General features: G+C 39.2%; 1 protein-coding gene across 1 annotated transcript; it reads left to right on the forward strand.

Moving 5' to 3' along the window:
- The first annotated feature begins 4475 nt into the window (after positions 1–4475).
- npr1a (natriuretic peptide receptor 1a) lies at positions 4476–109821 on the forward strand. Its single transcript, XM_072675847.1, has 22 exons — positions 4476–4975; positions 11462–12235; positions 42020–42207; positions 46314–46427; positions 57613–57748; positions 81080–81174; positions 82369–82504; positions 85757–85841; positions 87611–87731; positions 87848–87922; positions 89527–89604; positions 89911–90015; positions 90845–90916; positions 92013–92172; positions 92799–92954; positions 96093–96261; positions 98340–98486; positions 99744–99867; positions 100032–100100; positions 100410–100584; positions 102310–102408; positions 103316–109821. Exons 2-22 carry the CDS (start codon positions 11491–11493, stop codon positions 103465–103467), a joined length of 3201 nt encoding a protein of 1066 aa, XP_072531948.1. The 5' UTR covers positions 4476–4975; positions 11462–11490; the 3' UTR covers positions 103468–109821.
- Positions 109822–113827: the final 4006 nt, after the last annotated feature.

The raw sequence follows: 113827 nt of genomic DNA on the forward strand, positions 1-113827 counted from the left end.
CAACTCAGTGATTACAAGATGCCTAGGTCCTGTAATCATATTTATATGTTATACATGTATATGTATATAAGAGTTATATATACTGTATATATACTACAGTAGTTATCACACACAGATATAGTCATTCTGACACTTGTGTTTCTAGGGTGTTTCTACAGTGTACAATGGTTAAATGCATACTTGTTAAGGTCCATCTACATGCACAAGGTGTAAATGTGTGGGCTTGACTGAGGGCTGCTCGGTTCTATATAAACTGGAGTGAGTAATGTAAGTAAGAGTGAGGGAGGTGGAGGATGTACTGAAAAAAGGGAAAAAGGTATGGCATCGATAACAATGTGGAAGAGGCGAACAGAGGGAGGGAGGGAGGGGGGTAGAGAGAGAGAGAGAGAGAGAGAGAGAGACATCCTGTTTTGGAAACACATGCTGTGTTCTGTGTTCATGCACTTGATCCACTTTAAGTCTTGTCATTTTTCAAACAAACCTCTTCAGGCATTTTATTTATGTGTGTGTGTCAAATAAATGAAGGAACACACCATGTTTACATCTGATGGAGCAGACATTACTTACAGTGATTTATATCTGACCAAACTGAATGTTTGAACATAGCCAGTATCCTTTTACCTTCAAAACAGTAACACATACAATGGCACATAACAATGTTTGCATTCATGCATGCATGTTTGTATATGTGTATAGCTGCAAACTATCACTGTTGTGCAAAATCTGTTCTCCACTGAAGTAAGGATTTTATCCTCAGTAACACTAAAGCAACAGACTATTGGTCGGTTCATTTAAGTTTTCAAGTTTTTCTTAATGGAAGTCAACGTATTAGATTTTATTCAAAGTCAATTTATGCATATCTATTGGTCCATTTATCATGGAATTTTGACACCCTACCCTAAATCATTATTCACAAGACAGGAACACCCCTGGACAGGATGCCAGTCTATTGCAGGGTACCCCCCCACAAATACACACCCATTCACAGAGGAGCACACCAAAATCCTCAGTAACCTAAGAAAGGATCAAACCCACATCCCCAGACCCCTAGAGTTGTGTGGCACACTGCTGCTGCACCACCATGCCCCATTAACCATAACATTAGCACATTAACATCAACAAGTGAAGTGAAAAACATTAATTAATATTATTAGCGTAATTATCATCTGTCAAGGGGTGGGATATATTAGGCAGGAAGTGAACAGTCAGTTCTTAAAGATGATGTGTTAAAAGCAGGATAAATGGGCAAGCATAAGAATCTGAGCTACTCTGACATGAGGGATCAGAACATCTCCAAAACATCAGCCAGGTCTTGTGGGTTTTTTCTAGTATGCAGTAGACAGTACCTATCAAAAGTGGTCTAAGAAAGGACAACCAGGTATCAGGTATTTCAGGTCATTGTGCATAGAGATTCCTATTATAATGTTTTGAAGAAGACACTTAATAAAGGATGGCATATTGACCTACTAAAAGTGTTGCTCTGTCCTTTGTGATAATTACAGATAAGACAGAATGTTGTGAGGACAGTTTCCTACACCAAAAAGGTCTTTATAACTACAGAAAACTAAAGTGGTCTGGTCCAGGAAGAGGTCTGACAGACTCACATCCACAACCTCATCAGAAGAAAAGTTTCTGAGAGTCAACACCTTGTGTAATAGGCAGCTCACTTGACAGCGCCTGGAAGCACATCTTAATACTGGACCAAGCCTGTTTCAACTGTGAGAAGAAGCCGGCTAAGACAGCAAAACAAGCAAAGCAGGCTTGCGTGGGCCATGTCACACTGATAGTGGACAACTGAAAAAATGGAGGGTGTTCTAAAACATTTGACCGATAGTATACATGTATGATGTATAATACATATGGGCCATATTATTATTGAAAATAGATACTTCATATATTCAGATATTACATGTATATACTATGTCCTCACAAAGTAAAAAACAAGTGTGTGTGTGTGTGTGTGTGTGTGTGGAAGGGGGGGTTCAGAGGACACAGGATAAGCAGGATAAGCTGTGTGAGCAATCAGTGGTCGGCAGTGACGGGTCACAGGGGAGTTTGGCAGGAGTGTTAGAGCAGCGAGGGAGGCATCCTCCTGTCGAGGAAGGGGAAAAAAGCAGCACACACACAGACACACACACCCTTGTGTCCCCAACACACACACAGAGACGTTATTTACAGCCGGCCATGACCAGTCAGATGCACATCGTCCCTGAAACCAGCCCATGTCCCTCCCTCGGCTTTATTGATCTCAGTTTGTTGAGATAGGAGCTCAAGAAATGAAAAACAGACGGGGAGAGAGAGAGAGGGGGAGAGGGAGAGAGAGAGAGAGAGAGAGAGAGAGAGAGAGAGAGAGAGAGAGAGAGAGAGAGAGAGCGAGAGAGAGAGAGACGGAGAGTGGGGTGAACGAGGGAGCAAGAGAGAGAGAAGGAGAGAGGGAGACAAAAGTAGCGAGAGGGGCTCAGAAAGACAGAGAGACAGGTAGAGAGAGAGAGAGAGAGAGAGAGAGAGAGAGAGAGAGACAGGGGAAGGAGCCAATAAAAGCGCTTAATGGACTAAACCAAAATAGAACCTTTTAATTGAGAGGAAGAGGGAAAAACATAGAACAATGCAGAGGAAAAGGAGCATGTGACTAAACTGGCGGAGGTCAGCAGGGCCTCCACAGTAGGTCCAGAGTGAAATTCAGCTCCTCTCACAGTTACATAATGACTAACTTAGGGTGTAAGTTCGTCAATAGACGCTGTCCTGTGGACCAGGTCAGCTGAGACTAACTGTGTTTACATGAACAATAATAATACAGTTATTATCTGATTCAGCCACAAACAGATCTCTTTGTGTGTGTAAATGCACTCATATTATGTCATACAGAAACACACTAGGAACAGTACATGCCTAAACACAAACACACACTCACACACTAGGGGTGTAATGCAAAGCCATTACCTGGATCTGTATTAGGATTAAAAAGAATGAAGAAGAGCAGCAATAAACATGTGTAATGGGTTAAATGGAGAGGCGGCTCAACTGGGAACTGACAGGGGACGTTTTAAACAGTAAATGTTAAACCGAAACCATATGTCAGTACCTAAATAAATAAAAACAAATTTGTGTGAATTTGTTTGTGTACTGGGGTCAGTTTGTGTAGAAATATGGTTTCATTTTGGAGATAATTCTGCAGTGGGACAGTGTTTAGATCAGGCTACTGGAGGAAACCACTGACCGTACGCTGCCTGCGTACGAATACTGCACTGATCTGGTGGCCAGCCATTTGCTGAGGACATAAGATACACATCAGGCAGAATCAAGGGAAGCAGACAATAACGGAAGTTCCAGTAAACACATTCACAGAAACACACAGGCTGAGTCACAATCCTTCTCCTTCAAGCCACAAACACTCATTCATCCTACTCCCCCTACACACACGCTTACACACAAGTATGGGCAGATTGATACTGAAGTATAATAATAACCTATAAGAAATACAATGATGCTAAGTGCTGCATAGGAGATGAGAAAGTGGGGGACAAATAGAAACTACTTTTCCTTCTGCTGTCTTTTCCCTGCTCCTTACAGACACACAACAGCAGATCATTCTGGAATTGCTCATTTCTAAACAGTCACACATTATTACAGTCAGATATGCATCTCATATCCTCATTAAAGGCGTGCATTGTAATTGTGCACACTTATAGCCCTGATATTACTTCAAATCAGTGATATCTCCCTTCTCTTACACACCATTTTAATAGCCACACACACACACACACACACACACACATATATATATATATAGGAAGTAAGCCACATAACATAACATTCTTAAAGGGAAACTGCACTGATTTTTTAAAAATGTATTCATAGTGTTTTCATGTTGTTTTCATGTTGTTTTGTCCATGTTGGCCCCCACATATGGATGCCCACCAGGGTCAGTGCTTTGCTGCACAGCTGCCAGTGTATTAGTCTTGCAGACGTCTGGTTCCATTCACTGCCACTGTGAGCAATTTTACTTTGGAATATTTCTCTAGAACTAAGCATTTTACACCAAATTACAGCACATGGCAGTGTTTACAGTTTATGCCTTCAATTATTCCCACAATTTGGACAATCTGTGGAATTTCCCTTTAAGCCACAAAGAAACACAACATTCCCAAACTAGCCTGTATAGCGACATAACGCACTTCTGCTCTCTCTCTCCACACACACACACACACACACATACATTTACGTAACCAAAATCCTGTTCAAGCCACACAGCACACATATATGCACACACACACACACACACACACACACACATCCATTCCACCACCAACTCCCACACACTCCATTCAAGCCACATAGACATATCATTTTCAAACCACACAAACACATCCATTCCTCCAGCCCACCATTCACAAGCCACACACACACACACACACACACATACACGCGCTCGCTCACTCTCTCTCTCTCTCTCCCTCGCGCTGTCGTTAGCCGAGCTGCGCGCGCTGCCCACATTAGTCCTCCTCCACTCCGAGGTTCACTCACTGAGCCGCGGCTCCTCAGCTCTCTGGACATTAACTACGAACCAGTGGAGTGCGCGCGCGCCTGTGTGTGTTTCCCTCTAGGTGGATCCGTCCGAGAGATTACACTTCAACTTCTCTATCGGTTTTTTAAATCAGGGAGAGAAGGAAAAGTCGACCAGCGGAGGAAGACGGGCTTCTCTTCCTCCCCGCTGAGCTGGAGCTTTTCACCTTTAACGGTCACTCATGAGGAAGGACCTGAGGAGGGTGAGGACAGTCTATAGCACTAGTAACTGACCTCTGTCTTCACACAGTCCGCTTCCAGGAACCGCCGAGGAGCCTCGAGATGTTTGTCCCCATGGTAAAGTTTCTGAGGTAGCTTCTCAAACCGAGGGGTTTTTCTTCTAAGAGACACTGAAGTTTCTGAAGACACCTGCGAGGACGAGGAATGGCGGCGAGGCGCTGCTGAATCTGAGGTAGAGTTCACTTTGCCAGCCTGATGTTTAATTCATTTAAACAGTCACTGACTGAGAGGTGTGTGCGGTGGTGTTGAGGAGGCTAAGTGCTACATGGTGGGTGCAACTGAGTGGGGAGGTGGGTTCTGACCAAAAACACTGTAAGGACTGTAGGTGTGCATCCTCCGAGTCCATACACATGTTAAAGTTAACGAGCATGCAAAGCATTAAAAGAGCCGCTGTCCGCTAATAGTCATAAAGTCTCTTAAAAGTCACAGTTAGAATAATTGTATTTTGCCGGTTCAAAGCTATGCAGCTAAAACACAGATAGAAGAACACAGATAGAAGAACACTGTTAGAAGAACACAGATAGAAGAACACAGATAGAAGAACACAGTTAGAAGAACACTGTTAGAAGAACACTGTTAGAAGAACACAGTTAGAAGAACACAGTTAGAAGAACACAGATAGAAGAACACTGTTAGAAGAACACTGTTAGAAGAACACAGATAGAAGAACACTGTTAGAAGAACACAGATAGAAGAACACAGATAGAAGAACACTGTTAGAAGAACACAGTTAGAAGAACACAGTTAGAAGAACACAGATAGAAGAACACAGTTAGAAGAACACAGATAGAAGAACACTGTTAGAAGAACACAGTTAGAAGAACACAGTTAGAAGAACACAGATAGAAGAACACAGATAGAAGAACACTGTTAGAAGAACACAGATAGAAGAACACTGTTAGAAGAACACAGTTAGAAGAACACAGTTAGAAGAACACAGATAGAAGAACACAGTTAGAAGAACACTGTTAGAAGAACACTGTTAGAAGAACACAGTTAGAAGAACACAGTTAGAAGAACACAGATAGAAGAACACAGTTAGAAGAACACAGTTAGAAGAACACAGATAGAAGAACACAGTTAGAACACAGATAGAAGAACACTGTTAGAAGAACACTGTTAGAAGAACACTGTTAGAAGAACACAGTTAGAACACAGATAGAAGAACACTGTTAGAAGAACACTGTTAGAAGAACACAGATAGAAGAACACAGATAGAAGAACACAGTTAGAAGAACACTGTTAGAAGAACACAGATAGAAGAACACAGATAGAAGAACACAGTTAGAAGAACACAGATAGAAGAACACAGTTAGAAGAACACAGATAGAAGAACACAGATAGAAGAACACAGTTAGAAGAACACTGTTAGAAGAACACAGTTAGAAGAACACAGTTAGAAGAACACAGATAGAAGAACACAGTTAGAAGAACACAGATAGAAGAACACTGTTAGAAGAACACTGTTAGAAGAACACAGTTAGAAGAACACTGTTAGAAGAACACAGTTAGAAGAACACAGTTAGAAGAACACAGATAGAAGAACACAGTTAGAAGAACACAGTTAGAAGAACACAGATAGAAGAACACTGTTAGAAGAACACTGTTAGAAGAACACAGATAGAAGAACACTGTTAGAAGAACACTGTTAGAAGAACACAGTTAGAAGAACACAGATAGAAGAACACTGTTAGAAGAACACTGTTAGAAGAACACAGATAGAAGAACACAGTTAGAAGAACACAGTTAGAAGAACACAGATAGAAGAACACAGATAGAAGAACACTGTTAGAAGAACACAGATAGAAGAACACTGTTAGAAGAACACAGATAGAAGAACACTGTTAGAAGAACACTGTTAGAAGAACACAGTTAGAAGAACACAGTTAGAAGAACACAGATAGAAGAACACAGTTAGAAGAACACAGATAGAAGAACACTGTTAGAAGAACACTGTTAGAAGAACACAGATAGAAGAACACAGATAGAAGAACACAGTTAGAAGAACACAGTTAGAAGAACACAGATAGAAGAACACAGATAGAAGAACACTGTTAGAAGAACACTGTTAGAAGAACACAGTTAGAAGAACACAGTTAGAAGAACACAGATAGAAGAACACAGTTAGAAGAACACAGTTAGAAGAACACAGATAGAAGAACACAGATAGAAGAACACTGTTAGAAGAACACAGATAGAAGAACACAGTTAGAAGAACACAGTTAGAAGAACACAGATAGAAGAACACAGTTAGAAGAACACAGATAGAAGAACACAGTTAGAAGAACACAGATAGAAGAACACTGTTAGAAGAACACTGTTAGAAGAACACAGATAGAAGAACACAGATAGAAGAACACAGTTAGAAGAACACAGTTAGAAGAACACAGATAGAAGAACACTGTTAGAAGAACACAGATAGAAGAACACAGATAGAAGAACACAGTTAGAAGAACACAGATAGAAGAACACAGATAGAAGAACACTGTTAGAAGAACACTGTTAGAAGAACACAGATAGAAGAACACAGATAGAAGAACACAGTTAGAAGAACACAGTTAGAAGAACACAGATAGAAGAACACAGTTAGAAGAACACAGTTAGAAGAACACAGATAGAAGAACACTGTTAGAAGAACACTGTTAGAAGAACACAGATAGAAGAACACTGTTAGAAGAACACAGATAGAAGAACACTGTTAGAAGAACACAGATAGAAGAACACAGTTAGAAGAACACAGTTAGAAGAACACAGTTAGAAGAACACAGATAGAAGAACACGGTTAGAAGAACACAGATAGAAGAACACTGTTAGAAGAACACTGTTAGAAGAACACAGATAGAAGAACACAGTTAGAAGAACACTGTTAGAAGAACACAGTTAGAAGAACACAGATAGAAGAACACAGTTAGAAGAACACAGATAGAAGAACACTGTTAGAAGAACACTGTTAGAAGAACACAGATAGAAGAACACAGATAGAAGAACACAGTTAGAAGAACACAGATAGAAGAACACAGATAGAAGAACACTGTTAGAAGAACACAGATAGAAGAACACAGTTAGAAGAACACTGTTAGAAGAACACAGATAGAATAACACAGATAGAAGAACACTGTTAGAAGAACACAGATAGAAGAACACTGTTAGAAGAACACTGTTAGAAGAACACAGATAGAAGAACACAGATAGAAGAACACTGTTAGAAGAACACAGATAGAAGAACACTGTTAGAAGAACACTGTTAGAAGAACACAGATAGAAGAACACAGATAGAAGAACACTGTTAGAAGAACACTGTTAGAAGAACACAGTTAGAAGAACACATAGAAGAACACAGATAGAAGAACACAGATAGAAGAACACTTAGAAGAACACAGATAGAAGAACACAGTTAGAAGAACACAGATAGAAGAACACAGTTAGAAGAACACAGATAGAAGAACACTGTTAGAAGAACACTGATAGGACACTGTTAGAAGAACACTGTTAGAAGAGGACAGTTAGAAGAGCAAAGTTAGAAGAGTACAGTTAGAAGGACACAGCAGAAAACAGTTAGAACACTGTTAGACGAGCACAGTTAGATCACAGTTAGAAGGACACTGTTAGAAGAACACTGTTAGAAGAACACTGTTGGATCACACTTAAAAGAACACAGTTAGAAGAGCATAGTTAGAACAGCAAAGTAAGAACACAGAGGAGCACAGTTAGAAGAACACTGTTAGAAGAACACTGTTAGAAGAACACAGTTAGAAGAACACAGATAGAAGAACACAGTTAGAAGAACACAGTTAGAAGAACACAGATAGAAGAACACAGTTAGAAGAACACAGATAGAAGAACACTGTTAGAAGAACACTGATAGAAGAGCACTGTTGGATCACACTTAAAAGAACACAGTTAGAAGAGCATAGTTAGAACAGCAAAGTAAGAACACAGAGGAGCACAGTGTTGGGAACATAGCTCTTAGTCTATGCCCAGCATGCTCGTGAATGAGGGAAAGATCACACAGAGAGCTGTCCGCCTTGAGTAGAAGAGTTTTATTGCGTTGGTCTGCAGAGAACGGAGACTACATAACATACAGAGATGTCGGGTGTAGTCTGAAAGACACTTCAGGCTACGTTGCTTATATTCACAACGCAGGGCGTTGTCTAGTCCTATCTTGGCTAGTTTCACTTCTGGCTCCTGTGTTTTGCGTGTTCTGATTGGTGCCGTTGTTGGCTGCATTTTATGTCTGCATTTTATATTTTCACAAGTACAAGTATCTAATCACTTTGAACTACATGTACGCCCTGGGCGGTGGGTCCTCTTTTCCTGAGCAAGTTTCAACTGCCATGTGCTGATCCAGTTACACCCAACATGTACATTTTGTTATCTTCCTTGTATGGCATTTCTTAGAATATACGCTGTTCTGCTTGTCTGGTTTCAGGGTTATATTGAGCAAGCAAGTTCCCTCTAGTCTCATGATTTAAACCCATAACTATAATTAAAATCTCACAACAGTTAGAAGAACACTGTTAGAAGATCAAAGCTAAAAGAACACAGTTAGAAGAGCACAGTTAGAAGAACACTGTTCAATGACCGAATAACACAGTTAGAAGAGCACAGTTAGAAGAACACTGTTCAATGACCGAATAACACAGTTAGAAGAGCACAGTTAGAAGAACATTGTTAGATGACAGAATAACACAGTTAGAAGAGCACAGTTAGAAGAACACTGTTAGATGACCGAATAACACAGTTAGAAGAGCACAATTGGAAGAACACTGTTAGAAGAGCACAATTAGAAGAGGACAGTTAGAATAACAGAAAAATACAGTTGGAAAAACATAGTTAGAAGAACACTGTTAGAAGAGTACAGTTAGAAGGACACAGTTAGCAGAAAACAGTTTGAACACTGTTATAAGAGCACAGTTAGAAGAGCACAGTTAGCAGAAAATAGTTAGAACACAGTTAGAAGAGCACAGTTAGATCACAGTTAGAAGAGCACTGTTAGAAGAACACTGATAGATGACAGAATAACACAGTTAGAAGAACATTGTTAGATGACCGAATAACACAGTTAGAAGAGCACAGTTAGAAGAACACTGTTAGAAGAACATTGTTAGATGACCGAATAACACAGTTAGAAGAGCACAGCTAGAAGAACACTGTTAGATGACAGAATAACACGGTTAGAACACTGATAGATGACAGAATAACACAGCTAGAAGAGCGCAGTTGGAAGAACACTGTTAGATGACCGAATAACACAGTTAGATCACAGTTAAAGGATCACAGAAGAACACAGTTAAAAGATCACTATTAGAAGAACACAGGTTTGGTTGCTGACTTCTCTGTGAACTCCAGTCACTGTATGGATGTGTTCAGTTCCACTAGCAGCTCACCTGATTTGCTTTCATGAAGGACTGATTAGATAAACCAGGGAATGGTTTGAAACTGGACTTCCTTTAGGAGAGCTTTGGAAATCTGTGTTAAGCTAACACAGTGAACATCAACTTACAATGGATTTTTGGAAAGTCCTTTTTGGACTTTTGGATAGTATGTTTAAGGGGGAGAGGCATCTTAAGTTTTGGAACAGCAAGTAGAGGTGTGTGCATTAGCCTAAACTTTAACTGCTTTGGTAAAAGTATTGCTCCTTCTCCTTTAATATTTGCATAGTCTCTCTCACCTTGACTAGATTCTGACTAGAGGTCATTACATGGAGCCTCAAACCTAGATTAAACCTTTGATAACTAAATCGATCAGGCTAACCTGGTACAGCTAAATTTGAAACCCGAACCTGCAACTTCAAATTCAGCCATAGATTATAATATAAAAAGAATTTGTGCAAGAGAGAGAGAGAGCAACTTTTTTTTTAACTGTTAAAAAAATAATGATGTTGTATGTTTCAAATCAACCCAAACCCAGTCAATTTTAACTGTTTTCTTTGGCCCCATTGAGCCTGGGTCAGGCAGCATATCTGTATGTGTGCCTGTGTAGTCATGTATAGTAAACATTTCAGTAGAATAACATTAATAGAGCAACGTCCCACACAGCAAGACCTACCATGACATTTTATAGGGCATTTAGTCTCGGGCTGAGTACTAGGTGTTTACACAGTGTAGGTACACTGCTATGTGTCTTTCTCTCCCCAAAATTGTGAACTCTGTTGGCTTTCGTCACTCATGTTTGTTTTAGTGTCATAAGTCTGTCATTACTCCAGTGTGAGAGTCAGTGGCGCGTTCTCAGTTAACTAGATCGAACTTGGAGAGTCCAGCTGGGACACATATTTTAATTGCTCTGACAGCAACGTATGTTGTTCAACTATTGCTACCTATACACTACACAGTTTAAGCCCCAACTTTCCTGTTGCAATTTTTTTGTCATCGGCAACAGCCCCTCAAGCTCTGGTTACGATGGCTACTGTAGAGTAAGCGGTTCACTGAAGCTTCTCATTGCGCTGGCTATCCCAGCACAAAATAGGGCAGAAAGAACAACTACAGCAAATTCTCAAACTTTTGAAAATTTGAGACTCGAAATTGAGCAGGGTTCACTTGGCATTACACTAAGCTGTTTGGAGGAGCATATCTCAGATAGACCAGTAGTTTTAGATAGGTATCAAACCACTGGAGTTAAACATTTAATTCTTGTTTTTATCTTTTTCCCTTGTGATCAGACCTGTAGGTGATCAGATCAGTGCTGAAGATGGAGCCTGGTTTGCTGGGATCAGTGTGGCTCCCACTTTTGGTTCTGCTTACCGGCATGTCGTTGGGAGTGGTGGAGCTAGAACCTTTGTCTCAGGAACAATCTCAGCACACTGGATCAACATCTCTCAGGAACATCACTCTGGCTATAATTTTACCAGAACACAACACAGAATACCCATGGGCCTGGCCCCGAGTAGGCCCTGCTCTGTACTGGGCCCTGGAGAAGGTGAACTCTGACCCCACCCTGTTGCCAGGGTACCACATGCAGCTGGTCTTCAGCAGTAGCGAAAACAGAGAGGGCCTGTGCTCGGACTCAGTGGCTCCCCTAGTGGCCGTGGACCTAAAGTTTGCCAATGACCCGTGGGCCTTCATCGGACCAGGATGTGACTATGCTTCTTCGCCTGTGGCCCGCTTCACCACACACTGGGAGGTTCCCATGGTAACGGCCGGGGCCCCTGCACTGGGCTTCAACATGTACTCGTCCATCACCAATACGGGGCCCACACACAAGAAACTGGGCGAGTTCGTGGTGAGGATGCACCACAACTTTGGCTGGCACAAGTACGCCATGGTCATGTTTCACGACAAAAAGAACGATGACCGGCCGTGCTACTTCGCTGTGGAAGGGCCGTACACAGAGATGACTGCAGACAACATCACAGCCAAAGACATGGTGTTCAACGAGGATGACGAACCACTGTCGTATGCGGATCTTATCAACGGTATCAGCCAGCGAGGACGTGGTGAGTGTGAAGCTCAAATGTGCAGTGCTAGTACTAGCAGTAGTAGTAATCATAGGTGATTGATTCTCAATGTGCATTTAATCAATTAACGGATTTGAACGAATTGCCTTGTTAGTTATTTATTTAAATTAAATTAAATTGAATTAATTAACTTTCGATGTAAGACAGCAGCATGTCTTTGCTGTTTCAGTGACCATGTGAAATGTCTGTGTCAAAAAAAATAACCACCTCCCCCATTACTGTAATGTGACATCATTTAAGATTACTAGCAATATTTTAATTCTGTCCATATTTACACACCATGCTGTTTGGAGTTCCTTATGGTAGAAAATACGATCTGTGCAAATGTTTGGGCACCCCTGGTGTGTTACATGCATATTTGATTTTGAATGACTACACATCGTCTACAGAGAACAGACCCCTGGACATTTTAGTACACATTTACTGTTTATTTGCTGTATATTAGGAAACAATAAAAGTGTACAGAAAATATGTACAAAATGTGTATGAAGGTTGTAGCACATTTTAGCTGTTATGTTTTATTTCATTTTCCCAAACTGTTAAATTCAGTGGATTCATTAGCAATTGTGCTCTCCAAATGTGCCAAATTTAAGTTTAGTTGATATAATTTTATATTGATTTATTCATACGAGATCTGATTCGATTTATATTTGCTAATTTCAGCTCAGTTTCCGTAACATTTACACACTGAAAAATAATTACAAAATTCACAATAATACACAGATACCATGCTCCTTATATTTATTAAATTTTCAAACAACAAAGACACAAAAATGGTGAACAGCTTCTGCATTTAAACACAGAGGGTTATATGGATCTCTGTTCTCCATGGATTAGTTTCCTTTGTTCTTTGTTTTTTCTTAATTGTGTTCTGATGAAAGACATCCTTTAACTGTGTTTTGTCTTTACTGCAGTTTTTTTTAGTCTCATCAGTGCTGAGCTTTAAACACAGAAAAGGCCGTCCGTTGAAAGACAGACATTCATTGTTTGTAGTGGTTGCGTTTAGGTTTGTCGTTTCCGCTCACTTTTTACAGGCTTGTTACCTGTAACTATTTACTGTAGCTGGTCACACTTGGCCATTACTGGTGGCTCTAACAGCTTCATGGTTGGACTGATACAGAGATAGGTGGGGAGTGCGGAGTGCGGTTACCAGAACCTTAACTAATCATATTGAGAGGTTGTAACTAAGTGCGGTATTGTAAAATCCACACTCTTCAAATGGGTTATGTACAGTCATGTACACAAAAGTTGGGACACACCATGAAAACCTTTGTCTTTTTTAATATATTTAAACCTTTTGGCATTTGATTAGGAGATAATATAGGTAATATAACTAAACCAATTAAACTGAAGAAATTACATTTGTAAAGAGTAATTAATAGAATTTCCCTGTGAGGAAATTTTAAGACACCTTAAGCCCTAATAGCTGGTATTTCCATCCTTGGCTGAAATAATTTCCTATAATGATCTGCCAGTCTCTGACATCAACTGGGAGAAAGTTTTCCCCACTTCTCCTTGCAGAGTTCTTTCAGCTGTGTAATGTTTAAGCTTTAGTTTTTAAACAGATGGTCTTACATTTTTCTCTGATACAATAAAGAATTCCTAGTGAATTTTACATTGGAGAGCTCTACTGCAGAAAAGCAGCCCCAAACAATGACATTTCTACCTCCATGCTTCACAGTTGATATGGGTTCTTGTGCTTAAATGCGTTGTCTGGTTTACATGTGTACGTAAACTAACATTTGACTCATCTGTCTAAAGAACATTGTTCCAGATGTCCTGGTCTTGGTCTAGATGTTCTCTGGAAAACCTTTGTCTTGCTCTAATGGCTTTCTTGACAGCAAGGGTTTCCTCCTTGCACACCTCCCATGAAAAGCAAACATGTGTGGTCTCTTTCTAAAGGAAGATGCTGTATTTTGACTTTGGCTGTACCTGTACCTGTAGATCCCATGACGACATCTTAGGATAAATTTTAGGATACTTCTTTACGCATTTGGTGGTCTGCTGTTGGGCTGAACTTGCCTGGCCACGTTGGCAGCTATTTGGCGGACAGTGGAACAGCTGATTTCTTAAATGTTCTGAGATCTTTATAAATCTTTTCCCAGACTAATCTGCATCTACAGCTTTCTTTCTAAAGGCATCAGAGAGCTCTTTAGATTTTAACAAATTGATAACACTCACTTTAGCAGTTAAGAGCAAACCAAACTAAATGTCTGAGGTTTAAATAAGACAGGCACCCCCAAAGTCCCCTCCAGTGATGTTCTAATCACCTGCAGATGATGTGCTGCACCTGATTCTGATTTTTGCCATCTGAAGTATTAATAAATATGGGCATGTCCTAACTTTATCATCACTAGAAAATTGTATTTCTGTTCATTACATTTTACAAATGATTTGTAAAAGATATTTCTTTCGTTTGATTGGTTTAGTTATATTACTTCCATCTCTTAATGTTGTCCAAGTAAAGCTCAAATGTCCAAATGTTTAAATATATTATAAATGTAGTTTTCATGGAGTGCCCAAACTGGTTCACATGACTTTATGTAGTTCTGTATGGGTTCTGTATGTGGAAAGCTTATGACTTTCATGTTAACCATAGTTCATTATCTCACTCTGAATCTGACCAGTCATTCTACTGCTGTTTGGTTATCTGTTCTGCTCTCCATTGTCAGACAAATGAGAATATGTTCCTCTTTTGAGTCTTGGTTCCTCTCAAAATTTCTTGTCTATAGAATTAATTATAATTACATTTAAATATATAGTACTGCAAAGGGGTTCATTTGAACATTCCTTGAAATCATGTGTAGAACCTCTTTTGTTACTTTGTACCTGTCTAATGTTGTGTAGCTTGGCAGCCCTTGGTATCTGATATCAATTAAGAATGTAATCTGACATCCAGAGCTTATCCAGAAGTGTAGGATGGCTCAGTGCCAGCGAAAACTTCACCATGTGCTGCTTTGTGTAACACTGATTTCAGGTTGTGGTCTGTTTGTAGTCTTTGTAGGAAACTCTGTGGAAGACACTTTAGAGGTATATTTAGGCCTGGCTTCCTGGATAGGGATTAAGCCTGGTCGTGACTACACAATGTTTTGAATGGAGATTTTCCATTGAAAGTAAATATAGTCCATCACCGGACCTAATCCCTTTCTGGGAATCAGGCCCCTTCATATTACATTAAGTGACATAGTTTAATATAATGTGATTATGGTTGAAGAATGGTCAGTGTTATTTTGACCAAAATGAAAATTAGAGTCTAGCTCAAAGGCCTCAAGTCTTATAAAAGACTCAGAAACACTTCAGTGCATGCTAAGACTGATCAGTAAATTAAATAAGTTGGCTGAGTATATTTTTTGTCTTTTCTGTTTCTTTATTTCATTAAGGAATTCATTAAGGAATTCTTCGTTGCAGTACTGAAATGTATTAATTCTTAATGCTACTGTATCAGCTGTTTGTAGCAGTAACATGATCCGAAGATGCAGAACTGAAGCACAACTCCGGAAACAATTAAGGAAGGCCTGGATAGATCTCTTCCCTTTATCTATCGAGATTCCATCTTAAAAGAGACATGAGGGAAAAGTATAAATATGACAAAGGCTAGAAAGAAATACTGAAGAGGAAGCCTGCTAGGAGACTGTGCTCTGTTTCGCAGAGCAAGTTGTTAAAGCTAATTTGACCAATGATTTTGATCAATAAGAGCCAACACTAGCTAAGATCTTTTACGATCTCTTCTCTCTTGGGGTGTAATGGTAAACGATATGGTTCGATTTGCACCTGCTACTGATACTGCAACCTAGCTTTCTTTTTATTTGAAGACAGTCTGTTTTTTCATATTGTCCTGTACCAAACAAAGATTTATTGCACACTCCTATAAACAAAGGTACTTGAAATGAGTCTGTCATAGAAAAAACATGCTTGTAAAGGAGATTGAATTGAATGTGAATGTGAAGAAGCTGTCAATTGGTAAAGAGCCTTTCCATTTCCAAGTGAATGATCTTTAATCCATTAAAAGGTTATGCACACCCAAACATTTCTATTAAAAACATAGTTCGTTATGGAACCACAAACACATCTGCTTCTTACCAGGATATTTACCAGCAGGTTTGTTGAGGTGGTACGTAGTGTTTCACGTGCTGCACAAATAAATGAGAGAAAAGCACAAATAGTAAAACTTCAATACATGTTTATGTTACCACCACACTATCTGCTCTTAACACCACATTAAATCTAGTGGTACGCTTCATGTATGTAGGAACATGTTCAACATATTTCTACTGTAAAACAGGACAGTAAAGAATTCAAAATATCATCATGCAGACTTCATGCAGACAATAATTACTGTCAGTCCATGTGGAAAGTCAGTTTAATATATTTAATCTAGTAATAAAGTTGAAATGATTGAGTAAGTTGAGCACACGCAGGCACACAGAGTATTAGAACACAGTGTTAAAAACACAAAGTCTCTCTCCTCCTCTTCTCTCTCTCTCTCTCTCTCTCTCTCTCTCTCTCTCTCTCTATCTATCTCTCTATCTCTCTCTCTCTTTAACCTCTTAGTATTTCCTGGTAGATATTGTAACAGACAGCTTTTACCCTCTCTTCTCACAGGCTGACGTGATTATTTGATTAAACCTTATCAGTCAAATATCAGTCAAAATTTACCTTCCGTAACCAATAATTAGTTAATTAATTTTCATGATAACATTGTATATTTTATGTCCTCAAAGTGGGCTCTCTTCCAGTAAGAAACAAGCTAACGAACAAATCACAGTTTTTCTACATATATACACTATATGGTAGGGCTGTGTGATATGGTACAATTATTCTATCACAATATTTAAAGAAATGTCTACGTAACAAGAAATGTATCACCGTACATGTTATCGCAATGCATCAGTTTGGACAGATTCTTAAAATGTATCGAGTACAGTGATTTTTATTTCAAATGTGCTGCACTTCATCCAATTAAACCAGACTAATTACAATTTAGAGTATTGCTGTGATAATTTGATTGCATTCAGCAACAAGTAAGTAAAGTTCCCAACACCCCAACTTATCCCAAAAGTATTGGATGGAGCACCATCATTCCAGAAAACACTGCTCCACAGCTCAGTGCTGGGGGGCTTTATAGCCCTCTAGCCCATGCCAGGCATTAGGCATGGTGCCAATAGGTTCATGTATATCTGCTCCAGAGAGTCTTATTCTATTGGCAGTACTTCTCAATACAATGCAACTTGAATGCATTCATTAGAAGGGGTGTCCACAAACAAACAAAGCTCACAGTTGTTAAGCTCACAGTGTTCACCAGAATGCAGAGGTTTCATGTTAGCATCGGTTTCCTGATAGGAACGATGCCACAGGATCCAGCTACAGGGCACTGGTTTCTGAACTTCACCTTGTCCACTGTTCATGCCTGCGCGATATTGAGCTGTAATTACACTGTGTTCTCTGCAGTTCCTCTCACTGCATTCTAGTGTGGTGTGAGTAATTGCTGGCTCTATCATCATAGCAATAGAGCAGTGAGTGTGTGTGTGTGTGTGTGGTGTGAGATCATTCTTTAGGCTCTCTGTGTTGCAGTGTGCGCTGATGTCTGCTCAGAGGTGAGGAAAGATGGCACTGCTTAGGTCAAGGCCATTAGAGATACACACACTGGCACGAACACTAAGGGAGAGGCGTATTAGAAATGCCAACCAGCACATGTCACATCCTCTTAGTCAACACACACACACACTCATATACACATACACAATCGACATACACATGCCTACACACACATATACTCCTCCTCACTCTTCTCTTAATGACACACACACATGCCCACATGCCTCAGGCAGCTTTCAGGGAAGGAGAGACAGAGAGAAAGAGAACGAGCTGAGGAGCAAACTTGGAGAGAAACTTGCAGCAAATTCAGTCTTACCAAACACCAAATCTCTACTGTAAACGGGCCTATTGTATACACAGGAAATATTTCCCACCCTCCACTTTATATTTTGCATTTACAATGGTCATATCTGGGGTGGGAATCTTAAGCCGCCTCACAGTTTATAATTCAGTTTTTTATAAATCAGAGTGCAATTATAAAGTCATTCTGGATGCATGTTTTTGAGTTCTGAATCTATTCTAGAAAGTGCAAAGTAGTGTTAGCTCAGTCCAACCTGACTGTAGTCTACATTTGCATTTTGTGGAATAAATACAAATACTTTCATACAATATATGTCAGTGTGTTTTAACTCTCACCAAACCTAAGTAAGTAAACCCAGTATTTAAGGAGAAATCTGACACCTTTGTTCTTCTATCTACCTCAAAATATAGCCACCAGATATTCTTTTGTATTTATTCTCTCTCTGATCTTATATGGAGGTTTACAGACAAAAGCATACTTACTGCAGGGATAAATAATATTAAACCGCTTATTTAGGTGCTTAAGGCTGTTGCACAGTACTATCAATCGCAGTGTTTCTTTTTCATCCGGAAAGATGGGGACTGAGATATTTCATTAAAAAACCCTGCCAAGGAGAACCGCAACACACTAAAACAGTCCCAGATGTCTTTTAAAAAACATTTAGATGTGCCCAACAGCACGGACACAGCTGTAGATGATTCTGGAATGACGGAGGAAGCAGTAAAACATCAAGAAGTAAATATAATGGAGTATAGTACAGTGTTTCCTCTAGGATTTCAGCAGACCGAATGTGAACAGGTACTAACATTAGAAAATGTGACGTACGATATAAAATACAGTGAAACACGTTTTTAACAAAACTATTGATTTAGATCTTTTAGATTTACACATATCGCTCACCAATTGTAAACTGTCTGTTTTCCAGCTGACAGATACAAACCGTACAGGGCTAGGACTGTAACGTTAGCTGAGGTAACTAGACCTTAGCATTTGTTTGCTAAGACTGGCTGCCTTTCTCTGTGTACATTTCAAGTCACATGTAATCTACTGTGGCTTTCTGTGGTCTTGATATGGCTTAAATTTAATGTAGCACTGTCAAAATGCTGTGTGGTGCAATGAGGAATTGAAAGTGCTCTAAATTATGAAACGCCTGCATGTGTCGACATGCGATGTGTGTGTGCCTCCATTGCAAACAATGGTTGTAAATTTCTGGGAGCAGGGTGTCCGATGTGAGACGGGCTTTGAGGTACATTTGCGAATGAATGTTCTTTTCAACTGTAAAACCTAAGGTCTAACCTAACCTAACCTCTTCTCCCTCCTCTCCCTTTTGTCTTGTGCATAGAGTTAGGAAGACTGGGTCAACGACAGCAGTAATAATATATGTGGCAGGAACTGTGTAATACCCAGAATGCTTCAAGTATTGATCGTTTATTTTTATTCTCTAAATAACTTAACACATGTAAATGGAACATCTAAATAGTCTGGATGTTCTGTTAAAATATTACAATATTTAAGTGTTCAATTAAGTTGAATGTTTGAGTGATGCCAGAGTTTTGATAGTGACAAGCATTCTAAACAGTTTTGCACAAAACAACTTTCAAATGCACGTAGGATGTTAATCAGCTGATGTTCAGTCAGTCAATTATGGTGGGTACAAATAGTGGGGGCTGTCTGGTAAACAGATTAGTTAATTAGAAAGAATTGTTTCATGTTGCTTTGTGATGGCAAAAAGATAATAATGAAAATGGCACAATAGCCAACTGTGACTTTTTTTTTTATTCTCAGATACAGACGCTTATAGACATCAGTCCTATTTATTCACTGAGTTAGATTTGTGAAAGAAAGTGCTTTCATGCCCTGAGAGGCATTTGTGGTGAAGTCTAATTGAGGAAATTGACTTAAGTCCCTGGAGGTAACTCAACGTAATTCACGCCTCAGTAAATTTCATTTGCCACATTTGCTCTTTGAAACGATGGAACTAATTGTCCCCTTTTTGTTTCTACATTGCAGAGTCAGATAAAGAGGGGTTTGTGAGTAGAACTGTTGAGTACTTACTGCTTATTGATTTAGCTTACTGGATTGGATGGGTTAGAGTGGGGACACCACAGGAATATATGAAAATAATATTTCTTGCCCAAAGTGCAGTCAGTTTTAAATTCGCAATACTTTAAACCTGTTGAGCACTGTGACAAACTATCATCACAGCATGCATCACATGCAGCTCTCATTTATTGACAAAGTTAGTTGTTTTACGGTGATAAAATTTAAACTCGTCCCTCTTCTGAGAAGCTCTCATTTGCCGTAGAAACTAGTGTCATGGTTGCTGCCTAGACATTTGGGTACAGTCTATCAGAGTGAAGTGTGCTTATAAAGAGATTATGCTTATTGAAAGCTTAGAACTTTGGAGGGGTGTGACTTTTGGAGTTTATTAAGTTAGAAGGTGGCACAACAAGCACTGAAAACATTTTTTAAGAGAATTTAAGTTACTTGAGCCATAACCTCTTAATTTTAAAGGAGCCCTAGAATCTGTATCTAGCATAGTTAAATAATGAATGTTTGGTACATGGAGAAATAGTGAGTATCAAGAACCTCAAACACTGTTGTCTCATCTTGAAAAGAAAATCCCATAAAATTAATACTGGCCACTTTTAAAACCCCAAAATTGTAACGATGTAGCAGTATTGACTTTATTATATTGACATTCTCAAAATTTACTTGCATCACAGCCCATTGGCCAAAGCTTTTTGAGGCTGAATGCAGTGGCTACCTAGGGAGATTTTGGGAATGAGGATAATAAGGATGAAACCTAAAACTGACAGGAGAAGGGGTATCTTATCTTCTTCTTATTGAAGCTATGTGTATTGCAAATATTTGTATAGGTAGGCATCTAGCAATAACAATAATCTACTTTAAATGAATCTCATTATGTATATTATGTAATTTGTATCATCCATGGGAATTGTCCTTGCTTAGATTTGAATACAAGGACAGCGCTCCTTTTTAAGTCAAGTCGAGATCTAAAATTGCATTTATGGGCATTGCAGGAGTTGTTGTTCCCATGCACATGCATCTGCAAATCAGTAAATGTTTGGTGAATGAGAATATTTCATGTTCAGTGTATTTCATGCTCAGCAGGGGTTGACAGGCTCCGTTTTGCCTTAATAAGGGAACGGTGTGTCGACAGCAGTGATTGGTAGATATTTCCTGAAAAACATAATTCGTCCTGACTGTTGTTCCCCTTGGCCGTGGTTTATGGCTCTATTTTCAGTCTGGGGGCTGGTAAAAGCCCTCTGCTTTTATTGACCGTATTTCTCTTGCAGTGACCAAGGGAATTGATTCGCAAGCTAATCAGACCCAGCTGGGGGGGAAGGAGTAAATGTGATGAGGACCCCCACGCTCACTCATTCAGTCTTGTACCAAAGCACTCATCCTTCCTTGACCTTTGATTCTGACTCTCAAAAGCTCAAGGGAGCGTGGTGTTTAGGTTCCATGAAATTGTGGCTTCCTACAGTCGCACAAGGGCTCAACAGTTTGCATGGGCTTGATCTGGGGGGTGGTGAGATGAGGCATCGGGAAAACATCAGATGCTTTTTATGCATTTTTTAAGATGTTCTAGCTGATACGTAATTGACAGCGTAAATGATCTTTACAAAGGTACAAAACATAACTTTTGTCACTTTTTTAATGATGTCATTATAAGGAATTAATGAAGCCATTTGGTTTACATGAAACTGTAGAGACGTGATCCATTATTTAAAACGCATTTAAAGCGTAGGTTAAGCATTAAAATGGACTCAGTTTGGCTAGTGCTTCTCAGAGATGACTTTTAGGTGCCATATTCTTCTTACATTGTTTAACATTACAAAGTCTTCAAGATGAGTTTTGCCAGCAAGAGTCTGTTTTACCACAAAGTAGTGATGGGTGGAATGACCTAAAAACAATATCATGGTTAATTGAACATTTTACCTCGATTACGATTAGCGAACAATTATATAAGCAGCTCAAATTGCTCTGTTGCCTCAGTTGGAGTTCTCCTCCATGTTGCTCCCATTTCTCAGGCTGGACGGGACGGAGTCAGGTGATTTAAGGGGACAGTACATGAACACACAGTTGGGAAAGTATGAACAGTATTTGAGGTTGGTGTTATTATATCAGTTATAACAAGACACTTATACCTACAACTGTGGTTGAACATTTACATACAACATGAATATCATAAATGTCATAAATAAAAATGATAAAAATGTATGGATTCCCATAGACCTAAATATGAAAATCAAGATTTCCGCTACGGAGTAAGCAGCACGTATATAGACGTTTATTTGTGTTGATTTTTTAAGAAGATTATGTAGTATAAAGCTTTTTACTCAAGCTTTATACAACAAGAATTTGGTACTAAGTTTTTAATGGGATGTTTTCCCCTGAAATCGGTTATACAGCACACCTGGTATTCGGTTATATATTGGAATATAGGTTAGTTGGTTTCCTGACACAGACCCAACCTTTTTCTATGTGTAAGTGATCAACTGCAACCTTTAGTCAGGGCTAAAGGGCTTGGTTTTGGAGGTGCAGTTTAATTAATAATTATTTAATAATTGTGCATCAATTTTTCTACACTCCTGAACAGTTTAAAGTAGTCATCGAGAACAAGTTCAATGTCCAATGTTCACTTTCATTTTCATCATATTTGTGACCTCTTAAGTTTGTAAATTTGCATTAACTCACGTTATTACCACACCTAAATCAGTCCCAGCATGCCAAAGAGCTGTGCAGTTCAGAGCCTGTACTGATGTATCACACCTTATTAAGTCATTAATCTTCATAACACAGTAACAACAAAGATTAACGGCGGGTTTTACCAGGGGGTTTTACAAAGATCGCAAAGATGTCAAATAAATGTCATTAAATTATTGATATTCTAATTTACAATGATAATGATTGTGATTATTAAATACTTTATGTTTTATACCAGTAGGCTCACATTTAAATGCACTCCAGCTAGATGTGTGTGATTGTACAGATACAGCAAAGGAGATATTGATGAATATTAAGACTGTGGGTGGAATTTGGGTGCACTCATCTCCAATTAGAGTGTGCAGTGTTACACATACTAGTGTTCATAATTAACTCTTCATGTATTTAACACTATGAGTGTTGTTTGTAGTCCTTTTTGTAAGTCTGAAATGTCTCATTAATACAATACTATTAAATTGTCTAATACAGTTCTATTTTTAGCTCTGTTTGAGGAAATATCAACAGAGCAGGCATTTATACACTGATTATTTCACTGTGATGCAGTATGCAGTAGTTTGACCCCACACAACACTACCTTTAGTACCTAGATATAGATCGAATGACTTATATTCATGGCAGTGGTTATATAACCACTGTTGGCGCACCATAAACTTGTCAAACCAGCGATTATAGTGAGGATGCACCAGGAGGCCTAGGGGGCAGAAGTGTTTTTCCTGGTATTTTTGCTGTACTGACAGACTCACCGATGATGGGTTTGACAGAAAAAAGAGAGCAGAGCAGAGACTTGTACAGACATTTGTGCTGCAGTGCAGAATCTGGTTTAGATATAAGATATATTACTTTACCAAGTGTTACAACGGTCATTTTTCTTAAACCATAGGTATTACTAAAATTATTTTTAATGCTTTATTATAAAAAATATGTATAGCCCAGCAATCTCTTTAATATTGAATTGTTAGGTTCTTGACCACTTCTTTAAACTAAGCCATGCTGTAGGTCATCATCCAAAGCATTGATTCACAAAATGGTTTAATAAAAATTAAACCGACACAAACTTTTCTTTTTTTATTTTAAATGTTGCACCTTTATTTATCACTTTTGTTGTTAGGAAGTATTTGCTAGTTTTAGTGTGGTTTATTTTGACCGTTTAGCATTTTGGCTATTGCTGCTTATTTTTTTGCAACATTATTTTTTGCAACATAGACACAGTCCATACAAAACACAAGTGCAACACAATACAAGTGCGGACAGACAACACAACACAGTACAGACAGAGAATAATAAATAATTGGTGTGCAAATCATGCAATGTGTAATAAATACTGAGTCCAGTGAGGTAGTAAGGTTATTAGTGCAAATGCTTTGTGCAAAAATGCTTCCCATTTTATCTGGGGTAAGGTGAACACCAAGGAACTTGGTGCTCTTAACGATCTCTACAGAGGAGCCGTTGATGTTGAGCGGAGAGTGGTCGTGTCTTGTTTTCCTGACGTCAACAGTCATTTCCTTGGTCTTGTCTACATTCCAGTGAAGGTTGTTGACTGTACACCAGTCAGGTCTTTTGATCATTGAGGAGATTACTCCTTGAAAGTGACGCACCCAGTCTATATATGTAGTAGATGTAGTATTGTACTTGGTCAGTGTTCTAAAAGAACTGATACACTCAGAAAAGCTTACAGTGTCATATTGCCCAGCTTTGGTAACTGTTATGCAGCTGGTGTATAAGTTAACTAGGTTATAAGAGTGAGGGATTGAAGTGTGGTTTTATGTGCAGACTGTTACAGGTCAGTTTCCCAGGACAAAGATTAGGCCTAGTCCTGGCCTATATGAAAATTCTCCAGTGAAAGGAAAATGGGGTCTAGTACCAGGCATATTCCTTGCACTGAAAACCTTTAGAGTTTACAGGGGTATAGAGGGTTATTTTATGTGAAGTTTCCAATGTTAGTACACTGCTAACAGTATACACATACATTCCCCTTGTTATTGCTTATAAATACAAATCATTTCCAGTATTATCTGGGATTAATACCATTTCCTAAATGATATACACACAAAACATTTAATCTCCAGTTTTACACAGTTTTCTGGTTCTTACTCTATTCCAAATGTCCCAGTTTTTGTACCATAGCCAGCAGTTTGGGACTTTAAAGAGTGGGTTGCGATGTGACTTAGTGGTATTAAGTAATTCATTTGGTACCCAGTGGCCCAGTCTTAGCCAGAGCATGGTCGGAAAAGACTCATCTGTAGGATTATTAAGTCTCTCTCTCTCGCTCTCTCTCTCTCTCTCTTTCTCTCTCTCTCTCAGGAAATTCATGTTGTCTTCCTGTCCTTTCAACCAGATTGTCTTGTTGTCACTGCAGAAGTAATGCATGTGAAAAACACACTGATTTGCAGTCATCACTGTTTCCCAGAGCCAGCAGCCCTAATAATCCCCATTATGAGTGTGTGTAAGTCCTGGTGCTTTGACTTAGGTGTAGGCGGAGAGAGGCTAATTCAAACAGCATGGCAAGTTTCAGCTCTGGATTATATTATACTGGGTCTGTGGTGTTCCAGCATGTTTACCCCTACAGCTCCATTTACTGAATCAAAGCTGGTGTTTTGTGTCGACTTGTGTGTGTGTGTGTGTCTGTGCTCATATGTGTATAGCGAGAGAGAGAGAGAGAGAGAGAAGAAAAGCCTGCCAGCATATTATGTCCTGGGGTATATTATATGAGAAAGCATGTCATCACCTATGATGGAGGAAATAAATAATAAATCTGTTTATCCATTTTAATTACGCACAAACGCCGGTGCAGAATATGTACATTCCTTCATCTCTTCATTTGCAATTTTCTCAAGCGTGTTTCCTGCAGCCACCAATGAATTATACTCAGCTTTTGGCAGCATGGCTTGTTTTAGCGAGGATGATTCTCTTTAAAACATTAACACAGGAAGTAGAGACCTAGCGAGAGGCCAGAAGAAGTGTGAAAGGTCTCTGACCTCTGCACACATTCTCTGACCACTGACCTCTTAGTCTTTCCTTTCGGCTGTTTACACAGGGCTCAGGGCAGATTTAGCAGGGAATGAAAGGTTTGTGATGAGGGTGGCTTTTCCGTCACCACACCTGAAAAACACAGAGCAGTCCTTGCACTGAAAAACAGCTGTGTTAAATTTGATTGATTTAAATGTGTGCATTATTTCCACATGCATACAAAATATATCAACTAGATTACATCAATGAATTGCAGTGTAATTAAATGTAATCATCATGGATATTGTAAACTTTATTGCAAGTATTGTACTCCACTTTTAATAAAAGGTGCTACAAAGGGTAGCATATTTGATCAATGCCATAGAAGAATACTTTTTTTAGTTCCATAAAGAACCTTTTTTGGAAAACGAGATGTATGTGTGAAACACCATTTCATGGTTTGAAGACGTCAATGTAAAGTTTCTTTACCACATTTAAGGTTCTTCAGACAGAAATGGTTCTTTATGGAACCAAAAGTGGTTCGTCTATAGCATTGTGCACAAAAAGCCTTTGCAGCACCTTTATTTTTAAGAGCGTAGTTAGATACAACCTCTCGCATTGATTAGGTCTTAAGGAGCTTCAGAACTTTTGATTAATTTCCAACATTATTAGGAAGCAACAGAGAAATCAATCACACATGTCCTCATGGGATGAATTTTAGGGAAAAACAAAGGCATCACTACATGAATGCTCCATTATAGATGCTTCGAAGATGCTCACCTGATATTGAACTGAACTGAATATGGCATTAAATGCAACTGAACTTCAAGTGTGTGTAAATGACTGTCTATTGAACGTAACCCTTAACCTTACTTTACCAATACCTTGAATCAACCCTAAATCCTAACCCTAACCCTAATCTAAACTTTAAATCTAACCCTAAGCCTAGGATTGGATGTAGGTTCAGATTCAATAGACAGCCATTTACATTTAACTTGAAGTTTGTTGGTATTTAAAAGATGTTTAGTTGAATGTTGAATGTCAGGTGAGCATCTATGAAGCATCTACAATTGACCATCAAGTAAAGTGTTACCAAAACACTTCCAAAAAACAGTCTTCTGGAAGTTCTAGATACATTGCTGACTTGAATACGAGTTGTATGATCAGGGTTTCAGACATATATTAAAAATAGAAATCATTGCCTTTCAACAAATACAAAAATACAACATTTCAAAAGCACTATTAACTGTTGTGCAAAAAGCAAAATTATTATACTTCACATACTTAACGAGAATACATATTCTTAAATCAACCCTGCACAGTAAGGCTGTGCATGAGACTATTCATTGCATTTTTACAGGATAGTAGTTATTGATTAAGTAGTTTTTGAGCTGTGCTTGTGTGTATGTGCTTATTAATCAGTTACACAGCAGAATGGTTTAATTGCTCAGTCTTTACACAGAAAACTGGGGTTTAATCCCTGCTGACTGAAGCACACCACAGTTCTAATATTAGACATGGTCATATTCACGGCCAGTGTAATTACGTCACTCTTGTGCAGAGTGTGTAAACATAATTAATCATTGCAGCTCTTAATGATGGGGTTTTTGCGAAACTCATATCGCTATAACGATAAAATATGACTAACCGTGCAGGATGCACTCAATAAGACAAAATAGGAAGCGCATGTGCTGGGAGAATAGTACGTTGAATTGACATGATTTAAGGTGGTTGCAAATGATTCACATGTATTAGATCAACAAAAGTGTTTTCTTTTAGATCACTAGTTTTGATCAAAATTGGGCTTATGTAAGACATTATTTCATTGCAACCACGTGCCTCATTTAAGTCATGGAAAGAAACTGCTGTTTCTTTCAGTGTTCAGACATGCAGAAACTGAGCTAGTTATATATTCACTTATCCGTTGTTAATTAACAACAACATTGGACTGACCATAATATTGGTTTTAATTAGTAAATCATCTTGTGAAAGAACTGATGAGTCAGTCCATGTTTACTTGTGTTTAGATGATTTTAAAAAGGTACCTTTTTTTCTGCATTTTGGCCTGTCCACAGTAACACAGCATTTTAGGTCACTGAAAACTGATTATTGAAAAAGCTCTCAATTTTTGAGAATACCTTTTTCAGTATGTTTGTGTGGAGGGGAAATTGCATTTGATTTTGACTAGGTTTAAAAAAAATTGCTAATCAAATTATGTGAGATGTTAGTGCCTGTTGCTGGGCTGGCATGATCAAGGAAGTCATTTTTGCGTTCTCGTTTGGATGGAGATATTTTCAGAAAACGTACAAATGGAAAGCAATTTACTTGATTCAGATGTGTACACAATTTCCAGTTGAATAAAATACACTATACGCAGCTTGTTTAGTCCCTGTAGAGGAGTACTTTTAATAGAATAGGAGCAGATATGCATATCTGCTCCTATGGAGGTGAGGTGTGGGCTAGAGGGGTATAAAGTCCCCCAGCACTGAGCTGTGTAGCAGTGGAACTGTATTTCCTGCAGTGATGGAGCTTCAACCAATACTTTCAGGATGAGATGGGAAGCTGGGGATTGTGGAGGTGAGGTGGTGATCACCCAACACCCTGACCTCACTAACTTTCTTGTCACCGAATGCAATCAAATCCTCATAGCAGTGCTCCAGAATCTAGTAGAAAGTCTTCACTGGACAGTATAGTCAGTTACTCCCAACAGAAGCAGAGTAAGCTCTTTTTTTTATTTTAGAAAAAACAACGAATGAGCAGGTGTCCCAATCCTTTGTCCATATAGTGTGTGTTACATAAAAGCTATTTGTGCTAGCATTGCTGTCAGGATGCTCACAGCACACAGTAAATGCAGTGATTGGTTAGAAGGCTGATTTGTACATTGCGTCCTTCTGCCGTATCAATGTTGCAGGAGCTAATACGATAATGATTAACAAATGATATATTGTGCAGCTCTGAGCAGAAACCATTGTTTCCATAGTGACAGAGAACATCTGTGTGAGCGTACGTAGGTGTGTGAGAGTTGGGGGTGGTAGGTGGGTGGCAGAGGGGAGTCTGGGCTGTTACTAGAAGGTAACTGCTGACTGTGGTTTCATTTATAGTGTAGTAGAGCTGTAGAGATGAGTGATACACACACAGATTTACATTATTTATAGAAAAGCCTCCATATGTAAGCTTTTTATGCACATACATGCTCTTTGAAAGTGTGACGTTCAAACTGAACATCACAAACAACACACATCTAACACCATCTAACACTATTGCAGATGGCCTGTGTGTCTGAAAACTGCATGCGTACTTGCATGTGTGTGTGCTAATGAAACACCCATCGCATGTAAAAGGAAGCAATACTGTATAATACATCTTTCCCTGTGAGTTTAAGGTGTCATATCATCGAGGTATGATGAAAAGCGTCACGGGCCTGACACAGACCTGCCAGCAGTCTATTTTCATTCACAGGAGAAAGCTGTAGCTGATAACAAGATACGATGATGATGATATGTTTTGAATTATAATCTGAAGAGCTGGCCCCAGTGATTTGAATAATCTAGTTTGCTTGTTACATTATTCATCTTGCAAGTTCAGTCCTTGCCATCAGTATATGTATATATTGCGGAAGGAGGCTGTAGAAGTGGGGAGAGAACTTAAAGAACTTTGGCTGGAGTTCGGATGGCTTTGTGGTAAAAGGCCAGACCTCCCTCTGATAAGTGGAGTAAGGAATGAAAGATATGATTGAGCTAAAGGAAAAACATGGGGTGTTTCATTAGTTTGGTCATGCTCTTTTCTGCTTTGGAGATTTGCTACACCTTTACTCTGAACCTCCGTCTATAATGTAGAACTGAGTGATAATATATAAAAGGTATATAAACTATACAGGGTGGGCCATTTATATGGATATACCTAAATAAAATGGGAATGGTTGGTGATATTAACTTCCTGTTTGTGGCACATTAGTATATGGGAGGGGGAAAACTTTTCAAGATGGGTGGTGACCATGGTGGCCATTTTGAAGTCAGCTATTTTGGATCCAACTTTAGTTTTTTCAATGGGAAGAGGGTCATGTGACACATCAAACTTATTGAGAATTTCACAGAAAAACAATGGTGTGCTTGGTTTTAACGTAACTTTATTCTTTCATGAGTTATTTACAATATACTAATGTGCCACAAACAGGAAGTTAATATCACCAACCATTCCCATTTTATTTAGGTGTATCCATATAAATTGGCTACTCTAACTATTTAGTGGTTCATGTAAATTTGTTTGCATCCTAACATGTCTTCGTATTAATGAACACACTGTTTTAAGGTTGCCAGTATGCCGTTGACGTAAAATAGTAAGCATGTAACTTTGACCAGGGTGAAAAATGCCCAGATGTACTTTTAGACACCTATTTAAAGACCTATGTTTTGTCCCTAGAATGTAGCTGTTCTTTCCTTTTATGGTGGACTAGCTCAATGAGCTTCACATACTGTAGCATAGCATCACAAAACATAGCGTAGCTTTCTTTTTAATACTGTATCAAGAATATTTAAACTGCTATCAAGAATATTTAAACCGCTCTGTGTCCTCTTGGCAAGTTATGTGGTTACCTGACTGAAGAGACAGATACCGGGGACATGTTTCTGAACCTGTCACCTTTTTCACTGCTGTTTGTGCACTAAAGTGTCCCCAGTTATTGTATGCAGAACATGTGTTCCAGTCGCATTTGGCAGGTCACACATTACACGACTGCCTCCAGGAAAAATCGCAGACAAGTCCATCTGCTCTTGTTTTGTCACGAAAACACGTGAGAAGTGACGGAAGATGGCGCGATACTGTGTGTGAGAAAGGTGTTTTTTTATTCTGAAAAACATGGATGTGGATGTCTGTAAGAAGCGAGTGGTCAAATTAATTTGCGCTGAAAAAATGAAAAAAAGCTGGAAGTAAATAAATCTACATTTTTGCACTGAAAACATAGATGTTATGGTTGAGTGTAAGCCAGTGTGTTCCAATAAAAACTATATTATGCCCCTGCACCACACACATGCAGATACATGATAAGATTGGATTTAGGGAGTTCTTTCGGTTCTTCCTCGACTTTCCTCTCTCCTTGCGTTCTCATTGGCTGGAGCGTGACACCACACTCACTCCCAGTCATAACCTGGTCGTGACACTATTCACATTACAGGATTTCATCTCACTGACAGGTCCAGATATTTAGCATGCTAGATAATTTTTTTAACTCGGCAAGCGATCGGCGAGCAGGTCGCATCCCGTCTTTGAAGAATTCACACATAGTGACTAGAGACGATTTTTGAGCCCTGAGCGAACATCGATTTGCCTAAGAGCTGATGTTTTTCTCTGCGACTTCCAAAACCTGTCGGCGAGCGGAAAATCAGGGATAAAATCGTGTAGTGTGAACTCGGCACAACCTGTGAATGTGCTTTCACAACCTGTGAATGTGTTTTTTGTGATCAGATTGAATCCGATCACCATAAACTCGAGTATAAACAGTTTATATGACCGTAAAGGAGCCAGTACCCAGTGAAAACTATTTTTATGCATGCACACACACACTTAAGCCCTAGTCTGGCTGATTTATTGCATTTGATAAGGTTGAGTGTGACGTGTGTGCAGCAGAGAAAGAGAAATGTCTGGCAAACACACCTGCAGTTTCAGTCACTTCCAATAAACAGGCCATCTGCTGCCCTTGGCAACCCATATAAGGATGATGGTAATCAGACCCGTTTCAGACATGTGAGGTTTGAGGTTGAAGGGATTGCGCTTGTAAACACGAGTTGATCTGCAGTGTGGGTTCATCATTTCCCGAAGTTTACGTCTTTAACCTCCTAGAGAAATGAGACCTTTTCCGAGTCATGGAAAACCCAGTACGTACAGATACACATTCTGTTTCGCTCAGATCAGATCAGATTTGGAATGTAATTTATCAAAGCAGCCGTGCGCCAGGCCACCTGATAGAGGATCTGTTCTTCACATTAGCAGTGGATAGGCTTCTACTGACTAGCACGGTTTAGACTTTAGGGGTTTGGCAATACGTGTAAATTGGAAATTTAAATTCATATTAGTCTTAGATATAATGCTGATATGAATCCAAATGATGTGACACGCACACAGACACACATACATAGTGTGTTCTGTTGTTGATCTGTTTATCGCCTATGCATACTTTGTTAGCCTCCTTTCACCTCACAGAACCACCACAGAGCAGGTATTATTTGGGTGGTGGGACATTCTCAGTACTGCAGTGTGTGTGTTGCGCTGGTAACGGGGCGGGGGGGAGGGGTTGGGGGTTCAGACACAGCACTGCTGCTGGATAAAATTCTGTGAGCCGAACTTTTTGGAGGGCATCTGGTGTAATTCCACCATATCATATCAACAGTCAAACATGGTGGTGGTAGTGTGATGATCTGGGGCTGCTTTGCTTCTGCAGGACCTGGACAACTGATTTATAACTGATGTTATAAATAAAACCCTAGATCATATTAGTTGCTATCTACTGACGTCTGACATCTATGCCCACTGTACCACACATTTTCAACAAAGTCCAGCTTCTTGCTCTGGGCTGGAAGGAAATATTGAGAATGCATGATGCTATAGACTGGCAGCAAAAAGCACAGCGAGAACAGACACTGTCTTCTCTTTCTTCATCCGCTTCTCTTCAAATCATGGTCTGAAAAGATTTATTCCTGCTCAGTGGAGTCTGCCTTCTTGACTTGAGTACACATTGCAAAGTGCATGCAACATGTTGACAAAGCCTCACTTGGCTGCCCACCTCCCAGGTTTAATTAAGCCGAAGCCCCTCGTTTCCTTGCTTTCCTGTAAACGGCTCTGCAGATCATTAATTCTGATGGTTTGACACTGGGCGGCTATTCATCAGAAGCAACAGCAAATGACATTCCGAAGACACTCAGAGAGGCAGAGAGAGAGAGGGATAACTCCAGATCCTCTTTGGTTCTTCACATTATCCTTTTCCCGGCATGTTGCACATCTAAACTACATGCACAGACACATCTACCAGAAAGCGTTCAAATCAATCAGCATCTGTCTCAGGACTTTATTAGAAGGACGAGAAAAAAAAACAAAAAACAAAAAAAACAAAGAGTATTGCTGCCAAGTAATATACAGTACCATCCCTGGCTTCATGTGTATTCATGTTTTGAGTGCATTGAAGGTTTTTTCAAGGACAAGGCTCAAGTCAGTTCATTTAGAATTTTGGTCATTAACATTTTGATACTGAGACAAAACAAAATGTCATTATGTTTTTAAACTGCTCTTCTGTTTTAATCACAGGATTTCTTGAATGCTGCCATCGCCTATATGTTGGGTTGTAAACTGCAGTTTTGACCAAGAAACAATGTGCAGGAATTTACAGACCTTTTCAGAAATGTCCAGGAATTTACAGTATGTTCTTCTCAGTATAAGATAAACACAAATAGATAATAAATAAAAAAAGATTAATGCAGTTAAAAGGAAAAAAAAGAATAACTTGTTTTCAAAAGTGTAGGTGATCATTTGAGGTACCTAGAAGAACTAATGTTTGGTTACCTTGGTAACCAGTAGCTATTGTATAAATGGTATTTGTATTTATTCTAATATTTGCACACGAATCAAGACTTTCGGAGTAAATCAATGCTTACTGCCCAGTTAAAAAGACATTCGAATCAATGGTCAGAATGTGGTAAATGTTGTGTAGTAAAGTTTCTAATATGTTGGTTAGAAGAACATGAATTCGGTTGATGACTTCTCTATGAACTCCAGCCACTGTATGAATTTGTTTAGTTCCACCAGAACGGTTAAGCTAACACATATCATATCATAATGTATTGCATATCTGTATTTATATTTATTTTACTGTTGAAATGAACTGTCTGGAGAAATAGAAATGGTCTAAGATATACTACTGTGCTTAACACGTGTTGTATTGTTATGCTGGTGAATCAATAATAATAATAATAATAATAATAATACATTTCAGTAGTGATGTGATTTGTGTTCTTGATGTGTTCACATAGAAACTACAACTTCACATCCAACAGTAAAGGCAGAATGGAGCTTCTTTTATGCATTGATAGAAAACACAGAAAGCTTACATTCCACATGCTGATTCGTTTTACTCTGACCAGCGTGGACATGCAATTCATCCACTGCTCTGGGGGCAGATGTTAATGAGGCAAATGAGACAAAGTCTCGGAATCTATTTAATGGCAGCTAGGCACTAGCTAATAGAAGGTTAAAATTGGACTCCCTGGCACTGGGAAATTGAGCAAGTTCCCATGAGTGGGGTTTTCTTTGGTTTGAGTGTGCAAAAGTGTTTAGCCCTAGGATAGCAAAACCCAGACTGTAACAATAAGCCAGCTAAAATAGTTCAAAAGATATGCCTCCTCCTCCACATCCACCCATTACTCATTAATCTACCACGCAGGCATTTTTCAAAACGGATGGTTTGGAGCACTGAAACAACAGGTTGCAGAGCCACTCAAAGCCTGGGAACTTATTTCTTCAGGGTTTGATTTGTGTGTGATGTGAAATACTGTTTTTAGAGTAAGATGTTTGAGCTGTATTAAGCACTGGCAATTGTTAAGCTGTTTACTGTCAGAGGGATTGGAGCCGTGTGAACGGCACTGGCTAAGGCGATGCTATTTGCTGTTTTTTGTTGTTTGCTGAAGCTGATTTCATCAGACGCTCTTAATCCGGTTAGAAACAAAAAGAGATCTACGTTTACAGCCAGGTAGCGTGATGTGTCAGGAGTCCGCTGACAGGGTGAAATGGAACGGACATAAAGCAAAGGAACAGGAGTGAATTTTCTTGTCAGTCACATCAAACCTGTTCACGCTCCACCTAGTTTTACTGATTAAAAAGAAGAAGAAGAAGAAGGAAAAACCCAATTGGAAACAGGTTGGATTTATTTGATTTAAATGTGGACATCATTTCCACACAAATGCATTACATCAACACAGTTATTACCCAACGTCCGTAAACTGACAGACGGCATTGTATTGATGTAATATATATAATTGGTACACATTTGAATCAAGTAAATTGAATGCATATGGGAGGTATTGTGCAGCAGACTGTTTATGCCATCGACCCCTTCATCAGAGCAAAGAGCTTTTGCTGACGTAGTGGCAGCCTTCACTGCTTCTTTACCAGAGTTATTACTGTTGCTCTACTGTTTAAATGTAATTGCAGTGCCATTCAATTTACATTCTGTTTTGAATCATATAACTCTGCTTATCTTCCAGTTGCCTTGTGTTGTTGTTTCAATGTAAAAAAAGAAGAAAAGGGAAAAAAAACAATAACTGTACATCAAAGTAACGGTCATAATAATTTAAATCCAATATATTATATCATCCTGTAGAAAAGGTATTTTTTACTTTTTGGCATGATTTGAATTTGGCAGTTGTTCCCTACATTATAAGGTATATTCATTATGAATGGACCAATAGAAAATATTCAAAATGACTTGGAATGAAACATTTTTACATTTTAACATTTTTCCTTCCTCTGTAACATTGCAATTTTGGAGGTGGCATGGATTTTAAAATCTGTATTTTTAATTCATTCTAACATTTAATGTTAGGACATCTTTCCTACCTTAAAAAATATGTTTTTCTTAGGCTTCAGAATGGTTCTTCAAATACAATAAATAATTCTCTAAAGAAAAGGGTTCTATGTAGCAACAAAAAGGGTTCCACTTTTGTTAAAGATACATTTCTTCATCTATTGTTCAAGAAGAAACTAAATAAGGTTTAAAGGTAAAAAAGGTTTTGCTAAAAGTGCATCATAAAGTAGTGTAACACATCAGAGTTTCAATTGTTCACTTTTTAGTTACTTACTTATGTTATTTTCCTTTAGGAGAACAGTAATCATTTTTTATACATTTACATACAATTTAAAACATAACATTATTCATGTTATCTTTGCCAGTTACTTGAAGTGCTGCAAACACAGCAAGTGATCTGTTTAAGCATCTAATTATGCTGAAGAGAAGAGAGCCCCAACCTAAACAAGTCAGACTGGAGTTTCACCCAGAAACAGCTCTGAATGAATGGGATTCAAAAAAAGCATAGTTTTCAAGATCTGACAAGTAAGGTAATAAGTAGTGAGATGAGTTTTGGAGTGAGGGTGAATTAAGTCATTTTGCAGGTCAAAAGAAGTAACTAGTAATTATAATGGATTACTGTTTTTGAACAACTTCCCCAATACTAGCTATGAGTGAGAAATAATACATTGAATAATTAATATGACAACATGCTTTTGTTCTCGCTGGTGAACAGGGGGTAAATCCCTTAAACTGCACACTTTAGCCTCCCCCTCTTATAACTACAGAACTTCTAGTTTCATGTACGTATCTGAATAATGTGGAGTAGTTCTGAACATTAAGCTGTCCTGAGCTTTATAACAGAATAATGCTGTTTAAGGGTTGAAACTTTAGGTTCAACAGCAGCTTGTGCTGCTTCAAGTGGCTTGTAATAAAACTAGACCAGGGTGAGCTTTGAGGCACGTCAGTGTGTTTCATGTGTTTGCAGTGGATTTTGTTGACCTTTCTGATCGCAGCAGAAGTGTGATGCAGATGGTAGTTGATGCTGGTGGGGATGCTGCTGCAAGCTAATCGTCTCTTGTGTTTCTGCAGATCTGTTCAGTCACCCTTGGCCTATGAAGCACAGTGACACACACACACACAAACAACCGTTATTGCCCAGTGATCAGTTACGCCAACAGCTCTAACCAGTCTGCCAGACTGCTGTTAACGATTATGTTTTGATTAGGCCTTGTCTGTTGATTGGAAGAACTAGATGTGCCCAAGTGAAAGAACATATAACTCAATAAAAGTGTTTACCCAATAACATGTTATTGGACAGGTTACAACAACGTAGGGCAATTTTCCATATATGGATACTTAATTAATCCTGATTAGTTGGGGAAACAATCTTAAAGCAAAAATACAACATGCTTAGCTGGCTGAGCTGGCAGGATCTGGAGCTGTGATTTCTGCAATAGGAGGTGTTACTAAGATGGGACTTTACTAACCCTTTCACATTCACTGTATTCACTTTTTTTAGCCTATTAAAATTAACAAACTAACCATGCTTGCAAAGTAAATTGGACAGAACATACTCCAGCTTTTTTTTGTGCCCTACATTTATTATTGGAAATCCTTGGTATTATCTGTCTAAAAATAGTATTTACCTGATACACCTGTTGTCAGCTGTTGTTACCTATGGTCTTCCAGGCTTTCTGGTATTGCTGAGCTCACCAGTGTATTTCCTAATTTAAAAAATGTACCAAATCGTTGATTTGGTTTTAGCTATTTCTCTGAAAGAGATTTCTCTGCAACAGTCATTAACAGTCTGTGTGCTGGCTCCGCTCTATTCAGTCTGGCAGGTGTTTTTTTTTTTTTTTTAAGTATTTCAAACTTAAATATTAGTAATTGGATAAAACTAACACACATTGTGGAGGAAGTAGTGTAAAGACTTTCAACAGCACTAACCAGATAAACTTAGTCCATGCATCACTCAACCAATGCATCACTTTTTGGTATTGCTGAGCTCATCAGTGTATTTTCTAATTTATAAAATGTACCAAATTGGTGGCCAAGTTGATTTGGCCACTTTGACAGTTTCAGCTATTTCTCTGAAAGGTTTGTTCCCTCAATTGCATTAATGTCTCTTTAGACCATTTACATTTAAGGCATTTAGCAGACGCTCTTATCCAGAGCGACTTACAAAAGTGCTTTGCTATTTTCCCAAGAATAACCTCAGCTAGTTTGAATAGGCTAAAAATGTAAAGATACCTCTAAGATCACATATTGATAGTTCCTATGAACAGCTAATGCAAATACTGCTCTTGGACTCCACCATGGATCTTCTTAATTCAGATTTGTATAACGCTTTTACAACCGGTAATAAGACAAAAGAGCAACAACACATAAAGCATAAGAAACATAAACCTCCCCCAGTGAGCGAACCAAAAGCGTCAGTGGCAAGGAAAAACTCCCTCAGAGCTGGAGCAAGAAATCTTAGAAGGAACCAAGGCACACAGGGGGCGGGCCCATCCTCATTTCGTCAGAACTACTTATAAATTATTGGTAAACATGTTATTATGCTCGGAGGTACTGATATAGAGGTTAATAGTGGTACTAATATGTAAACCTCAAAGTTGTCAGTAATGGAGGACCTGGGCAAGAGGGTAGAGGGTGGGCAACAAGTCTGCAGGGTGAGCAGCTGGTCTGATGGGGCTAGCAGGAGAACCCGACAGTCATTACTTCCACCACTGTCAGGCTGGATAGGTGGGCAGTCATTGATGGGCAGTCATTGATGCCATTTATGTACAAAGACTAGTGAACATTATCAGAGTGTAGTCAATGACTCTAGGAGATCTGACTATAACAACAATCTAACTAAAAGGTGAGAGACAGAAGGTAACACAAACATGGCAGCACCCTGAATCACTGACATCCTTCCGCTCTTCGTCCGATATAATTGGCTGATCCTGAAAGCTAATCAGACCTTATTTGCAGGTTAAGGATTAGAGCAGCTCTATGCGAGGCTCTTCTGGCACAGAAGACTGCAGATCCTTGTTCAATCGATAGATGGAACTATAGAGCTTACGCATGTCTGCAACAGTCATTAACAGTCTGTGTGCTGGCTCTGCTCCGTTCAGTCTGGCAAGTGTTTTTTTTTTTTTTTTTACCGTATTTCAAACTTAAATATTAGTAATTGGATAAAACTAACGCACATTGTGGAGGAAGTAGTGTAAAGACTTTCAACAGCGCTGACCAGATAAACTTAGTCCATGCATCACTCAACCCAGTACAGTGAGTATCAGGACACAGCAGAGCTAACATACACCACTAACCACTCAAACCAGCAAACAGTTCAGACCACATTTAACCCCCCCCAAGATACAGCAGCAACAGTCAGAAAAATAAAGAGATCACCACCACCAATGTTAAAGTTTTTAGCTCTAGATAAGCAGCACTTTTCAGTTAGGATTCCACTCTGAGCTTCACAATGCAGCTCTGTGTGAATCCACTGGCATTTTAAATGTGGTTGATTCCATTGATTCCAGTGAAGTACATTACATCTTGAGAGACGATGCAGGAACACTACAGAAGCCCTGCACTGTGATGCATTACCAAGTTTGTCTGGAATGGTTAATGTAGCATCCTGCCCCACCCTTGGTCAGCAATGCAGTATTTTTGGTAAACCCCTTGAATTAAAGCTGCAAGTCTGCATCTTGATTGCTAATTCACAAAATGAGATGAGACACAAATCCTGTCACTGTCCAAACACTTACAGTCCTAAATGTATGTAAAATGATTATGTTCTGTGTTAATGTTATTTGTGTGTGTTATAACATTACATCTCTTCTCTGAAAAGCACAGTACAGTGTGTAGATGGTAAAGATCTTTGTACAATACTGTATACGTATTTGTTACAGTGGCTTTGATGTTGCCTAGATGATATATGAAAGAAATCTACTGCTATATCTTTGAACTTAGATAAATGACTTGTGTGGGAACCAAAGTGAATCTTTCACTCAGCACCATGGCAACAGGTGCAGGTGCAGCTCACAGTGTTTAGCCAGTGCCAGCTCCTCACTAATCAATTATTTACAAAATTACTGTGCAATAATGCCTGCTTTCAAAGCCTCACTCCAACAAGTGATATAAAAACAGATGACCCCAAGTGTGGTGAGAGAGAAGAGGGGGACAAAAAGGGATAGAAAAGGCTCAAATAAAAGTGCCATTTCTGTACCTCATCTTTTCATCTCTCCCTTTCTTTTCATCAGTCTGCCCATCTGTCTCTTTCTCGTAGCTTTTGAAGTTAAAGACGTGGGATAATGACCGATTGAATTTGTTTGTGATTCCTTTGAAACAAATTTCTGTCTTTTCTAAATGTATATGTGGACAAAATATGAACAAAAGTTCATTGTTTCATTGTTGTTGTTTTTTTTAAAGTTAAGTCTCAATTGCGTACTGATCAGCGATCTAAAATAGTAGTAATATAGAAAACAGATGATGAGTATAATTAAATATCCACAACACATACTTAGAACTGTTTGTTTTTTGAGTGTGGTTACGATGGACACCATTGTCCCCCAATGTAGTGCGTAATGTAGTGAAATCTAGAATACCAATATTTTTTTATAGTCTCTTATGTTTAATTTTCACGCCACAGGAATAGACAGCTCAAATCATTGTTCGTCTGCTTTCTCGTTAAGCTTGCTATTCTATTAGGAGCAGTGCCTGTGGATAATTACATTGATGATTTGACTCCAGTTAGCTAATTAAGCTCAAAGAGCACTTAGAGTCCAGTTAGGGCCGCTCTGCATGCCTGCTGTGTACATGCCAGTGCAAACTTCAGTCTGGACACAGCCTGTTAAGCATGAATAGGCCTTTAGAGGTTTTCACAGCATAGGGAAGCAGACCAATGTGGCATTGATGGCGTAATACCTAATGTCTCAAAGCTTTCAGAACCTGTATGAGCTGTGGCAAACTACAACCTTTAGGTGGAATACATTTTTGATGATCCTTTATCTGCTTTTATCAAGTTATGTTTTCAAGATTATGGTCAAAATGGGAAGATGGCAAATGGGAGTGCTGTTGATCACTGATTCCGTAAGACTACAGCTGTATAAAGCCAGTGGTGTGGTAGGCAGTACAGAGATATAAGCATAAAGCTCTGAAGAAAGCACGGAACTGGTATTATCATCACTGCTTAAAAAGCTCAGATTTTATTGACCATTGTGTGACATCAGTGGTTGCTGTTAACAGTCTCTGCACAGTGATGTTAGCTTGCTTGTATCATGTATGTGGCAAAACATATCCACTTTGGGATGTTTTTTTTTTTTTACCGTAGGATGCGTCTGCAACATTGTTTAAAAAAAAAACACACAATTAATTTTTCCATAGGAAAATGTCTCTCAGTTAGTCATGATGCCAACAAAAAAATAAGTACAGACAACATAAAAATAAAATTAAGGGACATAAATGTCTATAAATTTAAGAACACTTCTCTTGTGAGGCAACATCTTTGGATTTTTTGTAATGGAAAATGGGCACAAATGAATGAAGGGTAAAATGTAAGAGATTTCTTTGTGTAGTTAACCCCATAAACTCACAGGACCATCTGAGGTTTCTGGCTTTTTTTAACTCAGCCAGTTTGCATTGCTTTGCATATATTTACCGAATAGTAATCCTTGGGGTGTAATGTAAGTCATGAAGCATTTTATGTTAAACATGTTCAAATTTAAGCTTTTGGTCATTTTCTCATATTCTCATAGCTACATCATCTGAATATTTATGTGTATGTCTGTAATAGAGCACTGTTTTTTAGAAGATAACCAACTCATAGTGAGAGTTAGCCACACTAAAGTTCAGCCTTTACATGGTGTGGTTAGTTGTACCGCTGTGTAACAACTAGGACAAGACGATATTCCCCCAAAAACATTCAAAACAGTTCATTGACCTTCTTTTTCTCAAAAGATATTCTGGTCAAAATAAATCTGCCATGTTTGCCTCATTGTTGACATTTTGCACATACGTAACTTAATTCTGAATTCTTCATAAGTTGTAGAAGGTGGAAACAAAGCCATGTTTTACTTTGTGGCTGAGACATGCAGGGAAAAAGTACAAATTTTGCTACTAACTCACCCTCTTTCCTGAAAACTAGCTACACAAGTGGATAACCAGCAGCATAAATGCTGGACATTAATATACAGTTGACAGCTTGACAGAAAATCAGAATGGTGTTTGAATGACCATAAAAGACACAATATAATAGTATATCTTTATAATAATACTGAAAAAAAAAGAATACAGCTTTGTTCATATAGCACCTTTCATACATTACAGTGCAGCTCAATATACAAAAGAAAAGACAAGCATAGCACTGCTGTCTCAACCATACATACCTACCAAACATTTCAAAAGTTTGACGCAATTCTATTTTGTATGATTTGTATTTTATCCTAAAATGATGTAAAGGACAGCTGGTGTTTCCAAATGTAGTAAAAATAGGGGGAAAATGGTGATTCATGGTTCTCATATAAGCATGTCCAAGGAGTGTGACGAGGTAGGAGTGTAGGATTGAAAAAAGGAATGCTGTAGGAGTTCAGCTTCAAGAAGGTGAGTGTTTTTTTCTGTGCTCTGATTGCAGTGGTGTACGTTTGCTGTAAGTGGGACACGTTCCGGAAGCTGATGGTGCAGTTTTATAAGCAGAGGCTTCCCCAGGAGGAGTACGTCTTCTTCTTCATCGATCTGTTCGGGGAGAGCCTTCGGAGTCGTCCGGCAAAACCATGGGCACGGGGAGACGCAGATGACGAGGCTGCTAAGCAGGCCTTTAAAGTGAGTCTTTTTTCAATTTAAAGGATTAGTTCGAGAAAGAATTAAGGAATTCAGATCGTTTACCCCTTTAACTGAAATATATTAGTTCTGTCAAGGGATGTTTGGTCTGTGAAGTGATGTTTTTAATTTTCAGTGTACCTAATAAGTGATTGGTGTAACATAGTGTGTAACAGCACTGTTTTTTTAATTGCAGACTTATTCCCTGGCTTTACAAGCACACTACGCTACACCAAGGAAGTCCTTGGGCAACACTCCAAGCACTACATTTGCACTTACACGAGCGCAAGTCAAAGGGCATAAATGTAGGCAATTCATGAAGAGAATACCCCACTACAGTTCTGCATGGGCTTAATTTTTAATATTCACACCTGTCAGCTTTAACTACATCATGTCAATCCAAACCTCTTTGCGCAACCTATTTACACTGGCTTCTTACACATTAAGGTGTAATTCAGTAACTGCAGTATTTAGTAACTACAGGACTGTCTGTACAGACTGGTGGGGCTGTTCTCTGGTAATGGATGTTTGTAATAGCACTTTTGGCCTGCCAGCGGGCTATAGGCTTAGGGGTTAACATAGGTCTGGTGCATGCCCGTGCACATCAAGCCTTCATCATCCTTGCTTTTAGACATGCTTTGATGTCTTCATGTATTTTGTTTGTCCCCTTCATTTCTGCTGCAAATTAAGATGAGTGTTTTTTAGCTGTAGTGGATAAGCCCTACATTGACATTGACAGCCAATCAAAAAACAGGCTGGGTAAAACTTACCCGGTGGTGGACACAGGGACAGGGCTTTTCTTCTCCTCTACATTATCACAGAGGGATCCTTCTCCTTCAAAAACAGGGGACCAGGTGCTTGTTTTTTTCATCTATTCATTAAGTGTAAAAGTATGAGGTGGCACTCACCTCTCACTCAGAGAGTGATAGCAGGCATTGACTCTAACCTGCAACCTCTTTGTATTTTGTGGATCATGTGGGACATTGCAAACCTACCTTGTGCAGACCTTTGTACCCCACTGTGACTTTATGAGCTGGCAATTGAGGTTGTTCCTGTATAAATATCCAGCAATACACAAAATTGGCATGTGCGCTCTGCGGTCATCAGCACAAGGCCTGTATGATACACCCATCAGCCATATCATTAACACCCCCTGCCCGATATTGAGTAGGCCTCATGCTGTTACAACAGATCTGACCCGTCTGGGCATGGCCTTTACAAGACCTCTGACGGTGCCCTGTGGTATCTGGCACCAAGATATTAGCAGCAGATCCTTAAAGGCCTGTACAGTGAGGTAAGGCCTCCATGGATCGCATCAATGAGACTTTTAATTAGATGCCCATCTTGCAGGTTCACCAGTTGTCCTTTCTTGGACCGCTTTTGGTAGGTACTTATCACTGTATAACAGAAAAAAAACACAAGACTTGCCTGATGTTTTGGAGATGTTCTGACCCAGTCGTCTAGTCATAGGCTAATCAGTGAACAGTGGTTAGTATTGAATACACCTGCCAAAATAACCTTTGCTGTGAGAAATGTAAAGGCTTCTCTTCCACGGCCTGTAGTGACAGGGCTGCTGTGGAATGGAGCTGGGAATTTTTTTTTGCCCGTATATGAGATGGAAGAGCAAGAGACAGTGAAGGAGAGAAGGAGAGAAAGACAAACAGAAGGTAGAAAATGTCCTAATAGAACCTGGTGGTCATATAGTAGATTGAAGAAGTATGTAGACAAATGTACAATGAGGAAGGAAAATGGGAAATAAAACACCATTGAGTAGCAAAAATATTAAAATAAGGGTCTGGTTTGGGGTAAAAGGTTAAGAAAAGGTGATTGCATAAAGAACAACTGAAAAAATGTATCTTGGCAGGTGAGGACGTCTTACACCTAGTTACCTGCCCAATAACATCTACTGTAAATGGGTGTAGAGTGTCAGGTTTTCTGTTCTTTTCAAAGTGCTGGGAAATGCCATGAAATTATTGCCTGTGGAATAACATTGCAGCTGATAAAGACTAGCTTGAAAAACACCAGAATAGTTCTTCAATTTGGAATAAACTGCATGATCATACACTGTCAGCCACCATTCATTTCCATCTCAACTGCCTAAAAGTCTCACTATTGACTGTCAGGATTTTGCTGGAATTTTGCTTAAATCACTTCATCGTAAGTATATGAAAATGCTCTCCTTGACTCAAGCTTTGTATCATAGAGCACACTGATTCTACTATTCAGCTTCCGCCAGCTTGCATAAATGAAGCTGTGAGAGGCGTAAAGCAGCTGAGATGTGTATTAGTCCCAGCTGGGTTGAATTTACTGTCCCATTCCAGCTGAGCCTCAGCTTTCCTTTTTTTTCTTGTGTCTTTTTGGCTTGACTGGACATTAGGAGGAGAGTTAGGGAGGGTGTGAATGTCAGTGATACGTGTATCCTTGGCTTATCCTTGTGTCTTCCCTGTTTAATGTTTTTGTCTGGTTTGCTTTGTCATGTGCTCTGATCCTCATGTTTCTGTGCTTCTGTTTGTCTAGTCTCTGCCCTTGCCTTACCTGCACCTTAGTGCCTCCATGGGTTGATCAGTAATGGCTCTGTCCTTTTATTAAAATCAGTTATGCCTTATTATTTTAAGTAAGTTGAGTTCTCTACTGAATACTGGTTAAGGCCTTAAGGGCAGGCTGGACCTGAATGAATGTCCATAGAGGCAGGCAGGCCTGCAGTGTTGTCCACAAAGCCAGGCGGAACAGAAGCAACATCCACAGAGCCAGGCGGGCCTGCAGCAACGTCCATAGACACAGAGGCAGGCGCACTTGCAGTGAAATCCACAGAGGCAGGTGGACATGCAGCAACAGCTACAGAGACAGTTGGGCCTGCAGCAACGTCCATGTACAGAGAGGCAGGTTCATCTGCAGCAATATCTACAGAGTGAGATGGGCCTGCAGCAATGTCCACAGAGGCATTCAAGCCTGCAGCAGCATCCATAGAGGCAGGCAGTCCTGTGGTGACATCCAGAGAGGCAGGCGGGCTTGCAGGGACACCTACAGAGGCTGGTGAAATGCTTTGGATGCAGCAACATCTATGGATGGCAGACGAGCCTGCAGCTGCGTACACAGAGGCAGACCAAAGCAATTAGCTCATAAATTATTCATTTATTATCATTGAATGTAATTGATTCTAAAATCAGTTCATTTACCACCTTTAGATCAATGAATATGCAGTATTTTACTCCTCAAGTAGGAGAGCAAAAAATTCTTTCTGTGTTTATGACCACGACCTGCTTTTTTCTGGGGTATGTTAAATGCTGTCACTTGTTGCGCATTGAATGGAAATTGTGGCATTTCAAATTGTGGCAAATTTTTCTTTGCTGTTCACTTAGTTGCTTAATTCCACATGGCAAGGGCACAGAGGACATCTTTAAAAAAGCATTTTCTAAAGTAAACTATTTTGTCGTTTTTTTTTTTTTTTATTTTATTTTGCCAGCATTGCAGTTTTATTTATTTTTGTCTGGCTGCTGTGTGTGCAGTGACAGGGACGGTGTTGGTGACGGCTGTTTGACATACTCTGTGGCGAACAGAGACACATTTGTCTGAAATGATTGGGCTCAGTGCTGATGAATGCCAAAGCCAGGGCTTTCAAGCGCAGCTTGTTTGATTAAAACTGAAAGCACCAACTGCATACACAGAACTGCATCTGACATGTAGATAATAGAAAGACAGCCATTCAGGAACAGAGAGAAAAAGGAGGTTTACTTTCCATCTCAGTTCTAGTCAGGGTGGTCTGTTGTTTGTCATTAACTAGTTTCTTTTGTTTGTTTGCTGTATTTTATTTTTTTTTCGAAAAGTGATTGTATGCAGTAGTTTGACCACAACAATATCTTTCTGAGTTAGGGTTTGGAGTTCAGCCACATCCATTAGACTCGCTGGACTCTACTCAAAGGAAAATTAGCACAGGAAAACAAAAAGAGCCTGCTGCTCTTGTTACAGTTACTGGGCTCTGAAAAGCCAGTACAAAGTAAACCTGACAAAAACATTGCGTAGTAATATCTGTAGCCTGGTGTGTGTGTTCATTTATGTAGCATTTGGTGCTGTACTTTTAATTTGCATTTTCTTTGTGTTCTTTTACACAGAGTGTTAAGATTCTGACTTACAGAGAGCCTCAAAATCCAGAATACAAACACTTTGTGTCCAAGCTGAAGGAGGACGCCAAGAAGATATTCAACTTCAGCATGGAAGACTCACTGGTAAGCAAAGCAACCAAATAAAAGACACGAAATGAAGAAGACCAAGTAACAAGACAATGAAATGTTCTGGTTTATTGTAGTACATCTGTCTTGTACCTACAGATACTGGCCGTTTTATCAGAAACATCAAGTATATAGGTGCAAGTTTACAATTAGTAGTCTTTCTGTTGCAACCTAATTTGACAGTCTCTTCCACATCCATACATCCATAAAGCCTGACGAATTTCCTGACAAATTAAGAAGATAAAAAGGTCTGGAGTTCCAAGTGCCGAATTGGCATTTGGTAGCTGTTCATAGGAACTTCCAATATGCAGTCCAGAGAAGTGTTGTTGCAAGCAAAGGAGGCCATTATATGACAGAATAAAAAACAGCACAAGCCTATCAGATAGGAGACTTGAGTGACCAGTTCAACAGTTTGGTTTATTAAAAAATGAAAGAATGCACTGGCAGGCTCAGCAACACCAAAAAGCCTGATGTAGATGATCAGAATTCTTGACAAACACAGAAAGCAATCTAAGAGCTTCTTAAGGAAGAAAGAACTGGAACGTCTCAACAGATTTTCACTTTCTGACAACACAAGTGAAGGCAGAAAGATCCCCAAATAAGCAGCAACTGAAGGTAGCTGCAGGAAAAGCATTAAATTATTACAAATTTGACAAAAGACATTTGTGCCGGTAAAAATAGAGGGACTCTGTTGTAAATCTCTGTAATTTCTAAACCATGAATACAATAGTGTTGTTAATCACCTTGAATTAAAGTCTACACTTCACTCACATCTTGAGTGCTTCACCAGATCCATTCTGGTGATGTACAGACAAAAGAATTTCAAACACTGAATGGTTTTACATCTTAAACCTAAATCTAAAAACACAATAAATGCATTTATTGTATTTATTAAGAAAGCAAATTCAACATGCAGCCCCACTGTAAGCAGCCAAACACATAGTGAAGTTGTTTAAAAGTGCAAAAGAATATTGATCCACTCCTACTTGCAGAACTGCTTTAACTCTGTGATATTTGTGGGCCTTCGAGCATTAACTGCCAGTTTTAGGACTAGCCACAGCATTATATGTGTAAGTGTTGGGTGTTACAGCTACACTGTATTTTCAGTGGACTTTTTCTCAGCGTGTGTGTAGAAATGTTTTGTTGGTGGAGGAATAAAGAGAACATTTCTCCCCCTGGCCAGAGAGAAAAATTAAGTTCAGATTTGTGCCTGTGTGTTCTGTGCAAATCATTGATCAATATTCATGCTGAGGAAAGCCAGTGTGTGTGTGTGTGCAGGATGACTAACATTTTACAGAGATGTAGCAAGAGCCATTTTGTCTCAGTTTGGATAAGATTGTGTCAGTTCCTAGTGCCATGAGAAGATTTTTTGCAGCCGTTCTGTTGTAAATCATAGGCTGTTAATAGTTTCACTCAGCGCTAAACTTTTTGATTGTTTTGATAGTTCATGTTTTTTTTTTTTAACCATTTTGGATGCAGTGGAATTTTACTGGAGCCTATGAAAGGCAACTGTGAATTTCATTTGAGTCTTTAGGGAGCATCTGGAATTGCATAGAGACCTCTGACTGCATAACTGAGCTAATTCTATACAGACACTATGGCAGTGGCTGTAGCACTCAGAATAAAAAAAAAACAGCAGAGTACACAGAAAAAAAACATGACAAGTTAAACACAAAAAACACATTCAGCAGCTTTCTTAGACTCAGATTAAGCCTAAACTCAGACTAAACTGGATTTTAAAATGACTCTTAATGTTTTTGGTCTAGACTGTAACAGCAGTGTTGAAAAAGTCTTGAAACTGGCAAAACAGCAAGAAAAGCAGTAAACAAAAAATAAAAAGCAGTTTAGAGTTGACAGTAAAGTAGACATGCCTCTAAAAGTCCAGAGTCTAAAGTCTAAGTGGAGTTCTGATATAACAAAAGTTTGGGAGGGAGACCTGAAGGCTGGCTGGGGTTTCTGCTCCTTCCAATTTACCTTCCGTTTTCAAGTTACTTTCAAGTCCTTTTTCAGTCCTAGCTCTGTTTGTTTGTCAGTGGGGGTCCAGCGTCCTAGCTCGAAGCAGAAGTCACTCAGAACTCTAGCCAGAACTCTCCATGCATTTTCAGCACAGCACAGAAAGAGCCACAATTGGCCTGAAGGCTACTATTGACATTCCGGCACGGGAGCCTCCCAGTTAAGATTTACGGTATCTTACGCCAGTAGCCCATTTTAGCACCTTCAGTAACATCATTACACTGTAACACTAAGGCTACATGCCTCTACATCTGTACCATCTTTACACTGTAACACTAACACTACATTCCCTAACCTCTGTAACATCATTACACTGTAACACTAACACTACCTTCCCTAACCTCTGTAACATCATTACACTGTAACAATAACACCACATGTCTCTACATCTGTACCATCTTTACACTGTAACACTAACACTACATTCCCTAACCTCTGTAACATCATTATACTGTAACACTAACACTACCTTCCCTAACCTCTGTAACATCATTACACTGTAACAATAACACCACATGTCTCTACATCTGTACCATCTTTACACTGTAACACTAACACTACATTATCTAACCTCTGTAACATCATTACTCTGTTACACTAACACTACTTTCCCTAACCTCTGTAACATTATTACTGTGTACCACTAACACTACATGTTTCTACATCTGTACCATCATTACTCTGTAACACTAACACTACATTCCCTAACATCTGTAACATCATTACACTGTAACACTAACACTACATTCCCCAACCTCTGTAACATCATTATACTGTAACACTAAGGCTACATTCCCTAACCTCTGTAACATCATTATACTGTAACACTAACACTACATTCCTTAACCTCTGTAACATCATTACACTGTAACACTAACACTACATTCCCTAACCTCTGTAACATCATTACACTGTAACACTAACACTACCTTCCCTAACCTCTGTAACATCATTACACTGTAACACTAACACTACCTTCCCTAACCTCTGTAACATCATTACACTGTAACACTAACATTACATGTCTCTACATCTGTACCATCATCACACTGTAACACTAACACCACATGCCTCAACATCTGTACCATCATTTCACTGTAACAATAACACATTACTTAACCTCTGTAACATCATTACACTGTAACACTAACACTACATTCGCCAGTATCTGTAACATCATTACATTGTCACACTAACACTTCATTCCCTAACCTCTGTAACTTCATTACACTGTCACACTAACACTACACCCACCTACCTCTGTAACTTCATTACATTGTAACACTCCATTCTGTAGAAACTGGTGGGGCTATTCTCTGGTAATGGAAGTTTGTAATAACAGTTTTGGCCCACCGGAGTACCATAGCCTTTTTAAGGGGTTAAACTAAACACTAACACTACATTTCCCTTCCTCTGTACCATTGTTAAAATAACACTAACACTACATTCTCCTACCTCTGTAACATCATTTAATATTATGCTGTTCTGCCAAATGCCATGAATGTAATACATATAAATCTGTGCAAATACATAATATGCCATTATTAACCATGATGACAGTTTAACAGAGTTTATCTGATTCTACAAGTCCCATGTGAGCAGTAAACAAGCTATTATCAGTGTGCACTATGTTTGGATTGGGGAAGGGAAAGTTAGCAAACCAGTAAATTATCAGTATTAAAGAATTGGCTATCAACCATCCTCTAAGAGATGAAACTGCTAATGAATGTTCAGTTAGGGCTGCACAATTTATCATTTAGCATCACCACCGCACTGCATGCATGTGCAGCAGTCACATGTCATATGTTCAGTGGATTACTGCTCTAATATTACTTATATTATTTTGCCTGTTAGTTTAAAAACATGTGACCTTAAATGCCAGGTCACATACCCAGGGTTTTGCCATCTGCTAAATCTTGCACACCTCCACAGCGAGCACGCAGTCTGAGTCTTTTGTTTCTGAGTTGCTTCAGTGCTTCTCAGGAGGCAGAGAAGAGAAATCCGCTGGCATGGCTTTCATTAGCCTCCCATGCGCATCAGCTGGCAATGTGTGATCTCTCTGCCGAACAGCTTGAGATGCCTTAAAATACTCTGCATGAAGGCTTTCACATAAATATTGACATAAAACAGCAAACACACAAGCATGTGGTCTTTTCATAGAGCAAACCTCTACACTGAGAAATGAATTTACCTGATTCAAAATTTTAACATCAGCTGATTCTGAGAACAAAAAAAGGAAACCTGAAATTACCTGTGAACAACCATGAGCATTCCAAACTGTTCCAGAACAGTTTTTTGACTGTCGGGTTTAGACAGCACAGAGTTGTATTGAATTATTTGACTGATATGTTGAGATGACAGATGCCAGAGGAAAGGAAAAAGGCGTTATAGTAGCAATACAGTTGCTACATTCCATTGCAAATAATGTTCAATAGCAAAATGTACTAACTTTTAGCTGTTTGCAATAAATCAAACAAGAGCAATTTTGATAGCTCAAACAACTAATATAACAAGTGGTTTCTCCAAGTTGAACATCAACTAATCAACACATCAAATGCCTGGACTGGCTAGGGGGTTGTTGACTGGGACTTTTAATTGCATATTAGAAATGTAGTCGAATCTATGCAATTTATACCTCGGTTTTAGCCCTGGCTGAGTCTGTGATGGTAGGCAAATTTAATCAAATCAGAAAGAAAAAGAGCAGAATAGAGCATACTGCTTTAACAAGACAGATATACTAGCCTTGTTTGTATCATTTTTGAAAAGGATTTAGCAAAAAACAAAGTCTGTTTGCTTGTGCCTTGCTTTCATCTACCGCCCAGCCCAAAGTGGAAATGGTGTACAAATTTAAATCTAGTACGTGTAAGTATTCAAGCATGAGGTAATGAACTCACAGAACTTGTTAAGCCATACAGCCACTGATCTACACTATAGGAGTGAACACAGAGGAAAAAGAGCATGCATATTCAATCCATGCAATTAAGTCTGCTCTCAGTCCATGGTGTGACTGGTTTTTAGACTGGTAATGAGGAGTCTATTTTGGCTGACCAGTGGAGCGGTTATGGCAGTAGCCTGTTAGACTAGTGTACTCATCCATATTCTCCACAGAGAGCTGTTAATTGGAAATATTCCCTGCTTCCAGCTCTAACACAGACTTTCCAATTACTGCACCCATTCACTTCCAAAATTATCCAGCACACATGTACATTTATTCAGCTTGTCTTTGCTTGAGTATATGCCGCCCAAATTTTCGTTAAATTAGTTCTGATTTTATTAGAGAGTCTTATCCCATAATCTTATAATCTTATAATCTGAGTTCTCATTCAACTAAGCTCATATTCAAGGAACATGCGGTTTGATTAAAAGAGTCTGTTGAGGCAGACTGCTACTACTGCTGCTGCTCCTGCTGTTGTTTTATGAACAAGGCTAAAACACACAGCCACCTATGTCTGGCAGGTGTGTGTGTGTGCAGTCACAAGCAAGAGGTTGCGTTTACCTCTGTAAAGATCCTGGATGGAGGAAGTGGGCGTCTGTGACTTGTAGTCATTAGAGGTGAAAGAGTGAGAGCGGAGAAAGAGAGATAGTTGAGGAAAGAAATACAGGTAATGAAGTGTCAGGAACTAGGCCTGGATCCTGGATGCAAGTGTTAGACACTTATTAAAAGTATCCAGCATTCCCTAGTGGTTATAACAGACCAGGGTTACCAGCAATGAGAAACTAATTAATGACTCATCCTTGTTTGAAGGTTAAAACATAAAAAGTCTAGAAAACACTGTACAATAGACTCTACTGCTAAATATGCCAATAAACCCAATATGGCCAGTCACTTAAGGGGTAGGTATGGCAGTGGCAGGTGGACTGAGCATCAAATCTGGCCCAGCTGTAGCATATACACATAGGCTTTACAACCATTAAACAAAGGACAGTAGAGACTAGACGATGTACTACTGCACATGTACTGTTGTACATATATATTTTTATTAGTGTGCAGTGATAGTAAGTCCTTAGCTATAGTCATAACAGAACATATTACATATACATTAATTATTTTTCTTGTCCTAAGAAAATAAGAAATCCAAACAAGAATGTATTAGTCTAAAAGATGCCTAACAGCAGTCTTGTTCTATATTGACACACTGTTCATTAAAAATTAAATGGATTGGTAAGCTTTTTCTCAGGGGGCAGATGTGGAAATTTGTAAGCCAGTCCTAAAGGTTAGAAAAGTGGGTTTGAATAGTTTGACTGGACGTTTGACTAGTTTGAGCCCCAGGACCGGCATCCATGACTGTAGCGCAACACCTTATCTATAGTACAAAACATTAGGAGACTATGAAAGTGATATATATGTATTAGCTATATTTTAGTCAACTTTGTTAGGCTATGACTATAAAAAATGAATCCCTCACAAGTCTTGTGCCTCTGTTTTAATATTTTTTTAAATGCTCTTCTACTATTTTAAGAAGGTAGGATTATACTTACGAAGTGACAGCCTTGGTTGGAGGAGACCGCCTGTGCATTACATGGAGTAGCTGAGTTGTAGTTGAGCTGTTAGGCAACCACCTACTTAATTATACTATTATTTGTCATGTTGGTCTCATAAACAGACACTCTACTAGAGCTGGGCGATATGACAGTATTTTATTGTATCGTGATAAATTTTGTTATTGTGATAAAAATATGCTTTTCTAAGCATGTTGAGAATACTGTTAGTGCTCAAAGAACACTGATCAGCTGCAGGTTTCATTACAAACAGTGTAATTAGACTGGTTTAATTAGATGAAGTGCAGCAGGTGTTGAATACAAATCACTCTGTTCAGTACAGGAGAGCATCTGAATAGTTTATTAGAATTTGTTGCCACTAATGTGTTTAGACTGTGATTACATGTTTTGTGATAAAAAAACGTTTTTAAATATTGTGATATAGTATTTTTACCATATCTCCCAGCCCTATATCTCCCAGCCTGTACCATGTTTTTTGCAGTTTTTCCGATAAGTCTGATACTATGGGCATCTATTTAGTTGTTAGCTAGCCAGCTAATGTTAGTATACTTAGACGTGCTGGCCAATGCTCTTGGTAAATGTATTTCCTGGTGTAAACTGAGTCTAAATACTGTTTAAAACATCACAGTTTTTCATCACAATTGCATACTCACTCTCTCGCAGCAGCTCAGGTGTTAAACTGGATCGTAGTATCTCAGCAGTAAACACAGACAAAAATCTAGTTTATCTCAGTAGTAAACACAGACAAAAATCTGGTACAGTAATTTCATGGAAATGTAAATCATTTTCATAATAAAATACCACACGTTTACTGCTAAATTGTTAAAATTACTTGACAATCTGGGTATCCAAGGGAAAAATCTGATTTGCTTCTGGTCTTTGAGGCTGTGCTGTAAACTCAATGAAGGTAGTCTGAGATGCTTGGTCTGGGAGAATCTGCCAAATGAGTAGGCAAGTGTGGCTCCAACTCTAGCCTCTACTGCACATCTGCAAATTTGACAACATGGACGAAAATTTTGGTTTCATTGCTATAGAACGGAAGGGAGTGGAACCACGTCGTCCATGGTTATTATAGTCTTTGAGTTTGAGTTTGGTTAGCTGACTTACTCAGCCAACAAGACTAATGTTGGCCAAAAATCTTCTTCTATTAATAAAATTACGATCTACCTAAATGATCTAATGTACAACTATAGATTGTTATAAAATGGCCTAAAACTACCAGTGAACTTCCAGTAAAACAATGGAAACAAACATTGTAACTTCAAACCAAGCTAGCAGTGGCTAATGCTATCAGTGCTACATCAACAGCACAGACAAATACAGTTTTATATTATTGTTTTCTCTTGGAATAAAACAATTTCATTAAATCGGAAGAACTAAAACATCTATTTAGGTGTAGCAGATAGATGACCAGTGCAGCAGGTGAAAGTAAGAAATATGGTTAATGTGTAACGAACCATCAGGCAACAGACAACCATGGTCAGCAGTCTGACTGCCTGTGGGAAGAATCTTTCTAATGTACTTTTGTCTATTGTTCCCCACCAGTTTGTGCAGAAGTCCCTGTAGTCCCTGTGGAGTGTTAAGGGGTTAATCTCATAGCTTGGTTGCAAAACGAAATGTGTTTGTGTTGGACTGTGTTGAAATGCTCACAATTCTTGCGCAGGATTCTGTTTTCTCTTATGCTTCTGATATTACTGCTAAAACAGGGTAAGGAGGAAACAGTGATCTGATTTTTTTTAGAGATTACAAGGCTTGCTATGCATACAGGAAAACACATTATTGTACAACCACGAAAGGGAAAGTCCAGGGTGTCTATGAAGGTAAGTTATGACTGGAAATGTTGACGTTAGAAAGGCTGGCAGCACTGGTGGTTTAGTGTGGAGGAGGGCATCGGTGGTGGTCTGATAGGAATGGTTCTGTGGGACAGCAGTTAGAATCAGCTTTTTATAAAAATACACAACATGTGTACTCAAGTGGTCAAGTCAAGTCAAGTGGGTTTTATTGTCATTTCAACTACATACAGAGTACACAGTGAAACGAAACAACGTTCCTCCAGGACCATGGTGCAACATAGACAGTGCATACAAAACACAAGTGCAACACAAACAAGTGCGGACAGACAACACAACACAGTACAGACAGAGAATAATAAATAATTGCCGGTAGTGTGCAAATTATGCAGTGTGTAATAAATATTGCGTCCAGTGAGGTAGTAAGTTATTAGTGCAAATGCTTCCCATTTTATCTGGGGTAAATGGTTGGAGAGAGAGAGAGAGAGAGAGAGAGAGAGTGCATGTAACAAAAAAGACATCAGTTCAGAAGTTGAGTTGAGTTGAGAAGTCTGATGGCTTGGGGGAAGAAGCTATTGCAGAGTCTGGTCGTGTTGGACCGGATGCTGCGGTACCTTCTTCCTGATGGCAGGAGGGAGAACAGTCTGTGTGAAGGGTGGGTGGAGTCATCCACAATGCTGGTTGCTTTGCGGATGCAGCGGGCTGTGTAAATGTCCATGACGGAGGTAAGAGAGACTCCGATGATCCTCTCAGCTGTCCTCACAATGCGTTGGAGGGTCTTGCGGTCAGAGGCTGTGCAGGTCCCAAACCAGGCAGTGATGCAGCTGCTTAGGATGCTCTCTATGGTCCCTCTATAGAAGAGGGTGAGGATGGGTGGAGGGATACGGGCCTTTCTCAGCTTCCGGAGGAAGTAGAGACGCTGCTGGGCTTTCTGTATTGTATATAGCTTTATTGCCACCAAATCTGAGGATCTCTCTTTTGCTGTCTCATACAGAAGCCACTGTCTGGGACACAAAAAATAGGCCTCTGAATAGAGCCTAATTAAACCTGAAAATGTATGCATCAATAAATGTCTATCCTGTTTTGTCTTTCTCATTTTTACCATACATTCATCTCCCCTGTCTGTCAGTCTTCCAGAAGATTGCTGTTTTTTTCTTCATAATCTGTTGTTTTATTGTTTTAAGGATTTCGTTTTCTTACTGTCAGCTCACATGTCTACTCTCTAGTGGCATGTAAGAACTTTGAGCTGCATGTCATGTGCAATGTGCTGGTGCTGTAAAAACATTGCAGATTCCAATTCTTTGTTTCTCTTGCCCATCCCCACCTTTCTTAATTATTCTCCTGTTTATTCGCCCTCCATTTGCATTTCATCTCTTTCTCTCTCTCTCTCTCTCTCTCCTCTATCATGCACACATGTTCAGCGTGGATGAGTGCACACAGCAGCTGTCAGAGCCCTGTCTATAGTTGCCATGGCAACCTCACTTTGCATCCCCCGATTTTTTCCTCTCCATCTACTTGCTCTTTTTGGAGGCATCTTTCTTCTCCTCTGCATTTCCATGCTGATTCTGTCAGGAGCCGTCTCCTGCACGTGGCACTTCGTCTATGAGAACTGCAGTGACACTCAGCAGGACTCCTGCTCCTGGTCTCCTGCTAGGATTTAAAGAATATGTCATCTTTGACAATAAAAGTAAAATGTAAAGCTAAAATCTTCTCCATAAAAAGCTAACCTCAGACGACCTGGACGGTATTACACAGATCACTATTAAGCATCAGTTTATAGGTGTATACCTGGTATGTATCAGTGGATTGCTTTGAGAAATGACTGCTCTCTGTTTCTTTAGCAAAGTAGCATGGATTATGTTGTTCAAAAGGCAAAATCTCATAATCCCAGCATTATGTATGAATTGAAATATTCTTGCTACTTATAATAAAATATTTGCAGAAATGTGAGGGGTGTACTTACTTTTGTGAGATACTATACACTGTATTTCTGACTTTTCATTCATAGCAGAGACGTATGGGTTGCATATATAATATAATAAAAATATATAAAAATATATATCTGCTCAAAACCATAAAGCATCCAGATGTGCCTTTTGCTTTCCCTTTTTTCATAATTGGTGGAATATGGCTTTAATTATTTGTTATGTACATTAGCCTTATAACTCCAGTGGCAAAAATGACAAACACATCTTTTCTATTAGACTGCATTTTGTGGAAAGGGGAAAATTACATAACTCATGTTATGTGCTGAATTCCTTTAAAGGTGTCTCACATATGAAATATTTGTTGTGCAAAAGAGTCAGTATGCATTCCTGTTTATCTCATGATCCTGATAATACTACTAAAAAAAGAAACTGGATAAAGGAAAGTTCCTGAGAAGTATGCAGTGACTGCAGAAAATAATACAGAAAGTATTTTAATTATGAGCAAGTTGTTATGTAATGTGGGATTCTCAAGCCATTTAAAATCCAGAAATGGGCTAGTGTGTTTTGTTTCAGGCCTCTTGTCAGATTTCATTTTTTTCTCATTCATCAGCTCTGCTTACTTAAGAATGGAAACAAAACGTGTTGACACGGGGGAGTGCTATGAATGCTTTAGCGCTGATGAAAGAGAAGGTACCCAGGGGGAGGATTTATGAGTGTGAGCTGAAGAGAAGATGAGAAACGGTAGTGATAGCAGCGAGGGAAAGATTGGCTGGTGGAAGGTGTGATGAAAGCGTCTAAATAGAATACGTTCCTTAGATCAAATCAGCTGAGTCATATCTGTACTATAACATGGATATTACTTTTAACAGTGCATCCAGACTCGTTTACAGGAAAAGGATTTATTAAAGTGAGTCAGCTGATGTTTTACACACTCTTCTCTTCTTTCTGTAGGTCAATCTAATCGCTGGAGGCTTTCATGATGGAGTGCTGTTGTACTCTAATGCCCTGAACGAGTCGATGAACCAGTCAGGACTGCGGCCGCCGGGTCATGTGGTCACCAAGAGGATGTGGAACCGCACCTTCCATGGTCAGTCCCCCAAGCAAACAGTTATAGATATCAGTGTTAACAAACCTGTTCAGATGTACTGAGAGTACTAAGATCAAATACTGGGTTGAGTCTGGGTTGAGTAGAGGCCTACCGGTCGATGTTTTATGCACATGCATATGCAGACCAGCCACGAGCCGTTAAATGTACAGATACGATAATTGACCTAATCATGGTAATCCAAAGTAGGCAAGTTGGAAACAATAATGATAGATTTGCCACCATTCTCTTCTCGCACTTGCTGGTTAGCTGAATGAAAATGTGCTAAATGAGGTAGAGTACTAGAGTCTGCAGTGCCATTTTCCAGGACCAGAATCTGACATCTCTGCAAATGTTTTACCTTTAAAAGTGATATGTTTTTGTGTCTATGTGTGGACTACCAAATTTTAAATGACTCCCATCTAATGCATGAACATGTTAGGAGTAACAGAGGGTGTGTTTTTTTTTTCTTGACTAGTGCCTTTTTTTAGAGCTACATTTAAAAGAAGATGTATATATATAGGAGTGCATTAAAAATGTATGACACGAAATAGAAATGTTATTATTGTAAATAAGCAATTCAGCACTTCTAGCTACTCTCTGCTTGTTGATATTAAAATACGACATGCATATTTCAGAATCTGTATCTTTGCTGTCAAGTACGAACTGTGCTTGACAAGTCTGAAAGTCTCGCTTGCTTTGAATTAAGCATTTTGATTTGATTTTTGACAGTTAAAGTTGATTTTTATCAAGCTTTTATCAAGATGTGGCACATTTATATACCATTAGCAACTGAAGGCAGTATGAATAAACAACATGAAAATGTGAAATATTCAGAAAGGACAGGAACTGTGCACTTTGGCATTCAAGTTGTTTGCAGCGTGAAAATAAAAGAACAAATGGGCAAAATCTCTTCAAGTGAAAAACATAATTTTCTTTTCTGATGACATGATGACACTAGGTGGGATACTTTTTATTAAGGATAGCAAAAAAAGCATGAAGAGATTCAGTGCCATTATTCAGTAACTTTATAATGGCACTCAAAGAAAGCTTGAATGTCTGTAAGCCAGTCTGAGCTGTTTTTGGAAATCCGGCACCATGACAAACTAAGCAGAGAGCAAACTAATCCTTTTGACGTTTGTCAAAAAGTTCAGGTGCTTGTGATACAGCCATCTAGTCAAGGGCGCGTTTTCCATACAACGACAGAGGGTAGCATTGAACTAACACGGTATGATGCAGTATACGGATATGATGCAGTACGGCGGTTTCCCAAAACAGCCAAACCTTGTTCATACCACAGTACTATGAACCATGTATACATGTAGAATATCTTGAAGTATTATATACAATGTACAATATAACATACATTTAACACAGTAAAAAACAGTTTCATAGGTACATATAAACAGTAAAGATGCAGTTGTATATATATATACTTTGTCATGCTTATTATTAGTTATCATTAGTTAACATATTGGGCAGGATTTAGAGCCCATTCATCTTTAATTTTATCCTCAGTCAGTGACCATGAATGATTACAGGATACAAAGAAAATGGAATTCCTACCAACATGCAGGACCTGATGGATCAGCAGAACCACCCCCTTCTTTAAATAAAGAGCACCGCTGTCCATCCTTCCACTGTGGGAAAACGACTCAACTTACTGAGAATTCAGGCACAAAGACGAACATTTGATCCAATCAAACTGCTGAAACTGCCACTGTTCTCAGCCAGAGTCCAGACCTTAACATTATTGAATGTGTTTGGGATGACGTAAATGGTGATAATTAAGAAATGCTCCAACTTCTCACTGTAGACTTTGGAGGTGTGTAAAAAAAATCTCCCTGCAGATTTCTGCAGAGGAACTGAAAAGAATGGACGCTGTAATAAAGGTAAAGACGAGACACACTTAACACTCAACACATGTGTGTTCAAACATCTGTGGCATTTTCTGTTTAATATGAGTAATGCCTTTTTCTCCTGCTGGCCATTTTGACAGGAAATGAACTAAATGAAGGATTGTCTCTGACTGTTGCAGAGTACTGTCACACAATTGTCTGATTGAATCATTCTTGGTGTTTAACAACTGAGGAATTTCTCACCTCTCTGCATTACTATAAAGGCATTCACTGTTCCACATTGATTTTTTAATGGAATTGCTGTTGGGGGTGTTCTGAGGGTTTGCTCTGGGTGAAGACTGACTATTTCCTGAAGCTTGCTGAGCTGTGCTGGCTCTCTGGGTCTATTCTGTAGTACTTTTTGTTCAGGTTTTCCGTCTCCAGCTCTAATTGAGTCTGTGAGTGGACATACCACTGTACTGAATGGCATCATGCAGGTGCCCTTGTGGACAGTACAGCTGTAATAATTTAACTGGTGCAGGCAAAATGGGATCTCAAGATGTGGACAGAGTGAGAGGGACAGAAACATCTGAGCTTCAGAATTCATTTGTTATCTTCTCTCTGTACCCCACTCTGTTCTGTCCTCTTTGTTTATCTCCTCTCTCTATCACTCCATCCAGAGCCACTTAAAGGTAGTCCCAGTGAGACTCTCAACAAGGTCTTCCCAGCACAGGCTCTAGAAGGCTCAAATTGCTTTAGCTGTCTGTATGTCTGTGAAACTGTGTGTGTTAGTTTGTACGTTTTAAGGCAGAACTTTTTCGGAAAACTAGAGGAACATTTAGAATACTATGTGTAACAAAATAGCTTTGACTTTGTAATATTAGTCTTACAAAAGCTATCATCTTTTATTTTTTGAAATGGAAAGAGCAAAACCATTTATTTTCTGCTTATTGAGGTTAAGATTAGGCGTAGGTTTAAGCTTAGGCTTGGAAAATTTATATTAGACAAAGATGACTACAATCGCCACTTGTGTCTTTGCCTTTAACCCATTCATGCAGTTAACACACATACAAATACACTGATTAGCACAAACACACACAGTGGACAGTGAGCACACATGCCCAGAGCGGTGGGCAGCCCACACTGCGACACTCACTGCGGTTTAAGGGTCTTTTCTTTAGGGTCCAATAGTGGCAGCTCCTTACACTGAAAGTGCACTGTAAAATAATACTGTTCCTCAAAACACAAAAATCTGTACATAATATAATATTTTATCCCATTTTCATTACATTTCACATTCTATCAATAGAATATCTCCTCTCCTTACCTGCTTTCAGCACTAATACAGTTTACAATCTGCATTTATCATATTGTTTCACTAAAGTATAATGATTTGTATAAAATTGGTGTGGTGTGGTGATAACTGTGACACACATACATTTTATACTGTATGTCTTTTTTTCCCCTCAGTTAGCTCTCTACTCTCTTCTGCCATACCAGCTCAAATCCAATCTCAGATATTTACCACAGCCAAATCTAATCACACTGTCCTCTGTGTCACTGATATTCTGCAGAAACACACCTGGCACTAGACCAGACAAGCAGAGCACAGAGTAATAACAGCCCTCAGGCCAGAATAACCGCAGGCAGGGTGCGTTCCCCTACGGCTGTTTATTAAGTGTTTTATAGAGAGTTGTCAGACTGTGGAGAATTGCCCCAGAATATAGACTAGAGAGAGATCTAACTCACTGTATGTTCAGAAGAGATTCTTCATTTACAGTTTCTTAGAAATGCTCATGGCCAAAGTCTGTTTACAAACACTAGCAACATCAAGACTGCCATCCCTACGTCTCCAGAATGCTGTTAAACATGCTGTAGATGTAAAGAAGATGCAACACTTAACAAGCTCTTCATACTAATGGTTCTTATTTAAACTTTAATTGGATGTGAAAATGGAATTTTGAATGTCATATACTTAATGAATATATTTGATGTGTTTTGGGGTCATTGTTTCCTTTGGTTCCTTTGTTTTTTATTCCCAGCCCTAATATTTACTTTATATTGCAATCTTCATATTAAGTAAATATAAGAAAACAGTTTGAGTGCATAGGGAATATAGGGTTAATAATATTCAGCATTATTCTATTAATGAATAAAAAACATCTGCAAAACATTTCAGGAGTCTACAAAAACCCTGGCACATCAAATGTGGTTTTCTATTAATATATATATATATATATATATATATATATATATATATATAATTCTATTAATATCCTTGCTGTTCAAACATGTCTTTAGACCCCTACCTTTCGATCTCATGGCCAGATTGCAAGTAATTCACATCCAGAGGTACGAGGCTGTAAAGATGAGTTGAGAAGAGCAAAGAGTTTTCAGGAATCCTCCAAACGTTTCCTCCGTTTGTTATGTAATTAAGAAATGGCAGTCAGTAGGAACAGGAGAGGTCACGTTGAGCTCTGGAAGACCATGAAAACTTTCCAGAACAACTGCTCATTGGATTGTTAGTAAGGCAATTTGAAACCATGACTGCTAGACTCCAGAGCTGAACTGTGCCGAACAAAGACAAAATAATAACAAGTGAATGCGTGAATGTGATCTTAGAAGCAATAACTGCATTCGCAAGGTGTGCTCTTCAAGGAGGCCTTCAAACACACAGGCTGCTTTACCGCAAAGAAATCAGACTGGAGGAAATGGAAAGAATGGAGTAATTGGCAGATGCTGGGTCAGTGAGCTCAGAGACTTTAGTGACTTTTGGGACGCAGCCGTGTTCTGAAGCGGGCCCTCAGAGACGGGCTTTACACAGTGCACACAGCACATGCTCCTCTAAAATTAAAGCTATCCTGCCATTCTAGCCTCTAATGAGCTGGACTGAGACGCACTGACACATCTCTCTCCCTCTCCCCCCCCCCCCCCTCTCTCTCCCTTTATCTCTTTCTAGCATTTCCCCCGTTTGCCTCAGTCACAGCTTCATCACCCTTCCCTCACTCTTTTCTCTATCTTCACTCCTTCCTTTCACATCTTTTACATATCTCTCCATCCAGCCCATTCACACTCCTCGCCTGCCTCGTTTTCATCTTTCACCCACTCAGTTTTAATGGTGTGTAGAAGAGGAGAAGGGAATCTAATAAAAATGGAAGAAGGCATCTGTGTGTCATTCTCTCAGAGCCTGTCATCAACAGGCTTCATTCTTCCTCTCAGTCTGAGCTCTGTTCATGCTTTTCCTTCTCTCTAGCTGTCTTTCCGTCTTTTCTGGACTTCTGCATTCCTCTGCTTAGTTTCTATGCTTTTCTCTTATCTTCTTCCTCTTCTTTTAGATTCCATTTATTTTCACCAGCTCGCCCGCTCTCTTTCTCACCTCCATCCAGTTTCCTCTTGTATGTTAGCAGGTAGATCTAGCAGTGATTTAAAAAAAAACTCATATTGGTTTACATGAATACCTTCATTGATCAGCGTAGCTACAGAGACTCGTCCGAGACTGTGATTGGCCAGGATGCTCACAGTACACACCAAACAATGTAACTGAATAGAGGGATCATTTGTATATTTGCATATTACAGCCTTCTGTGATATCAGTATTGCATTATCTTGAAGATAATGAACAGCTGACTTTCGGCTGTCAGATGCTGCAGTCGTTATCACGTTTGCCACTTCTTTAGTAGCTTCTATAAATGATTTGATAACTACTGATTTATGTTCTGTAGTTACAAGACTGAGAAACTGATGTATGGCTTCATACTAACTCTTTCCCAGGAAAGGAATTATATGCAGTCCATTCTAAATGAGATTATTCACTGAAAGGAAAATATGTAATCCAGCACTAGGATCAATCCCTTTATGAAGGTATGACGGTAAACCAGATCCTCCGTCATTCAGTGCAGCATCAGTCAACGAAATGTTGCCCTTAAAGTTTGCACTTAAAGAACTGGTAGTTTAACAGCGCCCGTATTGTAAAGCAGTCCTTGCATAGCAACACTCCAACAAAAACACACAGTTAAGTCCAAATTTGTTTAACAGCAGACATTGTCGCAAAGCAGCTTTGCAGGGATCCGTGTCTGAGGCCCAAGTGAGCAAGCCAACGGCAGCTGTGGCAAAAAAATAGATAAGAGGAAGAAACATCAGAGATTTAAAAGGGTAACCCATCGTCCTCTGGTCCACACTGGTTAGGACAACCAATAAAAGCAAGAGCATCGAATACGGACCAAACTAACGAAAGCACATTATGGTAAACAAGCAGTAGATGAGATAGAAGTGAGCATTATACTAACAGAAGTACTTAAATTGAACTACTGAAGGCAGAGACTTATGTATGAAATCTTATCGAGGGAGATTAGATCTGTGGTTGCCATGTTTACATGAATACTCATAATTAGCATAATTCGTTAGATCTGGTTTCATTAGGAGGCTATAGAGGGATACATTTTATCAGGGGGATGAGTGGAGCATGCTGGTGGGGTTCTCTGGTTCAGCCAAAGCGAGAATGGCACATGCAGATGGCTCCAGGATGGTGTAGATGGTCTGAAGAGCAGGCAGCAGGAACGCCCAGTCAACATCTATCTTCAACCAGCATCAAGCCACTCAGGAGGACGGTTCAATTCGGGAAAAGGAAAACAATTAAATCCATTAATGTGTTGAAAACGCTTTTTAGGGTAAAATATTAGCCAACACCATTGGAACAGCATTTTTTGTCAGTGCCATCAGGTAATCAGAGCTAAAAGGTTTAAGGTGTGTAATGGAACAATTGGATGGGCTCTTTAATGTGGCCATCACAGCAGCAGAAGTGAAAGGTCTCTTAAACATCTTTGGCTGGAAGCACAAATAGCTCTAGGTAATGGAAGCAGAATGAAACTCAATATACAAAATAAGGGAGAAGAAAGAAGTATTGAATGAATTATAGGGGTCTGCTTTTGTTTAAAGCCCATTTGTGTGTTTGTGTGTTTTTATTTGGCTTTTTTTTTCATTTATGCTTTCTGAATGCCAAGCACTCAATTCAGTTTGGTAGCGGTGACACGTACGCTACATTTAGAGGGCTCCATGAACCCTGTGATCGTGTATGTCAGAATCATGCTGATCTCTAAATAACCTCCCAAACAAACTAACCTGCAGTTATTTTACAGTGTAGTTAATAGCCTGTGCGATGCAGAGCATTTAATAAAAGCCCAGACGCACGCATCACACTTATCTAATGGCTGAGCTGTTGAGCTCCCATAGGGAGCAATGATGATCCTGAACCTCCATTACTTTAAGTGCTATCTCTCTCTCTCTCTCTCTCTCTCTCTCTCTCTCTCTCTCTCTCTCTCTTTTCTCTCTCTTTCTCTCAGTTCATAAATCTGCTATATGAGCTGACCTCAGGTCAGTAGTCGTTCTTGGCCTCTGCAGGGTGTCCAGTATTTTCATATCTCGGCACAAATCTCATTACAGGGGTGGAAAAGATAGAGAGTTTTTTTTTCTCAGTTGCTGAACCTTGTTGCAGTTAATGCCAATGATACCAAAAGCCTCATACTTATCATCATCATTATTATTAATAATCATAATTATTTCTCCCTCATGGATCATCTAAAAAGGCAGAGAATGTGCAAATTCTAAGCATTGAAATCCACACCACATTTAAAAGTAGAAGAGGAGATATTTTATTATGAAATGAAGGTATTGTTATACACAACATGTAGTCCTGCCATAACAATAAATCTTTGGTATATTCATCATGAAATTATGACCTAATATGAATAGCAGTCAGCGTTTCAAAACCAAAAAAGCACATACCACTAATGAGAAAAGTAGGCTATGTCTCCAAAAGATAAAGCTTTCTGTCGCAACTACAGTTGCAAAGCTCAAGACGTAAGATGGTAAGTAAAAGCTTTTCTAAACAATAAGGTCAGCACATTGAATATAATCTTTAAATGCCAGTTGTTTATTTGCTTAGGTGTTTTAGTTCCATAATAGTCTGTAAAATGAAAAGAAATTGAGCGTCAGGCTGTGAAAGTTTGAACTATGAGTGACTGTGAACAATAACCAGGCTCTGCTTTTACAAGAGTAGTAGTGCTTAAATGGTCCATTTCTTTAGAGCTCAGGAAATATTTTAGTGAGCTGCCTTGAAACTGTTTGACAAAATTGAGATTTAGCAACTGAGAGCACCTTTAAATGTCAGTTAAAATGTGTTCAGTTGTAGTATTAATTGTTACTTACTCCAGAACAGAAGCAAACACCCATGTTGTTGTATTATAATCTTGAGCACAGCAGACTACACGTGAATCTGAGAAGCCTCAAGGGGTGGGAGACAGTATTAATACAGTGAAATGAGGCATCTCAGTATACTACAATTTCCTGTGTCTGTGAACTCCTGGACCTACAACCTTTATCTTAGGGGAAACATTACTTACCAAAAGCTAAACTAAACAGATGAGTTTTCAGTCTAGATTAAACGATTGAGACTGTGTCTCAACCTGAGTCCCGAACATTTTCTGGAGGGTTATTGCAGAGTTGGGGGGCTTTATAAGAAAAGGCTCTTCTAACTACTAAGAAGCCAGCACCCTGAGATCTAAGTCTTCTTGATGGTTCATAATATGTAATAAGATCTCGCAGGTACTCAGGAGCGAGGCCATGTAGGGCTTTGTATGTTAATAGAAGAATTTTGCAGTCAATACGGAATTGAACTGGGAACCAATGCAGTGCTGATATAACTAGACTGATATGGTCAAATTTTTTTAGTTTTAGTAAGGACCCTGACTGCAGCATTTTGAACTCGTTGAAGTATATAGTGGCTTGAGTATAATGATAATATTGGATTGAGGGGCGTTTATCTATTTCTGTCCCAATACAATGTCTAAAGCAACTGTTTGGTTCATTGTTACGATGCACAAACACAGAAATGTGGGCGATATGCATATCTCCACACTGCTGATTTGTTCTGGCTCACAGCTACACTGAGACCAACCTGGCGAGGGTCTGCGAGCGCTCAGTGGTGACATATGCTAGACTTTCACCATCCCCTGGGTGTTCAGAATCTGCCTAGGCCTTTGGCTCAGGGCTTCAGCATGTGTTAGCATTTAGCGCTCAGTCCCTTAGCACAGAGCTTCTCACTCTGAGGTCATCTGGGCCAGCTTATAAAAGCTTCCTAGAACTGTAACTGAAAGTTATTAGCATAGCTTCTCCATTTTTTAATCTCGCCTGTTTTTTTTGTTTTTTTTTCTCTTTTTAACCACTTGAGATTACTCATTCTAGCTTCATAGCTAGCATGCGGGAAGGGTGCCTAGCCTGTAGGGCTTGATGCTTGAATTCTCCAAAAGTATGCCTAAGGCGAAAGCAGTCCATTCCCTGCAGTGATGATATGTGCTGAATTTAGGGGACATACAGTGGAGAGTAACTTGAGAGCACAGCATGGTTCTTGTTTTGTTTCTATAGGATCTGACTATGGGGTTAAAGTGCAGAGTGTCAGCTTTAATTTAAGGGACTCGGGTAAAGCTCATAGGAATCATAGCTCTTTTTATATAGCTGCCTAGTTGTTTCTTGGCCAGCTGTGTGTCTTTGCGTCATCAGTTCATGCACAGAAGAACAAGCGAAACGTTAATTGCAGTTAATAAGGCATTTCCATCTGGAGAATGCTCCTGTTGTCTTACAACAAGTAAAGTAGTGCCACAGCCAGTAGAGTAGGGTCTCATGAGACTGAATCAATATGAATCAGTCAGAGACAACCAGTACAAGTTATTTGTCAAAATCATCTGTTTGGTGTGTTATAGTGTGGTACTCGAGTTTGGTCCTGGTTAGGGTTGCTATGATTAGTCGTGGTGCTGGCCGGCAATGGCATCTGCTGGCCGATGCATCAGAGCCAGGTACACCGTGATTTCCTCTGACTGCGTTGGCTGCCCGGTGACGTTGCATCGGCGTCAGTGGTAGCAGTGGTGGCACAGTGGTTAGAGCGCCTGGCTATCGATAATAGGGTTGTGGGTTTGATTCCTGGGCTCGGCAAGCTGCCTCTGTTGGGCCCTTGAGTAAGGCCCTTTACCCTTTCTGCTCCTGGGGTGCTGGAGTTGGCTGCCCACTGCTCTGGGAGTGTGTGTACTCACTGCCCCTAGTTTACTAGTGTGTGTGTGTGTGTGTGTGTTCACTACCACAGATGGGTTAAATGCGGAAAACACATTTTGCTGTACAGTGACAAATATGTGCACCTTTACCTTTAGTTTGGAAAAGAGGTGCTGGCTGGCTGCACATTTGAAAGGGGGGAAAACATGAATCAAAACTTAAGAGAAAACCAACCACATGTGGCACCACAGCAATCACCTGAGATACCATAGCAACTACCATATAGCAGTACCATCACAACTACATGAAATACCAGAGCAACCTCTTAGAAAAACAGTTTCACCCTAGTAAACCATGTATCCTAGCAACTGCCTGGAAGTGTGAAACAGTTAAAACTGTACAACCAGACTGTGTTTTTTGCAGGAAATGCACTTTTCTACTCGTTGTTTTTATAACCTTGTTATATAATTTCAAATTCTAATTGTGCCAATTCCAAAAAGCTACAAAGATACATTATGTGCTAATGATACATTCCCCAGTCACCAGATAATAGTGGAACCATAATACCATAATACCAAAAGAAAAACATAGGATCCTATGGCTGAGCTCACTCTTTCCATACAAAGCAGGAAAGTATTGATTGAAAGCTAGGCTGAAATCTGCAATTCATTTCAAATGAGTAATGAGGATGTGATGGAGCATTCATCCCTGCCTAATAGCCAACGAAACATTTTGAGCCCTTCAGAAGAATTAGGTCATTTTCATGCCTGAACACTCCTAGGAGAAATATTGTTATTTAAACTGTACTGAAAGACCATAGAAAGCATCCTGGGTTTTCACTCTCTTTCTGTCGTGCTGTGTCAGAGTCAGATGGATCATCTTTCTAGTGATGTTACCCAGTTCTCTGACCTCTCTCAGATTTCTTCATAAACTGATCCCAGCTGGTGTTCTTTGTAACCCACAACCCTCTACACCCTGCCCAGCTCGATGTGAGTGCAAGACGTCCTTTAGAGCTGTCACTATTGATTTTATTGATGCTAGAATTATCGATTATAATCGATTTTATGGAAAATTTATGGACAATTATGGACCATTGTGTTCTACAGTAGCTCTTTAACTCTGTAAAATCAGACCAGATGGGCTAACGCATCAGTAAGCCATGGGTGCCCAGGACCCTACCGCTGGTTTACTGATTGTCTTTCTTTGGACCAGTTTTGGTAGGTAGTATTGAACACTGCATACTGGGAACACCCCACAATACCTGCCTGATGTTTTGGAGATGGTCTGACCCAGTTGTCTAGCCATCACAATTACACCTTGACCGATGCCACTGCAACCAGATAAGTGTTATTCACTTCAAGTCTGTGGTATTAATTATATGGCTGATTAATATATTATCCCTATTAATTTACTTTTCATACCTAATATGCTTTAGAAAATAAAAACTGATATTGCAATGCAAATATGTGACAATGTCTCATGAAGAATAGGTGTTGTACTTTTTATGAAACATTTGTGCTTTACCTAAAGTAGGAACATGGTGTTCTTAACTCTGTCCAAGTTCTACAACTTGGTAATGATGCTTCATTAGAGTGCTTATCCATATGTCCCCTTATGTCAAATTTTGATAATGTGGCAGTCCCTGTGTATGTAACATTCAAATAATGCATTGCTGAGCCCCAGCTGCATTGCTCCAACCCACTGTTCACATCTTATCGCTTCTCTGGCAGGCCACTTTTGTAAGTCATGTTCTCTGGACACCCCCCCCCCTTCCCCTCCTCCTCCAAGCTTAAATTTCACTCAGCAGAGGGAATCTGATCCTGGATCAGCAGGCAGCCCTGTGTTTCTGTGGTTATTAGATCAGCCGCTGCAGCTGAGGCCACCATGCTGCACTTCCTATGACGGATGCTTTCTTCCTGTGAAAGGGCGTTTGTCACAGAGCTGCTCTTGTGGTACCAGCTGGTGTGTGTATGTGCGTGCGTGTGTGTCTCTGTGTCAACTGGGTTGTTGCATATGCATTTGAATTCGCCTGGTCTTTTGTTAGGATAATTAAAAGCATGATTGGTTCTCAGTTAACCACCAATGTTATCCCTTTAAACACTAGTATGTAGTCATTGAAATTGTTTTATTTAGTAACTACTGCAAAACAAATGTGTTTGTTCTGAGTTATGAGAGGGAGGTATTGGAATGTATTTACATATAGAGACCCCTGGAGTTTGGGAGATTAATAAACTAAGGGAATGGGAAATGCTGTGTTTTATTAAAATAAGTAACTTTATTCAGAAAGTCGGAGACCAAACAGGACTGAAGAAGGTTATTTAAGCAGTTATGCCACATAACATGTTGACGTAATTCATAAGATTCTGCTCCATTTCTGGATAAATATTCAATTTTAACTTTGTGACTGACCTTTTCTTTACACATAAAGGTCAGACGCAAAAGGTCAGCATATTGAGTCTCATTCCATCCACTGAAGTCATGCGTATACGATGGATCTAAGATGGATCTGATCTAGCTAATAACTAACTAGTAATCTATTAATTAATGAACTTCTTTACTACATGAACTACATAAACTTGCTTGCAAATTAGAGACTAACCCAACCTATTCGATACTTGTTGCGGTAGATTTTGCTCACAGTTCGGTACCCAAAAGCCAGTGGCTGCTAATTGTATGCTTGTTATTATCATCAGGCAGCATGGTGGCAGCACAGGTAGGGTATCCAGATATATGTCTGTGAGGGGTTTGGTGTGCCCCCCCCCCCCCTCCCCCGACCTTGGCTATTTATGAATGTGTTAGTAAATGGGTCTGTGTGGCACTTTCTGTTTAGGGGGTATTCCTGCAGCTGTGTGTGTGTCACTACCATCCTAAAAACAGTTTGAGTCCCTCTGTTTAACCTATTTTGTCAACTGCTTGTATTGAAAGACAAAGACAACAGCATTCATTCTTTGTGTTGGGCATAGATGAAATTTGGCCTCAGACCTTTAACCCATTCATGTAGTAAGCACACACTAACGAGCAGTGAGTGCGCCCAGAGTGCTGAGTAGCCTTCACTGCAGAGAAGGTTAAGGTTAGGCTCAAGAACCTAACAGTAGCAGCTTAGTGAAACGGGGTATCAAACCCATAACCCTGTAATAAACCAATAGCCCTGTGCTCTTACCACTAAACCACCACTCTGCATTATTTGGTTTGGCTATAAGCATGATGGGTTTCCCTTTAGAGCCTTGGTTCCCCTCTGACACTGTATCCCTAGGTAGATACACAGTAGGTGATGCAACTACACTTCTGGAAGCTGCTTTGGGACAGTGTGTCCATGTGCAAATAAGATGTAATGAATTAATGGAAGAAATGGATAAATCAAGCTTTTTTTATTTATATCCCATATTATTGCTGTAAAAATCTTTAAGGCATTTGAATTTGAAATAGCTGATTGCAGACAAAACAGGAGCTTTCCAGACAGTCTAAGAAACGATTTGTAAGCATTTAGAGCTCCACTTATACACATTAGCAAAACATGCTCACAAACTGTTCCTTAAGTGTTCCCCTTTAGAATTCAGTGCCTATTTGTTGTTCTGTGCCTCCCGATTGTGGCTTTGATCAGGTACACACTCCACACACTCTCTGTCTCATTTATTTTCCATTTCGCAAGAGCCAGACCGAACTCAAGTTTCCATTTAGCCCCTAATCAGCAGGACTCAGCAGTAAATACAGTCCATTCAGCAGTGACCACGATATCCTTATCGACCTGAAAACACACACCAGATCTCCACGCCTCTGAGGTCCTCCAGAGATCCTTTGTGCTCTCAAAAGACACCGGACCGCACACAGAGACAGGTCAGGGAAACAAGAGTCAACACAAAGAGGAGCCATAAAAGGCGCGATTGTTCCAAATGAAAGAGATGCTGAACCTCATTAGTCAATGATTCCTTTGAGCTTAATTGAATATGGCCATCTATTACAAACCGCTTGCATTGTGATGTTGTGAAGCTGGTTCTAATTGAGAATTTAATTGCAGTTTTATCAAATGTTATTACTTCATAAACACTGCAAAGTACAGACTGCAGACAATGGAGACAATTAATGATGGCCCTCTAATTATGCCATAATCAATTTAATCTCCCTTTATGTTTCACTGGACATAACTGACCAGCTTAAACACCCCCATTCTTTCAGTAAAGAAAGCCACGGTATATTAGTATTGTAAATTCTATGAATAGTTGAACTAGCACGAGCAGATGGCCTGATGAGGCCTTATGTAAGGAAGCCATCATGTCCTTCACTGATTAGCTTTTCTTTTCCTGTTTCAAAAGAGCTATTGTCAACAACAGCCCTGAGTTCAGTATTGGAAAAGCTAATGGTGAAATCAGGAGCTCCCCTAATGGGCTGTGTATTGAAGAAACCCCACATTTCAGGCTATCTCTGAAACTGCTATTCTGCGTGATCGCTCATTGGAGGAACTATCGACAGAGAACGTACACCAGGAGTGCAATATTATCGACCAAGCGCAGTACTGCCAAGTTTGGAAGAGAGCATAATTATACCCAGGTGCAGCTGATTGTAGCTGAAACAGATTGTAGCTGAATCTTCAAAAAAGAGCAACCAGTATGAGAAATGATTGCGTAATTAGTTTCCTTTGTTTTGCATAATTTGAGTGACCCTTTACATTACGGATAAGGGCGTCTGCTAAATGCCTTAAATGTAAATGTAATTACGTGATGATTTCATGAAATATGGACCAATGAAAGTGGTCTAACATTATTTGGAAAAGCATCTAATCACATTAACATGTAAAACATGCAATTTCAATGCACTTTCCATTTTCAGTCCCGAACAACCGTTTGTGAACAGGTTTAGCGTTCTGAATGAGTTTCGAGAGCAAAGAAACTTTACAACTTGCTGTTGTTGTTTATAATTTCCCTTTTTTGCACAAAATACACATATAACATTTACATAAATATATAATTTGGCTGGTGTGTTTATTTACATTTTTGAATCATGTTACACAGGTAGGTAAATGTAGCATTGCCCAAAGGCTTTTATGGGTGTACATGCTTTCTCTAGGGTCTATCTTTTGTAAACATAACTTTTCTTATCATTGTTACGCGGATGATACACAGTTATATCTCCCATTTAAACAAATGAATAACTTTGCATGACTGTTTCCGACATATTAAATGTTGTATGTCTAATTATTTCCTGAAGTTAAATGATGATAAAACAGAAGCAATTACCTTTGGTGAGTCAGACTCTATACATGTTTGTCTTTAGCCATCTTCCTTAAATATACAACGCCAATCTTGGCTATCTGGTTACCTTTGACTCAATACTGTGGTCAGTGCTAGCTTTTATCCACCCACCAGTTTCTACAGAAGTCCTTGTAGTTACTGTGTAATACACTAATACTCTGTTAGGGGGTTAAATCCATTCTCTCATTTAAGGACCTGGAAACAGTCATCCATGCTTTTATCACATCACACCTTGATTATTGCAGTTCTCTGTGTATGGGAATTACTTAGTCAGCTTTGTCATGCTAGGCTTTTAACAGAAACCAGGAAAAGGGAAAGCATCATACTTGTACTGGCTACTTCACCGGTTACTGGTAAAATATGTCATTGATTTTATTGCTGGTTTTCGAGGATCTAAGTGGTGTCGCTCCGACCTACATCTCTGAGCTCATATTTAACCTCACGTGTTTTAAGCTCTTTGAATCACCCTATAAAAAGATGTCTGAAAACCTTCCTTTATGCTCTGTCTTTTTCCTCCTAAATGGTTTTATGGCTCCAGATAATATTTAAATGTTCACATTTTATGTAGTTATTTTTATTTTATCTACTTCTTGATTAGTTAATAGTTTTTTTTTTATTTATTTCTTTGTTGTTTGTTTTAATTGCAAGATAAGATAAAAGAGCACTTTATTGATCCCCTTGGCTTTTGAAGTTGTGAAATGTGCTTTAGAAATAAATATTAACTTGACTTGACTGATGATGATTGCCTGGCCTGGGAATCGAATCCCAGTCTGCCGTGGGAAGGGCAACATTGTTACAATTTTGGGACCTTTAACACTAAACTACTTATTAATTATATTAGAACAAAGATGGTGATTTTCATGACTTCAGCTGTTACATTGCAGAATGCATTATCATTCATTTGTCATAACAAGTTAAACCAATGTTTGCACATGAACATTTTATTTTTTAAGGGCATGTTCATTTCCCAGTCATTCGTTCATGCCTGATATTATGTAACAGAAACTGATCTACAAACTGCAATGATTATGTAACTTTACTATGAACTTTTCAAACATAGTATCAGAAATAATAAAATGTAGCAGTAACAGTTTATTTTAATGATGCTTTTTAGATGATCTGTGTGAGACAGAATATGGAAATTCGCTTCTTGCGCTTCAATTATTACTAGTGTTTTGGTTGTACTGGGAGGTTTACCCACACTACAACATGCGGCTCATATGCTGGGTGCCTTCACACATTTTTATGCAGCTTGGCCTCAAGACGCGTAAAGTGACCAGGTGTAAACGGGGTCTTTGGTGTGCATTACTAGTAGAAATTTGAAGGGTCAGAACAGATTAGTTTCTCAATGCACAGGGAGCGTTCACAGATGTAGAATGAAGGAGAGTTTTATGTTGCCACCATGTCCATGTCCCTTAGTGATCAGGCTCTGGACTGAGACTATTGATTTCCACCCATTCCCACACCCCAGCAAACCCACTGTATGTTCTAGAAAGCTCTTCCCATGCCTCAGTCATTACCCACAATGCCCCCATGGTGACATTACAATGTTATTGTTGTGCAGTGGAGATGGAAACACATGGAAAATATAGTCCATAGACATATGTGTGTGTTTTTCAGTGAGACAAAAATCCACAATCCTCTTTTTCTGATCCCTACATGTTTTAAAAGCCCATGTGGTCCAGTACTGGGGATTACTTTGCTGTTTATTCTCGTACCCTTCCTGCTGGGTTACAAAAAGCCTTTTTCTGTTTTATGACAAAGAACAGAATATTGCTGGTCACTGTGCACAACACAGCTCAAACGTCTATTTCAATAGCCAATGTGCTGTCGTTTCTGTCGGCTCTTAGTGCTCCAAACACTTAAGAGCTTGAGCTCTTAGAGGTGATAAACCTTGAATCCAGTTAAAGCTAAGCTAGCTTTACGTTTACTCTGTATAGTCACACAAACGTATTTTGCTACAGATCTGCTAAAGGCGCTTCTTTGAGCGACGCCAAAGAAGAACAACTTTTGCTTTTCCAAAGAAACATTTGTAATAGAGTTGTGTGAGTGCAAAGAATCTTGGAAAGCCTTTACAAGTGCGGCCTTTTAAAAGGTTCTTCACACTCACTCCTCTTCTACGAGCATGGTTCTCTAAGGAACATCTCACACTACATGTGATTTTACTGTGGTATCGCTCAAAGAACCCTTGGTAGCTTGGTAGCTTTGAATAGGATTTAGATTTTTAGCATTTGGCAGATGCTCCAGATGTAACCGAAGGAGTCTTGGCCAAGGACTGTGGGTATGGCATGATGTGCTTGCAATCAGCATGGCAACTGTTTTACCCACAACACTGTAGGAACTTCTGGTTAACTGGTTGCTTCTGATTCAGTCACGATTCAGTCTTGTGGAGGCTGTAAGTTGCACAAGTAGGGCAAATGGTTTTGCATTTACGAGGCTTCTGTACCATCTAAATTACCATCTGCCTTATTTAAAAACTGAATGATTAAGCAATCAAATACTAGTTTGCTCACAGGGTGAAAAACTAAGTGGACAAGGGCAATTTTATATTTGTCTTTCAATAAGTGGTAAATCTCGAACTGCAAATGTTAAACTGCTCTGAATCAGAGAGAGAAGCTGGTTAAAATTAGCTTTGTTAGCAGATTAACATTGTTTAGCACAGAACAGAAGTCTGACAGAAATGCCACTTATAAACATTTAGATGAAACTGACTCAGATCGAGCGACTGCTGTTGAAAGGACAGATGGCAAAATTTAAAGTCTTTTTCTGCATGGTTTTGGATCTGTAGCTAAGCTAGCCTTTGTTGAGCTAGCTCAGCTACCGCTCCGAAGTATCAGACAGCTTAGTTCAGCTGCTGTTGACTAACGGCTGAACTACCGACACGTGTTGAGTGCAGTGTTGAGAAGAGAAATTTGTGTCTGAGAGGAAAATGTGTCTTGGATCTTCGCTGTCTTGGAGCAGCTGCATTTGGATTAAGGGCAAAATTGGAGAAATTTGATTTTTCATCAAACTGAAGAAAACAACATATCAGAGCCAGTATAATGTCTAATACAGAAAAAAAACGGAAGATATACAAATATAAAATGCACATTTAATGTAAATTAGAGGTACTTTTCTCTGCAAGGTCTGCTGAATAAACCAGATCACATGCATTCACAATAGTTTGGTAAGGATAGTTTTGTGTGTCCGTGTATCTGTGGCATTCAGCCAAGTTACTATTCTTAAAAAAGGCTGAGAGTTGACCCTGCTGTCTACAGTGCACGCTGTAGCTGCCTAATAAAAGCATTCACAAAGGAAATGCTTGAGTATTGCCCAACTGTGTATGAGCAGGAAAGGCTACACTACACAGCTTCAGCCATGATTTATGGTACAGTGACACATAGAGAGAGGTCAGGAATCCTGTGGCAGAAAACACATCACACCACAGAATACTTTTATACAGAGACTTTTACTTGAAACCATTAAAAAATACCCCCCCCCAAAAAAAAAAAATCATATGTTTTATTCTTTTCCTTGCAAACGTACTGCTGATTCCAGCTGCATGCTTGGTAAAGACATATCCAAAAATTTCAAAAGCAAAGTTTCTCTGTCTTTTGGGCTCCCATCCACATGAACATGCTGTTTTATGTGATTAAGGTTTTTAAAAATGCTCACCAGAGTTGTGATTGTTAAGAAGTTTTGTAAACAGCTTTTTGAAAACGCTGACATCACAGTGTGCAGTTGCTTATGGTTATTGTCAACTAATGATTGGGTGACCATGGCAGACTCCTCTCTTTTTTCATTTTAAGGCATTTTTGTGGTATAAATCAGAGTTATGGAGACATTTTCACACAAATGTGTAGATTTGTATTGAATTTAGGTCTATTTTGGCTGTTATACTTGCTACTGGAGTGTGAGCCTTTTAGGGTTGTTTTTGTGTTGTCATGCGGATGGAGAGATGATCAGAAATGCTGATATGAAAAGAGAGAAAACCCGTGCTTTCAAAAATATCTGGATACGAATGAACAGAGCCTAAGACTTATATGCCATTACTGTTGTTTTATTTACATAATTTATGAACACCACCCGCCCCATATATATATATTTCATTTTATGGAGATGAACATACAAATCGAAATGGTTAAAAATGACTTAAAATAAGACCTTGTTTCTTTAACTTACATTAAAAGTTCTGAAGGTCCTATAAAGTAAGTTTTTTGGTAAGGTTTTGTGTTGGCAACGACAATATGAAAATTAACTAAATTAACTCTCTTATAGCTAAGTTGTTGGACATATGCAAATGCTTTGGCTTTTATTACATTACAAAAACAGTTGTTGCAGCTTAATAAATATTCATACATTATGGACAATAAAAACTGGGGTGTGACGTGCTTTGAAACCATCAGTATCCCAGAAACTACTAAAAATACTACATATTATGCCTTCATTGCCAAAATCAAGGCCTATGAAACAGGGTTTTCTATGATATGCACCCTTTAAGTGTTAAAAGATCAATTGAAATGTGAGTAGCTACTCCCATTAAGGAAATATTCTAACTCTGAGACGATCTCATATCTCGCAGGCTGATATATATATATATATATATATATATATATATATATATATATATATATATATTTATTCATAACGCAGTGCTGAGCTGATGAGTGTTGAATGCATTTAAAATCAGCAGACCTTCAGTGTCTCCATTAAAGACGCATAGTTTGGTGCTGCTTTAAGAAGCACTCCACAATTTCTGTATCTGCGCTCTCACCACTTACATTTAAAGAGTAAAGGGGGATTCGAGATTAAGCTGGTGCAGTCATCAAGTAGTAAGAGGATGGCAAATGGGAAAGTGAGCATGTTAGAGAGAGAGAGAGAGACTCACAAAGAACGTTTAAAGGAACACAACACTGGGTAGGGCCTCCTTTTGCTGTAATAACAGCCACAGTTCTTCATGGCGTGGATTCCACAACATGTTGGAAACATTCCTTTGAGACTCTGGTTCTTGTTGACATGATTACTTCATGCAATACTTGCATATTGTTCAGCAGAACATTTATGCTGTAAATCTCCCATCCTACCACAACCCAAAAGTGTTCTGTTCGATTCAGATCTAGCGACTGGGAAGACCGACTGGGAAGAACACTGAACTCATTGTTCATGTTCATGAAACCAGTTTGAGACAACTTTTGCTTTGTGACATGTTGCATTATCATAAGCGCAAACTGTGGCATGTTGGTGCCAAATTCTAACATTGCCTATCTGTGCGCCTTAGCAGAAATTGAGATTTATCAGTTCTAGTCTTCAGCTGTATTGGTTTGGTGACCCTGTGTCCTCTGCAGCCTCAGCTTTCTGTTCTTGGCTGACAGAAGTGGAACCCAACGTGGTCTCCTAGTTCACCTTCAAGGTTGGACGTGTTGTGCATTCGGAGATGCTTTTCTGCTCACCAAAATTGTGTGGTTACCGTAGCCTTGCCTTTCTGTTAGCTCCAACCAGTTTGGCCATTCTCTGTTGACCTGGCACTAACAATCATGCCACACCAAGATCACATTTTGTGTACCCATTCTGATGATGACCTAAAGCTGCAGGTTTGTATGTGCAAAATCTCCAAAATCGTGACTTTATAAGAAAAGGCGAAAATGAATGAAATAATTTTGAATGGAAGTCAGTGTTAAATTAGAGTTTATTCCAAGTAATTTAGAGCATTTCTATTTCTCAATTTACCCAGAATTATTAACAGAACTCTAAAAAAAGAAAGAGTATTTTGCTGTATTTTAGCTTCCAGTAGCAGCAGACAGGCTCCTTTAAGCATAAATCAGTTGTCCACTGTGTTTTGCAGGGTAGTAGGGTCCTGTAGGTTTAGTTGCGGTATCAAAATAGTTTGTATTTGGCAGAGGGAATGCCAGTGCCGTAGTTAGTATAAAGTTACAATTAAAAGAAGACAGTCCAGAAAGCTGAGAAATAAATCCATAATCAATGAAATTGTTCTAGTACTGATCTGATCCCAGATGAGGTCTTTGTGTTAGGCTCTGTAATGGTAACTGTATTTAGAAAGAGCTGAACTGAGAGCAGCGGTGTGAGTGAAAGATAAAGAGAGAGCTGAGCCGTGTGCTGCTGATTACTCATCTCTGTCTCGTCCTGCGGTCTGAGTGCTGGTCATTTGGGCTGTGTCCCGCTGGCCCTGAGAGAGCGTTGCACTGACAACAGGAATCAGGTTACAGCCTTTCAGCTCTGATTCTGGGCTACAAGCCACCATCTCAACCCTGCTAATGGACATACCGATCTAGTGTGTGTGTGTGTGTGTGTGTGTGTCGCTGTTTAAATAACAGCACACTAGTGACTAGTTGAACAGTACAGTATGAGAGCCTGAATTCATTATTAGAATCATATATTTATTATTTCATCATTTACTTTTATTAATATAAACAATTATGACTATTATTCTTCTTATTAAACTAATTAAGAACAATTCAAAGGTCTTTTTTTCTTTAAGCTATTATAACATCCAGATTTTTTGCAAAAGCTGCCTGAGCTAGTCACGTTAACTTGCTTTTCCACCATTATTAAAATGAGAATTCCACTGATTTCTGCATAATTTAGTTACTAAGATGTAAATACCGTCATTCAGGGTCCAGAGTTGTCAATGGTTCATTGTAAAGAAACTTACTGACTCAGATTTTTATTGTGGTGGTGGTGAACCAGGGTTGCTATGACTACAACACAAATATAGCCATTTCACTTACTGCATTTGCCTTGGCGCTGTTCGGTAGTGAGAGTTCAGTACATGGAACTGACATATCGTGAACCTTAAACACTGTTGGCTCTTCATTGCAAAGAAGATGTGGCATAAGCAAAACAGAGCTATGACTTTTGTGTGTGCTCACCATAAAAGGAAAAATGGCATGTTTCGGTCCAAAGTGTAGGTTGTAAATGTAAAACGGTATTTGGACATATTTTTCATCCTTAAACTTAAAATACTAAATAAATACTCACTTAAGTGGTCCCGTTATGGCAGGGCTTTATACTGCAGTGTATCATTACAATGGGTAACCACTGCAGTGCACTCTCACGTCCTCCTCTCCACCTTCAGCATTTGAGTATTTGAGATAGCGAAGTGCACCAGTACAGTAAGTGTGAGTAATTACAGTTGATTGCGGAGGTGGGGGTCATTTTGAAATCCTTTCCTCAGATACATCACGGCTCTGAGTGAATGGATCAGCCTCTCTAGTCCAGCCTTTCTTCTTTTGATGCTTAAACAACGCATCAGCAGGGAGCGGCGGGCCTGGCATGATTGGTGTGACTGCCTTTACTTCAGTCCAACACTAATTAGCCTAATATTTACTACAGCAGCAGGGTGTTGAGGAACCATGGTGATGGTAGTCAAACACCCTGTTCTTTTTTTCTTTGCAACTACAGCAACAACAGATCTGTGGTTTTAGATCACTCTGATTAGAGACAATCCAAGACGTTTTTACACACTTCAGCCATGATTTCAGAAGCATTGATTTTTGTAGGCAGTTGATTTGAGCATTGATTTGACCTTTTGAAAGACAGCGTTTAACTAATTTGTCTCTTTCTGATGAGCATAATGGCACTACAAAAGCTGAATACTGAGTAGCTGTGTGGGACATTGGTTCTCTAAGCCCAGCAGAAAGCTTGACACATACCCTCTATGTCCAAAAGTATACAGACATCCTTCTAATCTGAATTCTGCTGCTTTAAGGCAAACTCATTGCTGACTTAACAATTGTAGAATCACAGAAAGCACTGCCAATAGATTGGGATACTGGAACAGCCGCAGATGGCTTCTTGGGCAGTCTTAAATAAGGAGCACAGAGATGTAATCAATATATTTAAGCTGTTTATCAAAAAAAAAATGTGTACTGATGACTGAACTTTTCAGCTGCCGTCAAATGTATATTTGGAGAATATAGGGAGCAGAATTTAATGAAATGAACTTCTCGTCAAAAGTTAAGCACAGGGTGGATAAATCATGCTTTACGCTTGTGTTGCAGCCAGTGCCACAGAAAACGTTTCACTGGTAGAGGAAATGATGGTTTCAGTTATATACCAGCAAATTCAGCCATACGTTTTGCCCAGTTTTGGATGCCACGACTGCAGTGTGTGTCAATGTAATTGAGAGTGTTATGTCCTTGTTGTGCAGCTTGGAGTGGCTCAGTGTAAACTCTTATGTAAAATGTACACTGTTTGTTTTTCTTTCATGTGAATAGGTGTCACAGGCCTGGTGCAGATGGATGAGAATGGCGATCGTGAAATTGATTTTGCCCTCTGGGACATGACGGACACTGAATCAGGGGTTTATGAGGTATTATTTTACATTCTCACACTGTAAACACTGTTAAAATCACCACTTCAGCTTTTTGAAAGGGCAGCATGTCATATGTATTTATCTTTGTAAGGTTTTATGGTTTGTGATGACTTTTAAAACAAGGAAAGCGGAACCACACCCTATCACCAGCCGGAAATACCTTAGCAACCGCCCTAGCAACCACCTAGGAACATCTTAGCAATACCGTAACACCCACCTTAGCAAAAACCTGAAACACATAGCATCTACATAGCATCACCCTAGCAAGCATCTGGTATGCCACACGGGAACACCTTGGTAACACAACAGCAACCACCTGGGACACTTTAGCAACTAGGGAACCTCACCTGGAGCAGTCACCTGGAAGATCATAGCATCCACCTAGGAACACTTTAGCAAGACCATAGCACCCACTTGACGCAACCTTAGCAACTACCTGAAATACCATAGCATAACCCTAACAACCATCTGGTATGCCTCATGGGAACACCTTGGAAACACCTTAGCATCCGCCTTGGACAATTTAGCAACAGCTTATGATACTAAAGCAACTGCCTAGCAATACCAATAGAAACTGTCTGGCAACACCCTAGCAATCACATAAAATATCATAACAACTGCATAGAATCACCCTAGCAACTATCTGGTATTCCACATGAAACACCTTGGAAACATCTTAGCATCCACCTTGGACACTTTAGCAACTAGGGAATACTATAGGGAAAACACTAGCAAACACCTGAAAGACATTAGCAACTGCTCTAGCAGCCACCTGGAAGACTATAGCATCCACGAGGAATGCCTTAGCAACACCATAGCACCCATTTGACACAAGCTTACCAACTACCTAAAATACCATAGCAACCACCTAAAAAACATACAAACTCCATAGCAACACCCTAACACTTTTCTATTTATTTATTTATAGGGATTGAAGGATGATTTATTGACAGTATACAGTAGCTAAATATTTAGCAGTGCTCACCTGATTTTTATTCTTATATAGTCTGATTAGAGTAAGAGGTAGGTTATCCAGTAAGATTTTTGTTTGTTTGTTTGAAAATCATTCAGATCATTTTATAATAAATGTAACTAATAGAAATTAGCTTAGAAACTTGCTTAGAATTCAATTTTGCATATAACTTTACATTGAAGTAAATGCTAAATATCTAATGTGTGTGTTTGTTGTAGATTGTGTCTGTGTATAACAGTAGTGCAAAACAAATGGTCCTGGAGCCGGGAATGAAGGTTCATTGGCTGAAAGGCGCTCCTCCTCCTGACATCCCTGTGTGTGGCTTTAAGAATGACAACCCTGCATGTCTCGCCAGTAAGCAGCATTCAGACTTGTGCTGAACATAATCAGCACTGTAGCTTCTCTTTAAAAATACTGTATCATACTTCTAAACCCATGTGACCGTCTGAATCCTGCAGTTGTTTTCATGATTTTTGGACAATGACAGAAACAGGTCTATGCAGCAACCTTCACACATAGAACCATGACTACTCGAATAACCATTCAGATGATTAAAGGGTATATGTCTTCAGATTGATAGGAAACCTTTTACATCTATCTAAACTGTTTTAAATATGATGTTAAAGGGTACCAATAAGGGTTCCACTTCTGTCACGAATCAGAGAGCCATTTTCAGTACAATATAGAACCCTTCCTGCTTAGAGTGCAGCTCTGTATCAGTTGTCTTTCACTACATGGCCAATTAACGCCTGCCAAGAATCTTGTCAGCAGTTGGAGATAGTTTGCAGCACAAACAATGAAAATGGAACTGCACACAATGAAAATGTCACCCAGACGTTTAGAGCTGTTAAAAAATATTTCACTGGCTGTTGCGTGTCCTACCATCTCAGCTAAGCTTTTGAATTATGAGGGGGGAACTTGCCCTTAACTTCTCCCCTCACTGTTCTAGTCCAGTAGAAAGACTGTAACTCCGCAGTTCTGCTAAAAGGAGTGGTTTATTTGTTGTTTGCATCTGATGGGGAACAATTTTAACATTTCAGTTCGTACCACAACAGAGATTTTTATTAGGATTTAAATGTAAAGGTGCATGTATTTGTCACTGTACTATGTACAGCGAAATGTATCCTCCGCATTTAACCCACCTGTGGTAGTGAACACACACACACTAGTGAACTAGGGGCCGTGAGTACACACACACACCCAGAGCGGTGGGCAGCCAACTCCAGCGCCCGGAGAGCAGAGAGGGTAAAGGGCCTTGCTCAAGGGCCCAACAGTGGCAGCTTGCCGAGCCCAGGAATCAAACCCACAACCCTGTTATCGATAGCCGGCGCTCTAACCGCTGAGCCACCACTGATTAGAAATGTATTGTAAATATGAATAATGAAAGAATGGTTAATTTAAGGGTTTGTTTTTTGTTTTTTTGGGTTTTTTTTTTGGTAATTTAAAAATGATTATTCCTTTTTTCTTTATGAAATTAAGTCTAACCAGTCTAACCAGATGTACCTAACAGATACTACTCAATAATGCTCATGAATCAGATTCTAAAATTGATATGCTTCTCAGCTTGTGTTGAATGTTCTGACATGATTATTACAACCTGTAAAGAGAAAATAAATAAACCTATACAGATCTACAAAACACAGAAACAACACCGCATCCAGAGTAATGTAGAAGCATTCAGGCCCTTTTCACGCCAGCACTTATAAGACCTGCATTTACTTCCTTTTGCTCCTGGCCCTGACAAGTCTGACCAGTAAGCAGAGAGAGTGCTCTCACATTCTTTGTTGGGACACATTTTGGTGCGCTTGAATGTTTTTCTGTGGGAAAGCAAACTAAACCAAGGGGAAAACGCTTCAAGTTTACAAGCTCTTTAACTCAGTTCTACATTTACAGCATTTGCTTGACTCTCTTGTGCAGAGCAACTTACATTTGGCTCGTGTTTCACCAAGTCTGACACAGGGAGGGCAGTGTTGTTACCCACCACCAAACATTAACAAGCTTATATGGGTAACTAGGTCAACTTTGTTTGTCAGCCGCTAAGGCTAATTTTAGCCGACTACTATAGAAATTTAATTAACAAACATTAATTAACAAATATCATAAAATGAGCTACAAACATTTTAGCTTCAAGCTAATGTTAGCATAGTCCCATCAGCTCAGCAAAAACATCAGCTCAGCAAAATGCTGTTTAAAGTATTGGTTTCACTTAAAAATAAAGCACAAATATTAATCAATTTCATTTAACAGTATGTAGTAAAACACTTTACTCACCGAGTCCTGTCAGTCGTGACTCCACGCTGCTGCCTGAGGAGAGGCTGCTTAACAGATTTGTTCTAATTGGCTTCTTAAGGTGCTGTTAATTATTCTAACTGACTTCTTCAGGCGCTGTTAATTAGTGATAATAATGAACCTATTGATCAGGTTGTTACTGTGCTACTTTTCCAGCAGCTGGGCTACATAGACACTACCCAAAAACTAGCCAGCACTGTGAAAATAACCCAGCAAAATGACTCAACATCCTCAGCTCAGCATTTGAGTAAAAAAAAACAACAACACAGCAGTTACAGTGTAGCTGAAGAATTATTTATGTAAATAAATTTCAATTAAAATACATGTACAGTTCAGTAATGGTAAACTTTAAAACAGCAAAATGAACTTATCTTGGAGTCAAGTAAACATGTATGTATTCTATGTTTTAGTGGGACAATTATTATCCAAATGTTTCTGCTGGGTCAGGCTGCAGTATTCCTGCTAAGGGCCCTCATGAGCACACATGGGATAGAGAAAATTATGGAATAAATAAAACTTGAATATAAAATGTTCAAATTCCAATTAAAATCTGACCTCAGAATAGGTGGGGTATACAACTATTTTGGTATCAATTATTTAAAGCAACATTATGTAGCTTTTTTACTTCAAAATACAGCTTTAAAATCATTGTGATGCTCAACTGACTTGCAATAGTAAGAATTGCTTCACTGATGTTGCTGTTCAAGGCCGTTAACATGCAGTAACACTTACAGTTACAGTTACTTGTGTAACTTTGGAGATGCGGGCAGGATACCTCTCGCGAGGACTGTGTAACAAGTCATATTCACGTAAATCCTTTAATACTACTGTACTACATCAGTTCACACACACTTTCACATTCAGTGACGATTCAAATGACATTTCCCGACTGTAGGGGGAGCCAGTTTTCCATATTATGACTTTAAGGATACACCAATAATGATACATTTTATGATGCATGTTGCATCCTAAGAGGGTTAAAATGTTTTCTGAAGAAAATAATGACATCGTCATTAGGAATTGTATACCAATATCTTTTGGTGTTTCTGTTATTTTGTCTGCCCCCAGTTTTAAGATATATATAGATACTCTGTAGATTCTGTCTGTCCTGATAGATATACCCTGGATTCAAAATATATAGTTCCATATTCCACATATGTAGTTGATTGCAGTACATATGTATATATATATATATATATATATATATATATATATATATATATATATATATATGATTATTGAATGGTACTGACAGTTTAAATCTTAAAACAAGTATTAATTTATGTGTTTGTAATACTGTTTTGACCTTTATTTCAGAAACGGTCACCATGCACCAGATGATCTCGATAGTGGTGTGCTTCATCTTCATCATCATCGTTACGGTCACAGTCTTCATCTACAGGTCAGCTAAGCCCTGTACCTCTTAGTGAGCATCAATACACACACTTTCCTTTAGTTTACAGATTCTGACACACTCTCTCCACTCTCATTTACCCTCACTGTCACCCCTCATCTCTCTCACACTCTCCCTGTTGCTTTCCTGCCTGTTTCTGTTACTCCGGCTTGTCGTTCTCTGATCTTCTCTCTCACATGCTTTCATTTCCTCTTACACACGCCATTGTTTTATTCTGCTTTCATTCTTTCTCTTTGTAACCTTTCTATTTTTCTTTTTTTATACTCCTCCTCTCTACATGTCTCCCTCCCTGTTACTGATGGCTTCTCAGAGAGATCAATTACAGATATTAGTAGGAATATTAGATATTAAAAAAAATTAAATAAAATTTTATTTGTCACATACATAGTCATACACAGTATAACTTGCAATGAAATGCTTTTTTGACAGTCTGCTCACATCAAGCTATACAATAAAAATCTACATTTAAACTTAACTAAACCTTAACTTAATGAAGTAAAATGCAAAAGAAAAATAAAATAAAAATGAAGAAAATAAAAATAGAATAAGTTACATTTAAGTTAAAGAATAGAATATAAAAATGAAAATATAGAAATATAAGCAAAAAAAAGTACAGAATACAAATATACAAATATATATACAGAGATGAAATAGTGCGTGTCTGTGTGTGTGTGTGTATATATACATACATATACATATGTACATATTTATCTGTATGTGAGTGTATGTGTGAGTTAAAAGAAATATTTCCATTGTTGTCCGTAGTGTGTTTTCCGTGAGCCATGGTTGTGTATTGTAGTGAGTGAGGGTCCAGTTTGTGTATGTAGATACTTTGATTTAGTGTCCTAAGTCCCTGTCCCCATTCAAGGCACGGATGGCTTGTGGAAAGAAGCTCCTCCTCATTCTCTCTATGTTAGCCTTCAGGGTTCTTAAGCGTTTCCCCGAGGGCAACAGAGAGAACAGTCCATTGTTGGGATGACTGGGGTCCTTCACAATCTTCTTGGATATTAGTAGGAAAAGAGATGGCTTGACATAGATTTATTGGACACATGCTCACAGAAATTGTTTCCCCCTTCTCTAATGTAACACCTTTGTTTAGTATAGAATATTATAGACGTGTAATTACGCAACGCTTTGACTCACTTAGACTGTTAATAATTTCATTTATTTACTATATTATTATGTGTTAAATAATGTTAATTATGTGTATGTTTTATTAGAAAACAGAGTTCTAAAGACATAGTAGCTTGCTATGTGGTGACGAACATCATGGGCCAGTTTATTACACATATATTAAGCCTAATCTTGGACTAAACTTAAGTACCAATGGAGTTTTCATGTAAAGCTGTTTTAGTCTTGGCTAAGGCTTAATCTGGGACTGGGAAACTGGCCCTGTATTTGTGCTTTGTTGTTTTTGCAATTGAAAAACTTCTTGTTGTTGGGAATGCAATGTAAGGTGCAATGTTTTCATGTATTCTGCAATCCTGACGTGAATAAATTAGTGTTAAGCAGTGACCGTGCTCCAGTTTCTCCACGCAAAGCTAATGCTGCAGTGTTTTCAAACGCTGCCATGATTCTCCTTCCTGTGTGCTACATGTGCACTGGTTGTTTTCCTCCTTTCTTTTCCATCTCTTCCTTTCCACCCTGCTCTTTTCTCTTCTTCCCTTTCTTTCTCTCTCTCATTGTGCTTTGCTGTTTCTCTTTTCTTTTGCTTTCACTGGCTCCGTCTCCCTCACCCCCCGCGTTCTGTCCGTCAGAAAGGTGAAGTTGGAGAATGAGCTGGCCGCTCAGCTTTGGAGGGTTTACTGGGAGAACATTCAGATAAGCAACCTGGACAAAGCACTGCGCCGAGCCTGCAGCAGACTGACTCTGTCGCTGGTGAGAAAAGACACACTCACACACACACATACAGACACACTCTCACCCATATATCTGCTCCAGTAGTGAGTATCTGTGTACACTGTGTGACTTCATAATCAATTTCCTGCCCACAGAGGGGCTCCAATTATGGTTCCCTGTTGACCATGGAGGGAAACGTTCAGATTTATGCCAAAACTTGCTACTACAAGGTATGACAACATTTTAGTATTCTTTTCATTCATAAGTGGTCTGTGTAGCAGTTTAACAGTGGGCACAACCTCCACAGAGCTCTTGTATCATTACTTGCTATCATTTTTAAGGGTGCGTTCACACCTGTCTGGTTTGATGTGAACCAATTAGTCCTTTTCTTTAGTTTGGTGCATTTTGACAGGTGTGAACGCTGCACCTGTACTCAGGTGGTGGTTTGCCATTTGACCTTTTAGGGATGGTGGTTTGACATTTGATGTTTTACAGATGCTGATGTAGTCTTTACAACACAAGCTGATGCTTTTAATGGTGGATGAGTCACATGGACTATGGAATGTATTTTTGATAGGTTGGGCCAGGCATCAGTGACCTGATTAAACCTAAGGGCATAATTAAATTGCTTGATTATAATGCAGTACAAATAAAGGTAACTTTCTGTAAGCACCTCATCCCCAACTCTCCAACTCATTCCAAAAGTATTGGATGGAGTGCCAACCATCATTCCAGAGAATACAGTTCCACTGCTCTACAGCAGGGACTTTATACCCATGGCTTTAGGTATGGTGGCAGTATGTTCATGTTTATCCAACAACATTTGAACATATAGTGTATCATCAAGAATAATAAAAATGTTAATTTTAATATGAATTTATTTATTAATTATTTGCACAATATACAAGATATGGAAGCAAACTGATGCAGCATTATTGTTATACGCATGCGTCTGTCAGTAATTGTGCACTTATAAACTGTATTGAAAGCTGTTTTCAAACAGTCAGGCAAAAGGTTGTGTATATAAGAAACAGATTAACTGACAGATTTGAAGGTGAATGATTTCATAGACATTGAGTATCTGAATGTTCTGAGAGCTTGAATAATAATTTAATGTGAGCATTCTAACAAAGCATTCCTGGAGTGTAACTCAACAGCTGATTTGACTTTTGAATGCACTGGCTCAGATAATATTACAGTAAGAGAAATATGGATACATTATTATATAATACAGGTTGATTAATATTGTTCTTGACAGGAGAAAGTTGACTCTTTTGATTACACCAATATGTTTTACAATTTGGTTTGCAATTGCAGTAATGTGCTCTTTCCAAGAACATTTTTCACCTATGATTATTTCAGAAAATTTGGTTACAGTATATTTGGACATGTGCACTGGAGGAAGTGTATTGATACCTTTTCTATTTGTATGACTTAATAGCTTGTATGAACTGAATAAGTGCTCAATATTGGTGTCATCATCAATCAATAAAGATAAAGATAACATTCTAAGCTGCCAAACAAAGATCATTTACATATATTTAAAACAATAGTGGTCCTAGTATTGATCCATGTGCAATCCCACACTACAGGCAAACATATCAGGAATATGTGTATGTATCAGTTTAATTATATTTAATTTGATTTATATTTAATTATACATGATGTACCCTTTCTTACATGTGGCTCCTGCTGTGGCATGTGATGGTACTGGCTGTTCCATTTCACATTTACCTGTTCTTGAAGCAGCAGTTTATTCTTCACTAAAGGCGATTTGACTGGCAGCTAACAGAGCAGACAGAGAGAAACTAATGTTAATGTGCTTCTTCTCCAGGGAAACATTACAGCCATTAAGCATGTCAACAAGAAACGCATCGAGCTCACCAGGAAAGTGCTGTTTGAACTCAAACATGTGAGTGTGTGTTCACTGCCTCCGTCTGCCATGTGCCTTTGGAATAATTAAGTTTATATGACATTCTGTGGGAGGTTAATAGCCTGGGACAGACTGATGGGGACTGATGACTCATTCTCTTCTCTTCTGCTTCCTTCTCTTCTCTTCTCATCTGTTCCACTGTCTTCTCGTCTTCTCTTCTCTGTTCTGCTTTTCTTTTATTCTCTTTTACTTTTATTGACTGTTCTCATCTCTTTCCTTTTTTTCTTTTCTTTTTTTCTCTTTTCATCATTTATGTCTTCATTCTCTCTCCTCCTCCTCCTGCAGATGCGTGATGTACAGAATGAACACCTGAACAGATTTATTGGAGCTTGCATTGATGCCCCAAACATCTGCATTCTCACTGAGTATTGTCCTCGGGGCAGTCTGCAGGTACTCACACACACACACACACAAAAAAAAATATTATCTTATTTGTTATGTTAAACTCATCTTATCATAATACATTTAACCCATACCAGTTTTGAAAATCTTTCTACAACATTTACATCAAGTTGAGATTCTTCAATGTTCTCAAATGTAGAAAAAAAGTGACACACATTACACCTACAGAAATATTTATATCAAGAAAAATCCATTGAAATATTCTTCAGGAAATCAAAAGTGTTTCTTTTGTGGCTTCATCATCTATTATTACTGCATTACTGTGAATATTCCGTAATAAAGACAAACAACTCAGCTCTCTTTTTAGGTTACTTAGTTCTATATTTGTTAGATCATAAAATTTTCTTAAATGATCCCCAATTCTTTCATGTTCTCCACACACCTCCTGTACTGGTCAGGTGTCCTTCATACAGCAGAATCAGCAGAAGCTCTCAATGGAGTTTAAATCTGGTGATGGTGTTGCCATGACATTAACGTTACCACTCCTCAACCCATTTTATCACTTGAAAAGTGCTGTGGGGTCTTTGTTGACGGATCATATCGCTGTTTGTGGGTCTCATTCAAACACAATTCCCTGTGCTGCTCAACATTGTAGGACGGTGTAGGACATATGTTCACCTGAGCACTTTTTTGTCAAGTGTTACAAAGGAGGTCCATGCTATTTGTCTTAGTCTCTGATACAGAATATAATGAATATTAACAAGATGTGTGACTTTGATATTCCTATGACCTTTCAGTGTATCCCTTCAGGGTGGGCTCAGTTATAGATGGAAGTTGTTGAAACTGTGTGTCTGTGTTGTATGTCTATAACCCATAGGACCTCATGGAGATTGAGAGCATCACATTGGACTGGATGTTTCGCTATTCTCTGATTAATGACATTGTTAAGGTCAGTGAACTATACCAGGCTCAACATCTGTTTTTTTACCTTAATGTTAATTTAAAATGATAAGCATTCATTATTGATCAGCACATGCTATTTTATCAAAGGTTGTTGGCACTTAGCATGCCGAGAAATATGCTATAGAATATATAGTGTGTATAACAAGTGACTTGCTCACAGGCACAAAACTTGTATCTTGTATCTATTTGTAGGTCTGTCGGCATACTGTTAGGGAAATTGACTGTAGAGATAAACCCTTAGACATCAATAGAGTGGCTATTGTCATTTTCAACACTTAATTTAGATATTTGTGTAATTTACTTTAGATTGAGTTTTTCGTTTAGTTTTTTTAGTAAATCTGTTCACTTGTTTCAACAAGCAGCGAGTGCAAAACATTTATCTAAAAGGATACCATGCTTTTTGGTATTTCTGAGAATAACCTAACTTAATGGTTAAAGGTGAAATATTACACCCCCTTTCCCACACGTCCCACAGTTCCCTAGGATTTTAACAAAATGTTTCAAGATTCTAGCGCCTCAGTAACCATTCTTATTCTGTCTAAACAGTCCTGAGTTCACATCTCTCTCTCGCTCTCTCTCTCTCTCTCTCTCTCACCAAGGTAGGGATATTTACAGAGGTAGAGGGATGTAGTGTAGTAATTCAGAAAAGAACATTTCTGGCTGAGTATGTTTGCATGTACACATAGCTTATCTTGGTGGAACTGTTATATACATATATTGGCTATGTAATACAAATGATAAACATTTCTTTATAATTCAATAAATAGCATTTAAAAAAACCTTGTTATATACTATTTTGTAAACTATATAAAACAAGTACACCTTATACATTTTTAAAAGTGTACGTCATATTGTATATTATTGTTCCCTCTTTGGGTTGGTTGCATAGAGAGGGCATACATAGAGTCAATAAGAGCAATGAAAAGACCTCTGTTATGTCGAGGGCATGCATTTACAAGGGGAGCACACATGAAAAGCTGGAATTGAGTCTGTAAGATGAATATTTCATAGAGTGTTGTTGCTAATAGGAGCTTTCAGACAAGGTGATTTTGAATGAATAACGCCAGCTCTTCACTACTCAGGGCATGGCATTCCTCCATAACAGTGTGGTCGTCTCCCATGGCAACCTAAAGTCCTCCAACTGCCTGGTAGACAGCCGCTTCGTGCTGAAGATTACCGACTACGGCCTGGCCAGCTTCCGCAAGGAGAACAACTTGGAAGACACACATGCTTACTATGCACGTGAGCTGCTTAAACCTGCAACACCCACACACATACACACACCAAGCCTCAATCCATTGCAGCAGTACTGCATGTGGGCATGTGTGACCAAATGTCTCCACAATGATAGGACACATTTGTAAATTATAAAGCAGTATGGACAGTTTCCTGGTCCCTGTTTGTGAAAAACACTCTTCTGTTTAAAAAACTGAAAACACTTAAATTTTAAAACATTTTCATAGGAAACTGAAGGTATGTTTTTTGTAAGGTTATGATGTTAGGTTAGAAGAAGGAGGGGCGTCAGGTGCAGTCCTCCCAAGCTATAAAAAGCTTAATTTTTAATAGAACTACTGTTTATTGACATTTACATTTATGCATTTGGCCGATGCTCTTATCCAGAGTGACTTACATTTGACCCATGTTACACAGGTATGAGAATGTTAGTATTATGTTGCCCAAGGACTCTCACTGATGTAGCGTGTTGTGCTTGCTTGGCACAGTCTGCCACAGGCTAGGTGGTGTTGTTACCTCTATGCAACATCAACTGTAGTCAGCCAGGGTTGAATTGGGTGTAGAACAGCATCATTTTTGTATTTCAGCACACGGTCACCATAAAGATTGTTTTACGTGTTTTTGTGTGTGGATAGGAAAACTGTGGACAGCTCCGGAGCTGCTGCGGGACGAGAACAGGCAACCTTGTGGTACTCAGAAGGGAGACGTGTACAGCTTTGGCATCGTCCTACAAGAACTCGCCTTGCTGAAAGGAGTCTTCTACCTGGACAGCCCTCCGCTCAGCCCTAAAGGTTAGACAATCATACCAACCCAGGATTTTGCCAGGCAGAATACACATAATACTTGTAACGGTTCCCTAATCACTATTCCTTACATTGGAAAAAGGAAACGAAGAGCAGCTGTCCCTCAGCTGACTAAGAATGTTAATACAGGATGTGCTCCGACCATCAGCAAGAATTATAGGCTATTATAATACAGCTGACATATAAAACCCTCTCATTAAAAAGACCAATGACAATCTGAGAGGTTGTGGTGTAGAAAACACAGGCACTGCTCTACAGAGATGTGGAAAACTGATCTGGTAAAACGAGTCATCCTTCACCACATAATATAGATTAGATCCTAATATAGATATAATATAGATAATAGATTGAATAGGCATAGTTTATAGGGCAAAGTCATGGATACCCAACAGTATTCCTGTTAAGAAGCTAGAATGTGACAGGCGGAAGAATGTGTTCATTACACTGGTGAGAGGGATAGCGCAGAAAGAGAGACACACAGGCTGTTTATAAGACAATGTCTAAAAGGTTAATTACACCAACAGTTCCAGTTACATCCTTGTCTACACCACCTTCCTCTCATCTCACCTCTGTATCAACCTGTTCCCTTCTGCTTCTCCCCTGAGCTCCTCACCTCTGTGTGTGTGCTCGTGTGTGTGTGTGTGTGTGTGTCAGTAAGGTGTTCGGTAATGAGCTTCCGCTTTTATCCCCCTTATTTATATTCTTCCGCTGTCAGCAGGGCTGGGTCTGCTATACCTCTCACACACTTACAATTTGGCATTCTCACAGACACACACACGCATACATATATTGTAGCACAGGTGGCTGATGGGGAAAGTGAGAGAGAGAGAGAGAGAGAGAGAGAGAGAGACTAAAGACAAAAACAAAGAGAGAGAGCGACACTGGGCACAAACTAAGATAGAGTTAGAGAGTGACTAGGAGAAAGAAAGAGAGAGAAAAAGGGGAAGAGAGACACAAAGAACAGTAAGAGAAAGGAATAAAATGAGACTCAGAGAAGCAGAGAGAGGGAGAGACAAGAAAGAGAAAGTGAGAGGCACGGGATCAAGCATACACAAGAGACACATTTCTGGCACAGAGACAGGCGATGAATAGAACAGAGGGAGTTGCAGGCGGTAATGAAAGGATGCCACAAGAAGTGTAATGAAAGGTGAGGAGATGAACAGAGCAACACAGAAAGACTGAACAAGAGCAGGAGAGAGATAGAGAGCGAGAGAGAGAGAAAGGACAGTGTACACCACAAATTGAGTCATGTAGAGGGAAGATGAGGTGAAGCACAGATAAGAACATGAACAGATGAAGCAGAAAGGAAAAAGGCAGTGGCGTGCAGTTAAGTGGAGGGATGAGGTCAGATTATCAAAATCTCAGTTCACCATGTAAACAGTACTTAGTTAGAAACACCGACTCATTCATACAATGATGTAATAAGCCAATTGTGCGTCAGTAGTAAAATTCATAAAATCATGTAGATACAGGCCAGCAGCTTCAGATAATGTTCACCTCAACCATCAAAACAGGGAAAATATTTGGAGCGTGGCATAATTGTTAGTCCCTCTAGAACTGCTGATCTCCTGGGATTTTCAGACACAACAGTCTCTAGTGTTTACTCAGAACGGCTTTGCTGATGAGAGAGGTCAATGGCGAATGGCCAGACCAGTTAGAGCTAACAGAAAGACTATGGTAACTCAGATGATCACTTTGTACAGTTGTTAAGTTGAGCAGAATGCACAACATGTTGATCTTTGAGGCAGATGGGCCACAACAGCAAAAGGCCTCAGAAGAACAGAAAGCTGAGGCTGCAGTGGGCACATGAACAGTCATTCCTCGAATGCCACTTAATACGTTGGTACTGTTGCTGACCATGTGCATCCCTTCATAGCCACAATTGAATTCTTATAGCTGCTTCCGGCATGAAAATGCACTACACATGATAAAGTCACAAAGCAAAATTCACCTCAAACTGGTTTCAGTGGTCTTTCCGGTCACCAGCTCAGAATCCAATAGAACACCTCTGGGATGTGGTTGTACAGGATATTCGAAGCAAGACAATGCACATGATTTTTTAGTTTACGTACATTGGTCAGACATTATTCATGTTTTAATTTAATAATAAATTATGTACAACTTTGGTAAAGTAAATCCATTAATCAAGTCATCTCACAGCAGGCTTGCACCGTACTTCAGCCCTTAGACTGTCATTCATCACTGTACACTGTTGTACCAACATTTACGACACTGTGCCATACAGAGGGGAATTGGTTGGCATGGTTTGGATCTACGTGTCCTTTTAGGGGGGGGGGGGGTCACTTCAGCCCTTAGACTGTCATTCATCACTGTAAACTGTTGTACCAACATTAACTCAGACACAGTGCACTGCTCTGTTTTTCATCAGCCTCTGCAGTGTAAAGTATACAGTGTTAAATCAGCTTTAGGGAAAGTTAGATTGGACCTTTAGAAGTCACAGTTAACACTTGCAGCTGTAGTTTTATAATACGCTGTTAACTCACTGAAACTAGCAGAGAAATTCTGGAATCTTAAAGGTGCAGGCCAGAAAAAAGGCAGAAGCAGAGAATTAAATCTGTCAATACAGAATGTAAACCAATGTAAATGTCATGCATGACATGACTATGTAATTCACCAGGTATTACATAATTACAGTATAAATAGAAACATAGAAAACAGCTATAATAGCTTTAGACATCTGAGAGTTAACACCCACTCCCCTTAGGCCTACTTAACACTGTTCATATAATAAATAATAAAAAAAATTACCGTGATGGGAAAACTGATGTTTTGTGCTTGACAGGTGTAGTCTATAATTTGGCAATCCCTCATTGTTCACTGTGTGCAAATGTCTCTGTACATATTATTTAAAATAGGCCACTTAGTCATTCTGAAGAGACAATGCTTGACAGCACGGCTCTGCGCCTATGTGCCTGTATCTGACAGCACAAGAGATGTAATATCAAGTTTCTGTGCCTTTGACATATACATGATTATTATGGAGGAAGAACAGATTTGTAACAGTTCATTCAAACATGGCTATGGTTGCTCATGTAATATTTCCAGCTGTGTCATGAGCTCTCTCTCTCATCTCTCTCTCTCTCTCTCTCTCTGTTTGTATATCAGAGATTGTGGAGCGTGTTGCTGAAGGCCGGTGGCCGTATCTGCGTCCCCTGCTGTGCACACAGAGCCACAGCGAGGAGCTGGGTCAGCTGATGCAGCGCTGCTGGTCAGAGGATGTCAACGAGAGGCCAGATTTTCACCAGATCAAAGTGATGCTTCACAAGAATAACAGGTGCCACTGAACTGTCTGTCATTCTACAACCACAGTCACTCCAGAGCAGTGTGGTTCTCGACCCAAGAGCAACAAGATAATACTGTGGGGTCACAGGATGGTTAAAAAAAAAGTACATAGCTCTGTATTTACTTAAAAAAAACAAAAGCTAAACTAAAGGGTGGTTGTATAGGGGGGAATGGTACAGTTCTGATAGTCCAGCATTTATTAGATCAATAGGTTATTCATCATGCTGCAAAAACAAAGTTCAAAGATCATGAAAAAACTAATAATGTCATTTATACTTTTAAATGCCTATAGAGTACATATAAAAAGAAATATCAAGCAATCAAACATTATCTATATAGCACCTTTCATGAAAATCTAATTGACACTCATTGTTCAATTGAACATATTTTTTAAACTTTAAAATAGGTTTAAAAATGAATATTTCTAAAAAAAAAAATAATAACTTATAATATTAATACTAAGACCATAACATGTTCATAAAACACTACATAAAATCTAGACTGAATAATTTACGTTTAAAGTCAATATTTTCAGCTCGTCTCGCCTCTACTGGAAGGCTATTCCAGTGATTTGGAGGACAGTGGCTAAAAGCAGCGTCACCAAAAGTTTTTGTTCTTATTTGAGACACAACAAATATGGACGAACATCAAACATCAAAATAACAAATAAAACAAATAACAAATAAAAGAATTTTTAATAATTATGAAAAAAATATTCCTTTAATAGGCTTCGCTATGTTTCTGCTTTTTTAATGCTGTCATTAAGCTAATGGCTTGTTTAACTGAGCTAATGTACAAGCAGAAGTGTTGGTGGTGGAGTCAAAAAAGGAGAACTGGTTACAAAAAGAGCTTCAAAATGAAACAGAATATCTTACAGTAAGTTCTTAGGAACAGACAGTGTGAAAAAAATTTAGTTTACTTACAGAATTGATTGGCAATTGCGTGGAACAGACTGCATGTCAGGCTGACAGTACAGAATGTCCTCTGGTGATCAGCATGGGTTTTTATACAGTTCCAACAGAGGCATTTTAGGTAAGTGTTAATGTTGAAGAGCCATAGGCAAGGAGGTGTTTAGGGTTGACAGCAGACTTCCTAAAACCAGATGTCCCAGTTTCAAATTACATATAGGCACAACATCGTGATCTGGTATAAGTGCAAAAATAATGGTCAAATTATGATGAACAAAACAGCAGGTTGGGGGGTCCTGGTGTGCAGTGGTCAGTAATTACCATTTTTTTCTTTTTCTTTTTAGTTTATTGAGCAGGGGTATGAATTGAAATATGAATACATTGAGTATGTGTGTCTCCCCAAATGTTCTTTACACTCGTTGAGAAAATTACAAAAATGCCATACACAAAAAAACAAACACAAAATTCCCACCCCAACTCTCCCCCTATTCCTACTAGGTTGTAAAACTATTGGTCTGATGCAACATCAGTGATCTACTGATGTTATGGCTGTATGCTGTCCTTCAGCTAAACAGTTACGATCTGTTCACCTTAAAGATACAACTGACAGTGTAGAACTGACAGCTGTGCGTAGCCTCTTTGAAGCAGTGTAGCTCTTGAAAGGGTTAGAACCATTAACACACATTTGTCTCTTTCTTCAGAGACTTGGTCTTTAGTACACTGCCATTGAAGATCTTTCAATGAAAACGGTTTTAGGTTTTAGGAAATTAGCCCATTATAACCAGTCTATGACTCCTAACCTTTGAAGTATGCAGGTGTGCATGAAGTGCTTGTAAACCTTCACCTCACTGTAGATCACTAGATATCCAGGGAATGTATTGGAATACAACAGAAGTAGTTTTGATTGAAGTAGAAGAACTGCTTGAACAAGCTCCCCTTTCCATTGGTTTCAAATAGTAAAATGCTTTTGTACATTTGTGTATCTTGTGTATCTTGTGTTCAGTTCAGTCAAACCACAAAACAGTTTTTCCCTTGCTACATCATTCTAGCTCAGTTTACCTCATAATCATGACTATGGCATTAGTGAAATGTGTTATGTGTGCCTCCTGTGCTTCCCTCTCCCATAGCCCTGTTTCTGACCTTTCCCTCACACTGTCTGCAGAGGCTACGGCTCCAACATCCTGGATAACCTGCTGTCTCGCATGGAGCAATATGCTAATAACCTGGAGGAACTGGTAGAGGAGAGAACACAGGCTTACCACGAGGAAAAGCGCAAAGCTGAAGCTTTGCTCTATCAGATCCTACCTCAGTGAGTGCAGCCTGGCTTTTTCATCCACCTATTAGTTGTTGTTTTTTTATTGTGGTTTTGAGTGGCTGTTGAAGGGTCACTAGTGTGGGAAAGGGCTTTTAAACCCATATTTTGGGAATGGTGGTTCAGGACAATGGCCCCTATTTATCAAAGTTCTATGTACAGTCTAATCTGATCATAAACTGAATGCACATAAATTCCACTGACAGTTTTGTTATTCATCTTTGTGTATTCATACTCATAAATTATGCTCAGATGTGTCATACATTTGAGCATACTAGTTTATAAACTCTCAAATTTATAGTTTTTGAGTTTACAAATTCTCAATTTACTGTTAAATAATCAAAATGATCAATATCAACAATAATATCAGTAGCAGCAAAATAATAATTGTGTATGCCAATTCTTGTACTAAAGTGAATTGACAGATTTATGTGCACACTGTTAAAATACATGAATGCTGAGACTGTGAATATTACTTTAAAGACATGCTGCACTCTTGAAATAATAAATAACCACTGCTCAGAAAATACAAAAGTGCCAAGTGAAGTAGAAGGCATCTCGTATACTACAAAAATATAACTCCAACTACCAGTGGTGTAGGAGAATTATTAATAATTATGTCAACCTATCACATCATTCATGTATAAAATTAATAATTTCATAATCATTTCATAACCATTTAACATTTAGTTATTTCCAACTCTTATCATTTTAACACTTTAAGCTCTATTTAAGCTCTAGTCACCAGGGGGAACTGTGCACCTACTGCTCAGCCCCAAACTGTGCCTATGAATACATCCATTGGCTTATGAACTGCTGAATGGTTTCTTTTTATTGGCTCTCTATCTATGTATATTATATGTATATGAGGGCAAATAGGTTAATGAAGAATTTGTGTGTAAAATTAATCTGAGTGAAATACAGTGTCAGGGAGTATCAGGAAGGATCTCTGAGCATCTGAGCTAGCATTAATAAGTGGTAGTGGTGGGACATGGAAGTAAAACATTGTTTCCTATTATAAAAAAGTGTTGTCAGAGTGATGCTAGCTAGCGTGAGCATTCTCCTCCAAGCATAAATGCCAAAAAGGTGGTGGCCAGCCTTTGTCCTCCCACCACTGGTAGCAATGTATGTTGGAAAAAGTCCTGACCACCTTGTGGGTGGGAGCTGAATATTACTAAATTGGGGAAACAATTGGGTAAAAAGTCCTAGTTTGAACTTTGTATAAGTATGTGTGTGTCTGTGTGTGTATTACAGTTCAGTGGCAGAGCAGTTGAAAAGAGGAGAGACGGTGCAAGCTGAGGCCTTTGACTCCGTCACCATCTACTTCAGCGATATTGTGGGATTTACCGCCCTGTCAGCAGAGAGCACACCTATGCAGGTGACAGCTGACAAACATATTCAATAAGTGTGTCCTGAATTGACAGAGTAATTGTCAGGCAGAGCCACAGCAAAATGTGGAACATGTCAGGATTAGTTATAGTATTCACCATGTCAAGCTCTGTTAGGTGCTGGCTCCTGGCTAAAATTGTCTTTTCCCCTCAGGTGGTGACTTTACTGAATGACTTGTACACATGTTTTGATGCCATCATTGACAACTTTGACGTTTACAAGGTAATTAAGTGTTCCTCCAAATGCATGTCATCAGTGAGCTCTTACTGAAATCTCACCATAACTGAGCTGTAGACTGTCATAATACTGTAAAACAGTAAACAGATTTAATGCCAATAATAAAATAATCAGAGAAGATCATTTTAATTTGACAAAGGAAAGAAGAGGAAATGAGATAATGGGTTGCTGTAGACCTAAGGTGTGCATTTAAAGGCTAAAAAATAATATATATATATGAGAGCCTCAGGCTGACAGCACGCCGTTAAGTTTATTTGTCAGCCATGGACTGCAGTGTGTGTGTGGTGCCCTCAGGTGGAGACAATTGGTGATGCTTACATGGTGGTGTCAGGTCTACCTGTGCGGAACGGAAAGCTGCATGCCCGGGAGATAGCCCGCATGTCTCTGGCCCTGCTGGAAGCTGTCTACTCCTTCAGGATTCGCCATCGGCCTGATCTACAGCTGCGCCTTCGCATCGGCATCCACACCGGTGAGGAAACAGCAGTGGCAATTTTTCCCCCCTTACCCCAAATGCACCCTATCATGTTCCAGATTATCATTATAGGGAACTTCAAGACTTCAAGATGGATGATGTACTTTTTTCCAACTCATACAAGGTCAGAAACTGCATAAGCAAGTTTTTTAGAGGTACTTAAGAATTATTGGTGTATAAGCTTGTATCTTGTATCTGCTCCTAAACCGAAGAACAAAACTTCAGACACCAATCCTGTCTTAGCTTACTATCTTACATTACTGATATTGTGTGTTATCATAAAATAATCACAGCACAGTGGCAAATGTGAAAAAAGTAACACATTTGAGACAAGCGGTAAAAGTAACACATTTGATACAAGCGGTAAACTCATTCAAACATCAAAGCTCATAAAAGCTCATTGCTTGCTGATCTTTTATGACACATATAAAAGTAACACATTTGCCAAGTTAGCATGGTTAAAGTAGTCTTAAGGTGGTGTTCATAGGACACTTGTGTATGCATCAAAATCCATTTTCCGTTCATTTTAGTGAGATGTATGCTTTGATGGACAGTGGACACTAGCACATGGCAACATGTCTTTATTCAGCTGTCAATTAAAAAAGGTCATCAGGGTTGAGTTTTTGATAGAGCATAGTCCGACATGCGTATGTGTCAGGCAGTAGGAGATGGCGTGAGGCAGTGCTTCAGTGAGTCACAAACTCATTTACTTTCTTGAGCATATATCACGTTATAAAAACTGTAAAAGACAATGACAGGTTTGATTAAAATTGTCCTTTTTGCTGCCTTCACTGAAAAGATCAGCAATTATTTGCAGCTTTTGCTTATTTTTGCTTTTGCGCTGACATTGATCTCTGCCCACTAATACACCCAGCACAATAAATTTTTTAATGTATTTCAAAAATGAGAATGACACCTAAGGCAGTGTTTACATGGGCACTTCTATATGTGTCAAAATGCTCTATTTGCCGTTGATTGCAGTCAGAGTGAAGCAATGATGGATAGTAAACACCAGCATGGCAGCATGTCAACTTTAGTACAGTGCAGTCTGATGTAGCGATGCATCAGCCAAAAGAAGACATTGTGGGGTGGGGCTTTAGTCAGTCAAGGAGTTTCTAAACTAAATCGAGGACAAACTAATTACTGCTGTCAGCTCATATACAATGTGGTACAATCCAGCTATAAAGAGACTGACTGGTTTGTCTTTTTGCAGCCTTTGATGAAAAGATCCCCATTCATGCAAAGCAAAAACTGAACACACCTTTAAGAGAATTAAATTGTGCATGTTTAAACCATTGCCATGGAGAAACTGTAGCTTGTTAACATTCACACGGATACATGCCATCACCAGTTGCACACCATCACTGTTTACAACAATTCTGCTTAGATCCAAGTTAGAAAATGGATCTAAGGAAGCAATGATAACAGTCATAACATAGCACTGTTTTGGTCATCAACCTTCTCCCTGGATATCTGCCTCCAGGTCCTCATCAACCCTACCTGATCCTTCTAATGACTGCTTTCTGTCCTTGATTTATTGAAGGAAGTGTACTAGATTTAGAATGGGGATGAAACTTGCAGGGGATGAAACCTGATTAGTTATGGGAAGTGTTAAGTGAACTTGACCACTCATCTATGTGTGTGTAAGTGTTATAATAGAAAAGATAGGAATATAAACCTGTATGTGTGTGTGTGTGTGTGTGTGTGCATCTGCATCCCCAGGCCCTGTGTGTGCTGGTGTTGTTGGACTGAAGATGCCTAGGTATTGTTTGTTTGGTGACACAGTGAACACAGCCTCGCGCATGGAATCAAATGGAGAAGGTAATGTACCTCCATCGTCCAGACAGAGTCATTTCTGTGTGGATTACTTCTGTTATGGCAGTGTTGTTTTGACATGGAATTCATGATGGAACTGATGAAAATTCAGCTAAAAATGGGGAAAACGGTTGGTAATATTATCTATCGGCAGCGTGTCATGCAACAAACATCATTTTACATTATTTCTCAGTTGTAGCTCAAAGAAACTAAGAAAGAAATTGAAGCAATTATTGTTTTTATGAAACTATTGTTTAGATACTGTGTTTAATAATAGGTAGAACAGTATCATTTAAATAGAAGAACAATTCTATTGAAAAGTAAAGGCAGTGCTGCTATTTAAAACCGTGACAAGTTCTTTAGATCAGTGAAAAACATTTTGTAAATGGTTCTTTTATGGAACCTAAAAAAATGTTTTATTAATTGCATCAAAGAGGGTTCCACCATTGTTATTATTGAGTCAAAGAGCCTCTTTTCAGTGCTTATACAGTAGAACCTACAGTAAATACAGTAGTTGTTTTTAGAATAGAATTTAATATACAATATTATTGCAAATAAAGGAAACCACTAACATTTTGGAAGGATTAAATGGCACTTTAAAGGTATGAAATGCTAATGTTGTTAAATTCAACAGAACAAGAAGTTCTGAACCGTTTTTGTAGCTCTTATCAATGCCAGTTTGGCTGACAGCAGTTTTCACGCAGGGCAGGCTATGAGAAGAAATTATAGCACTCAGCTATGCAAAGTGCGAGCACTAAATTCCCAACCAGTGTTGGAGTGCCAGCACATTGGTGAGGCTCTCGTATTTGCATTTGCACAGAAGCAGAACAGCTTGTCGCTTCTGTCATTTGGGTGTACTCTGGTTTAGAGCTAAACATGCTTATATCAGTGTTATTGTCTGGTCTTCCGGTAGCGCTGAAGATCCACGTGTCGGAGGCCACACGTGCGGTACTACAGGAGTTCAACTGCTTCCAGCTGGAGCTGAGAGGAGACATAGAAATGAAAGGCAAAGGGAGGATGAGGACCTATTGGCTTCTGGGAGAAAGCACCTCCAACCATGCCTGAATGGAACAGAGGAAGAACCAAGCAAATTAAGCTCTGTCTCTGAGAGAAGGGGAGCCAGTGAGATATATAAAATCATGTAGCAGAAACGTTCAGAGCCTTGAATGAAGAGGGCCGAGAAATACAGTGAAGAAACAGCAGGATGAGCCTCAGAGGTTTCAGGACATCGTGTTTCAGTGCTCCTGTAAGCGCGAGAGTCAAGATGGCTCTGCTTAATTTGGGACAAACTAAAAATGTCATGATAGGAAAAACCATGGAACGTGAAGGATTGACTTTTCCACAAGGCTGTAGTTGATGTTTGAGGACGGTGCCATCTAGTGGTGAGACACTGTACGTGTCTTTTCATGACTGAACAGTTTATTAGAGTAGCTAATACTTCTACTTTTTAGCTACATTTTTCTGTAGCTTCACTTTGTGTAAAGACAAATATGGTGTTTTATGTTTTTCCCTGCAAATGAATAGTCTTCTCTACATTACTATTCAGTACTTCCTAAAGTATTACAGTATGTAAACCAAAAGACAGCAGAACCATCAGCTCCATCTGCTCCTTAAGTACATAAAGGCCCTTGTCTAGGATGAAATGGCCAGTCAGTGTCAATGCCTACTAATGCAAAGATGCAGCAGTGACAGATACAAAGGATCCAGCAATTCTTCATTGTGATACTCAAAATATGAGTATGGTATACAGGGGGTAGAAATAATGGAAACATTTCATATTTCAAAGAGACTAAGTATATATTGAAAAGCAATATCCAAGTCTGGTTCTAACTACTGATAACACACACAGTGCTGAGCAAAAGTCCTAGGTAGCCTAAGAAACCCGATTAAAGCTATATATCTCAGCAGAAAGCGTCTTTTTGCTTGAAAAATGCAACATTAGGGCAAGTAGACATAAAGTCTGTGGTCAGTGGTCAAAACGTGATGTTGGTCACAGAACAGGATGACCTGATTTACCTGATTAGATAAACTAGGTTTTGGGTGGGAACTGGAAATACTGGCCTTGCTCCAGGAGAGCATTAAGCTAACACACTCACACACACCTAATCACAATGTTCTAGCGTAAGCAGTTTTTGAACAAGTTAACACTTACTGTGCAGATAAATAGATTTTTGCCCAGCACTGCATAAATAGTGTGTTATCAGAATAAAGAAAGCTTCCAGGACGTACACTTTAGTGTTTGAATTTCTAAAGCAATAGGAGGCACCTAACAAGCTGTAAAAGAGATTATTTCCCCGATCGAGGGGTAGGAGGACAGGTCAGAGGGTAAGTACAAAACAAACCCCGAAAGGTAAGCCTGCCAGAATGAAAATATCATCCTTGATCTGGGATCTGCAAAAGTGCAGTTTTCTAATTATGGATGATATTAATAATATAGTTACTATTTGGAACTTTTGTAGACAATGGTTATTACACACAGAGACACACACAGACAGATCCAAGTGGGGCAGATCGCTTAATTTTTTCCAAGTCCAATCCTGACATGAGTAGACGTAAAAGGTCTGTGACTCAATGAGTGTTGTATAGCAATATGTTACAAATGTGTTTCAGCTACAGAACAAGCTTCAATTGAATGACATCCGCTTTATTGCTAAAGATCCAACAAAGTTTCTTTAATTCCAGTGAAATTACAATGAGTTAATTTTTATCATCATATTACATTGAAAACATTCTTCCTGAAGAATCGTCCAGGATCCTATAAAAACGGGTTCACAGATTTGTTGCAAACAGAGGTGGAAGAAGTACTGGGAAACGGTATTATAGTAAAAGTATGGATACTCAATTAAACTATTACTCAGTTAGAGTCAGTAAACCTGGTCAGCAAGACAAGTGTTCAAAAATAAGACTTAAAGGGGCATTCCTGCCTAAAACTAGCATTTACTGTTCTTTTTCATGTTATTCAAACAATGCTTCTCTAAACCTCTTTGGTTTCACAGAATTCATGTTTGTATCGTCTTTATGTTTCAGTGAAGTTTCAGTGTTCTTGTACTACAGTTCCCAGCATGCATTGCAAGGTGTGTCTTATATACAACCACTGGAAATCCCTCTGAGAGAGTTAAAGACACTAACTGATTTAGAAGCTACTAAAATACAGACGTCATCTGTCTCACAGTAACATTAGCTAGCCGGAGCTAATGGGAATGTTTTAATGAAAAAATGTCAAATTACTCGCCCCTAAAGCACTTGTAGCTTCTTAAAAGCTCCTCCCACCCTCAAGATACATCAGCCGAAGGGAATTGTATTTGACTTTAAACCAGAAAATCCCACTACTGCAGAACCACTGTACTAGGCGAGAAGGCAATAGATGTTTACAACAGATGTAGCAATGGATACGTTTTTCATTTTGACCAGAGTGCCCCTTTAAGTTATATATTTTTCACCCCTTGTTGCAAGGCCTGTTGCTCTCAAGGCAAAAGGGTGCCTAATATCCTACACTGTATGGTAAAAAAGGTATTGGGACACTTCTTAATCTTTGAATTCAGGTGTTTTCATTCAGTCCCATTGCCACGGGTGGATGAAATCAAGCATCTAGCCATGCAGTCTGCCTTTACACACATTAGTGAAAGAATGGGTGGTTTTAAGAGCTCACTGGATTCCAGTAATAGGTGGCAACAAGTCCATTGGTAAAATTTCCTCCCTCCTAGATATTCAACGATCAGCTGTGAGTGGTACTATTAAAAAGTGGAAGATTTTGGAACCACAGCCACAAGTGGCAGACCATGTAAACTTACAGAGTGGGGTCGCTGAGTGCGGTTGCCAGCACTCCATAACTTTCCAGTTAGTTCCACACCTTCTGTTAGAGCTGCAAAGGGGGGCACTCCATTTTAAAGCCTATGGATTTTGAATGGGACGTCATAAACTCCTGTAGGTGTAATGTGTAATACTTTTACCCATATGGTATATATTCACCCCCATTGCCATTGCCATATTTCCACTATTTTGTCTACCTCCTGTATATTCATGTTATATTTGATGTATACAAAATGTAGTACACAGGCTGAATGTTGAAGCAAACATGGGAAAAATGTGACTTTTTATGTGATATGGATTATATGTGATAAGAGAGTTGTTTGCCACATGTACAGACCAACTACAATACATAAGAGTGTAAAAAAAAGGATAGTTTTGTTAGCTGTACTCTCTGCAACCCTGAGTGCCTCCATTAACTGTAACCAGCATAGATGATATAGGTGAAGCTGAATCACAGCAACTATAAAGCCAAGTAAAATAGCATTAGTAATAGTAGTGTGTCATTTATGCTTATTGTCAACCCAAGCTCCATTTGCAGATTGCAGAGAGAGTCTCTCTGGAGCTACTTGGAATGAAGTGCCTTGTTCAAGGGCACCATAGCAGTAGCAGGATGCTTTATCTGTGGGTCAAACTTATGAAGATCAACATACAGTTGCGGTCTGAAGTTTACACACTCTTATCGAGGACAGTGTCACAGCTACCAGAAGTAGTCAATCATGATCACTAACTAATAAGGTCTCTAACTTAACAGAGATTTTGTAATTTATGGACCGCAAAATATTCTATGTAGGTGTATAAAGATGTAAACTGTACCTTTATTTGGCTCCAGGACAAAAAACGGTCAAAGAAATCCCAGTATTGCTTTGGCATCCATGTCAACAATGAATGTGTGTAAACTTCTGATCACAGCTGTGGATCAGATATTGCCAAAACTTGTCACCAGCTGTAGATTTAGTAATAATCGTAGCTGAATCACACACAAGATAAAAAGCTGTGTTTTGACATCTGGATCACGCTTTACATAGTAATTTGAAAGAGAGCAAGGTGATTAATGTGGTAAAGGTATATAAATGTCCCTTGCCTGTGTTCACTGACCATTGAGTTCTCCTCTATTCTTTGCCACAGGGTTTCTGAACTAGATAACAACCAGCTAGTGTATGTGAATTATTGCTAGTGTGCCAATAATATGAGTAGCTTCCACTCTGAATATCTCCCACCTGCTAACAATGACTAGCCTTTTAAAACACAAAGCATTTTTTCCTAGATTGTGAAGAGTACATTGCCCTGTCCATGCAACAAATGTGTTTTTGGTGACTGGACAAGCTTGCCAGCAAAAAGCACATAGCCCACAAGCTCATTAACCTTTCGAGATCTTGCATCCTCAAATGGGGACATTACACTTCTGCTTCTTTGCACCATGATACTTGATTTTTTTTTTTTCAACTTTGACTCTTTGGCCTGAGGACATTGTTTTTTGCTAAAACAACTTCCTGTACAAAGACTTGTTAGGTCCTACTAATCCCAAACAGGAGAAATTAAAAGTGCACACCAAGCAAAAGTCCGGGTCTCAGGAGGTTAACTGTTCTAGTCTTCAGAGTCACTACTGGAACTAAGGGCACTGCATTCACGAGTCCGCACTCAGGGCCAATTCTGGGCTCGTTTGGCGGAGGGGCTAATTATTGCTGGTTCATAGCATTTCATGACATCACAGTGCAAATGAGAAGCCGTTTTTGTAGGAGACGGTTTTTAGCCATGCAGGTGATAAGTCGAAGGAATCGTGCAAAAAGTGAACAAATCCCGCAAACCCCACACACAGCAGACTGCATCTGAAGCGAACCCCAGACCTGTAGGGCTATGAATGTAGTAAAATGAATAAATATAGGCATTTCAGTGCAGTAGTCCACCATCGCAGAAACATTTTGCATTCAATAAATATTGCAACAAATATATAGCTCTCCAATGCCAATATATGTTGTAAGCAACTATCTGTTGAGGCTGATATGATTCCAATCTTATTGCGGGCAATGTACTATATCTTTTTATGCTAACTCTTAAGTTAGTTAATGGATGGTGTATTAGCTTATGGCTAGTGGGTTAGCATTTAAGACCAGTGTGTGACACTCCAATAAGCTCCAACAAGATGAAACTGAAACATTAAAAATATTAGGCACATTTTTAACCACTCCTTATTTTTGTAGGTATTGAAGAATTAAGACACCATTAGACTGTATTCATTTAGATGAATTACATGCTGAATTTGTGAGTCGTTACACCTCTACAGTCCGTCCAAACAGTGTAACTTTTCAAATCTACAACACAAATACAGCTCCGGAAAATATTAAGAGACCACCCTACATTATCAGTTACTGTGATTTTACTATTTATAGGCAATTTGTTTAGGGAAATGAACATTTGTGTTGTATTTCATAAACCATGGACAACATTTTTCCTAAATTCCAAATAAATAAAATAAATATATTTGCTATTTAGAGCATTTATTTGCAGAAATGACAACTGCTCAAAAACAACTGCTCAAATAATCCAATAATTATAATGCAAAGAAGTTATTACTCAGATTTAAACAACACAGTACTAATATTTGAACTTTGAGAGCATGTAAAAATCACTATAGTGAAATAACCTTGACTGCCAATCACAGCTTTCATGTCTCGGCAGGCTCTCCACTAGTCTCTCACATTGCTGTTGGGTGGCTTTATGCCATTCATAGTCTGCAAATTCAGCTAACTCAGCTTTGTGTGATGAAATGGCTTCCATACATGTAGAGATGCAAATTTAAGAAAAAAACTTGTGTGGTCTCTTAATTTTTGTCCAGAGCTGTGTCTCTAAATGTGCATATTTGCACAAAAATGAGGTACTTTTCTCATGAGATTGAAAGGCATCTTTTTCTGTAAAGCTTGTCCAACCTATCAACAGTAGCTATACAAGAACGCATTTGTGGGCGGAGCATTAGTAGGTCAATGTCAAGTGTCTTCGGTTGCGTTCAGATCCACATACCATACCTGCTTTAGAGCATGCAGCTTTGGACACAGCCCTGGTCAAAGGCCTAAGAACAGTCTGAGAGTGTGGAAAAGAAGGCCTGTGCCATCTGCTGTTTTGGCATACGTCTCAATGGCAGTGAGAGGACACCAGTGAAATCAAAGTTAGTACAGAACAAGTTGATCCACTTGCAAACCCATGGGCTGCATACAGTAGAGCAGTAGATACTGTATATTGTGCTGTTGTAGTTCTATGATGGAAGCTCAGGTAAACACGCCTGTAGGCCCCTCTGAAAAGAATACACATTGTGTGAATTTCTAACAGCCCACAAGAACCCTGCGAAGACATGGCACCTGTTAAACTGTAGCAACTCACCACATGAACAGATATTGTGTGGTGTGAAAAGGCTTTTTTTAGTGGAAGATGTTCAAGAAGCAGTGTTTTCCCCTTTGGGAAGGGCTTGAATGATCGTTGTGTTATTTTATATTAGTTGTTATAAAATTGTGATTTTTTTGCAAATCAAATACGTACAGTTCTATGTTACTGATGAGTGTTTATGTATTTTTTTGGTGTGAGTGGGCTCTAAAGTCATGTAAAACAATAAATTGTAAATACCAGTCTGACAGTCTTGCAGTGTGATACTTACTTAATACAAAATACAGCATACTTACTTAATACAAAACATTAAATGTACTTATTGGACTACACACTTTAAAAGTGCCTAGTTTTTAAAACATACAGTCCATAAAATTGACAGTTTTTGAAGTCATTGTTAAAATATAGATATAAGACAGATATATGATAAAAGACAGTTTAGGCCCACCCACACACACATAGAAGTTAAAAGACGTTTCTGCTTAAACAGAATGAGGCTTAATACAGGGCGACCAATCAGAGCAAAGCTATATATTAGTCGTAATGGCATGGTAGCCAAGAACAATAGACTCTTTAGAAGATGAGAAACTGTGGTGTATTTTTTTTTTTTTTGAGGCCCCTGTCTGTCACGGTTTGTCAAACTTGGAGACAGAGGCAGACATAAGTATCGCTGGATACTTTTAATACAAGAAAATAAAACACAACAAACAAAAAACAAAACAAGCACAAAGCTTACCAAATAAACAACACAAGAATCACATAAACAAGCCAAATCAACAACCCATGAAACCAACATGGACATGCAGACATGCACAATCCCAGACAAGGGACGAAGGGGTACTTATACAGACACTAACAAGGGAGTCACGAGGAACACCTGGGACTAGTAAGGGGGCGTGGTTACAGAGAAGACACTGGTGAAAACACTAATGGACAGGCATGGCTAGAGCAGACAAGACACAACACAAAACAAAGGCAGACATGACAGAACTTTGCTGTAGTTTTCCTCTCTTGGATTCGAGCTGGGCAGCCAAAGAATCTGAGTCTATATGAGCAATATGTTAACGTTACCTTCCTCCTATCATGCATTAAGCCTCTGTGCTAAGCTTCAAACGTGATGCCGCAATCAGCTTTAACTCCACTACTTCATCCAACCTGTGTCCCCCAGCAAACAGCGTGTAGCTGAAACACACCAACACCTGTGTTCATCAACATAAGTTTGCCGGTCATACCCGGCTCATTTGAACACTGTGTGCTAGTGTAAGCTCTGTGATCAACATCAGTCCTGTGACGTCTTTCCCTCCTGGTTGGCTAAAACAACGTTCCAACATTGTGTAAATATTCTGTTTGAAACATTTTCACAAACACGGCTGCTCCGACGAGGCTGACTTTAGATTCTAGATTCTTACTGGAAACGTCAGTTGGACCTTAAATGGTGCAAAGCAAGATAAGCAAGATATGCACACAGCAAAGTTCTTTAAAATGGGATTTTTAACATCCACTAGTCAGATCTGGTAAATAGATAAATAGATGAAGTGTCACCACTTTATTAAAACATATTCTATTCTAGGTGGACTGCAACTAGGATTAAACTGCAATAATATATACATACATATACACATGTATAATATATATGTGTGCACCCATGTATATAACATTGGTAAATGCTAATTCTGTGGAATATCTTTAAAATATTGTAAAATCCGGTAGACAGGGGCTTTAAAAGTTTAAAGAACCTCCACACCAATTTACAGTAATGGTTCTCTGAGGGAGTGTTTCAGGGAATCAAAGTAGTTCTATGTTATTATGTTATCTGCCCTTTTGGCACCTTTAAAGAAGAACGTTTCTTTTTGTTCTTTTCACAGTGTTGAGAAATGAACCCCTGTCAGACTACCAGATGCCTCTCTGTCTCATTTCATGCTGGTTAGTTAATGGCTAGTGTGTTAGCATTTAAGACCAGTGTGTAACACTTCAAAAAGCTCCAATAAGATGAAAACTGAAACATTAAAAATATTAGGCACATTTTTAACCACTTCTTATTTTTGTAGGTATTGAAGAATTAAGACACCATTAGACTGTATTCATTTAGATGAATTACATGCTGAATTTGTGAGTCGTTACACCTCTACAGTCCGTCCAAACCGTCCGGTGTAACTTTTCAAATCTACAACACAAATACAGCTCCGGAAAATATTAAGAGACCACCATGCATCGGTTACTGTCAGACTACCAGATGACTTCTAAAGTACTGAATTGAAAGCCAGTATATTTCAGTGCACTAGGATTTCCAGCTCTCCGACTGGCCAGGATGGGTTTATGTAGGTCTGCTTCACTTCTCCCCAAGGCTACTAATGTCCACACAGTTTACACTGTATACGCTAATGCACTTCAATAAAATCAGTACGGGAATTAATGAACACCAGCAAGATACGAACAAAGTCATTGAGAGTGGCTTAGTATGAACTGCTTTGTTCTAGTGATAATTACACACAGCAGTGGTGAACGAAACCACATGTCTGCACGGCTCAGTGTCTCTAGCAGAGACATAAAAAAGCCAGACTGGAGTTTGCCAAAACTTACATGAGGAAGCCCCAGTCCTGCTGTGGACAGATGATACCTTCAAAGAAACAGACACGGCTCATATGGTCAAACATGGTGGAGTTTAAAAGACATGGGATTGTTTTACTGTTTCAAGCACTTGGTGCCTTCACTGTGTGCATAACAGACATTATGAAATCTGAAGAATAACAAACAATATTAGGATAGTGTGGGGCCCAGTGTCAAAAGTTGGGTCTCTGTCAGAGGTCATGGGTCTTTCATAAGAAAATGACCCAAAGTACATCTCAGAAAGCACCCAGAAGTGTTCAAGAATGAGTCCAGTTCTGAACTCTGAAAACCACCGGTGGAGAGATCTCGAAACAGCAGTTGGGGGAAGGATGTTTTGAGGGTCCTGGAGCTGTTGGCAAAAGAAAAGCGGTCCAAAATGGTCCAAAAATCGAGTAGCGAGGAGTAAAAAACTAATTCATGAAGGAATAAAGGCATGGATAGAATAACTTTACTGGGCCCACACAGAGCCCTGACCTCAGCCCACTGAACACCTTCGGTATGAACTAGAATGGAGATTACGAGGCAGACCCTCTCGTCCAACATCAGTGTCTGACCTCACAAATGCTCTTCTGGATGAATGGGCAAGAATTCCATTTACATTTACATTTAAGGCATTTAGCAGACGCTCTTATCCAGAGCGACTTACAAAGTGCTTTGCTATTTACTCAAGAAAACCTTAGCTAGTTACAATAGACTAATAGTTCAAAGAGACCTCTTAGCTTAGACATTACTAAACACAAGATAATAAGTTGACCATAGTACTCTATTCGTCCAAGTATTCTCTGAAGAGGTGGGTCTTCAGGCTGCATTTGAAGACAGTGAGCGACTCTGCCGTTCGGACACCCAGGGGAAGTTCGTTCCACCACTTTGGTGCCAGGACAGAAAAAAGCCTGGACACTTGTCTTCCGTGGATTTTGAGGGATGGCGGGTCGAGCCGAGCCATACTTGAAGCTGGAAGGGCTCTTGGTGCGGATCGGCTTTTGACCATTGCCATCAAGTATGGAGGGGCTGGTCCGTTCTTGGCTTTGTAGGCTAGCGTCAAGGTTTTGAATCTGATGTGGGAAGCAGCTACAGAAAGCCAGTGAAGAAAACGCAGCAGTGGAGTCACATGGCTGATTCCCACAGAATTCCCCCAGACACTCTCCAAAATCTTGTAGGAAGTCTTTCCATAAAATTGGAAGTTGTTAGAGCTATATAGAGGAGAACCAACAGACAGCAGACTAGAGATAGATCAGCCATATGGTGCCATGAGTACTAGTCGAGATGAGCTTGTCTATTTCTAATCCTAAATAAAGTGTATTGCTTGGTTTGTACATCATAGTTCAATTGCACTGGTACTGTTCACCATATTGAGGCCTAAGTTAGATAGGTTCCCTTTAAATCATGCCCAGCATGTGTGTGAATGCTGGCAGCTATATAAGCTACATCAGCTGTAATGATGTGCTAATAATAAAGCAGTTTACACGTGAAACCAGTTTTTCTCCACTTTATCTCTCCATCTGCCCCATCAAGCTATAAGAAGAGGAGTCAGGTCGTGTTTAAGCAGGTGCAGGTAGTGGGAAAACAGATCTCTGCATCAGCATGGAAACACAGATAAGCACTCCTTCAGTGTTGGCCTGTGATAAAACGTGTTCCA

The sequence above is a fragment of the Salminus brasiliensis genome, chromosome 3 (assembly GCF_030463535.1).
Source record: "Salminus brasiliensis chromosome 3, fSalBra1.hap2, whole genome shotgun sequence".
Classification (NCBI taxonomy): Eukaryota; Metazoa; Chordata; class Actinopteri; order Characiformes; family Bryconidae; genus Salminus; species Salminus brasiliensis.

Excerpts from the sequence above, each read along its gene's own strand:
- npr1a (XM_072675847.1), top strand. The coding sequence starts at position 11,491 with ATGGAGCCTGGTTTGCTGGGATCAGTGTGGCTCCCACTTTTGGTTCTG. Across the intron at positions 96,262-98,339 it reads ATGCTTCACAAGAATAACAG|AGGCTACGGCTCCAACATCC; the intron begins GTGCCACTGAAC and ends CACTGTCTGCAG. Across the intron at positions 100,585-102,309 it reads TCGCATCGGCATCCACACCG|GCCCTGTGTGTGCTGGTGTT; the intron begins GTGAGGAAACAG and ends CTGCATCCCCAG.